The sequence below is a fragment of the Dioscorea cayenensis genome, chromosome 1, assembly GCF_009730915.1.
Source record: "Dioscorea cayenensis subsp. rotundata cultivar TDr96_F1 chromosome 1, TDr96_F1_v2_PseudoChromosome.rev07_lg8_w22 25.fasta, whole genome shotgun sequence".
Lineage (NCBI taxonomy): Eukaryota > Viridiplantae > Streptophyta > Magnoliopsida > Dioscoreales > Dioscoreaceae > Dioscorea > Dioscorea cayenensis.
In genome coordinates this window covers 24995389-25139567 of record NC_052471.1, presented here as the reverse complement: position 1 = coordinate 25139567, position 144179 = coordinate 24995389, and the positions used below count along the sequence as shown (strand labels likewise).

The 144179-nt window shown below is 41.0% G+C and overlaps 1 non-coding gene across 1 annotated transcript; it reads right to left on the bottom strand.

The window, feature by feature from the left end:
- Nucleotides 1–131598: 131598 nt before the first annotated feature.
- On the bottom strand, nt 131599–131705 carry LOC120266447. Its single transcript, XR_005538177.1, has one exon. It is a non-coding gene; the product is annotated as a small nucleolar RNA R71 (small nucleolar RNA).
- Between the last annotated feature and the right edge of the window lie 12474 nt (nt 131706–144179).

Genomic DNA, 144179 nt, shown 5'->3' with positions numbered 1-144179 from the left:
GCCTGAAAACTCTCACCGACTTAGCTGTCGTCGCAACTAGGTTGGGAGCCGCCAAGGTCTTCATAACCTTGATGTTGGCCCACCGGTCCCGTGTGGTGACCACGGGATCCCGATGTATCATCTAAACAGGGCTCTACGCTCCCACCTGATCTGGACAAATCAACACTCAGGTCCATCACGCCACCTCTATAGGCTGGTCCGTGGGGACCCACTACTGCAGTAGTCAGGCCGTAGCCCGCCGCCACCATCCAAACCAATATGTAAATGCAGCAATAATACAAACTGTATAAATCATATCATAGTGTCCTTATCCAGGACAAGCATTCACAGTACAATACATGCATAATACTAGAAAAGTCCAAATCCAAGATACTATTCCTATACTAGGAATGAAAACCAGTTCCACAATTATTGTCGGTAAAACATTTTAATGCGCGCACATGATTTCACAAATCATTCCAAATCAAAGCATATGTAATCATCCAAAAATAAATACATGAACCGAATAATTAAATCACATATACATGTATTTTTACTATTTATAAATACGTATACTTATACGAAACTGATGTATTAATACGGTTATCATGAACATCAATGGCAAACAAATATACATATATTTCAACAATATACGAAATCAAACATGATAAAATTAAATACTTAAACCATTATTTCCAAAATACTAGCTATTAAATAATTATTTCAAAATAATAATAATTAATCAATTATTTAAAATAATAGGCACTACCAACTCACCTGGTGTCCTTGGGTTCCTTGCTAGACCTGGAACTCCCTCCCAAGACTGAACAACACCTAACAGAATAATATAATAAAAATAAATAATACATTTAAACCCAAAATAAAAATACAAAAAAACAATAATAGACTCTATTGGGCCCACTCACTCTAATCGGTTAAAAACCCGACCTTGCATAGTCCAGCGGCCTTCAATTTGCACTTAAACCAACTCGGGTTTAAGGTAAACATCTACTGAATCAATCTTAACCAACCTTAATTCCACCGAACCAAGTTTTAATTCGTATCGAACCAAACTCAATTTCACCGAACCAGACTTTGAACCAACCCAATTCTTATTCAAAATCCATCAACCAACTCGATTCAGTTTTCAAAACCCTTAACCCAAATCAATTGAACCAAACCCAAACCATCTCAACTTGATTTGATCAAGCCCAACTCAACCAAATCAAACCCAACTCAATCAATTAAATTCAACTCAACTAATTAAATTCCAACTTGGTTTGATCTAACCAAACTAACTCAACCCATTTCAATCCAATAATCATCATCATTATCAATTTAATTAACCAAACCAAACCCTAACCTCGGTACTACAGTAATACTACAGTAAATCCGGCAATTTCATCTCCATTTCACGCAAATTCCATCACAAATACAAGGTTTTTCCAACCAAAATTGAAGCAACAACTCTTAATAACAATAACTCATCATTTTTCATCATAAATCCTTCTTCTTTCTCAAGAAAAAAAATTAGACTTCTGAATCCAAAATACACACACATACATTCAAGTATACCAACAAATAAATCATCAAAATACTTACCAAATAATACTTCATCCATTCTCCCATCCAAATACCAAGCTTTATCTCTTCCAATTTCTCTCCAAATCTCTCACTCTTCTCTTCTTTTTTTTTTTTTATTTTTTTTTTATTTTTTGGGTACTGTAGCAATTAGATGGAGTAGAAGATGAACAAACATCAAAAATCTAGATTTTTCTCTAACTTAAGCTTTCAGCCGAAATTCACTTTTAGTCCCTTAAAACATAATTTCTTACAAAACAGTCCCTAAAAAACTTACAAATGATCCCTGAATTATGAAATAGTATTCTTAAAAGGTTCTTTTAAATTATCCAATGATCCCTGAAGTATAACACAGTATTTCAAAAAGGTCCCTACTGCCTTAACTTTTAGTCCTTAGTTTTCAGAAACATTTCATATCAATCCTTTTTCTATTACTCTTTAACCCAAAATCTTTTATAAACTTTCACATTTAGGTCCTTATTCTTTCCACTTAGTGTTTCTCAACAAGATTACTTTGTAGAAAAGTCTTATCGCAACTGTAGTAATACCCTGAATATATTTTTCCAACAGTTATCCAAAGGTTCAGGGTATTACAAGTGGGGTATCGTATCCATAGGGAAAAGGGAATAAAAATACTTAATTTGTTTCTTAACTATATGAAAGTTGATAGTGATATGTGTGACAAGATTCAATTCTCAAAAGTAAAACAACCCGAAAGAGAACAAAAGTAAAGGAGAAGATAAGAGAATCGATAAAGATGGGGTACCTAGATATTGACTCTCTATTATGCTTTCTAACTAATGCAATGGTGAGTTAGGGATATCCTTTAATGCATGGCCCTGAATCTAGGGTTAACCAAGCCTAATCCTCTACATGTCCCGGAGGAGAGGTTGAACAACCTCTCAACCTCGAACTCGTAAGAAGGATTGCATTAAGCTCTGGGATTCCAAGTGATAAATCTCTTCCTAATTGTAGACCTAACCCATTGGTCCAGAAGAAAGATCCCTAACCATAATTAAGCCCTAGATGCTAAAATAACCTCAACGCTTCACTCCATTGCACTCGCAACTAAGCCTCAGCGGAGGGTCATCCCTTAGCTCATTCGCTCTATTATGGCGGCAAAGAACTCGAGCAACGGAGGTAGAATCTATCACACCGGAGGGGAAAGGGGACGCTCCTGTACCTCTCGACTAACCCTCTCAACCCTCGCCAATCAAGCTTTGTCTAACTCTCGTGGTGTGTCACTCACTCACAAGGGTTACCACATGAACTCTCAACCTTAGTGTCACTCTAAGGGAGTATTCAAACAATCAAACATTCAAGATTGGAACTCACAATAACATCAATTAATTGAAAACATAATAAAAAGATTCAATGAAACTAATACATCCTAGGGTTCACAAATACCCAAGTACCCACTAGGGGTTTAGCTCTCCATAGAGCACAATACAAACGATAATGAAATCAAATGTAAAAGAGAACAATCTATAGGAAAAACCCCCTCGATAGTCGTGGCGATGGTCTTGTGGAGAGTCCTCTACTCGTCGCAAGATCCCCTTGTCCGGTATAAGATACGCCTCGCCGAATCAATCCAACGGAGGCTCCCTTACCAACCTTCTTCCAAAGAGATGACGATGTCGGAGTCGTAGAACCTCTCCGAATCCCTAGCCAATACCTCTCAAAACCCTAGCCGCAGCCCTCTCTCAAGTTGGGGAAAAGATGGAGAAAATAATGTTGAAATTGAGGCTGAAATTGGCCTTAATTAGGGCTGGAATCGGGATTCCACACGCCCATGTGGATATTCCACACGGGCCTGTGGAATTAACGCACGGGCGTGTGGAATTTCCACACGCCCGTGTGGCTCCTCTGTTTTGCTCTTTTTTCGGGCGGCTAAGAACAGTACCTGCTACAGTGATTCTCTACAGTCCCTGCTACAGTAACGGCCCGAAAATACTCCCAAATCCATGCTTTCATCGAGGTAACATAAACAGGCACACGTTCACGTCGTAGATCGTCTTGGTTCATCAATAAACGGTCACGTTGGTGGAGATCTTGCTAAATATGCACAAGCCGGAATACTAGGATGTAACTGCCTTTATGCCCCTCCGAATCATTGCCTTAGCTCGAATACAAGGAGGTAGGCATACATTCTAGCATTCTAAACCTGACTCATGTCTCCGTGTTTGAGTCTTCTCAAGATCTCCTCCAAATAATACGTAAAACGATCTACAATGGCTTCTTTCACAAATACTCACCCTCATAACTCAACCTGCATAAAAGTACACAAATACACACGTATTAGCACTAAAACCTGACAAAAGTAATGCTCATCATAAGGAAAGAACGCTTCACATTCTTATCACACATGCACTTATCAATTGGTTTCCTGAATTCATTTCGTTAGTGTTGCGGAAAATATTTGATATAATATAATCCTAGCTTGCACTTGTAAATCTTTCCTAAAAACAATTAAAACAGTCAAAAGGAAACTTAAGTAAAGCTGTTATACGAAGATTACTAATTCCCTTAAGTATTGAATCAATGGATTTAGCAAAGTTGGTGGTGATATGGCCATATTTTTAACCTTCATTGTTATAGGATTGAGCTCACTTCTCCCAAGGCATATCACCTAACTATTTCATCTCTATATTGTATTCTTACAATAAGTCATATTAGTAATTAAAATTATAACTAGTTTTGAATAACCAAAATTAATCACCATGAAAAGAATAAGACAACTTTAAGAAATAATGCAATTAAAATTACCAAAATTTAAAGTAATGGCTTACCAATGTTAACAATTATCTGTAGCATTTCCTTATTTTTGAAATGATGCCTAAAATTTACAGAGATGCATTTGATGCAATAAACTTGATAGGCATGAGGAGGATCCATTTGATATTCGATTGCTCTAATCATTGTTTTGATAACCTCATGATAAGTAGATGTTAAACATTTTCCTTCTTATGTTGTCACATTTTCATTTAAATGCACTAAGAAGAAACGCCATGCACATAATGATTCTCCATCCAAATGGCAAATTCAATTGGAATGATATTTCTATTACCATCTTGTGTGATGCCATTACAAAATTCCCTTTATATTTTCCATAAGGGTGTGATGTCTATCTGTAATATTGATTTGCAATATTTGAAAGCTTCTAAGCACAAGGGGAAGCTCCAAAAAAATGATCTATGGAAAACTCTAGTATCACCTAACAACCAATGATGCTTAATTGCTACTATGGCATCATCTTTGTTTTGAAACTACATGCCTATATGCAATTCCCTATCATTACGCTTCTTAATGTGTTGCCATATAATAAGGAGTTCTTGGGGAATTCTAGTGTGGATATTACTTCTAAATCAAGTACCCTCATATGTGTTGGATGATCAAAGGCCGGCATCGACATTTGTGCACTTTGTTTGGTGTCATCTCCCAAATTACAATCTTCTAAATCAAGACTTTCAGCGCTTGCCTCATTATTCTCCATGTAGTTATAACCAGCATGGTCATCTCACTCGACATCCCATACCCACCGAGTTCATTTTCATAATTATTATGGGAGGAAGTCATTCCAACATCTAGATGTTAGTAACTTGTCTACGTTTGCTGTTGCAATTTAGTTTCATTTTTTTCAGTATGTTTAATGGTTGTTGTGAAGTAGTGATACCGATATTGCATTTTAGGTTCATTTCAAATTCATTAACTAGCCATGTGAATGAAGTCCTCTACTATCCCATATTATATTAAATATGGCCCTCTCTATTTATTTGTCATTGACAAGAACCACTAGTGGAAATAGCAACACCAAGCTCCATGTACAATTCAATAACTTGACATCGGGATTGATAGTTGTCGATCATTTGAACATCTTTTTCATTATGAAATTTGAATGCCCAATAGCAAATCTTACTATAATCTAAAGAAATAGGTAGCTAATATTTGATATGTGGAAATCTTCCATTATCTGGTGCTCCTATATTTTCTTCAATTATTCTCTTCAAATTTTCTAAAGAGATGTTATTTTCAATGTAAAAACAAGATTGATCATTGAAGAAAAAATTAACATTGCCCTCATTTGTAATGATAAAATCATTGTAGTAAATCAAAACAAATGATCTGCCATTACTAATGATAAAGAATCTAAAATTAGAGAGTAAATTTAAAGAGAATAATGAAAAAAGATATAGGGTAAGAATTGAAATTAGATGAGAAGGTTTATATGAGGGTTTTTTTTTCGCCCATTAAGATTTTGGAAGCTGTGATTTTTGACCTTTGAAGGTTTCTTGATATGATATTTACCCATTGTAGATAAAAATAGTAAGATCAATACTGAGTTTAAATGTCTTCAAATGAAAATGGTTTGATGCTTGCAATGAAAATTGCAATATGGTTTCCCATTTTGAAAAGTCATTGAAAAAGGTGAATAAAAATGAACAATCTAATATCACTATATAAATCATTTATAAATATGAAAATACCTATGACAAAATAGAGAACATGTGATTATTCTAATTGCATAATAATGCCTTGTGAAAGAAAAAATGGAGTACGGTTGGGAAAAAAAAGAAATAAAAGAAAGGAATTAAGATGTTGGGAGGGGGGAGGGTTTGATAAGTGTCTAAATGTATGCATTTTAGTACATGTATTTTATACACTTAGCATGTATTTTATAGGAATTGATACCAGTTATATGCTTAATCGAGTATTATTTTCTTTGTAGGGCATGGAGGAGCCATGGAGAACACGAGGATACAATTAGGGTTAAAAAGGAAGAATACAATGTGTCATAGTACTATAGCATATTTACTGTAGCTGGAATATTGCAGTGTATTTACTATAGCTGGATTACTGTAACCGAGGTATTGTAGCAAAAGTTCTATAGCAGCCACTGTAGCACCTGGAGAATTTCTGAGAATTGTTAATCCATAAAGTTTGGACTAAGTCATACGGCCTCAATGTAGCCTGGTATTGACCCTGGTATACATCAATTTGTGGTATTGTAAAAAGCTTCTTCTAGGGCAACCCGAGCGCACTTCTTCTTGGCCTTTTGGGCCGCCGCCACCACACTTCCTTGAGGCCTTCAGGCCATCTTTTGGCAATGATCCTTGTGGGAAATGAGCACACATCATCACCAAGAGCTAGAGGAGCAAAGGAGAAGGAGTTGGAGTGAAGTTCTAAACGACCATTGCATCACTATTCGAGGCTTCATCCACTCAAGGAGATCAAGATCGTAGAGGGAGTTTTCTTGCTTCTTTATTGTCTTTCTTCTCCTTGTATGTTGTATAAAAATCCCTTATCATGAGGGATTAACTTATTTTGGTGTTTGGATGTAGATGGACCCTAGGGTTTACTCTTGTGTAAGAACTTAGGATGTTGTTAGTCATTTAATTTGATGGTTGTTTGAGATTCAATCTATCAAACTTTCATGTCTAGAATTACATTTGTGGAGAAATCCGTAATTTTTTTATGAATTGTACACATAGATGTGACCTACTCATGTGTACTAGATGTAGGTGAGATTGAAAGGTGATTCTTGTGCCGACACACCGAGAGATCGGGTGTTGGTAGCCCTCCAATGCTAGGTTTAAGCCGAAGGATAGTAAGTTTACTCTTATTAGAGATTTCCTTGAACTCTTTGCAATCGTAGGTGGGTTGATCCGAAAGAAATTCCGATTAACACTCGTATGGGATTAGGGATTAGCTGCAGAGAAATTGGAGTTAACCTATCTAAGAGATCTCTAGGTCTTAAATGCCGTCAATACAATTTAAACCATCATAGCTTTGACCTTAAGGACAACCCTAGGTGGATTCCTTATCCAAACACTCCCTTCTCATACTTGATACCCCCTTGTTTGTTTACATCCGTGTGCTAATTACCAGACCATAGATTAGTTAGTTTATTTTATTTTATTTGTTCTTCTTACTAAGAATTGTAGGCTTGATAATAGATGAAAAGTGAGTAATAATACTTCCTTGGCCCACTGGAATACGACCTTTGTGTCACACAGAAGGTATTACTTGGTGATCCCATATACTTGCGGGGAACACTAGAAAATGGACACTAGAAAATGGAGGTAGGATAAATCACACTGGAAGGGAAAAGTGATGCTCTGCTACCTCTCGACTCACCCTCTCGACCCTCTCCAATCTTGCTTTGTCTAACTCTCATGGTGTGTCACTCATTCAAAAGGATTACCAATGTAGACTCTCAACTCTAGTGTTACTCTAAGGGAGAAATTAATCAGTAAGCATTCAAGATTGGAACTCAATCAAAGACATCAATTAAGCAAAACACAATAAAAGGTCAATGAAACAATGGCATCCTAGGGTTTACAAGTCCAAGTACCCACTAGGGGGTTAGTGCTCCATGCAGCAAGATACAATCAATAATGGAATCGAAAGTAAAAACATGTAATCCATAAGAAAACCCCCTTGGTATTCGTGTTGATGGTCTTGTGTAGTAGTCTCGTCCTCTCCAAAGGTCCCCTCCTAGGGCACACCTCGCTGGATCGGTGCTGATGAAAGCTCCCCCAATAACTGTCTTCTAAGAGAAACATGGTGTTGAAGCCGTAGAACCACTCCAAAAGCCTTGCCAAAGCCCCTCTAAACCCTTGCCGCCAGCCTCTCAAAAGATGGAGAAAAGATGGAAAGAAGGATCCTGAAATTGGGCTGAATAGCGACTTTATATAGGGTTGGAATCGGGAATCCACAAGTGTGTGAATTGGCAGAACTTGGTTTTTCAGTGGCCTGTGAACATTAATTGCTACAGTAAATTGCAACAATGATTTTCTATAGTACTTGCTATAGTACTTCACCAAAATACTCCCGAATCCACACTTTTCATCGAGGCAACACAAACGGGCACACGTCTATGCTCTAGATCGTGTTGCATCTTCTAGTAAAAGAACATTTGATGGGAATCTTGCTATCCTTGGACAAGTTAGAACACATGAGTGTGACTGCTTTTGTGCCCCTCCAATTTATATATTCCATTAAGCATAATGGATGTTGGCACGCACTCATATGTCTTCGAGCACAACTTGTATCTTCTCGTGTGTCCACTTCATGATTCCATCAACATAATGCATTTGCAATCTATTTTGGCTCCTTTCTTCTCTATTTGGCTCCATAACCCTATATGCGTAAAAGAACACAAAAACACACATATTAGTGATAAAACCTGATAAAAGTAATGATCATTGTAAGAAAAGAATACTTCATATTCTTAGTACACAAGCACTTATCAAAGTAATCCTTGGTGCTGGGGCTTAATTGTGACTAGGGGTATTTCGCCTGTACCATAGGGTTAGATCTATATTAGGGAATAGGGTTTATTACTTGGAATCCCTAAAGCTTCAAGCAATCTTACACAGTGTGAGGTGTCAAGAGCATCCCTTTCCACCGGGGCATAGTGTATGGTTAGTTACAGTTGAACTTAAGTTTGGGACCGTGTCTATTTGGATTTTCATGACTTATTAAACATTAGTTAGGAGGAATAATAATTAGTCTTGCACTTGAAACAAAAGTCCTCGAGTGAGCAATGTCCGGGTACCCTATATTTCCATCGATTACCTCTCCTTACTCCTATTGCTCTCTTTTCTCTTTTCTTTATTTTTATTTGCATTAATATTATCCACTCAAATCACGAATTGGCTCAGTTGATAGCTAAATAGCATCACTACTTGCTTCCTAACAACTATTCCCCTTGGATACGACTACCCACTCACGAGGGTACTTTATTACTTCAACAGCCCGCGCACTTATGGTACACGCACGCAAGGGGTGTGTTAGTCACCCAACCAAATCTTCACAGAGTTTGTACAAGAATGGGTCCTTCGAGAAGCAATGTTTCACATCATATAAGAATTTCTTTCGTTGCTGATAGGAAAATTGCGAAGGGATAATTTTTCCCACCAAATAATACGCAAAGTCAGCGAACCAGGGACATTCGTTATCTTTGGTCAATCTTTTCTGGACCCAATAAAGGTATTCTTCTGGAAAAGCATCATTTTTTGATTGGGGTTTGCTGCTGTCTTCTTCAATGTGCGCCAGGCATGATAAATGGTTAGCCACCATGTTTTTTGATCCCTTTTTGTCTCTAATTTGAAGATTAAACTCTTGTAGGAGAAGAATCCATCTAATTAGTCTTGGTTTGGCATCTGTCTTTGAAAGGAAATATCTGATAGCAGCGTGATCGGTGTACACGATTACCTTAAAAAGAACAAGGTAGGGTCTGAATTTGTCAAAGGCATAGACAATTGCCAAAAGCTCTTTCTCTGTTGTGGTGTAATTCCTCTGGGCGGGATTCAAAGTTTTGTTGGTATAGTAAATAGGGTGAAATTTTTATCATATCTTTGCCCTAATACCACCCCAACTGCTCAATCACTGGCATCACACATAAGCTCAAAAGGTCGCTCCCAATCTGAGGCTTTCACAATTGGTGTGTGGACTAGCTTCTCTTTCAAAGTCAAGAAGGCACTGAGATAATTCTGATCAAATTCAAAAGGTGAATCTTTTTCCAACAACTTTGTCATGGGTTTAGAGATCTTGAAGAAATCTTGAATAAATCTTCTATAAAACCAGACATGCCCTAGAAACTCCGAACATCTTTCACCAAAGTAGGTGGAGGAAGCTTCTCAATTGTGTCTAGTTTGGCCAAATCGATTTCAATTCATGCACTGGAAATTTTGTGACTCAAAACAATTCCCTTTGTAACCATGAAGTTACACTTCTCTAAATTTAAGGCTAGGTTTGTTTCTTCACACCTGGAGAGAACTCGCCCTAGATTCACCAAACACCCATCAAATGAATCCCCAAAAATTGAGAAATCATCCATAAAAACTTCCATGAAGTCTACAATAAACTCATCAAAAATGGACATCATGCATCATTGAAAAGTTGCTAGAGCATTACATAGGCCAAAAGGCACCCTTCGATATGCGAATGTACCATATGGGTATGTGAAGGTAGTTTTTTCTTGATCTTCTGGGGCAACTAGAATTTGTAGATATCCAGACATTCCGTCAAGGAAACAATAATAACTGTGACCAGATAAACATTCTAACATTTGATCAATGAATGACAAGAAAATGGTCCTTGCTAGTCGCATCATTTAGTTTCCTGTAATCTATGTAGGCATGCTAACTAGTGACAGTACGGGTGGGAATGAGTTCATTTTGCTCATTGGTGATCACTGTCATTCCTTATTTTTTTGGGACAATCTGAACTGGACTAACCAATGGGCTGTCAGAGATTGGATAAATTATTTTAGCATCCAAGAGTTTCTTCACCTCCTTCTTTACCACCTCAATCATGTTCGTATTCAGTCTATGTTGTGGTTGAACTCTAGGTCGAATATTATCTTTCATTAGAATTTTGTGCGTGCAGAAAGATGGACTAATCCCCTTAATGTCCAAGATGCTTCAAGCGATGGATCCTCTATGACTGAGTAGCAGTTCTGATAAGTGTTTAAATGCAGGTGTTTTCATATATATATTGTATTCACTTTGCATGTATTTTATGAGGTTTGATGCCCGTTTTATGCTTAATCGTCTACTATTTGCTCTGTAGGGCATAAGGAAGCCATGGAGAACAAGAAGATATCATTTGGATGAAAAGAGAAGAAAACAGGAATTTCATACTACGCCCATACTACCCAGTATTAGGGCCATATGCACTGTAGCAGCGGAATGATTCAGAGTGTCTGCCCAGATTTCCATACTACCCAGTATACGAGGTCATATGGAGGTCGTATGCACCCCGTATGGAACGCGAATCTAGGGTTTTTGAGTGCTATACGACCTCCATACGACCCCCATATGACCCGTATGACTCGGGGGTATATATACTGACTTTTAGGGCAGAAAAGGAACTTTTGGCTAGACTTTTTGCTGGCCATATTTTGGGAGACACTTGAGAGGCTTGTGGCAACCTTGGGGAGGAGAAGAAGTGCAAGGAAGCTAGAAGATCATCCAAGCCCAAAGTCCAAGACTCTCATGGCAAGAAGGCAACTTCATTCAAGGGGAGATCTAGCACGATTTGAAGGAAGGAGACCCGCGGCAAGAGGAAGCATCATTGGGCACTCCTTTGGCGGGGAAAGCGTCATTCGGCATATTCTTTACCTCCTCCTCCACCATTTCATCTAGGGAGTGTCATTTATGCCTTTGTTTCATGTTTTGCTTGTTTGTATTGCTTGTTGTGGGATGATGACACACTAGACCCCCAAGGCCACCGGGTGTTGGTGAACCTTGGGGGGTTTTATCATATATGTTGGATGATAACTTGTTAACTCCATGTTTGGGTAATTTTGAGATTTAATCCTTTGTTTTCATGCTAAGTGCTACACTAAGGAGAAATCCGTAGCTCTTTTATGAGTGATGCATGTAGATGTGACTTGCTTGCATGTATTAGATCATGAATGGATTAGAAGGGGATACTTGTATCATCACGCCGAGAAACGAGGAATGTCAGGCTCGTGACATTAAATAAGTGCTTCTTGGGAGGCAACCCAAGTGTTCGGTGGTGTTTTCTTACATTTTTCGTATTCTAGGTCTTAGTTCATTCCAATTTTCCTATTTCTTAGGTTTGCTTGTTTTTTTGAATAAGTTCATGCTCACACACTTGGCACATTGTTTTCATCATTTTAATTGTTGTGTATCTATGCAACTTCTTGAGAAACTCATGTTTAGGTGGAATTTCATGTGCTAGATCGTCGTTTTATTCATTTCATTCATTTTTGGAGAAGTCTTCGAGCTTGCTATATCATTTTTACATCATTTGTAGCAGGTTTTCGAAGTGTGGAATGCTTTTAAAAGGTATACGACCACACTGGGCCGTATGGCGGTCATCTGAGATGAATACAGAGCAATTCAGAGGCTCTGTGCCATCTTAGACGGGTCCCCATACGGGGCCGTCTGTTATGGATTCGGAGGCTCGGCCGAGAGAGTATCTCTCGGCCCATACGGCCCCCATACGGGGCCGGATGGGGCGGGCCTGCCCCTTATATGCCCCTCTTTTCTCTCTTTCTTCCATTCTCTTCTTTTCTCTCTTTTTCCACCGAATTTCTCTCTTTTTTCTCACTGATTTCTTGGCCAAATCTCCTCATTTTTTCTCCTAAATCTTCTTCTCATCCATTTGAGACGTCGATCTAGTGGTTTTCCCCAAGTTTAAAGCTTGTTTTCTCAAGATTTTGTCGTTATGCTTTTTCTATGCCCTAGTTTTATCTTTCTCATTTCTTAGGCATTCTTGGAGATTTTGTGTGGGATTTCTTTAGCATTTTGCTTGGGTTGAATGATGTGAATGTCATGGACGAATTTTCCTTCAAATTTATGTAAAAAATTTTCGATGCTTTGAATATAGGGGAGACTCATGCCGTATGAATAGTGACCATAAGGCCCCCATACGGCTGTATGACCCCAAAAATTCAATTTTTCATTTGCTTCCTCTATCTCTAGCATTTTATTTTGATTTATCTTCTATCCCTATGAGCTTGAACAAAGTTTATCTTCATTGTAGGGATGCCTAACACAAAACGGCTCGCCTCCAAGCACCCAAGAACCACCGGGCCCTCCTCTACACCCGATGAGCCTGTCTTCAAGTTATCCCATCATCGAGAGAGATATGATCGATTGAAAATAAAACCATTTGGAACATTGTGCTACCTTGATTGGGGACTTGTGGAGAACCTTGGGATTGCAAGTCAAGTAAGGGAATGGCTATCAAAAAATTGTTGGGACAAGCTTTTTGCCATAAACGAGCCAACCTTTCGTCAATTAACCTTGGAGGTTTTGAGTACATTTGAGGCACAACAAGATGGAGAATCCGTGCGGAATAGGAAGATCATCACCATCCGTTTTTCAAGCTTTTGGACGGAAGCTTACTATGCACCACTTGGACTTTGCCAAGTACTTGGGGATCTATGATGATGAGTTTATCAACTCCATGCCCGGTAAACATCTTAAGCTTGATTTCCCGAGTGAAGTAGGTAGGAGCAACTATTGGGCAACTTTGGCGGGTGATGATCAAACTCGAAAGGCCTCGCGCATGATTGACCCGGCACACAGATTCATTCATGCTTTGATTGTTCGATCTATTTGGGGCCGGACCGATAGCAAGGGGGTTGTCACTCAAGCCGATATTTACACGATGTATGGCATTTTCGAGCGGCGCCCTACTCACCTTGGCCACCTTGTCGCCGATGCATTTCTTCACCAGGGCTCATATACATGATTGGGAGCTATATTTATTGGGCCCTATGTGACTAGATTGATCCGTGGCATGGGTTTATTTGAGCAGACGCGAGGCATGACCGTTGTAGGAGGTACAGCACCCCTCGGACCGATCCACATACGGGTGATAGGCTTGGTGGTCGCACGTGGCAGACCCACACGTCACCAGGCCACTGGTGAGTCTAGTCAGCGACAGACAAAGCACACAGAGTTAGACCCTGAGGGCGCACCTGCTCCTACCCCCGGCGCTACATCTTTACCTGACTTCGACATGAGACTGAGGGGGATTGAGGGAGAGGTTCAGGCTGTGCGTCAGGAGCAGCGTGAGATTCGTGGCCAGCTTCACCAGATCATTGAGGGACAGCACCGGCTCGAGGCAAATCTTCACCGTTTCCTCACCTCCTACTATGGTTCATTCTCGCACACTGTGGCCACTTCTTCTACCACCATGCCACCACCACCAGCACCAGATTGTGATGAGTAACGGCTTGTTTGAGCATGGACACCTATCGTTTACTTTAGTTCGCTTTAGTTTGTGTTTTTGTTGTATTTTGATAAGTTGGCATGGGTCTTGCCCTACCGACTTGTGTTGTCGAACTTTATTTTATTTTCATCTATGTGTTTTGTTGACTACTCCCTAGTTTCTCCGTTGTGCTCGTATTTGTAAATTTTTTTTGAATGATGATATCCCCTTTTTTCCTCGCAGGGCATTGAGGGAATTTGGTGAGCTTCCCTAGTTCTCAATGGAGGTCGGACGAGACATGTATTGCTCACCACACCTTTTGTGAAGTCATACCTCACGGCAAGCACAAGTTGAACCGGGGAGTTCGTTTTCACCCTCCTTTATTATTTGCATTGCTTCATCTTGCATGTTTTTCATGATTAGTGTACATTGAGGGCAATGTACAACACTAAGTGTGGGGATGGGTGTATTTCATGTATTAGGATCATTTGCTACATGCTAGTGTTACCTATGATGGCTTTGTTCATTCTTGTAAGATTCTTTTAGCTTGGACTAATGATTGATGTGAGTTACTTGTTTCTATGCTTTATTGAATCCTGTTTTACCCCTAGTATTGTCATGTGCACTGAATTTTTTGTCGATGCCCTGGGAATAGCCAATGTGACTACTCCCTAACTCTCTTGTATGCGTAACACACTATTTTGAGTACTTGGCCTTAGAACACTAAGTTCTTTCCTTTAATGGACTCTTAAGAACTTCTAAGTCTTGTTAAGCTAATCCTAGTTTTGTGGCATGTAGTGTACTCTAAAGATGTGATCTAGGGTGAATGTAAAAAAAAAATGAGTTTATGTCAGTATTCCTCTACTATTGAAGCATGAATGCGTCTATGTGGACTGTAATCAAGTAGTTGGGTGGCTCTTGTGCCTAACCAGCATGTGCACCCTCCAGAAAGATTTCAAAATGATTTTCTTGCAGTCTACGTTAGTCGGACTCGAAAAAAAGAAAAAGAAATGAATGATGAAATGAAAATAAAACCTAGTGATCTTTTTGAGTACCTACCAAAGGTTTTGAGTAGAAAGTGGACTTAGTTTCAAGGTATTGAATTAGAAGGCCATTGAAGTAGCACTTAGTAGTTTAAGACATATTATTCTTTGTATGTGGAGTGATTAGCATCTAGAGCTGTACTGATTGAAATCCTTAGGCTAGACCAGATCAGGGCAAATGAGATATAAGATTCACTTACACGATACAGACATATAAGGGGTGAGACAGGATATTTTTATTATGCTTATTGACTATGACTCAACATCTATGTATCATTGTCCATTGCTTTTGGAATCTTATATTTGTTGGATGCCAGAGGTAATGCATTTAGCCACTTTTCAGTCTCTTTGTTTTTCATGAGTTGTTTGCTTGGGGACAAGCAACGCTTAAGTGTGGGAATATTTGATAAGTGTCTAAATGCAGGTGTTTTCATATATATATATATATATATATCGTATTCACTTTGCTTGTATTTTGTGAGGTTTGATGCCCGTTTTATGCTTAATCGTCTAATATTTACTCTGTAGGGCATAAGGAAGCCATGGAGAACAAGAAGATATCATTTAGGTGAAAAGAGAAGAAAACAGGAATTTCATACTACCGCCATACTACCCAGTATGAGGGCCGTATGCACTATAGCAGCGGAATGATTCAGAGTGTTTGCCTAGATTTCCATACTACCCAGTATACGGGGTCATATGAAGGCCGTATGCACCCCGTATGGAACACGAATCTAGGGTTTTTGAGTGCTATACGACCCCCATACGACCCGTATGACCTGGAGGGTATATATACTGACTTTTAGGGCAGAAAAGGAACTTTTGGCTAGACTTTTTCCTGGCCATATTTTGGGAGACACTTTAGAGGCTTGTGGCGACCTTTGGGAGGAGAAGAAGGGCAAGGAAGCTAGAAGATCATCCAAGCCCAAGGTCCAAGACTCTCAAGGAAAGAAGGCAACTTTAGTCAAGTGGAGATCTACCACGATTTGAAGGAAGGAGACCCGCGGCTAGAGGAAGCGTCATTGGGCACTCCTTTGGCGGGGAAAGCGTCATTCGGCATATTCTTCACCTCCTCCTCCACCATTTCATCTAGGGAGTGTCATTTATGCCTTTGTTTCATGTTTTGCTTGTTTGTATTGCTTGTTGTGGGATGATGACACACTAGACCCCCAAGGCCAACGGGTGTTGGTGAACCTTGGGGAGGTTTTATCATGTATGTTGGATGATAACTTGTTAACTCCATGTTTGGGTAATTTTGAGATTTAATCCATTGTTTTTATTATAAGTGCTACACTAAGGATAAATCCGTAGCTCTTTTATGAGTGATGCATGTAGATGTGACTTGCTCGCATGTATTAGATCATGAATGGATTAGAAGGGGATACTTGTATCATCACACCGAGAAATCAGGTGTTTGGTAGCCCTCCATGTAGGTTTAATCCGAAGATGAGTAGGTTTACTCCTAAATGAGATTTCCTCATACTTAATGCAATCATAGGGATATGGATTTGGGAGAAATTCCTATCTATGTTCGTATGGGATTAGGGTACAATCGCCGAGAAATTGGGGTTGTTTTAATCTTGGAATCTCATGGTCCATTTTACCCTTGCATCTTTAGATCATCATCCATGTTGCTTGACAACCCCTCAAGGGGATCCACATCCATAGGCCTTTGCATTTCATTGATTCTCTTGCTTGTTCATTGCTTGTTCTCTCTAATTTGTTGGCAAATATTGTTTTAGCTTTAATTACATTTAGTAGAGTAAAATACATCGCTTGAGATCTTAGGCTAGATAATAGCTCAAGAAGAAGTAATAGGAGATCCTTAGCCCCGTGGAATACGTTCCTCGTGTCTTCACACGAGGTATTACTTGGCGATCCCGTACACTTGCGGGGACGCAATCAAGTTCTAACAATTTTGCTTTGCTCTACATCAAGCTTAGATGAAATAATGACTAGCATCTGTGGGTTTTCCCCCAAGAATATGTATTGTAGATGTGTCGATAACTCCTTGAGATCTAGTGTTGGAAGGCCAAGAAACACTTGATCAGTGTTATTATTAATCATATTTCTGACTTCCAGTTCTGATGAGTGTCGTGTAATCCCACAAGTATATGGGTCGTCAAGTAATACCTCTTGTGCGAATGCGAGAAGGTCATATTCCCAAGGGCCCGAGAATCTACTCTTACTTTCTCTTTGCAATGTTGTTTAACCTACAAGTCCGAGTGTGATAGAGAGAATACAAAGGAACAAAGTAAATTCAAATAGAATGCTAACAAAAAAGGTAAAATACGTGGGATAATCAAGGAAAGAAAACAGTCACGGATGAGGATCCCCTCAACAACTACTAAAGTATGTAGGATGATAGAACTAACATGCAAGTGGCTAGTTGGACCGAGAAAACCTTAGTTTAGGCCAACCAGATAGTCACGACAATTGGCCCCTAATCCGGTATGAGTATTGGATATGGAATTTCTTCTGCCCAAATCCTCCTATGATTGCAATGGGAATGGTGGTTTTCTCAAGCTAAGGTTGAAACACAAGCTAGTACTTAACCTTAGAATTGGAGGGTTACAAATAACTGATGTTTACGGCATATTTATATGTCTATCACTTCCAAGCTTGGTGAGTCTAACACTAGGGCAATGTTCATACAACCTAGTGTTACCTAACAATTGATACACAGAGATCTCATGCATACCAAGGTATTAAAATACACTAAACATGGATCAAAAACTAGCCTAAAGTGCAATATATTAAACAAATCATCCAAACAATACAAGTTCACCCCCAAGATTCACCTACATCCGGCGACCTTAGGGGGTTTAGTTGTTCATGGTCACATAACAAACAATCAACAGCATAAAAACCAACTAAACAAGACATGAGCAAACTCTCTCAAGAGTTAGAGGCCGAATGATGCTTGAATCCGTTGGAGACTAGCTTTCAAAGACACCACTCAAAGGTGTGGCTTCCCTTATATTCAACCTCTTATAACAAGCCCTAGGGATGGATATTGCTCAAAATCATGATCTCCTTGTCAAATCCTCCGTGGAAATACCTCAAAGTATATTTTTCTCACAATAAGCATTACTTTTATCTGATTTTATAGCTCATTCATGTGTATTTGTGTTCTTTTGTGCATTTAGAGTTGTGGAGACAAGTTTTTATAAAAGGAAGCAAAAGTAGATCGTGAACGTAATTGTTGATGAAGTTCTTGGATTGAACAAATGTGAAGACACAAGTTATGCTCAAAGACATGTGGCCGTGTGCCAACCTCCATTGTGCTCAAGAGAATACACAAATTGGAGGGGCACAAAGGTAGTCACACTCATATGTTCTGACATGTGCAACATTATTAACAACTCTGTCAATGTGGTTTCATGGAAGACAAGACGTGATCTACCACATGGATGTGTGCCCGTTCATGCGGCCTCGATAAAAAAAGTAGATTTGGGCGTATTTATGCAAAGTATTGTAGCAAACCCCTATAGCAAAATTATAATAGCAGTTACTGTTCACAGCACGCAGGAAACCAAAATCTGTAAATCCACACGGCCGTGTGGAAACTCCACATGCCCTTGTGGTTGCCTGATTCTAGCCCTATAAATACTGCTTTGAGAGTTTTATATAGGGACCTTCTTCCCATCTTTTGGCCATCTTTGGAGGCGCTCACGGCTAGGGTTTGGAGAGGCTTTTGCTAGATATTTGGGGTGGTCCTATTGCATTTGACATCGAGTTCCTTTAGAGGAGAACTATTTGGGGAACTTTTGTCGCCATTGATTCACGAGGTGTGCCCTAGGTTTGACAAGGGAACCTTTGGAGAAGACGAGGTGGCTCCGCAAGACTGGTTGTTTGCTCACCCGCAAGTGTACGGGATCACCAATTGATACCTTGAGCGAGGGCCCAAGGATCGTATTCCACGGTGCTAAGGAGCTCCTATTACTCCTCCATCACTTACTTTCTAACCTTACAACTTAAACATGGTATACTACTCTAATACATGCGAGAATGCAAATAAATCACAAGTATAATAATTCCAAGGCAAGAAAGGAGATCACAAGAGTAATGATGACATAAATAGGCCTAGGGATGAGGATCCTCATGAGGGGTCATCATGATATATGGATGCATAAGAATAACATAGCAAGGGTGATTTAGACCGACGGATCTCAACATTAATTCAACCCCAATTTCTTGGCGGTCAAACCCTAATCCCATACGAATGATGACAAGGATCTCTCCCTAATCACATTCCTACGATCGCATTATGTGTAGGAAGATCATGCGATAAGGATACACTTAACCTATGTTTATCCTCATGGTTCGGAGAGGCTACCGACACCCAATTTCTATGTATGTTGGTCAAAGAATACCCTTTTTAGCTCAATAAAGATCTAGAACACGCGAGTAGGTCATGTCTTAGTGTACAACTCAACAAAGAAGTAAGGATTTCTCCAACTACTAGTTCTAGGCATGAAGAATAATGAGCCAAACCATAAATCACACCAATGCATTCCAAATAAAAGTATAGAATCCAAAATACATGATGAACCCCGTAAGGTTCACCTACACGGGTGGCCTTGGGGGTCTATTGTGCCATCATACAAACAAGTATAATAAACTCAAGAAAAACAAGAAATACATGCATAAATGGCACTCCCTAGTCCGAATGATGATGAAGAAGAACAATGCCGGCCGAATGACGCTTCCTCTAGCCCAAAGAATGCTGAACGCTACTCCTCCTTTGATGATGAAGCTCTGCCCGTGAAATCCAAGCTCTTGATCACCTCCAAGCCTCAAGCCAAGCTCTACCAAGATGATGTCTTCATTTCTTCTCTTCTTCCCTAAGTGTTGGCTGTTAAAAAGTCTTTTTTCTAGAAAGCCTCCCAAATCCTCTCTTATACCCCCCAAGTATACCTCCACCAACTAAGCCCGTATGCCGTTCAAAAATGATCCTCAAAATTCCCCCAAATGCCTTCCATACCGGGTGATAAGTGCTTAAGTAGACATATTTTTATATATGTTTTACATGCATTGAGCATCATTTTTACCATGGTTTATGTCTCATATTGTGTATTTGGTGTTCTTTTATGCATATAGGTTGTGAATGTCTTGAAGAGTAAAAAGGAAGCAAAGATAGGCTATAAAGACACAATGTTGGGAGTTCTTATTCAATTCAAGGACCAAGACACGAGAGAAGTTCATAAACGTGGAGATGTGTGCCAACTTCCAAGAAGATTCAAGTCAATTCACTAGTTGGAAGGGCACAAAGGTAGCCACATCTTCATATTCCTTCTCTTTGTGAAGATTGCAAGATCTCTCAAAGATACGTCGATGAGGAAAAGTTTTATAGCCTACCACATGAACGTGTGCCCGGGCATGTGGCCTCAAGAGAAGAGTGTTTGAACCGCGTTTTGTGAAAAGCAAAGCAACAATTTTACTGTAGCAATATTGTAGCAAAATTACTGTTCACGCGCCCGCATGGAAATTCCACGCGCCTGTGTGGAAATTCCTGCAGCCCATGCGGGCACGTGGAAAATCCACATGGGCACGTGGGGGTACGTGATAGACGCGGTCTAAGGCCTATAAATAGCCGTTTTGCCCTATTATTTCTCATCTTTTGTGCGGCTCTTGAGGGGTGAGAAGGCTAGGGTTTGGAGAGGAGGTCTTTGCGGCTTTGGAGGCGCTCGTCACCAACTTTGATCGATTCCTCCTCCGTCATAGCATCAAGGAAGCCACCGGTGAACTTAGCTTCGGAGTGGGTCCTTCAAGACGTCGAAGCTCTCCATCAAGGCAATCTGTTCATATATAAGGGGGTTTATTTCTATGGTTTTAATGTACTTTCATTCATTGATGGTGTGTTTTGTATGTTTCTCCATGGAGAGCTAAAATCCTACAGGGTATTTGGGCTTGTGAACCCTAGGATTCTCATCTTTTGTGGATTTGCTTAGTGTTTCTATTTAATCAGAGTTTGATTAAGTTTTAATCTTGATTGTCTAATGCTTTCTTGCCTTATTGATCTTTTGGTTATTTGGTTTGCATGATTTGTTACCTTGGTGAGAGAGAGGTCTCCATTAGGGTTAGAATCTCAAGATTGAAGAGGGTTGAGAGGGTGAGTCATGAGATAGTGAGCATCCCCTTTCCCCTCCGATTGGTGTATTCTATCTCCGTTCCCTAAGCTCTATGCAACCATATTTGGTGTGAGGGGTGAGATTGAGAGATCTCTCTGCCGGGATCTTGTAGAGGGTTAGGATCCTTCGCCGGGAATTAGGGTTGGATAAATCTTTTAGGGAATCGAGATACACCTCTTGGAATCCCTAGAGTGCTTTTTGCGATCATATGTGGTGTGAGGTGTTGAGATTGATCGATTTCTCCACCGGGACTTTGTAGGGGACTAGTATTGGTGATCGGGAGGCCGGATCCGATTATATTTGGATATCCACGACTTAACTTACTCTTCATAGAAACACTTTGCTTATCCGGTACCTAACACCTGAATCCTATGGGGAGCATTGCCCGAATACCCCACTCTTAATGATTAAGATCTCCCTCCATTTCACCCTTGCATATTCGTCTCCGGTATTCATTTCTTCGCACATTAGATCACCACCACACCTTTCCATTTATCATTAGGCTAGAAAGCAGAGAAGAAGTTAACTAGTAGCCCTGTTCCCTGTGGATTCGACTACCCGACTCACCGGCTATTTTATTACTTCGACACCCGTGCACTTGCGGTTCACACACATATTCGGACATGTCACCGGGTCCATACTGCCTCAATGAGGAGGTCCATACAGGGTCAATGAGGGGGTCCATACTGCCTCAATGACGGGGTTATTGAGGCAGTATGAACTAGGCAAACTCCATTCTAGCTCTCGTAATAGTACCCATACTGCGTCAATGAGCTCCTCATGGACCCAGTATGCCTACAAACAAGTTCTTTTTCTTCTCTACCTATAGTATCTATCCCGGGGTCAATTCAAGGCAGCATAGAGGCCGTATGGCTTGGATCAGTTCCTGACTCAAAATTCTCCAGGTGCTATAGTGGCAACTACAGTGATCTTGTTACAGCGTTGATGCTACAGTACCACTACTACAGTGATCCGCTACAGTATCTGCTACAGTGAAAACACTATAGTATTGTGACCTAGTTTTCTTCTCTTTTTCCCCAAATCATATCTCCGTGTCCTCCATGGCTTTTTCATGCCCTGCGAAGCAAATAATACCCGATTAAGCATGAAACAGGCATCAATTCTTATAAAAATACATGCTAGAGGTAACAAATACATATACAAAAATACGTACATTTAGAAACTTATCAAATATCCCCACACCTAAGTGTTTGCTTGTCCCCAAGCAAACAAATCATGAAAAACAAAGAGAATGATAAGTGGCTAAATGTATTACCTCTAGCTCGAATAAATATAGGAATATACAAGCATTGGAAAATGATATATAGATAATGAGTTACAAACATTAAGCACAACAAAAAGATCCTGTCTCACCACCTATATGTCTGTGCCATGTGTGTGAACCTTGTATTTCATCTGCCCTGCCCTGGTCTAGCCTCCTAGATAATGGTTTTTATTTTCATTTCATTTCATTTTTCTTTTTCGAGTCCGACTAACATAGACTGCACAAAAAAAAAATCTTTCTAGAGGGTGCATATGCCGGTTAGGCATAAGAGCCACCCAACTACTCGATTACAGTCTACGTAGACACATTCATGCTTCATTAGCAGAGGAATACTGACATAGACTCATTTTTCTTTTTTTCTTTTCAAGTTTTTTTCATTTTTACCCTAGATCACGTCTTCAGATTACTCTACATGCCACAAGACTAGGGCTAGCACAAAAACACTTAGCAGTTCTTAAGTGTTCATTGAAAGAAAGAACTTAGAATTCTAAGGCCAAGTACTCAAAGTTGTGTGTTAAGCATTTAAGAGAGATAGAGTAGTCAAGTTGGCTATTCCTAGGGCATCAACACAAGATTCAGTGCACAAGACAATACTATAGGTAACACATGATTCAATAGAGTACAACAACAAATATGTAACTCATATCAATCATTAATCCATGCTAGAAGAATCTCATAAGAATGAACTAGCCATCATGTGTAACACTAGCATGCAAATAATGACCGTGATACGTGAAATACACCCATTCCCACACCTAGTGTTATGCATTGTCCCCAATGTACACTAGTCATGAAAAAAACATAGTAATATATGCAATGAAAACAATGGAGGAGGGTGAAAACAAACTTCCCCGGTTAATCTTGTGCATGCGGCGAGATGTGACCTGAACAAAAGTTGTTGCAAGTTTTTCATGTCGGGTATGGCTTCCATTAAATATGGAGAGGCTCACCAAGCTCCCTTAATGCTCTGCAAGGCATAAAAGAGCATCATCATTCCAAATAAAAATATAAATTACAAAAATTAAATACTAGGGAGTAGTCAAACACACATATACTAGATAAAAGAAAGTAGAGTTCTACACAAGGTTGGTAAGGCATCCCCTTCCCAACTTATTAAAACCAGACAAACACACTTGCAATGAAAGTAAAGCAATGAAACAAGCTGCAAGAATAAAAACAAGTGTCTATGCTTAGAAGTGAAAAAGGTCATCAAAAGGTGCTGCAGATGGTGGGGCGATGGAGCAGGAAGTAGTAGAGGCCTGTGAGGATGATCCACGGGAGGAGATGACAAACTGATGGAAATGATCTGTGAGCTGGTGCTGACCCTTTAAAATCTGGTAGATCTGTCCGCGCATCTCGCGCTGCTCGTGATGGATAGCCTGAATGTCATCCTCTATAACCTTGAATCTAGAGTCGAAGTCTGATGTGAAAAAAGTGCTAGGAGGATCCTAAGTGGGTGCCTCATCAGGTTCAGACTGTGACTCATCTTGGTTACGCTGACTGGATTCTCCTGTGGTTAAGTGTGAAACAAGTATGTACATGCCACTCTTCTTTTCTAACAAACTAATTGCTCACAAGATAGGCGCTCCAAGAGGCGCCACATCCCTGACAACAGTCATGCCTCGAGTGAGGTCCAACAAATTCATACTGCGGATCAATCTGGTGATGTAGGGCCCTCCAAAGATGGATCCCAGATGAACAAACTGAACCTGATGAATGAAAGCTTCAGCAATGAGGTGCCCAAGGTGGATAGGATACTACTCAATGATGCCATACATGGTGAACAAGTCGGATTGTGTAACTACACCCGTACTATCTTTCTGACCTCCAATAGAGCATGTGATGAGAGCATGAATGTACCTGTGGAGGGGGGTTCACCAAATGAGTAGCCTTCCGCGTATTTGTGGTGTCACTAGGTGCTAAGGAATTCCAATACTTGCTTGCGCTCATGCAAAATGGATAATCAATGCGGGGCTAACTAAGCAATGACGTGCTAATGAATTCATCATCATAAATTCCCAAGTATTTTGCAAATTCCATGTGGTTCATTTCATGAACTCTTCCAAAGGTTTGGAATCTAATGGAACCTTATCATTGAGTGATAACACTCCTTTCATCTTGCTTCACCTCAAATGTGCTCAACACCTCCAATGTGAGTTGGCAAAAAGTGGGTTCATCGATTGAAAATAATTCCGTCCAACCATTATGAGCAAATAAGTCTTTCACTTTCTCATCCCACCCGAGTTATCCTAGAATACCCCATTCAATGTGATGAAAAGTGCCAAAGGGTTTGATCTTTAAACTTGCATAACGAGTCTTGTGAATAGAACTAGAGAAACAGGGTTCTTCTGGGGTGTGAGAATCGTGCCTTGATCGTTTAGAAGCGAGTTTCTTGACGTGTGGCATTCCTACATCAATAATAATTCAAATAAGAATTAAAGGAATCCAAGAGAATGTATAATGTGGCATGAAAATGGATAACAACATGAAGAAACACAAGAGAATAGGATCCATACGGCCATATGGAGGCCGTATGGATACTATTCAATTTGCAAGAGGTTCCCATCAACATGAATTCGAAAATATTTGTACATAAATTCAAGAAAATTCAAAGACATGATGTTCATACCACACAATACAAGCTAAGAGGTTGAAATAATCCATACAAAAGCTCAAGAAAGCAAGAATAAAAGAAGAAAATAATTTTATTACATCAAGTTTCTTACCAACAAGAGTTCGAGAACACTTGAGTGATGCTTGAAGAAAAACACTAGATCTACTTCCCAAAGAGATGAGGAGATGATTTACAACAAGTCATGGTGAGATTCGGCTATGGTTTGATGGATAATGGAGGTTAGGGTTCGGTTGGAGAAGAAGAAGAATGAAGAGAGAGAAAAGGTGGCAAGGTTTTCATGAGAATCTTGATTCCATACGGCCTCAATGAGGTCCTTATAGAGTCTGTTTGGAGTAGTACAATATTTTTGGAAAATCCAGACGGCCTCAATGAGCACCTCATTGAAGCCATTTGGAGAAAGCAAAACTCTAACGAAAATCCAGGCGGCCTCAATGAGCACCTCATTGAGGCCGTTTGGACTTAAAATCATGTTCTAAAGCTTTGAATGCTACTCCAAACACATGGCCATGGCTACAAATTATTCTAAAATCATCTCCAACATGAAATAATGGTTCAACATTTTGATCTAATACATGAAATAATGGCCAAAACAAGTGCTACTCAACAATAAAAAAAGGTAACAACCACATGGACAATGATCATGATAAACAAAACAATGAGAGCATGGACTTATTCAAATTAACAACTCCAAGAGAATACAAAAAATGACAAGAACATGAACACAAAGAACACACAAACATGAAAATAAACCCCCGAATGCTTGGGTTGCCTCCCAAGAAGCACTTGTTTAATGTCACGAGCCTGACGTACCTTGTTACTTACCTTAAGAGGGCTCGAATAATTTGAAATTACCCCCAGTCATCTTCGAATTGTTGGTCTTTCTTCCCGGTAAATTTAAGGACATCAATGAATGAATTTAACATTTTCCATGAATAAAGGGAGGTGAAGATTGTACTTTCTTTTGTTGAGGTGTTGGATGAGAGTGAGTGATACCTTTCTTCTTCTTTCCCCGGACCTCCCTCCAAACTTTTTTCAACATTGAATCTTTTTTTTCTTTTTCTTTGGCATTGGTATACATAACTTTCTCCTTTGGATTCTTTAAATTAGAATTGGAAGAGGAGAGTGAAGTTCTTCTTGATCTTTATTTCCTAGCTCTCCCAAGTATTCATCCAATGGGTTTAATGATAGCACCTCCTACACACAATCAGAAATTAAAATTTCAGTTTCATCAACGAAGTAAAGCGTATCATCATGGTCTAATGAGTGTTTCATGGCTGCCGGTAGAGTATATACTGCTTCTACCTCTCCAATCATTAGTGTTAATTTTCCTCCTTTAAAGTCAATTAGGGCACCGGAGGTAATGAGGAATGGCTGACCAAGAATCAACGGTGTCTCCACATCTTCATCAATATCCATGATGACAAAATCCACAGGAAATACAAATTTGTCCACCCGGACAATCACATCTTCCACAATCCCACAAGACTTCCTTGTTGATCGATCCACCAATTGTAAAATCATTCTCATGGGTCTAAGTTCATCAAGACCAAGCTTCAAATATATGGTATAGGGCATAACATTAATGCTTGCCCCCCGAGTCCACTAGTGCATTTTCTTGAACTCCACCCTCAAGTACACATGGAATTATGAAGCTTCCCAGATCTTTCAATTTTTGTGGGAGCTTCTTCTCCAAAATGGCCGAGAAATTTTGCGTGAGTGCAACTGTACCCTCTTCTTCCAATTTTCCCTTGTTTGTAAGTAATTCTTTTAAAAACTTGGCATACTTGGGCATTTGAGTTAACGCTTCCACTATCAGGATGTTTATGTAGAGTTGCTTGAAGATATTGATAAATTTTATGAATTGAGCATCCTTCTTATCTTACTTCAATCTATCCGGGTAAGGAATTGGAGGTTTGTATTCAGACGGCTTTGATGAACCCTTTGGTGGAATTTCCTTATCTTTACCTTGCTTGCTTTTCTCAATAACTTTCTCCGCTATGTTGGGGTCTTCTACTTAAGCTACCCTAGTTTCCTTGACAATTGGGTCAACTCCGACCCTTGTCTCAACCTATCTCCCACTTCTAAGGGTGATGGCCTTCAAGTGCACTCTTGGGTTTCCCTCAGTATTGCTAGGAAGACTGCCTGAAGGTTGCTCAGAGTTTGCTTTAGCAAGCTGCCCCACTTGGTGCTCAAGGGATTGTACAAAAACTTGAAGGTTCTGCAAAATGGAGCCTATCTCATTGAACTGTCTGGCGTGTTGATCAAGCTCAGTATTCACCTTACTGAACTGAGTATCCATACTACTGTTTATGCTATTGAACCTTGATTCAGTGTTAATCATGAACTTGGCGAGCACATCTTCAGTAGTGAATCTCTTTTCCAATATTGGTTGTTGCATTTGGGAACCTTGTGGAGGTGGTGTAGCTTTTTGTTGTTACCCCTGATTCCATGAAAAGTTCAGGTAGTATTTCCACCCCGGATTATAAGTTGAGCTGTAAGGATTCTCTTGTGGCCTTTACGCCCCAATATAATCAACATTCTCAATTGGGGCGATGGAGGAGCTAGCAATAGGATACTGGGCAATTCCTTGCCCTCCACCACAAGTGCTACAACTCATCACCGACTCTGACTTTGAATTACTGCCCATCAGAATGTCTAGCTTCTGAGATAACACATCAACCTTCGCGGCAAGGACACCATTAGCATTGACTTCATAAATTCCGATCGCTTTTTGTGGTGCACCTCTTGAGGCCCAATGAGACTCATTACTTGTCATTGATTTAAGTAGTTGCTTGGCTTCATCAGGGTACTTGTTTCTAAGAGATCTACTCGCTGTGGCATTAATTAATTGACAAGTTGCATAGTTCAACCCGTTGTAGATGATCTAAACCCACATCCAAGAAGCAAAGCCATGATGGGGCATCTTTGAAAGAGGTCTTTGAATCTCTCATAAGCTTCAAATAGTGTCTCCGACTCTCCTTGTTTGAATGCCGAAATGTCTTGCCTTAGGTTCGACGCTTTGCTAGGAGGAAAATACCTTCCCAAAATTTTTCAACCATATCTTTCCATGTTTTGATCGATCCCGGCGGTAAAGATGTGAGCCACCGGTATGCTCCATCTCTCAAACTGAATGGGAATAATCATAGCCGGATCGCATCATCTGTCACCCTGTTTATCTTGAAAGTGCAACAAATTTGAAGAAAACGGGAAAGATGATCATGGGCATCTTCATTTGCAAGACCGTTAAATTGGACTAAAATTTGGACCATGCCGATGGTGCTTGTCATGATCTCAAAATTGTTTGTGGCGATGGATGGTGCTTGGACATTGAATTCTTCGCCCGTGAATTATGGCTTTTCATATTCGGATAAAGTACGTCTTTCTCCATTGTGCTCAAGAGAATACACAAAGTGGAGGGGCACAAAGGCAGTCATACTCATATGTTCTGACATGTGCAACATTATCAATAGCTTTGTCAATGTGGTTTCATTGAAGACGTGACGTGTTCTACCATATGGATGTGTGCCCGTTCATGCGGGCTCGACAAAAAAAGTGGATTCGGGAGCATTTTTGCAAAGTATTGTAGCAAACCCCTATAGCAAAATAACAATAGCAGTTACTATTTATAGCTCGCAGGAAAACAAAATCTGCAAATCCACACGGCCGTGTAGAAATCCACATGCCCTTGTGGATGCCTGATTTCAGCCCTATAAATACCGCTCTGAGAGTTTTATTTAGGGACCTTCTTCCCATCTTTTGCCCATCTTTGGAGGTGCTCACGACTAGGATTTGGAGAGGCTTTTGCTAGATTTTTGGGGTGGTCCTATGGCATTTGACATCGAGTTCCTTTAGAGGAGAACTATTGGGGGAACTTTCGTTAGCATTGATTCGGCGAGGTGTGCCCTAGATTTGACAAGGGAACTTTTGGAGAAGACGAGGTGGCTCCGCAAGACTGATTGTTTGCTCACCTACAAGTGTATAGGGTCGCCAAGTAATACCTTGAGCGAGGGCCCAAGGATCGTATTCCACGGGGCTAAGGAGCTCCTATTACTCCTCCATCTTTTACTTTCTAACCTTATAACTTAAACATGGTATACTACTCTAATACATGTGAGATTGCAAATAAATCCCAAGTATAATAATTCCAAGGCAAGAAATGAGATCACAAGAGTAATGATGATATAAATAGGCCTAGGGATTAGGATCCCTATGAGGGGTTGACATGACCGAATATGTTTATATCCACAGGGAATAGTGAATAGAAACACAACGATTGCTATCTAATTATGATGAGAATAAATCGATGGTATGATGAATGAGAGTGATATTAAAAGAGATAAAAGAATTAAGAGAGGGAGGCACAATAATTGAGAGGAAAAAGGCAATCGATGCAAATGGGGTACTAGGATATTGTTCCTCCTAGGATAATTGCTTCAAGTGCAAAACCAACTATTATGCTTCCTAACTAATGCATTAATGAGTCATGGAGATCCTAAGATACATGGTCATAAATCTAAGGTCAACCATGCTTAACTCTATACATGTCCCGAAGGAGAAATTGAACAATCTCTCAACCTCACAATCGTATAGAATCGCAAGAGTTTTAGGGATTCCAAGTGATAAACCCTATTCCTATTTGTAGACCTAACCCTTTGGTCCAGGTGGAAGGTCCCTAGTCATAATTAAGCCCTAGGTGCTAAAGTCACTTCAACACTTCACTCGGTTGCCTCTCCAACTAAGCCATGGTGGAAGGTCATCCCTTAGCCCACTCACTCTATTATGACCGTAAAGAACTTGAAGAAGTGGAGATAGTATGAATCAAATTGAAGGGGTAAGGGGACACTCCGCTACCTCTCGACTCACCCTCTCAACCCTCTCTAATCTAGCTTTGTCTAACCCACATGGCGTGTCACCCATCCACAAAGGATACCAATATGGACTCTCAACCCTAGTGTCACTCTAAGGGAGAAATCATTCAACAAGCATTCAAGATTGGAACTCAATTAAAACATCAATTAAGGAAAGCATAATAAAAGGTTTAAAGAAATAATAGCATCCTAGGGTTCACAAATCCAAGTACCCACTAGGGGGCTTAGCTCTCCATGGAGCTAGTTACAATAAACAATGAAATCGAATGTAAAAACAAGTAATCCATAGAAAAACCCCTCGGTGTTCACGTCGATGGTCTTGTGGAGTGGCCTCGTCCTCTCCAAAGGTCCTCTTGTCAAGCCTAGGGCACACCTTACTCAATCGGTGCCAACGAAAACTCCCCCAATAACTTTATTCCAAGTGGAGCACGGTGTCGAAGTCGGAGAACCACTCCAAAAGCCTTGCCAAAACATCTCAAAACCCTAGCCATCGCTCTATCTCAAGTTGGGGAAAAGATGGAGAAAAAAATGCTGAAATCGGGCTGAAAAACGGCTTTAAGCAGGCTGGAATCGGGCATTCACATGGGCCTGTGGATGTTCCACATGCCCTTGTGGAATTTTCACACGCCCGCATGAATTCTCTGGAATTCTGATTTTCGGGTGGCTGTAAACAGTAACTGCTACAGTGATTTGCTATAATGATTTGCTACAGTACCTCCCCTCGGGCTAAAAAACACTCCCAAATCCACTTTTCATCGAGGCAACATAAACGGGCACACGTTTATGCCGTAGATCGCGTCGCTTCTTCAATAAACGAGTTCATTGGTGAAGATCTTGCTATCATTGAACAAGTTAGGATACACAAATGTGACTGCCTTCATGCCCCTCCAACTCATTGTAAAAGCTTGAATACATGGAGGTTGGCACACATTCACGTATCATAGAGCCCCACTTGTGCCTTCTCATTTGTTGCTTCCAAGATTTCACCAAATAGTGTGTTCACGATCTACTTTTGGCTTATTTTCTTAATACTTAGCTTCACAACCCTACATGCGCAAAAGAACACAAATACACATGTATTAGTGCTTAAACCTGATAAAAGTCATGCTCATCGTAAGGAAAGAATACTTTGTATTCTTAACAAACAAGCACTTATCAAATTCCCCCACAATTATGCTTTTGCTTGTCCTAAAGCAAAACTAAGACATTGAAGTATAGAAGAAGGAAATATTGAAAGTGCTTGTCCTTAGGTTCACCAAAGCTTGCAAGAAGAGCATTCTACAGGTAGGGGAAATTTCAACACTAAATACAAAAAATCAATGCTCTAGCTAAAAATTCGAATAAAAAATGACAACAAACCTGAGATGGTCAAAGTGTGTGTAAATTCACTCAAGTAAACCTAAAGTATAGTCCTCAATGTTCCAAGTATAAGGGACTTATTTAACTACAAAACGTAAAAAAAAACAAAAAGATGGTAGTAGCTTCACACATCCTCTAAGGTAGCCCTTTCCGAAGCGACCGCTAAGGTGGCTTTCAAACTTTCAAGTGGGTAGCTCTTTCTACCGGGGTGGTAGCTTTCACTCATCCCATGAGATAGCTCTTTCTCTCATTAGGGCATAACTAGTATCCGACTTATGAGAGTAGCTTCATACTTCATAGGTGGTAGCTCTTTCCACCACCAATGGACAACTAAACAATCTATTTTTTATCTTTTTTTCTTTCTTTGTTTTCGTTTTCCCTTTTTTTTTTTTAGCAAAATGGCACAAGAAACAAAACTAATTAGTCCCTTAAACATCGAATTTGAGTTTCCAAAAGAGTTTCATGAGAGAGTGGTGCACAAATATTAAAGGAACATTCAATGTTAAAATTTCAACAAAACTCAAGAATACAAGCTTTGCAACTAAGGTGAACCACCATTGGCTACGTGAGCATGTATGTCAATCAAAATTTATATAAAGGATATGTGCAATGTGAACTCCCCCCCACACTTAAGATGTACGTTGCCCACAATGTATGCATGCAAGCACAATAAAGTAATACAATTTAAAACACTTGTGAGAGTCGGCAATTGAAACAATACTCCCCTGACACCTAGTGGTACGTTTGATGGAGCTAAATCCTTTTGAGTGAAGTTCCAACAGGTTGTGAAGCGCACACGGGCAAGTGTAAAACACCTTTACCGTGTCCATGACTAGTTCTCAATTCTCATACTGATAAGACCATCTTCACGCATATACAAGGGGGTTCAGTGAAGCACAATAAACAAAAACAACTCGAGTACATAAAAGATAGAACATTTGAAATACAACTTGAGAAAAAAATAAAAGATAAATTCAGAAGAAAAATATTTTCTAAGTATACAAGCCCAAAATAAAGTGCAAAAATAAAATATGAAAAATGAGAACAAAGAAGGTAAAGACGCCTCTACTGTCAGTGTCAATTACTGGTGCATTTGTTGCCGTTGCTGGTGAAGATGATGCTGGTGCTGCAAAATAAATAAAGATTGGGCGAAGAAAAGAGAAAGAGAAGCTTACCGACAAAATGAGAATGAAAGAATAGAAAAAACGGTTGGGAAACTCAAGAAACAACCCTCTAAAACGACGGTGAGAGGTAGGGAGAGTGCAAGTATGCGTTCTCAGAATGTTTGGGAGTGAAAAGATGAAAAGGCAAAATAAATTTATAAAGAGAAAACACACCCTTTTGAGTTTTGTACATCCACACGGGCGTGTGGAAATTACCCACACCCGTATGACTCCATAGGAAAGACCCACAGGGGCAGATCCACGCCCCTGTGGTTTCTCAGGATGACACCTTATGCTTCTGAATGCATCCACATGGGCGTACGGAAAATTCCCACTCCCGTGCGCCCGACCCACAGGAGCAGACGCACGCCTCTGTGGCTTCTCTTTCCAACCGAGAAAATTCTCTAAGTGTTTCACGCGCCTGTGCGAAAATTCCACACGGGCGTGGATCCTTATTGGCCAATTCACAGGGGCAGATGCACGCCCCTGTGTGTTCTCGGGATGGAGGAGAAATTCTTTGCAGAGAACCTCACGGGCGTGCGAAAATTACCCACGCCCGTGCGTTTGTTGACAGAATCATGCATAAGGGAGAGTTCACGCCCCTGTGTCTTCTCGGGAAAAAAATCTCTAAGTCTCTGTAGGGAAACACACGACCTTGTGAAAATTCCACACGGGCGTGGACCATCACAAGATCGCTCACAGGGGCGAGTCCATGCCCTTGTGCTGTCTCTGGATGAGCTATGAACGAAAATGCACGCCTGTGCGGAAATTCATCACGGGCGTGTGTTTTCTCTGGACACTTAGAATACTTTGTAGGCTCTGCAAAAAATTCTTGATCACAGATATACACTCAGAGCCTGCCTAAGAATGCAATTTTAACTTGAGAAAATATGAAAAACACACTCAAATGACCAAGATTCTTCGCCACACATGATTAGGCACATGATAACACCATAATGTCAACAAGAAAATCACAGCAAAAGCATCTAAGAATCAAGGCACCAACACTAAAAGCCTTATTCATGCAAATAATCTCTAAAAACTAGAAAAACATTAAAAACTTGGGTTGCCTCCCAAGAAGCACTTGTTTTACGTCACTTAGCTTGACGTACCTCTTCCTTACCTTAGGAGGCTTGAAAAGAGTATGTTCCTCCCGACTAGACATTGCAAAGCTACTTCCTTTAAACCAAAAATCTACTTGCTGGGGTGGAATATTGGTTGGAAAGTCTAACCATCTTATCTTTGGCATCCAAGGAAATAATTTGGGTTGGGAATTGTCCAAGCTTAGCACAGGTGGGTCATTCGATGGCTTCAATCTCCTACCCACATCTTCTTCCAAACCCAAAATCTCTTTCTTACAATTTATGAGTTGATCAATCCCAAAGAGGGGTGCTAATTCCATTACCTTAGGATTTACTTCTTCTTCAATTATAATTTGAAAGCAATCTGTCTTTGCTGACCCTCCTTGTATCATTTCTTGCTCACAAACATATTGTCCATTCAAACAATCCTCACATTGAATGAAAGGTTCTTCTTGCATTCCCTTAATCTCGACAACATCATACTCATTCTTCCCAACATCAAGTATTCCTCCTAGTTGATACTCAAGGTTTTTATAGTAGTGATAAGTGTCTAAATGTAGGTGTTTTCGTATATATATCGTATTCACTTTGCATTTATTTTGTGAGGTTTGATGCCTGTTTTGCGCTTAATCGTCTATTATTCGCTTTGTAAGGCATAAGGAAGCCATGAAGAACAAGAAGATATCATTTAGGCAAAAAGAGAAGAAAACAGGAATTTCATACCACCCCCATACTACCCAGTATGGGGGCCATATGCACTGTAGTAGCAGAATGATTTGGAGTTGTTTGCCCAGATTTCCATACTACCCAGTATACAGGGCCGTATGGAGGCGGTATGCACCTCGTATGAAACACGAATCTAGGGTTTTTGAGTGCTATATAACCCCCATATGACCCCTATACGGCCCGTATGTCATGGTGGTATAAATAGTGACTTTTAGGGTAGAACAAGGGACTTTTGCTGGGCATATTTTGAGAGACCACTTGAGAGGCTTTGGGTGACCTTGGGAAGGAGAAGAAGGGCAAGGAAGCTAAGAGATCATCCAAGGCCAAGGTCCAAGACTCTCAAGGCAAGAAGGCAACATCATTCAAGGGGAGATCTACAACGATTTGAAGGAAGGAGACCCGCTGCTAGAGGAAGCGTCATTCAGCATTCTTTTGGCAGGGAAAGCGTCATTCGGCACATTTTCTACCTCCTCCACTATTTCATCTAGGGAGTGTCATTTATGCTTTTCTTTTGTGTTTCACTTGATTATATTGCTTGTTGTGGGATGATGAGACACTAGACCCCCAAGGCCACCGGGTGTTGGTGAACCTTGGGGGGTTTTATCATGTATTTTGGATGATTATTTGTTAATTCCATGCTTGGGGGGTATGTTTTCATGCTAAGTGCTACACTAAGGAGAAATCCATAGCTCTTTTATGAGTGATGCATGTAGATGTGACTTGCCCGCATGTATTAGATCATGAATGGATTAGAAGTGGATACTTGTATCATCACGCAGAGAAATTGGGTGTTGGTAGCCCTCCATGTTAGGTTAGGCCGAAGAAGAGTAGGTTTACTGCTATTTGAGATTTCCTTGTGCTTAATGCAATCGTAGGAATGTGGATTTGGAAGAAATACCTATCTATGTTCGTATGGGATTACGGTTCAATCGCCGAGAAATTGGGGTTGTTCTAATATAGAAATCTCTTGGTCCATTTTACCCTTGCATCTTTTAATCATCATCCATGTTTCATGATAACTCTTCAAGGGGATCCACATCCATAGGCCTTTGCATCACATTGAATTTCTTGCTTGCTCATTGCTTGTTCTCTCTAATTTGTTGGAAATCTTGTTTTAGTTTTAATTGCTTCTAGTAGAGTAAATTCCATCACTTGAGATCTTTGACTAGATAATAGTTCGAGAAGGAGTAATAGGAGATCCTTAGCCCCGAGGAATACGATCCTCGTATCGTCACACGAGGTATTACTTGGCGATCCCGTACACTTGCGGGGAAGCAATCAAGGAGGCTTCATGACATCTTAGTGTGGTCTCCATATTTTGGACTCAAACATTGGATGCTTCAATAAAGTTAGCTAATACTCTTTGTAACTGAAGTGCATCCTCTCCGAGTATCTCACCCTTTTGACATTCCTCTTGAGGTGCTTCCCAATATTGTCCAGCACTATTCCACAAGAAGTTTGGGTAGGCCTTTTCAATTGGATGATTTGTGTTGCAACAAGGAATGCTTTATTATTGTGAACCAATAATTCTATCAACTTGTCCACTTAGAGCTTCAACTCGAGAATACAGAGAAATGAGCAGATCAATCATCGTTTAAACTCCTTGCAAGAAAAGGTAAGACATGACAAAAGAAAACAAATAAGAATGATGGAAGAATAAGAAAGTATGAAATAGAATGAATGATAAATAGCTAAAATAGAAAAGTGCAAAGTGTTTCTAAAATGCCCATTCCCCGGCAACGGTGTGAAAATCTTAACACGACCGAATATGTGTGTAAACCGCAAGTGCACGGGTATCGAAGTAATCAATCCCAGGTGAGTGGGTATCGTATCCACAGGGAATAGTGAATAGAAACACAATGATTGCTATCTAACTATGATGAGAATAAATCGATAGTATGATGAATCAGAGTGATATAAAAAGAGATAAAATAAATAAGAGAGAGAGACACAACAATTGAGAGGATAAAGGCAATCGATGTAAATGGGGTACTCAGATAATGTTCCTCCTAGGATCATTGCTTCAAGTGCAAAACCAACTATTATGCTTCCTAACTAATGCATTAATGAATCATGGAGATCCTAAGATACATGGTCATAAATCTAAGGTCAACCATGCTTAACTCTATACATGTCCCGAAGGAGAAATTGAACAATCTCTCAACCTCACACTCGTATAGAATCGCAATGAGTTTTAGGGATTCCAAGTGATAAACCCTATTCCTATGTGTAGACCCAACCCTTTGGTCCAGGTAGAAGGTCCCTAGTTACAATTAAGCCCTAGGTGCTAAAATCACTTCAACACTTCACTACGTTGCCTTTGCAACTAAGCCCCAGTGGAAGGTTATCCCTTAGATCATTCACTCTACTATGACCGCAAAGAACTTGAGGAAATGGAGGTAGTATGAATAAAATCGAAGGGGAAAGGGGTCACTCCACTACCTCTTGACTCACCCTCTCAACCCTCTCCAATCTAGCTTTGTCTAACCCTTATGGCATGTCACTTATCCACAAAGGTTACCATTATGGACTCTCAACCCTAGTGCCACTCTAAGGGAGAAATAATTCAACAAGTATTCAAAATTGGAACTCAATTAAAACATTAATTAAGGAAAGCATAATAAAAGGTTTAAAGAAACAATAGCATCCTAGGGTTCACAAATCCAAGTACCCACTAGGGGGCTTAGCTCTCCATGGAGCTAGTTACAATCAACAATAAAATCGAATGTAAAAATAAGTAATCCATAGAAAAACCCCTTCGGTGTTCGTGTCGATGGTCCTGTGGAATGGCCTCATCTTCTCCAAAGGTCCCCTTTTCAAGCCTAGGGCACACCTCGCCGAATCGGTGCTGACGAAAGCTACCCCAATAACTTTCTTCCAAGTGGAGCACGGTGTCGAAGCTGGAGAACCAATCCAAAAGCCTTGCCAAACCTCTCTAAATCCTAGATGCCGCCGTCTCTCAAGTTGGGGAAAAGATGGAGAAAAAAATGCTGAAATCGGGCTAAAAACGGCTTTAAATAGGTTTGAATCGGGCATCCACACGGGCCAGTTGATGTTCCACACGCCCCTGTGGAATTTCCACACGGGTGTGTGGAATTTCTACAAGCCCTTATGAATTTTCTGGAATTCTGATTTTCCACACCCCGCCAAAAACACTCCCGAATCCACTTTTCATCGAGGCAATATAAACGGGCACACATTTATGCCGTAGATCGCTTCGCTTCTTTAATAAACCGGTTCATTGGTGAAGATCTTGCTATCATTGCACAAGTTAGGATACGCAAATGTGACTGCCTTCGTGCCCCTTCAACTCATTGTAATGGCTTGAATACATGGAGGTTGGCACACATTCACGTATCTTAGAGACCCACTTTTGTCTTCGCGTTTGTTGCTTCCAAGATTCCATCAAATAGTGCGTTCACAATCTACTTTTGGCTTCTTTTCTTAATACTTAGTTTCATAACCCTACATGCGCAAAAAAACACAAATACACATGTATTAGCGCTTAAATCTGATAAAAGTCATGCTCCTCGTAAGGAAAGAGTACTTCGCATTCTTAACACACAAGCACTTATCAGGGGTCATCATGGTATATGGATGCATAAAAATAACATAACAAGGTTGATTTAGACCGATGGATCTCAACATTAATTCAATCCCAATTTCTCGGTGGTCAAACCCTAATCCCATACGAATGATGACAAGGATCTCTCCCTAATAACATTCCTACGATCGCAATAAGTGTAGGGAGATCACGTGATAAGGATACACTTAACCTAATTTTATCCTCATGGTTCAGATGGGCTACCGACATCTAATTTCTTGGTATGTTGGTCAAAGTATACCCCTTTTAGCTCAGTAAAGACCTAGAACAAGCGGATTGGTCATGTCTACGTGTACAACTCAACAAAAAACTAAGGATTTCTCTAACTAATAGTTCTTGGCATGAAGAATAATGAGCCAAACCATAAATCACACAAATGCATTCCAAATAAAAGTATAGCATTCAAAATACATGATGAACCCCCCAAGGTTCACCTACATCCAGTGGCCTTGGGGGTCTAGTGTGCCATCATACAAATAAGTATAACAAAATCAAGAAAAACAAGAAATAAATGCGTCAATGGCACTCCCTAGTCCAAATGATGATGAAGAAGAACAATGCCGCCCAAATGACGCTTCCTCTAGCCCAAAGAATGCCGAATGCTCCTTCTACTTTGATGATGAAACTCTCCCCTTGAAATCCAAGCTCTTGATCACCTCCAAACCTCAAGCCAAGATCCACCAAGATGATGTCTTCATTTCTTCTCTTCTTCCCTAAGTGTTGGCTGCCAAAAAGTCTTTTTTTAGAAAGCCTCCAAAATCCTCTCTTATACCCCCAAGTATGCTCCCTCTAAATCAGCCCGTATACCGTTCAAAAATGATCCTCAAAATTCCCCCAAATGCCTTCCATACCGCGTCCATACTGCCTCAATGAGGAGGTCCATACTGGGTCTATGAGGGGGTCCATACTACCTCAATGAGGGGTTATTGAGGCAGTATGAACAAGGCAAACTCCATTCTAGCTCTCATAATAGTATCCATACTGGGTCAATGAGCTCCTCATTGACCCAGTATGCCTTCAAACAAGTCTTTTTCTTCTCTGGCTACAGTATCTATCCCGGGGTCAATTCAGGGCACCATTGAGGCCGTATAGTTTGGATCAGTTCCTGACTCAAAAACTCTCCTGGTGCTACAGTGGCAGCAACAGTGATCTTACTACAGTGTTGATGCTACAGTACTACTGCTACAGTGACATGGTTTTCTTCTCTTTTTCGGCCAAATCATATGTTCATGTCCTCCATTGCTTTTTCATGCCCTGTGAAGCAAATAATACCCGATTAAGCATGAAACGAGCATCAATTATTATAAAAATACATGCTAGAGGTAACAAATACATATACTAAAACATGTACATTTAGACACTTATCAAAGACCATCGATATAAACTAAGAGGGTGTTTTTCTCTATGGATTTCTTGTACTTATCCTTGATTTTATATTTGCTTTTGTATTGCTCCATAGAGAGCTAAACCCCTTGTGGGTGCTTGAACTTGTAAACCCTAGGATGAGTTTAATTCATTGACTATTATTACAATTCTTTAATTGATGTTTTAGTTGAGTTTCAACCTTGAATGCCTATAGAATCGAGTTTTACGTAGAGTGACACTAGGGTTGAGAATCTATCTTGGCAATCCTTGTGAATGATTGACACATCATTAGGGTTAGACTAGCTAGGTTGAAGAGGGTTGAGACGATAAGTCGAGGGGTAGCGGTACATCCCCTTTCCTTTCTGACGTGATTTATCCTACCTCCATGTTCTAAAAGTTCTTTATGGCCATGATAGAGTGAAGTGCCTAGAGACAAACTCCACTGGGGCTCAGTTGTACAAGCAAATGGGTGAAGTGTTGAAGTAATCCTTGGTGTTGGGGCTTAATTGTGACTAGGGGTATTTTGCCTGGACCAAAGGGTTAGATCTATATTAGGGAATAGGGTTATCACTTTGAATCCCTATAGCTTCAAGAACCTTGCACAATATGAGGTATCGAGAGCATCCTTTTCCGTCGAGGTATACTATAGCAGATTACTGTAACTGGAATACTGCAACAGTGGTGCTGTAGAAAGATCACTGTAGTAATCACTGTAGCACTTGGAGAGTTTTCAAGTCAGGAATTGATCTAGGCCATACGACCTCAATGCTACCCGGGATTGGGCGCGGGATTAATACTGTAGTAAGAGAAGCCATTATCTAGCTTGATCCATACGGCCTCAATGAGGCCATCATTGACTTCGGGATTGACCCCGGAAGACTTTCAAGGTCACCAGATGTAGGTAAACATTGGGGGAGGGGGGGTTCCTTATGTATTTTGGATGCTTTGTCTTTAATTGAAATGCATTGGGTAGATTTATGGTTTAGTTCATTGTTCTTCATGCCTAGAACTATTAAATGGAGAGATCCGTAGTTCTTTATTGAGTTGTACACGCAGATGTGACCTACTCGCATGTATTAGATCCTTAATGAACAAAAAGAGGTTTCCTTGTATTGACATGCTGAGAAATTGGATGTCGGCAGCCTTCTGAATCATAAGGATAGACTAAGGGTTAGTGTATCCTTATTTCGGGATCTCCTTGTACTTAATGCAATCGTAGGAATGTTGGTTAGAGAGAGATTCCTATCAACATTCGTATGGGATTAGTGTCCAATTGCCAAAAAATTGGGGTTGGTCTAATCTTGAGATCCCTCGGTCTAAATCACCCTTTCTATGCTTTCATCATGCATCCATATATCATGAAGACCCCTCAAGGGGATCCTCATCCATAGGCCTCTGCATATTACTATTGCTCTTGTATTCATTTGTCTTCCTTTATTATTTTTATACTTGTATTTATTTACCTTCTCGCATATTTTAGAGTATAGTTCATCATGCTTAAATCGTGAGTTTAGATAATAGGTGATGGACTCTAGCATCCCCTGCATCTCTATCACCACAAATAGTAGCACAACAGCAGTAGCAGAGACAGTTCCTGACACCGATGCTTGAGGCATCTTTCTCTTTATTTGTCTTTATTTTTTTCGTATTTTATTTCTTGATCTTAGTTTGGACTTGTATTACTTAGAAAGGATCTTCCTTCTTAGTTTATCTTTTATTTTCAGTTGTTTCGAGTAGTATTTTAGTTTCATATCTTTATAGACTCAATTTTATTTTGTTTTCATTGAGCTTTACTGAACCCTCCTTGTGTATATGTACAGATGGTCTTGTGAGTCCTGGAATTGAGGAATAGTCATTGGCACGGTCAATGTGGTCTTCCACATGGCCGTGTGTGCTTCACAACCTATTAAAACTAAACTCTCAATGAAATTAGCTCCATCAAACATACCATTAGGAGTTCAGGGGAGTATTGTTTCAATTGCCCATCTCCACACGCATGTTTTGATTGTTATACTTCTTTATTGTGTTTACATACGTATATTGAGGGCAATGTACATCATAAGTGTGGGGGGAGTTCACGTTACACATGTTCTATAGTTATGCATTCATTGTTCATGCTCATGTAGCCAATGTCGGTTCACCTTAGTTGCAATGGTTGTATTCTTAAGTTTATGAGAATTTTTAACATTGAATGTTATCATTCTCTAGTTTCACTTTAATTTTTTGGAATTTTTGCCCGATTATTACTTGTTGCACTACTCACTCATTAAACCTTGTGGAAACTCAAGTTCATCTTTTAAGGAACTGTTTTAGTTTGTTTTCTTGTTTTAATTTCTTTGTAAAAAGGGGAAAAAATGTGTTTGTTTTGTTGTGTATTGGGGGATGGAAAGAGCTACCACCTATGAAGTATGAAGCTACTCTCATAAGTTGGATACAAGTTATGCCCTAGTGAGAGAAGAGTTACCTCATAGGATGAGTGAAAGCTACTACCACGGTAGAAAGAGCTACCACCTTGGCAGCCGGCTAGGAAAGGGTTACTTTAGAGGATGTGTGAAGCTACTACCTTTTTTTTTCTTTGTGTATATAGATAAGTCTGTGACAACGCCCCTTGCTTGTGACCCGCAAGTGCACGGGTTTGTCAAAGTAATAAATCCCAAGTGAGTGGGTTATCATATCCACAGGGAATACTGAATAGAAACACAATGACTGCAACTTAACTAAGTGAAGATGGCACAATAATAGTGTGGATAAAATCAAAGTGAACAAGACTAAAGAAAATAAGAAAGAGAGGCACCATAAAATGAGAGGAAAGGCAATCGATAGAAAGTGGGGCACTCGGACATTGCTCACCTAGGACTATTGCTTCAAGTGCAAGACCAACTATTATGTCTGCTAACTGATGCTTAATGAGTCGTGGAGATCTTAAAATACATGGTCCCAAACCTAAGGTCAACTGTGACTGACTCTACACTATGCCCTGGTGGAGAAATCACTCAGTCTAAATATCTCATACTATGTATAGTTACAAGAAGCTTTAGGGATTCCATGTGACAAAACCTATTCCTATATATAGATCTAACGCTTTGATCCAGGTGAAAGACCCCTAGTCACGATTAAGCCCTAGATACTAAGGATTACTTCAATGCTTTACTCTGTTGCTCACGAAACTAAGGCCCAATGGAGTTCCTCTCTTAGCACTTCACTCTATTGTGACCGTAAAGAACTTTAGGAACATGGAGGAAGGATAAATCATATTGGAGGAGAAAGGGGACACTCCGCTACCTCTCGACTCACCCTCTCAACCCTCTCCAATCTAGCATTGTCTAACCCTCATGGTGTGTTACTCACCCACAAAGGCTACAAAAAAGGACTCTCAATACTAGTGTCACTCTAAGGGAGAAATCATTCAATAAGCATTCAAGATTGGAACTCAATTAAAGACATCAATTAAAGAAAGCATAATAAAAGGTCAATGAAACAATAACATCCTAGGGTTTACAAGTCCAAGTAACCAATAGGGGGTTTAGCTCTCCATGGAGCAAGATACAATTAATAATGAAATCAAAGTAAAAACATGTAATCAATAAGGAAACCCCCTCGATATTCGTGTCGATGGTCATGTGGAGTAGCCTCGTCGTCTCCAAGGATCGTCTTGTCAAGCCTAGGGCACACCTTGCCAGATCGGTGCCGATGAAAGCTTCCCCAATAACTATCTTCCAAGAGAAACGCGGTGTCAAACGTGTAGAACCACTCCAAAAGCCCTAACAAAAACCGCTCTAAACCCTAAGCGCCGGCCTCCAAAAAGTTGGAATCATGCCAAATGGATCCCCATATCGGTACAAGTCACGGCTTTATAAAGGGCTAGAATCATGCATCCACATGGGCATGTAGAATTTTCATGCGCTCATGTGGATTTCTAGAAATCTGATTTTCTACGGGCTATGAACATGACTACTACAGTAAATTGCTACAATGATTTGCTGCAGTACCTACTATAGTACTCTGTCAAAATACTCCCGAATCGACACTTTTCATCGAGGCAACATAAATGGGCACACATCTATACCATAGATCGCATCGCTTCTTCAATAAAATGCCATATTGGTGAAGATCTTGCTAACATTGTACAAGTCAGAATACGCATATGTGACTGCCTTTGTGCCCCTCCAAACTATGTAATTGCTTGAGAGCATGGAGTTAGCACACATTCACGAAAGTACAATCACAATCTACTTTGGCTTCTTTCTTTTATATTTGGCTTCACAACCCTTCATGCATGAAAGTTCACAAATACACATGTATTAGCGCTAAAATTTGATAAAAGTAATGCTCATCATAAGAATATAATACTTTGTATTAGTAATACGCAAGTACTTATCAGTCTCTCTTAATAAGAACTTTGAGGAGTACATGTTGGGTTGATTTGAGTGAGCTTACAAACACCTACACAATAATGGGTTGTTGTCCTTTTTGATTCGAGCTTTTAGCTAGAGCACTGATTTCTCTTATTCAATGCTTGAAATTCCTCCTTACTTGTAGAATGCTTGTTTTGCATGCCTTTAGTGAACCTAAGGCCAAGCACTTTCAATTTTTCTTCTTATATACTTGAATGTTTATTTTTGCTTGGGGATAAGCAAAAGCTTAAGTGTGGGGGAGTTTGATAAGTGCTTACATTGAGCATTACTTTCATCATATTTTATAGCTCATTTATGTGTATTTGTGTTCTTTTGTGCATTTAGGGTGGTGGAGACAAGTTTTGATAAAAGGAAGCAAAAGTAGATCATGAATGCAATTGTTAATGAAGTTCTTGGATTGAACAAATGTGAAGACACAAGTTGTGCTCAAAGACATGTAGGTGTGTGCCAACCTCCATTGTGCTCAAGTGAATACACAAAGTTGAGGGGCACAAAGGAAGTCACACTCATATGTTCCAACTTGTGCAACATTATCAATAACTTCATCAACATGGTTTCATTGAGGATGCAACGTGATCTACTACATGGATGTATGCCTGTTTATGATGTCTTGATGAAAAACATGGATTCAGGAAAAATGTGGCAAACCCCTATAGCAAAATTACTGTAGTAGTTACCGTTTACATCTCGCAGGAAACCAAAATCTGGAAATCCACACGCTCGTTTGTATGCCCGATTTGAACCCTATAAATATCACTTTGAGAGTTATATTTGGGGACCTTCTTCCCATCTTTTGCCAATCTTTGGAGGTGCTCGTCATTAGGGTTTAGAGAGGCTTTTGCTAGATTTTTGGGGCTATCCTACGGCGTTCAATATCGAGTTCCTTTGGAGGAGAACTATTGGGGAAGATTTCATCAGCATCGATTCGGCAAGTTGTGCCGTAGGTTTGACAAGGGAACCTTTGGAGAAGATGAGGCGGCTCTGCAAGACTATAGATACAGACTACAATAGGGGTTCTCTTTGGATTTCTTGCACTTATCCTTGATTTCATATTTGCTTTTGTATTGCTCCATGGAGAGCTAAACTCGTAGTGGGTGCTTGGACTTGTAAACCATAGTATAAATTTGTTTCATTGACTATTATTATGCTTCTTTAAATGATGTTCTAATTGAATTTCAACCTTGGATACTTATTGAATTGATTTTCCCTTAGAGTGACAATAGGGTTGAGAATCTATCTTGGCAATCCTTGTGAATGAGTGACACTTCATTAAGGTTAGACAAAGCTAGGTTGAAGAGGATCGAGAGGGTGAGTCGAGAGGTAGCAGAATGTCCTCTTTTCCTTCCGACGTGATTTATCCTACCTCCACAATCCAAGAGTTCTTTGCGGCCATGATAGAGTAAAATGCCATGAGATAAAATCCACTGGGGCATAGTTACGTAAACAACAGAGTGAAGTGTTGAAGTAATCCTTGGTGCTAGGGCTTAATTGTGACTAGGGGTTTTTCGCTTGCAGCATAGGGTTAGATCTATATTACTAAATAGGGTTTATCACCTGGAATCCCTAGAGCTTCAAGCAACCTTACATAGTGTGAGGCGTTGAAAATATCCCTTTCCACCGGGGTATAGTGTAGTGTTAGTTACGATTGATGATAAGTGCTTGTGTATTTGTAATACGAAGTATTCTTTTCTTACGATGAGTATTACTTTTCTCATATGTTATCGATAATACAAGTGTTTTTGTGTTATTTTGCGCATATAGGGTTGTGGAGCCAAATAGAGAAGAAAGAAGCCAAAGTAGATTGCGAATGTATTATGTTGATAGAATCTTAAAGTGAACACACGAGAAGACACAAGTTGTGCCCAAATGCATATGAGTGTGTGCCAACATCCATTATGCTCGATGGAATATGAAAATTGAAGCGGCACAAAGGCAGTCACACTCATGTGTTCCGACTTGTGCAAGGCTAGCAAGATTCCCGTCAAATGTGCTTTATTTGAAGATGCAATGCGATCTACAGCATAGACATGTGCTCATTTATGTTGCCTTGATGAAGAGTGTGGATTAGGTAGTATTTTTGGCAGGTACTATAGGAGGTAATTGACAAGGTCCCCTTGCTTATATCCCGCAAGTGCACGGGTTTATCGAAGTAATAATCCCAGATGAGTGGGTATCGTATCCACAGGGAGTAGGGAATAAAAATACTTAATTCGCTTCTTAACTATGTGAAAAGTAAATAGTGATATATGTGACAATGATTCAATCCTCAAAAGTAAAAACAACAAGTAAGAGAGCACAAGTAAAGGAGAAGGTAAGGCAATCGATAAAGATGGGGTACCCGGATATTGCTCCGCCTAGGACAATCATTTCAAGTGCAAGAACCCTCTGTTATGCTTCCTAATTAATGCAATAGTGAGTCATGGAAATCTTTAATTACATAGTCCCAAATCTAAGGTCAACCATGCCTAACTCTATACATGTCCCGGAGGAGAGATTGGATAACCTCTCAACCTTGCACTCGCATAGAATTGCAATGAGCTCTAGGGATTCCAAGTGATAAATCTCTTCTGAATTATAGACCTAACCCTTTGGTCCAGGTGGAAGGTCCCTAACCACAATTAATCCCTAGATACTAAGATCACTTCTACGCTTTACTTCATTACACTCGCAACTAAGCCCCAGCGGAAGGTCATCCCTTAGACCATTCACTTTATTATGGCTGCAAAGAACTCAAGGAACAGAGGTAGAATCTAACACATCGGAGGGGAAAGGGTACGCTCCTGTACCTCTCGACTCACCCTCTCAACCCTCTCCAACCTAGCTTTGTCTAACACTCGTAGTGTGTCACTCACTCACAAGATTACCAACAAGAACTCTCAACCCTATTGTCACTCTAGGGGAGTATTCAAACAATCAAGCATTCAAGGTTGGAACTCACAATAAACATCAATTAATTGAAAGCATAATAAAGAGATTCAATAAAATGAATACATCCTAGGGTTCACAAATAACCAAGTACCCACTAGGGGTTTAGCTCTCCATGGAGCTAATTACAATCAAAGAAATAGAATGTAAAAGCAATGAATCCATAGAAAGCCCCCTCGATAGTCGTGTCAATGGTCTTATGGAGAGTCCTCTACTCGTTGCAAAGGGTCCTTTGTCCGGCCTAGGATACACCTCGCCGGATCGGTGCCGACGAAAGCTCTCCCAATAATTTTCTTCCAAATGATGCGCGATGTCGGAGCCGTAGAACCTCTCCAAAACCCTAGCTAATACCTCTTAAAACCCTAGCCGAAGCCCTCTCTCAAGTTGGGAAAAGATCGAGAAAAGAATGCTGAAATCGGGGTTGAATCGGCTTTAAATAGGGCTTGAATCGGGGATCCACACGGCCCTGTGGACGCCCTTGTGGATTTTTTACATGGGCGTGTGGAAATTCCACACGCCCTTGTGGATTCTCTGTTCTGCACTTTTCTCGGCCGGCTGTGAACAGTGCTTCTACAGTACTTTGCTACAATGTTATGCTACAGTATCCGCCTGAAATACTTCCCGAATCCATACTTTCATCGAGGTAACGCAAACGGGCACACGTTCACGTCGTGGATCGCTTTGCTTCTTCAATGATGGATAATTTGATGGAATGCTTGAGTATGACTGTCCTTGTGCCTCTCCAAATGGTTGTACTAACTCAAATACGAGGAGGTTGGCATACACTCTAGCATCTCACACCCGACCTATGTCTTCGCATTTGAACCTTAGCAAGATTTCCTCCAAAATCGGTGCATTATGATCCACATTGGCTTCTTTCCTTCATAATCGGCCTCACAACCCTACCTACATAAAAGTAACATAAAAACACACATATTAGTGTAAAAACCCGAGAAAGGTAATGCTTAACATAAGGAAAGAATGTTTTGTAATCATATCGCACAAGCACTTATCAGTAGTGTAGCAAACCACTGTAGTAATTTATTATAGCAGTTACTATTCACAGGCCGCTGAAAACTGAATTTTTGCAAATTCAAATATTCATGTGGAAATTCCACACACTCGTGTGGATGCCCGATTCTAGCCCTATTTAAGATGTGATTTCAGCCAGATTTGAGGATCATCTTTTCCATCTTTTGGTTATCTATTCTCCACCTTTGGAGGCACTCTCGGCTAGCGTTTTGAGAGGCTTTGGCTCAGTTTTGGAGGATTTTATGACCTTTGACATCACGTTTCCTCTGGAAGAGAGTTATTGGGGGAGCTTTCGTCGGCACTTATCCGGTGAGGTGTGCCCTAGGCTTGATGAGGGATCCTTTGGAGAAGACGCGGCCACTCTACAAGACCATCGACATGAATACCAAGGAGGTTTTATTCATGGATTGCATATTTTTACTTTTGATTTCGTTATTGATTGGATTTTACTCCGTGGAGAGCTAAACCCGTAGTGGATACTTGGGCTTTTAAACCCCTAGGATGATATTGTTTCTTTGATATTTTATTATGCTTCTTTTAATTGATGTTTTAATTGAGTTCCAATCTTGAATGCTTGTTGACTTGATTTTCCCTTAGAGTGACACTAGGGTTGAGAATCCATTTTGGTAATCTTTGTGGATGAGTGACACGATGAGGGTTAGATAATACTAGATTGGAGAGGGTTGAGAGGGTGAGTCTAGAGGCAGTGGATCATCCCATTTCCCTTCCGGCATGATTTATGCTACATTCATGTTCCAAGAGTTCTTTACGGTCACAATAGAGTGAAGTGCTAAGAGACGAACTCCGCTGGTGCTTAGTTGCCCAAGTAACAGAGTGAAGCGTTGAAGTAATCCTTAGTATCTAGGGCTTAATTATGACTAGGGGTCTTTCGCATGGACCAAAGGTTTAGATCTATTTTAGGGAATAGGGTTTATCACTTGGAATCCCTAGAGCCTAAAGCAACCTAGCACAGTGTGAGGTGTCAAGACTGAGAGATTTCTCCACCGGGATATAATGTAGGGTTAGTCATGGTTGACCTTAAGTTTTGGGACCATGTGTTTAAGGATCTCCACAACTCGTTAAATATTAGTTAGGAGAAATAATGATTGGTCTTGCACTTGAAACAATAGTCCTAGGGTGAGCATTGTCTGGGTGCCCCATTTAACGTCAATTACCTCTCCTATCTTTTATTTGGCCTCCTTCTTCTTTTCTTATTACTAATTGCATTGATTCTTATTCACATCATTATCAATTCATATTCATTCTAGGTAAATAGCAATCTTTGTGTTTCTAATCACTATTCCTTGTGGATTCGACTACCCACTCACCGAGGTATTATTACATTGACAAACCCGTGCCCTTGTGGTACATATGCAAAAGGGCATTTGTTAGTTGAACTTAGGTTTGGGACTGTGTGTTATTAAACATCAGTTAAGAGGCATAATAATTAGTCTTGCACTTGAAATAATAGTCCTATGGTGAGCAATGTCTGGGTACCCCATATTTCCATCGATTACCTTTCCTTACTCTTATTGCTCTCTTTTCTCTTTTCTTTATTTTTATTTGCATTGATATTGTCCAATCAAATCATGAATTGGTTTACTCGATAGCTAAATAGCATCACTACTTGCTTCTTATCAACTATTCCCTGTGGATACGATTGCCCACTCACAAGGATACTTTACTACTTCGATAACCTGTGCACTTGCGGTACACACATGCAAGGGGTGTGTCAAAAAGAATGCCCTAAATATGTCTTTAAAGGATGGCTTCGGGGTTGCTTATGGATGGCCTCATGGTCATATTACTGGCCGTGAGATTGCTCAGAAAACGGGCCAAAAAATCATTAAGTTACTATAGTACTGCTACAGTAAAATTACTACAGTACTACAAGTATCTGAATTGCTTGCGATTAACTTTATGGCCACAAGGTTGCCGGCAAGGATTTACAGACTTAGAATTTCTTTAAGTTCTTCATGCTTCAAGCTGCTATAGTGCTGCCACAGTGCCTGGGACCCTATAATATCGAATTTAGAGTCGATTTCTACCCAAATCGCATCATTGAGCTCACCTAGGCTTCCTTTGTGCCTGAAACACGAAATTAAAAAATTAAAGGATAAAAAAGCATTGGTTCATCAATAAAATACACTAATCATGCGCACACATACATATAAAATGCGTATATTTAGATGTTTATCAAACATCCCCACACCTTAGCTTTTTCTTGTCCGCGAGCAAACAAACATGAAGAATAGGGGCAAAAAGATAAACAGCTAATTGCATGACCTCAAACTCAATAGTAAAGGACTCTACAAGCACTAATGGACAGAAGTCAAGAAGTGAGCTGTTCAATAAATAGTCAAGTAATACTAGCTCTGTTTTATCTAGAGTGCTCCCGTGAGTGTGTCCTAACTTCCACCTTGAGCTCCATCCCCTGGATTACCCCAGGATGATCATTCACACCATGTATAATGAAAATTTCATTAAAGTGTTAAAGACACCCTCAATACTCAGTTAAGAGTATTTTGGTTTCTAGATAAAACTCTAACTTTCAAGTGTCTACGCAACACGCTTCAAGGGATCAAGAGAGATACTTTATTTCTTTCACACATATATATAGATGTACACATACACATTTTTTTTCGGAGTCCGACTAATGTAGATTGCACCAAAAATTTTTATAATCTTTCTAAAGGATGTACATGTTGATTAGGCATAAGAGCCACCCAATGTACTTGAATACAGTCTACATAGATGCATTCGTGCTATACTAGCAGAAGAATACTGTCATAGACTCATTTTTTTCATTTTCTTCATTTTTCATTTTTTCACATGTACATACTGTATCTCATATCCCATGGTATAAAACTTACACCAATAGTTCACTTTAGGATAAAGAAAATGAAGAAGGAACTCAAAAGCTCTTAAAAGAGTATTAACGATAGAATTTAACAATCTAATACCAAAATCATAATGATGGGTTGGTTGGAGTGCACAAGGTGAAAGTGGTCTTGAACAAATATAAAGTTGCACTAGAGATGAAACAGAACTACATTCAAGCACAGATAAAGTACAACTCACAACTATTATTCTACCATGCTAGGAAGTCCTTAACAATAAAATCATAGCTGATAAGTGCTTGTGTATAAGTAATATAAAGTATTCTTTTCTTACATTGACCATCACTTTTATCAGATTTTATCGCTTATTTGTGTGTATTTGTGTTCTTTTGTGCATGTAGGGTTGTGGAGACAAAGTTGTGTGAAAGAGACCAAAAGTAGATCGCGGACGTGATTGTGGTGAAGTTGTTGTATCGAACAAAGGTGAAGACACAAGTTGTGCTCAAAGATATTTGGCTGTGTGCCAACCTTCGTTGTGCTCACGAGAACACACAATGTGGAGGGGCACAAAGGCAGTTATACTCACTTGTTCTGACTTGTGCAACATTATCTAGAGCTCCGTCAATGTAGTTTTATTGAAGACATGATGCGATCTACCGCATGGATGTGTGCCCATTCATGTGGCCTCCATGAAAAGGATGGATTCGGGAGCATTTTCGTGAAGCACTGTAGCAGTTTACAGAAGTAAATCAATGTAACAAAATTACAGTAGCAGTTACATTTCACAGCTTGCTAGAAATAAGTTATGGAAATCCACATGGCCATGTGGAAATTCCACATGCTGGTGTAGATGCCCGATTCCAGCCCCTACAAATACGATGGTTTGAGAGTTATTGAAGGATCTTTTCCCCATCTTTTGTCAATCAATAGAGGCGCTCGTAGCTAGGGTTTAGAGAGGCTTTACCTAGGGTTTTGGAGCGGTTCTACGGCCTTCGTCATCATGTTCCTTTGGAGGATAGTTATTGGGGGACCTTTTTTGGGCACTGATTCAGCGAAGTGTGCCCTAGGCTTGACAAGGGAACCTTTGAGAAGACAAGGCAGCTCCACAAGACCATCGATACAAACTACAACGTGGTTTTATCTATGGATTGCACATTTTAACTATTGATTATATTGTTGATTGTGTATTTCTCCTACAGAGCTATACCCCTAGTGGGTGCTGGGACTTGTAAACCTTAAGATGATTCTGTTTCATTGACTTTTATTATGCATCTTTAATTGATGTTTTAATTGAGTTCCATACTTGAATGCTTATTGTATTGATGTTCCCTTAGAGTGACATTAGGGTTGAGAATCCATCTTGGTAGTCCTTGTAGATGAGTGACACTCCATTAAGATTAGACAAAGCAAGGTTGGAGAGGATCGAGAGGGTGAGTCGAGAGGTAGCGAAAGGTCCCCTTTCCTTTCCGATGTGGTTTATCCTACCTCCATCTTGTGGTCATGATAGAGTGAAGTGCTAAGAGACAAACTCCACTGGGGCTTAGTTGTGCAAGTAACAGAGTGAAGTGTTGAAGTAATCCTTAGTGCTGAGGCTTAATCGTGACTAGGGGTCTTTCGCCTGGACCAAAGGGTTAGATCTATTTTAGGGAATAGTGTTTACCACTTGGACTCCCTAGAGCTTCTTGCAACCGCACATACTGTGAGGTTTCGGGAGTATCCCTTTCCACCAGGACATAATGGAGGATTAGTCACGGTTGACTTCAGGTTTGGGACCGTGTGTCTTTGGATGTCCATGATTCATTAAGCATCAGTTAGGAGGCATAATGATTAGTCTATTACTTGAAATAATTGTCCTAGGGTGAGCAATTTCTGGGTGCCCCATCTTTCTATTGATTACCTCTCTTTATCCCTATTGCACTTCTTTTCTTTTCTTTACTTTTATTTGCATTGATTTTGTTCACACAACTCCTTAATCATTTTTACTATAGTTAAATAGCAATGCTTGTATTTCCAGGCACCATTCCCTATGGATACGACTGCCCACTCACTGGGGTACTTTATTGCTTCAACAACCCGTGTACTTATGGTACACACACACAAGGGGTGTGTCAATAGCTATCATAGGTAGTTCAAACATTTAACAGAGTAAAATACTCCATCCCCACACCTAAAGTAGTACATTGTCCCCAATGTAGAAATGAAGTTAAGAAGCTTCCCCAGTTAGTCGATAGAGAAAATATGACAATTAGATTTGGACTTAGCGAAAACAATGAGGGCCTGGAGTGTGAAGTGACCTTAACAACATCCCTAAAAGCAACAAAAAGCACTGATCACAACTCTAGAAGCAAAAAATAATAGAGAAGAGTGCAACAACAAGAATCCATAGTAAATGAACAAAGTTTAGTAGGGTTGAAACCCTAACTAACAAAAATAGAGAAATGTCCATGTGCTATGAGCCTAGGTATTAGGTGGAAGTGAAGATGCCGCGCAGGTGGTAACTGCAGAAGTGGTAGCAACTGATGATGATGGGTTGCGCACGAATGCTAGAATCTCAGTAGTACTGCTCTCAATGCGACGTAATAACGCAGCTAGGTGTCTATGTCCTCTCTTAAGCACCTGCAGCTGCTGGTAGACCTCAGTGCAGAATTCTTCAAACCTTGCTTCAATTGAAGGTCTATGCGCCCTAGACTCCTGCGCAGGTTCAGATTTAGTATCAGCCTTGGAAGTAGACTCTACCTCGTATAAAGGGCCAGGGTCTTGTGCATTTGTTCCCTGACGCTATACAAGTCTCTAAATACCACCCTGTTTCTCAACTATACCAATAAACACAAGAGACTACATCCTAAGCGGGGCAATAGAACCAATGACTATCATGCCCTAGGTATGCTCAATAAGACCCATGCCTCTAGTCATGTGTGTGATGTATGGTCCGGCGAAGATGGCTCCAAGGTGAACAAACTTCCCCTGATGTGCTAAGACCTCCACAACAAGGTGTCCCATGTGGAGGAAGTGACACTCAATAAGCTGTAGACCAACAGTAAGTCCGTGCGTGACACTACACCTGTAGAGTCTAGTCGACCCCCGATACTTCAGGTCAGCAGTGTATGTATAAAATGATGTGCGGTGTTCGACATCTGAGACATCTTCCTTGTCCTTGAGTTAGTTGCAATGGAGGCCCAGTACTTCTCACTTGTCACCTGGTATGGGAAATCTTGTGCTAGGTCTTTGAATCTGTCTGTGAGTGTGTATCCTTCCATGTAGAGTCCCAAAAGCACACCCAATTGATCTTGAGTAACCCAGTGTTTCTTCCCAAATACACAAAATGAGATAGAGCTCGGTTGGCGAGTGAATGGGCAATACTTCGCAACTTCAACGGTGCTTAACACGTCCAATGTGAGTTCTTTGTAGGTGGGCCATTCAATGGAGAGCAATCTATCCCACCCATCATGAGAGATAAGCTCTAAGACAACACCATCTAGATCCAAACTCTTCAACACATCCCAATCTATTTTCCGGATGGTACCAAACCGCTTTTGCGACAAGAGTGCATAACGTGTCTTATGGTCCTCATTCTTGAACCTTTGTCATCAGGAGGAGGAAAACAATCTATCCTAGCTCTTTTGTAGGGCACTTTCTTCACCCTCATGCCTACTATACCAAGGGAATACCAATTAACAAGGGTTCAAACAAATTAAAGCTCAATGGAATGAAAACTAGTGAAAAATGCCTAGTGTTACAGTATTCCCGAAAAAGTTTTGCAAGAGTGTTACTTGTAAATGTAGGCAACCAAATTTACAACCACTTTGTTTCATTCCACACATGTTCTAGAGTCCAAGGAGAGCAAAAATCCCAAAGAATCAGCCCCAAAAAACCATTAAAAACCAAAGGTATGAGTGATGAGAAGGATACCTTAACCGTAGAGTATATGGGGTGATTTAAGAACTTAAAATGGCCAAAAGAATGTCTAATCCTTGAAATTTCTTTGTGAAACAAGTTTAAAGGAGAATAAGAGTGATCTAGAGCCAAAAGAATAAGTAGTTTTGGTGGAGAATTGAAGGTGAAATGAGAGAAAGAAGTGGAGAATGAAAGTGTGGGGAAGAAGGTGACTGAGGGCCCCTTTAAGGACCTTACTCGGGTGCCCTTGCGGGCACAAGGATACCCATGAGAGATCTCGGGATGGCGCACAGGTACCCTTGTAGGCGCAAGGGTACCCGTGAGAGGCCTGATAAGTGTCTAAATGTACATATTCTGGTACATGTATTTTATACACTTAGCATGTACATTTATAGGAATAGATGTCCGTTTTATGCTTAATCATGTATTATTTGCTTTGTAGGGAATGAACAAGCCATGGTGAACACGAGGATATGATTTGGATGAAAAGCAAAAGAAAACCAGGTCTTATAATACTGTAGCATATTTACTGTAGGAACGCACTTGGAATAATGCAACAAACCACTGTAGCAGTCACTGTAGCACATGGAGAATTTTCAGGATAGAAAGTTGGTCTAAGTCATACGGCCTCAGTGCAGCCCGGTATTTACCCTGGTATTGACCCTAGTATGCATCGATTTGTGAGATTATAAAATGCTCGTTTTAGGGCAAAAAAAGTGGACTTCTTCTTGGCCTTTTGGTTAACCGCCACCGCACTTTGGTGAGGCCTTCTAGCCATCTTCTAGTGATGATCCTTGTGGGAAACAAGCGCACATCATCACCAAGAGGGAGAGAAGCAAAGGAGAAGAAGTTGGAGTAAAGTTCTAAGAAACCATTGCATCATCATTTGAGGCTTCATCAATTCAAGGAGATTAAACTGAAGGATAGTAGGTTTACTCCTATTTGAGATTTCCTTGAACTCTTTGCAATCGTAGGTGGGCTAATCCAGAAGAGATTCCGATTAACACTCATATGGGATTAGGGGTTAGCCAGCGAGAAATTGGGGTTAAACTATCTAGGAGATCTCTAGGTCTTAAATGCCATCAATACACTTTAAACCATCCTAGTTTGGATCTTAATGACAACCCTAGGGGAATTCCTTATCCGAACACCGCCTTCTCTTGTTTGACACTCCGTTGTTTATTTATTTATTTGTGTTAGTAACCCAACCATAGAGTAGTTATTTTATTTTATTTTATTTGTTCTTCTTACTAAGAATTGTAGGCTACATAATAGATGAAGAGTGAGTAATAATACTTCCTTGGCCCCATGGAATACAACCCCTATGTCATACACATGGTATTACTTGACGATCCCATACACTTGCGGGGAAGCAATCAAGTTTTTGGCACCATTGCCGGGGACATTCAAGGAATATTAAGAAAGCTTGTAATCTATTGCTCTAGCCATTTTAATTTTCATTGTACATATTACTCTTTCTACATACTTTTCTGCTTTATTTGACTTTGTTCTTTGTATTCTATTTTGTGTGAGGTACAATCTTCTTGGAAAATGCAAGGAGCTTGCAATTGGAATTATTCTAACTCAGTTTAACCACTAAAGTTGATGCCCATGTTGAAAAGATCAACCACCTCATTGCCCAATGTCCTATTGCTAGCTTCTTCATTGAACCAATCATGAATGTTAATTGTATTTGGGGGCAAAGAACTCAGGAAAATGCATACAGCACAACTTATAATCCATAGTGGAAATACCACCCTAAGTTTTCATCGAATTAAGGGCCACAGCAAAAAATTGCACCCCCTCAAGGTTCCCAAATGCAACAACCACCGCAAGTAAAGAGATTTACTATAAAGGACGTGTTGGCAAAATTCATGATACATACTGAACAGAGATTTCAAGATATGAACACCAAATTTGATGCCCTCACCACCGAACATCAAGCCCTTGACGCTAAATGTAATGCCCGATTTAAGGTCATCGATGCCACACTTTTAATGTTGCAAGTACAAGCAATAGAACTCCCAACCACAAACAACAATGAAAAAGAAGAAAGATATGATGGAAGGGAGATGGATGAGAACTTTGGTGTATTAGAGGTGAAAAGCATAATAGAAGTGGCACCAATACCACTTAAGCTAGCCCTTAGCATGGAAGTGACTAAAAACACTAAGCACAAAAGAGAATTATCCAAAATCACTGAGGACATGGGAAGGAGGTTAAAGACATCTAATGACCCACCAATGCCGATGTTAGACACTTCCCAACCAAAACATTTTCCTTGGAGGCCAAAACGATTTTTGTGGGTGATTAAGGTAAGATTGACAATAGTTGATGAAGGAGATGTGGGTAGGAGGTTTACGCCACCAAAGGACCCACTGATGCTGAGTTTGAAAAATTTTCAACCTTACCTATTCCATTGGAGGACAAAACAATTTTTGAGGAAGCTACAAGGAAATTCAGCTGGGACCAAAGTAGAAGAGGTGAGGATGCTGAAACCAAAGAAGGATCCGCCCAAGATCAAGTTGCACAATCCCGGCGCAAGCTTTTTCCATTGAGGCCAAAACGTATTTCATATACGACCTCCACACTTGTTTTGTCCTGGTACGTATGGTTCTCATTCTTTGGTAGTTCTTATGCCACTTCTAGCCAGGATGAACACACCCTTTTCAAGCCTCCTTAAGGTAAGAAAGAGGTACATCGAGCTAATGATATTAAACAAGCGTTTCTTGGGAGGCAACCCAAGCTTCAAATTCTTTAGTTTACTTTTTTTTGTATTTTTAGTTAAGCGTAGATTGTATTTTTGTTGATTGTATTTGTGTTCCTTTTATATTTTTGATATGTGAATAAGTCCATGCTCTCATGCCTTGTGCATTTTTCTCGTCTTCTTTCTTGTGGTTTAATCATTTATCTTCTTGAGAAACTCATGTCTTTTATGTTATTTCATGCATTAGACAAGGTTTTTAAACTTTCTGTCAAGTGTGGAAGTGTTCTACATCCTTTCATGGCCTTCCTTATTCACTTGGAGAAACTATTTTGGCTCAAAAATGTTTTCAGAGCTCATTCAGCCTCATTGAGGGCCTCATTGCTCTGCCTCAATGAGGTCCTCATTGAGGCTGTTTGTAACACACCACTTACATGTGACCCGCAAGTGCATGGGTTTGTCGAAGTAATAATACCTCGGTGAGTGGGTGGTCGAATCCACAAGGAATATTGATCAAAAACTAAAAGATTGCTATTTAACTAAAGTGAAGATGAATCAATAGTGGTGTGAACAAAATCAATATGAAAAGAATTAAAGAAAATAAGAAAGAGAGGCGTAATAATAAGAGAGGAAAGGAAATCGATAGAAAGTGGAGCACTCGGACATTGCTCCCCCTAGGATTATTGCTTCAAGTGCAAGACCAACTATTATGTCTCCTAACTGATGTTTAACGAGTCATGGAAATCCTAAAATACACGGTCCCAAACCTAAGGTCAATTGTGACTAACTCTACACTATGCCTAAGTCGAGAAATGAATCAGTCTCAACACCTCACACTGTGAACAGTTGCAAGAAGCTCTAGGGATTCGAAGTGATAAACCCTATTCCCTAATATAGAATTAACCCTTTGGTGCAGGCAAAAAACACCTAGTCACAATAAGCCCCAGCACTAACGATTACATCAACGCTTCACTCTGTTACTCGTGCAACTAAGCCCTAGTGGAGTTCCTCTCTTAGTACTTCACTCTATTGTGACCACAAAGAACACTTGGAACATGGAGGTATGATTAATCACATCGAAGGGGAAAGGGGACGCTCCGCTACCTCTCGACTCATCCTCTCGACCCTCTCCAATCTTGCTTTGTCTAACACTCATGGTGTGTAACTCACTCACAAGGACTACCAATGTAGACTCTCAACCCTAGTGTCACTCTAAGGGAGAAATCATTCAACAGGCAATAAGGATTGGAACTCAATTATAACATCAATTAATGAAAGCATAATAGAAGTTTAATGAAATAATAACATCCTAGGGTTTACAAGTCCAAGTACCCACTAGGGGTTTAGTTCTCTATGGAGCAAGATACAATCAATAATGAAATCAAAAGTAAAATATGCAATCTATAAGTAAAACCTCTCGATATTCGTTTCGATGGTCTTGTAGAGTAGCCTAGTCCTCTTCGAAGGTTCCCTTGTCAAACCTAGGGCACACCTCGCCGGATCGGTGAGGATGAAAACTCCCCCAATAACTCTCTTCCAAAGGAATGTGGTGTCGATGGCCGTAGAATCACTCCAAAAATCATGCCAAAGCTCCTCTAAACCCTAATTTCAGGGCTCTCCAAAGTTTGGGAAAAGATGGAGAAAAGATGGAAAAGAGAGTTCCCAAATCGGTATAAGTCATGACTTTATAAAGGACTGGAATTGGGAACCCACACGGGCATATGGAATTTACACACACCCGTCTGAATCTGTAGGAATATGATTTTCTGTGGCCTATGAACAGTAACTGCTACAATAAAATGCTACATTGATTTGCTACAGTACCTGCTACAGCTCTGCCAAAAACACTCCCGAATCCACACTTTTAATCGAGGCAACATAAACAGGCACATGTCTATGTCGTAGATAACGGCGCTTCTTCAATAAGGAATAACATTGATGAAGATCTTGCTAGCACTACACAAGTCAGAATACGCAAATGTGACTGCCTTTGTGCCCCTCCAAACCATGTAATTGCTTGAGTGCATGGATGTTGGCACACATTTATGTATTTCCAAGCATAACTTGTGTCTTCATGTTTGTTCACTCCAAGATTCCATCAACAAAGTGCAATCGCAATCTTCTTTAGCTTCATTCCTCTATATTTGGCTCCACAATCCTACATGCACAAAAGAACACAAAAACACATGTATTAGCGATAAAATCTGAGAAAAGATATGCTCATTGTAAGAAAAGAATATTTCATATTAGTAATAAATAAGCACTTATCAAATCCCCTCACACTTAAGCTTTTGCTTGTCCTCAAGCAAAAAATAAAACATTGAAGCATAGAAGAAGGAAATATTGAAAGTTCTTGGCCTTAGGTTCACCAAAGTATGCAAGGGAAGCATTCTACAAGTAAGGGAAATTTCAACACCAAATACAAAAAATCAATGCTCTAGCTAAAAATTGGAATAGAAAAGGACAACAAACCTGAAATCATGTAAGTGTGTGTAAACTCACTCATGTCGACCCAACTTATACTCCTCAAAGTTCTAGGTATAAGGGACTTATTTATCTACAAACAACACAAAATAAAGACATGGTAGTAGCTTCACACATCCTCTAAGTTAGTCATTTCCAAAGCAGCTGCTAAGGTGGCTTTCACAATTTTGAGGTGGTAGCTCTTTCAACCGGGGTTGTAGCTTTCACTCATCACATGAGATAGCTCTTTCTCTCATTATAGCATAACTAGTATCTGACTTATGAGAGTAGCTTGATACTTCATAGGTGGTAGCTCTTTCCACCACAAATGCACAACTAAAACAAGTATTTTTCCCTTTTCATTTTTTTATACCAAAATTAACACAAGAAATCAAAACTAACTAGTCCCTCAAATATCGAACTTGAATTTTTAAAATTGTCAATCGGGCAAAAATTGCTAGAAATTCAAGTAAAAACTAGAGCATAAGAACATTCAATGTTAAAAGTTCCCCTAAACATAAGAATATAATCATTACAACTAAGGTGAACCACCATTGACTACGTGAGCATGTCTTTCAATTAAAACTTATGTAATGAACATGTGTAATGTGAAATCTCCCCCACACTTAAGAACTACATTGCCCTCAATGTACACAGCCAAGCACAACAAGATGTAAATCAATCAAAAGCGTATGTGGAAGTGGGCAATTGAAACAATACTCCCCTGAACTCTGAATGATACATTTGATGGAGCTATATTCATTGAGAGTTGAGTCCCAGTGGGTTATGGAGCACACACCGCCATAAGACGTCCATGACTAGTTCTCAAATTCCATACTCACAAGACCATCTGCTCATATACACAAGCGGGTTGAGTGAAGCTCAACAAAGACAAAAACAACTTGAGTATAAAATAAAATACGGAAATGAAAAGTAAGAAACTAAATGAAAAGAAAGACGCATCAAGCATCAGTGCTTAGATGTGGCTCCTCTACTGCTGCTACTACTGGTGAAGATGTTGGCACTGGTGGATCGACTGGTGCTTGTGAAGCTTGAGGTGTATGGGGTCTCATAATGAATGGTGAGGTGTTGTCTCTCTCGAGTAATTGCTGTAGCATATCGAGACGCGCCATCACCTCTGGGTCGTTTACGGCCTGTGTCTCATGGACCTCAGTAATCTTGGTCTATAGCACCCCCACAGCACTCTCGAGCCTCTCAAAATGATCATAAGCTCGAGAAGGAGAAAACATGTGCACTAGGGGCGGCCCTTGTGCTGCAAGTGGTGCCTCGGTCTCCGTATGTTCTAGTTGTGGCTCCTGCGCTGGCTGAGACCCCTCTGCTATAACTTCCTCAGCCTCAAATTGCTCTGGTGAGGGCATGTTCAGTGATAAGTGCTTGTGTGTTAAGAATGCGAAGTGTTCTTTCTTTACAATGAGCATTACTTTTATCAGGTTTAAGCACTAATACATGTGTATTTGTGTTCTTTTGCGCAGGTAGGGTTGTGAAGCTATGTTTTAAGAAAAAAAAGCCAAAAGTAGATCGGGAATGCACTATTTGATGAAATCTTGGAAGGAACAAACACGAAGACACAAGTTGGGCTCAAAGATACGTGAATGTGTGCCAACCTCCATGTATTCAAGCAATTACAATGATTTGGAGGGGCACAACGGTAGTCACATTTGCGTATCCTGACTTGTGCATTGATAGCAAGATCTTCACCAATGAACCCATTTATTGAAAAAGCGACACGATCTACGGTATAAACGTGTGCCCGTTTATGTGGCCTCGATGAAAAGTGGATTCGGGAGTAATTTTGGCAGAGTATTGTAGCAAGTTACTGTAGTGAAATCACTGTAACAGTTCACTGTAGCATTTTACTGTTCACAGTAGACTGAAAATCAGAATTCCAGAGAATTCACACGGGCGTGTGGAAAATTCATCACGCCCGTGTGGATACCCGATTCCAGCCCTCTAAAAGCCGCGATTCATCCCTGATTTCTCTATCTTTTCCCCTATCTTTTCATCCACCTTTCTCCATCTTTCGAGGCGGCGGTGGCTAGAGTTTGGAGAGGCTTTGGCAAGGCTTTGGAGAGGTTTGACGGCCTTCGACACCACGTTTCCTTCGGAAGAGAGCTATTGGCGGAGCTTTCGTCGGCACCGATCAAGCGAGATGTGCTCTAGGTTTGACGTGGGGACCTTTGAAGAAGACGCGGCCAATCCACAAGACCTTCGACACGAACAAAAGGGGGTTTTCATTCATGGATTGCATCTCTATACTTTTGACTTCATTATCTATTGTATTTTGCTCCATGGAGAGCTAAACCTCTAGTTGGTACTTGGGTATTTGTGAACCCTAGGATGTATTCGTTTCATTGAATCTCTTTGTTATCCATTCAAATAATTGATGTTTATTGTGAGTTCCAATCTTGTATGCTTGATTGTGTGAATACTCCCCTAGAGTGACACTAGGGTTGAGAGTTCTTGTTGGTAACTCTTGTGAGTGAGTGATACACCATTAGTGTTAGACAAAGCTAAGTTGGAGAGGGTTGGGAGGATGAGTCGAGAGGTACAAGAACGTCCCCTTTCCCCTCCGATGTGTTAAATTCTACCTCCGTTCCTCGAGTTCTTTGCGGCCACAATAGAGTGAATGGTCTAAGGGATGACCTTCCACTGGGGCATAGTTGCGGGTGCAACAGAGTGAAGCGCAGAAGTGATCTTAGTATCTAGGGCTTAATTGTGGTTAGGGACCTTCCGCCTGGACCAAAGGGTTAGGTCTATAATTATGAAGAGATTTATCACTTGGAATTCCTAGAACTTATTGCAATTCTATGCGAGTGCGAGGTGTTGAGATTGTTCGATTTCTTCTCTAGGACATGTATAGAGTTAGGCATGGATGACCTTAGATTTGGGATCTTGTAATTTAGGATTTCCAAGACTCATTGTTGAATCAATTAGGAAGTATAATAGAGGGTTCTTGCACTTGAAACGATTGTCCTAGGTAGAACAATATCCTTGTACCCCATTTATCGTCGATTGCCTTTCCTATCTTTTACTTGAGCCTCCTTTATCTTTTCTTATTTTTATTTGCATTAAGTTTGTTTTCACATCACTTTCAATATATTTTCATTCTAGTTAAATAGAAATCTTGGTGGTTCTAAGCACTATTTCCTGAGGATTCGACTACCCTCTCACCGGGGTATTATTACTTCGACACCCATGCACTTTGCGTTTTACACGCATAATTGGACGTGTCAAGTTTTTGGTGCAGTTGCCGAGGAATAGGGGTTTAGAAACACTTTGCACTTTGGTATTTTAACTATTTATTATTCATTATATTTAACACTTCTTATTCTTCCATCATGCTCATTTATTTCCTTTTGTCATGTCTTACTTTTTCTTGCAAGTAGTTTAAATGATGATTGATCCGCTTATTGCTCTGTATTCTCGAGTTGAAGCTCTGAGTGAAAAATTTGATAGAATTTTTGCTTCACAACAACAAAACATTCCTTCTTGCAACACATATCATCCAATTGAAAAAGGCTACCCAAACTTCTTGTGGAATAGTGATGGACAATATTGGGAAGCCCCTCAAGAGGAATGTCAAAAGGGTGAGATACTCGGAGAGGATGCACTTCAGTTGCAAAGAGTATTAGCTAACTTCACTGAAGCATCCAATGTCTGCGTCCAAAATATGGAGATCACACTAAGATGTCATGAAGCCTCCTATAAAAACCTTGAGCATCAATTATGAGGGATACTTGACACACTCTCCAAGGAACAACAAGCATTTGAGCAAGCAATTCAAGTTCCTTGTAGAGATGATGTGGTAGTGAACAATAATGAAGAAGTTGGGCAAATTGAGTACATTGGTGTAGAAAATGAAAAGGGAGAAGCTGAATACCATTTTGAGATTTTGGACAGTGTGAATGAAGATTGTGCTTGTGAGCGAGAAAATTTTCAAGGGGATTTGCTAGTGTCATGTTCCTTTCAAGCTAAAAATAAACAAGAAGAAGTAAATCCTAAGGTAATGGAACAAGCACCCCCCTTTGGGATTGATCAATTCATAAATTGCAAGAAAGAGATTTTGGGTTTGGGACAAGATGTGGGTAGGAGATTGAAACCATCCAATGACCCACCTGTGCTAAGCTTGGACAATTCCCGACCTAAATTGTTTCTTTGGAGGCCAAAGGTGAGATGGTTGGACTCTCCCACAAATATTCCACCCCGGCAAGTAGATTTTTGGTTTAAAGGAAGTAGCTATGCAATGTCTAGTTAGGAGGAATACACTCTTTCCAAGCCTCCATAAGGTAAGGAAGAGGTATGTCAAGCTAAGTGACGTAAAACAAGCGCTTCTTGGGAGGCAACCCAAGTTTTTAATGTTTTTCTAGTTTTTAGTTAGTATTTGCATGAATAAGGCCTTGAGTGTTGGGGTCTTGATTCTTATATGTTTTCGCTGTGATTTTCTTGTGGACATTGTGATGTTATCATGTGCCTAATCGTGTGTGGCGAAGATTCTTGGTCGTTTGAGCGTATTTTTCGTCTTTTCTCTGGTTAAAATTGCATTATTAGGCAGGCTCTGAGTGTATATTTGTGTTGAGGAATTGTTTGCAGAGCCTGTAAAATTTTATAAGTGTCTGATAAGTGCTTGTGCGATATGAATGCGAAGCGTTCATTCCTTATGTTGAGCATTACTTTTCTCAGGTATTTACATTAATATGTGTTTTTTTATGTTACTTTTTATGCGGGTAGGGTTATGAGGGCCGACTATGAAGGAAATAGGCCACCTGTGGATCATAATGCACCTATTTTTGGAGGAGATCTTGCTAAGGTTCAAACGCGAAGACATAGGGTCGGTGTGAGATGCTAGAGTGTGTTCAACCTCCTCGTGATTCGAGTGAGCACATTCATTTGGAGGGGCACAAAAGGCGGTCACACTCGAGCATTCTGACTTATGCATATAAGAACAAGAGATCCACCAACATGTACATCATTAAAAGAGCAAGTGATTCACGATGTGAACGTGTGCCCGTTTGCGTTACCCCGGTGAAAGTATGAAATTGGGAAGTTAATCAGGTCGAAGACTGCAGCAATCACTGTAGCAACACTGTTCACAGCCGGCCGAGAAATCAGAGAAACAGAGAATCCACACGGGCGTGTGGAAATTATCCACGGCCGTGTGGGAATTCTTCACGGGCGCGTGTTCCGTACACACCCGTGGAGTCGCCCGATTCCAGCCCTATTTAAAGCCGATTTCTGCCCTGATTTCAGCATTCTTTTCTCCATCTTTTCCCCAACTTGTGAGAGGACTTCGGCTAGGGTTTTGAGGGGTATTGGCCAAGTTTTTGGAGAAGTTCTACGGCTCCGACATCGTGATTCCATTAGGAAGAAGGTTGGTAGGGGAGCTTCGATCGAGGCGTATCCTATACTTGACGAAGGAATCTTTGGACGACGAGTAGAGGCCTCTCCACAAGACCATCAACACGACCATCGAGGGGGTTTCTTTATGGATTCATTGCTTTTACATTCGATTTTTTTGATTGTACTAAGTTCCATGGAGAGCTAAACCCCTAGTGGGTACTTGGATGATTGTGAACCCTAGGATGTATTCGTTTCATTGAACTTCTTTATTATGCTTTCAACAAATTTATGTTTATTGTGAGTTCCAACCTTGAATGCTTGATTGTATGAACATTTCCACTAGAGTGACACTAGGGTTGAGAGTTCTTATTGGTAACCTTGTGAGTGAGTGACACACCACGAGCGTTAGACAAAGCTAGGTTGGAGAGGGTTGAGAGGGTGAGTCGAGAGGTACAGGGAGCGTCCCCTTTCCCTCCGGGCGTGATAGATTCTACCTCCGTTCCTTGAGTTCTTTGCGGCCATAATAGAGTGAGTGGTCTAAGGGATGAACCTCCGTCGGGAGCCTAGTTGCGCGTGCAATGGAGTGAATCGTTGAGAGGATCTTAGTATCTAGGGCTTAATTGTGGCTAGGGACCTTCCACCTGGACCAAAGGGTTAGGTCTATATTTAGGAAGAGATTTATCACTTGGAATCCCTAGAGTTCATTGCAACTCTATGCGAGTGCGAGGTGTTCAGATTGTTCGATTTCTCCTCCGGGACATGTATAGAGTTAGGCATAGTTGACCTTAGATTTGGGACTATGTATGTAAGGATTTCCACGACTCACCATTGCATTGATTAGGAAGCATAATAGAGAGTTCTAGCACTTGAAGCGATTATCCTAGGTGAAGCATCATCCGAGTACCCCATCTTTATCGATTGCCTTACCCTCTTCTTACTTTTGCTCTTTCACTTGTTGTTTTTATTGTTGAGAATTGAATCAATTTCATACTTATCACTATTGATATTCCACATAGCTAAGAATCAAATTAAGTATTTTCACTCCCTACTCCCTGTGGATTCGACCCCGCTCACCCGGGATTATTACTTCGACAAGCCCGTGCACGGGAGTGTGTTTCTCTGCAGAGAATTTCTCCTCCATCCCGAGAAGACAGAGGGGTGTGCGTCTGCCCCTGTGAATTGCCCAGTAAGGATCCGCACCCCTATAGAATTGTCGTACGGGTGTGTGAAACACTTAGGGGCTGTTTGTTTGCAAGGAATGGAGTTGAGGAGGAATGAGATAGGAATGAGGTAGGAATGAGAATAAGGGGGAATGGATTAGGAATGGAAAGAAAACTGTGTTTGGTTGGAGGGTATGGGAGAGTAATTCATTGGGAATGAGAAAAGTAAATAGAAAAAATATGTGCAAAATGTCTTTTATGCCCTTATAGAGTAAATATTAAATAAATAAATACATTGCCCAATAATATTATTTTATTTGTAATATGTTGTCATTATTGTCATAATTATTTTTATAATTAATTTTTATAATTAATTTTTACAATCAATCTTCATTATTAATATTGTTGTTTAGTTACAATGTTATCATTTTATTTTTATTATTTTAGAATTAATTTAATTTATTGTTATTGTTGTTGTTGTATTTTTATAGTATTAATTTATTTGTAATATGTTATCATTATTATTTGTTTACAATGTTCTAAACATTTTTCCTATATATATAGATAAAGTTTTAAAGTCAAGGGTAAAATGGACATTTCACCATCCGGATTGGGCATTCCTCAACCAATTGGGGTGAATGCCAATCAACCCTCTCCCCTCATCTCATTCCTCATAGATTCCTCCCACATTATCAAGCCTGCCAACCAAACAAAGCATTGGGCCCATTCCCAATCCATTACCAATCCATTCCCAATCCAAGCCTTGCAAACAAACAGCCCCTTATAGAATTTTCTCGGTTAGACAGAGAAGCCACAGGGGCGTGCGTTTGCCCCTATCGGTCTCTCCTGGGGAGTCACACGGTCGTGGGTAATTTCCACACGGCCGTGTAGATGCATAAAAACTCAAGAGCCGCGGGGTTTTCTTTAAAATCTTTTCGGTTTTCTTCATCTTTACACTCCTAATCACTCAGAGAACACCCTTGCACTCTCCTGATCTCTCACCATCATTTTAAAGGGTTGTTACTTGAGTTTTCTGACCATTTTCTAGTCTCTCATTCTCATTTCGTCGATAAGCTTCTCTTTCTCTTTTCTTCGCCCAATCTTTATTTATTTTGCAGCACTAGCGTCATCTTCACCAGCAGCGACAACAGATGCACCAGCAATTGACACCTACACTTGAGGCGTCTTTACCTTCTCTGTTCTTATTTTTCGCATTTTATTTTTTGCATTTTATTTTGGACTTGTGTGCTCAGAAAGGATCTTTCTTCTGAGTTAATCTTTTACTTTTGTCTCGAGTTGTATTTCATTGCTCTATTTTTTGTTATATATACTCGAGTTATTTTTGTTTATTGAGCTTCCCTGAACCCCCTTGTGTATGCGTGCAGATGGTCCTTTAGGGCTAGAAGAAGTGTAATTCGGCCGGCATTCTCCCTCCTCTTCATCATTCAGACTAGGGAGTGCCATTTATGCATTTACTTCGTGCTTTTATTGTGTTTGAGACATTTATTTGTTTGATGGCACACTAGACCCCCAAGGCCACCAAATGTAGGCGAACCTTAGGGGAGCTCATCATGTATTTTGGATGCTTCACTTTTATTTGGAATGCATTGATGTGATTTGTGGTTTAGCTCATGTTGTTTCATGCCTAGAACTATAATATGGAGAAATCGTTAGTTCTTATTTGAGTTGTATACGTAGACGTGACCTACTCACGTGTACTAGATCATCATTGAGCTAAAAAGGGAGATCCTTGACCAACATGCTGAGAAATTGGATGTAGGTTGCCCCTCCGAACCATGAGAATAAACTTAGGTTAAGTGCGTCTTTATTTCGCAATCTCAATGTACTTAATGCGATCATAGGAATATGACTAAGGAGAAATCCTTGTCATCATTTGTATGGGATTAGGGTTTGACTACCGAGAAATCGGGGTTGAACTATTGTTGAGGTCCGTCGGCCTAAATCACCCATGTCATCTATTCTTATGCATCCGTACATCATGATGAATCCCTCTTGGGAATCCTCATCCCTAGGCCTGTTCTTATCATTATTGCTCTTGTGATTTTCTTGCTTGTTGTGGGGCTGCTATACTTGTATTCTTAATTATGTTATTGCACGTACTAGAGTAAGAACATGTTTGAGTTGTAAGGTTAGAAAATAAGTGATGGAGGAGTAATAGGAGCTCCTTAGCCCCGTGGAATACTACGACCCCTGTGTCACTCACAGGGTATTACTTGGCGATCCCGTACACTTGCGGGCACACAATCAAGTTTTTGGCGCCGTTGCCGGGGACATTAAGGAATTCTAGGAAACTTCTAGCTTATTGCTCTAACCATTTGTCTTTTCTTTTTATTTCTTCTTTTCTTTTATCTTATTTCTTTTTGAGCTTAACTTTCTCTATCTTTATTGACTTTGCAAGGTACTGTGCATGACATGTGTAAATCCATCAAACCTAGTTGCACCAACCAGTGAAATTGAGGGAGGGTTAGTATGGCAGATTTGGAATTTATACAAGGAAATGAGCAGGCTATGGTTGAGATCTAGAGTGATTGGTTACCACCTATAGCTCATTTAGCCTACATACAAGACAATTTGATGTGCACATTCAAACCTTGGGAAGGTACTATTATAGCAGCTGAAGATAATATTTGGAAAACTATGCTTACAGACTTCATGAATTTCGGAAGAATTCCAACAAAAAGAAGAAATCAGTATTCCTAGTAAATTAACTACCTTTGGACATGGCAAAAGCGCAAGCTCCTTGTCATCATTAGCGCAAACCTTACGAGTTGATCGGGAAAGAGTGATTTGGTGAATGTCTTGAAAAAAAGCATAAGAACTCAATTGCACGGAAGATAGGCTGATATCAAGGGAATAAATCCTTCATTTTGCACTCATAAAAATCCGATGGAGGATGGTCATAAGCCCTCAGCCTTACCACAAAGAAGATTAAATCCAAACATAAAGGAAGTAGTAAGGGCTGAAGTCATCAAACTCCTTGATGCAGGCATTATCTATCCAATCTCTGATAGTGAGTGGGTGAGCCCAGTGCAGGTTGTACCTAAAAAGGAAGGGATGACCGTCATTACCAATGAGAAAAATGAGTTAATTCCTACTCGAACAATCACCGGATGGCATGTCTGCATTAACTACAGAAAATTGAATGATGCCACCCGAAAGGACCATTTCCTAATACCATTTATTGATCAAATACTTGAGAGGCTTGCTGGGCATTCATACTATTGTTTTCTGGATGGCTTCTCAGGATATTTTCAAATTTCCATTGCACCAGAAGACCAAGAAAAAACTACATCCACATGCCCTTATGGAACATTTGCATATCACTGAATGCCGTTTGGCCTTTGTAACGCCCCCGCCACTTTTCAGAGGTGCATGTTGGCAATTTTCGAGGATATGGTGGAAGATTTCATGGAGGTTTTCATGGATGATTTTTCTGTATTTGGTGACTCCTTTGATTTATGTCTCAGAAATCTGGAGCGTGTTCTTACTCGATGCGAGGAGACTAATCTTGTGCTAAGTTGGGAGAAATGCCATTTCATGGTTCAGGAAGGGATAGTTCTGGGTCACAAAATCTCCAAGGAAGGAATTGAGGTAGATAAAGCAAAAATTTCCATTATAGAAAAACTACCTCCCCCAACTTCAGTAAAAGCTATTAGGAGTTTTTCTTGGGCATGCGAGGGTTTTTATAGAAGATTCATCGAGGGACTTTGCCAAAATTGCCGGACCTCTAACAAAAATTGCTTTGGGAGAAAGATGTACCATTCAAGTTTGACGATGATTGCATGAAAGCTTTTATCATGCTCAAAGAAAAAAACTCACTCAAGCACCCATAATGGTAGCTCAGTTAGGGATTCTCCATTTGAATTAATGTGTGATGCTAGTGATTTTTACGATTGGGTGCGAGTCCTTGGGACAGCGAAGAGACAAACATTTCCATCCTATATATTATGCTACCAAAACATTGCCAGACACCTAGGAGAATTATACCATGACAGAAAAAGAGTTGCTTGCCGTCGTCTTCGCATTTGATAAATTTTGATCATATCTGGTTCTATCCAAGGTGGTGGTTTACACTGATCATTCTGCCTTGCGATATCTACTTAGCAAGTCTGATGCTAAGCCACACTTGATTAGATGGGTCCTTTTTGCTCCGAGAATTTGATTTGGAAATTAAAGATAATAGAGGGGCGAAAAATCTTGCTGCGGATCATTTATCCCGGCTTGAGAATCCAAATCTCGATACTTTGAGGGAGAAAGATATTAATGATTCATTTCCTGAGGAACATTTGTACAGATATTCAAGCGGTGGAAGAGTGTGAACCACCGTGGTTTTGCTTGATTTTTGCCAACTATTTAGTCGGGAGGGTCATCCAAAAATGGTTCACATATCAACAATGAAAAAAGTTTTTTTCAGACTTGAAGCACTATGTGTGGAAGACCCTTATCTTTTCAGAATTTGTTCAGATCAGGTTGTTCACAGATTTGTATCACAGACAGAAGGCTTGAGTATTTTGAAGCACTGTCATTCAGGACCAACTGGTGGTCACTACAATGCAAACCGCACCGCAAAGAAAATTCTTGATGCAGGATTTTATTGGCCATCATTATTTCAGGACACCCATATATTCATACAAGCATGTGATAGGTGTCAGAGGGTCGGCAACATTTCTCGCTGGGATGAGATGCCTCAAAATTGGAATCAAGCTTATGAAATTTTTGATGTGTGGGGGATTGACTTCATGGGACCATTCCCAAGCTCACATGGTTTTAAGTTCATTCTCATGGCAGTCGATTACATGTCTAAATGGGTGGAAGCTCAGGCCCTACCAACAAGCTATGCAAGGGTAGTTGTCAAATTCTTAAAAAAAACTCTTCTCCAGGTTTGGAGCACCACTGGCAATCATTAGTGATCGAGGCACACACTTTTGCAGTGCTCAGTTTGCAAAAATTCTAAAGCGCTACAATGTTTGTCACAAACTAGCAACACCATATCACCCACAAACTAGTGGGCAAGTGGAAGTTTCCAACAAGGATTTAAAAAGAATCCTTGAGAAAAATGTTGCTCAGAATAGAAGAGACTGGGTAGAACACTTGGATGACGCTCTATTGGCATACATAACAGCATATAAGACTCCTATTGGAACCTCTCCATACAGATTAGTCTATGGAAAAGCCTGTCACTTACCTGTAGAACTTGAACATAAAGCTTATTGGGCTATTAAATTTCTAAATTTTGATTCCACTCTTGCAGGTGAGAAGAGGAAGCTTCAATTAAATGAATTAGATGAATGGCACACCATGGCATACAAAAATTCCAAACTTTACAAAGAAAGAGTGAAGGAGTACCACGATAGGCATATTAAGCATCCTAAACAATTTCAAGAAGGGGATCAAGTATTACTGTTCAACTCGAGGTTGAAGCTATTCCCCGGGAAGCTTAAGTCACGTTGGTCAGGTCCATATACGGTCACTCAAGTTTCCTCTCATGATGCAGTCGAGGTAACTCATCCTGAAAGAGGTACTTTTAAGGTTAATGGACAAAGATTGAAGCTCTATTTTAACAACAACAATTCAAAGATGTCCGGGGGAAATTTCAAATTATTCAAGCCCCCATGAGGTAAGTAAAAAGGTACGTCAGGCTCGTGACGTTAAACAAGCGCTTCATGGGAGGCAACCCAAGCATTCGGGGGTTTATTTTCATATTTGTTTGTTCTTTGTGTTCATGTTCATGTTCTTATCATTTTTTGTATTTTCTTAGAGTTATGAATTTGAATAAGTCCATGCCCTAACTATTTTGTTCATCATGATCATTGTTCATGTAGTTGTTTACTTAATTTTTATTGTGGAGTAACACTTGATTTGGTCATCATTTCATGCATTAGATCGAGCATTTGAACCATTATTTTATGTCGGAGATGATTTTAGAACATATTGTAGCCATGGCCATGTGTTTGGAGAAGCTAGGATGACTTTAACACTTTATTTTAGAAGCCATACGGCCTCAATGAGCTGCTCATTGAGGTCCTCAAGAAATTCCAGAAAGTTTACACTACCTCTCACAGCCTCAATGAGCTCCTCATTGAGGTCCTCAAGACCATCCAGCAACTTTTCTCTACCTCTCACGGCCTCAATGAGCTCCTCAAGAAATTCCAGCAACATTACACTAGGGCATACGGCCTCAATGAGCTCCTCATTGAGGCTGTATGACACCTTGTTTTGCATGTGAACTTGGCCCATTTTCTCTCTCTTCATCGTTCTTCTTCCCCAATCTTTCTCCAAAAATCCCTCTATATACCACTCATCATACCCCCTTGATGGCCTCCATCCCGAGTGCTATACCACTCCCTATGGCCCCCATCCTGAGTGCCATACCACTCACTATGGAGCTCAACATTGACACTATTTGGGGTAGGCAATCTCCATCAAGTAAATATCTTCTATTATAGCTACAGTGATCATCCCGGGCTCTATACCGGGCAGCATTGAAGCCGTATGCCATGATCCAAATCCTGACTTGAAACTCTCCAGGTGCTACAGTAGTAGCTACAGCATCCTGCTACAGTGTCGATGCTATAGTACTCCCCAGCTGCAGCACTTTGCTACAGTGAATACCGCTACAGTACCACGCCCTGGTTTTCTTCTCTTTTTCACCCAAATCATATCCTCGTGTCATCCATGGTGTTTCCGTGCCCTGCAAAGCAAATAATACACGATTAAGCACAAAACGGGCATCAATTCTAATGGAAATACATGCTAGAGGTAACAAATACATACACTCAAATACATACATTTAGACACTTATCAAATACCCCCACACCTAAGCATTTGCTTGTCCCCAAGCAAACACATCATGAAAAACAAAGATAATGATAAGTGGCTAAGTGTATCACCTCCGGCTTAAATAAATACAAGATTCCACAAGCATGGAAAATGATAACTAGATGATGAGTTACACGCAGTAAGGACAACAGAAAGATCCTGTCTCACCTCGTATATGTCTGTGCCGTGTGTGTGAACCTTGTATTTCATCTATCCTGACTTGGTCTAGCCGACTGACTCCAATGAGTACAGCTCTAGATGCTAATCACTCCACTTGCAAAGAGTACTAAGTCCTAAAATGCTAAGCGCTACTTCAATGAACAAGTAAGATCCTTCCAAGTCTTGAACTCGAACTAATTCCCTATTCTTCTCAAAACCTCTAGTAGGTAAGCAAAAAGATCACTAGGGTTTTTTTATTTTTCATTCCATTTTATTTTTCTTTCTTTTTGAGTCCGACTAACATAGACTGCACGAAAAATCTTTCCGGAGGGTGCACATGCTTTCGGTTAGGCACAAGAGCCACCCTAACTACTCGATTACGAGTCTACATAGACGCATTCATGCTTCATTAGCAGAGGAATACTGACATAGGCTCATTTTTCTTTTTACTCTTTTCACTTTTTTATTTCTCTTTCTTTTTAATTTTTTTTTTTTCACAATCACCCTAGATCATGTCTTCATACTACACTACAAGCCACAAAACTAGGGCTAGCTCAACAAGACTTGGAAGTTCTTAAGAGTTCATTGAAAGAAAGAACTTAGAATTCTAAGGCCAGGTACTCAAAGTTGTGTGTTAAGCAATCAAGAGAGATGGAGTAGTCATGTTGGCTATTCCCAGGGCATCAACACAAGATTCAGTGCACAAGACAATACTAGAGGTGAAACAAGATTCAATAGAGTACACCAACAAGTATGAAACTCAAATCGATCATTAAACCATGCTAGAAGAGTCTTACAATAATGAACAAGCCATCATGGGTACACTAGCATGTAAACAATCACCCTAATACATATAATACACCCATCCCACACCTAGTGTTGTACATTGTCCCCAATGTACACTAATCATGAAAAACATAATGATATATGCAATGAAAAACAAAGAGGGTGGAACGAACTTCCCCGGTTATTCTTGTGCATACGGCGAGATGTGATCCGAACACAAAAGTATGGCGAGCTATACATGTTGGGTCGAGGGCTTCCACCAAATGGAAGGAGGGCTCACCAAGCTCCCTTAATGCCACGCAAAGGCATGAAAGGGACACCATCATTCCATAAAAAATTTACAAAAATTGAGATGGGGAGTAATCATGCAAACTCTAAGACAAAAAAACTAGAAAAAAATAAAAAGCTAAACAATAAAAACAAAAGTGTCCATGCTAGCCCTTGTCTTTAGAATTAGGTTTCTCATCACAAAAATGACATCTTGTTCTATGGTATTCTTGTCCAAAAAATGTGGTCACTCATGTGGTGTAAACATATTTCCATGGTTGTTGCCAATTTCTTCATCCTCATCATTCCTACAAATCATGAAAAACCCAATCAAGCATAGAGGAATCCAATAGAGTGCATAATGTGGCATGAAAATGGATAAAACATGAAGAAAATGGGTTGAATAGGATCCATACGGGCATAAGGAGCCCGTATGGGTACTATTCCATTTGCAAGAGTTTCCCCTCATCATGAATTCGAAAAACTTTGTACATAAATTTGAGATAAATCAAAGACATGATGATCATACCACAAAATACAAGCAAAAAGCTTGAAACAATCCACACAAAAACTCAAGAAAGCAAGAAGAAAAGAAAAGAAAATTTTTCATTCACAACAAGCTTCATACCAACAAAGATGTAGAGCACTTGAGTGGAGCTTGAAGGAGAACACTAGATCTACTTCCCAAGGAGTTGTGGAGATGATTTAGAGCAACATTTAGTGAGATCCGGCTATGGAGAGGTAAATCATGGAAGCTAAGTCACGGTTGGAGAAGAAGAAGAATGAGGAGAGAGACAAGTTGACAAGGTTCTCATGAAGAAAAAGGGTCTTCACGGTCTCTATGAGGTGCTCATAGAGCCCGTGAGGAGTAGTGAAAAGTTTCTGAATTTTCTTGATGGTCTCTATGCACTCCTCATAGAGCCCGTAAGGCTCTCAAAACATGTTATAAAGTCTTATTTGCTTCTCCAAACACATGGGCATGGCTACAAAGTGTTCTAAAATCATCTCCACTATGAACTAATGGTTCAAAATTTCGATCTAACACATAAAATGATAGCCCAAACAAGTGCGACTCCACAATAAAATCAAGTAAACAACCACATGGACAATGATCATGATAAACAAAAACAATGAGAGCATGGACTTATTCAAATTAGCAACTCTAAGAAAAATACGAAAAAAATAACAAGAACATGAATACAAAGAACACAAAAAAACATGAAAAATAAACCCCCGAATGCTTGGGTTTGCCTCCCAAGAAGCGCTTTGTTTAACGTCATTAGCTCGACGTACCTCTTTCTTACCTTAAGGAGGCTTGAAGAGGGTGTGTTCCTCCCGGCAACATGTAGCATAGCTACTTCCATTAAAGAAAAGAATTACCTTCCGGGATGGTGAGCTTGTGGAGACCAAGAACTTGGTACCTTTAGGCTTCCATGGAAAAAGTTTAGGCCGAGAGTTGTGCAACTTAAACTTGGGCGGATCCTTAGATGGTTTGAACATCCTCCCCGCTCCCATTCTATTCCCGGCTGAATTTCCTTGGAGCTTCCTCAAAAATCGTTTCGGTCTCCATGGAAATAGGTATGGTTGAAAACTTTTCAAACTTGGCATCGGTTGGTCCTTGGACGGTGTAAACCTCCTACCCACATCTCCTTCTTCAACCAATGTCAATCTTCCATTAATTACCCACAAAAATCATTTGGGCCTCCAAGGAAAAAGTTTTGGTTGGGACGTGTCCAACATTAGCATCGGTGGGTCATTGGATGGCTTCAACCTCCTGCCCATATCTTCAATTGTCCCAAATAATTCTCTTTGTGCTTGGTGATTTGAGTCACTTCCATGCTAAGGGCTAGCTCAAGTGATATTTGTGCCAATTCTTCTACCTTTTTCACCTCCAATGCACCAAAGTTCTCAACCACCTCCCTTCCATCATATTTTTCTTCAATTTTATTGTTGCTTGTGGTTGGAAGTTCAATTGCTCACTCTTGGAATAATTGTTCAACCCTATTCTCTAATTTGTGAAGAGAAGCTTGCACCAACAAAAGTGTGGCATCGATGGCCTCAAATCGGGCATTACATTTGGCATCAAGTGCATGAAGTTCGGTGGTGAGGGCATCAAATTTGGTGTTGACGTCTCGAAATCTCGATTCAGTATTTATCATGAACTTTGCCAACACATCCTCTGTAGTAAATCTTTTTATTAGCGGTGGTTGTGGCATTTGGGAACCTCGAGGAGGTGCAACCTCTTGATTTTTCCCTTGATTCAATGAAAAATTTGGGTGGTATTTCCACCCCGGATTGTAAGTTGAGCTGTAAGGGTTTTCCTTGTGGTCTTTGGTTTTCAATATAATCAGCATGGGCATCAACATTAGTGGCTAAAATTGAGTTAGAATCATTCAAATTGCGAGCCCCTTGCATTTGCCAAGAAAATTGTACCTTGCACAAAAGAGTATAAAAAGAACAAAGTTAAACAAAATAGGAAAAGTATATACAAAGAGTAATATGTACAAATAAAAGAAAAATGGCTAGAGCAATAGATTACAAGCTTTCCTAATATTCCTTGAATGTCCCCGGTAACGGCGCCAAAAACTTGATTGATCGCCCGCAAGTGTACGGGATCGCCAAGTAATACCCTGTGAGTGACACAGGGGTCGTAGTATTCCACGGGGCCAAGGAAGTATTATTACTCACTCTTCACCTATTATCTAGCCTAGAATTCTTAATATGAAGAACAAATGAAATAAAATAAAATAAACTAACTAATCTATGGCCGGGTAACTAGCACACAAATGTGAATAAACAAGGGAGTATCAAGCATGAGAAGGTAGTGTTTGGACAAGGAATCCACCTAGGGTTGTCATTAAGTCCCGAACTAGGATGAGTTAAAGATGCATTGATGATAATTGAGACCAAGATACCTCGTGAGTAGATTAGCCCCAATCTTTCGGTGACTAACCCCTGATCCCATACGAATGTCAATCGGAATCTCTTCCGGATTAACACACCTATGATCGCATTAAGTTCTTGGAGTTCTCTAATAGGAGTAAACATACTATCCTTCGGCTTAAACCTAGCAATTGAGGGCTACCAACACCCGATCTCTCGGCGTGTAGGAACAAGTATCCCCTTTCAATCTCTTCTAGATCTAGTACACGTGAGTAGGTCACATCTACGCATACAACTCATAGTAGAATTACGGATCTCTCCATACATGTAATTCTAGACATAAAAGCATGAAAGATTGAATCTCAAACAACCATCAAAATCAATGAAGAACAACATTCCAAGTTCATACACAAGATTAGCCCTAGGGTTCATCCAAATCCAAACACAACAATAAGTTAATCCCTCATGACAAGGGATACTTATACAACATACAAGGAAAAGAAAGACAATAAAGAAGCAAGAACACTCCCTCTACGATCTTGATCTCCTTGAATCGATGAAGCTTCGAATGATGATGCAATGGTGGTCTAGATCTTCAATCCAACTCTTTCTCCTATGCTCCTCTCCCTCTTGGTGATGATGGGTGCTCGTTTCCCACAAGGATCGTTGCCGGAAGATGGCCGGAAGGCCTCAAGATTGTGTGTTGGCGGCGACCCAAGAGGCCAAGAAGAAGTCCCCAAACTTTCTCCAAGAATCCCTCTATTACCACTCATCATGCCCCCTTGATGGCCTCCATCCCGAGTGCTATACCACTCCCTATGGCCCCCATCCTGAGTGCCATACCACTCGCTATGGAGCTCAACATTGACACTATTTGGGGTAGGCAAACTCCATCAAGTAAATATCTTCTATTATAGCTACAGTGATCATCCCGGGCTCTATACCGGGCAGCATTGAGGCTGTATGCCATGATCCAAATCCTGACTTGAAACTCTCCAGGTGCTACAGTGGTAACAAATAACACATATCCTCGTGTCAGCCCTGGTTTTCTTCTCTTTTTCACCCGAATCATATCCTCGTGTCATCCATGCTGTTCCCGTGCCCTGCAAAGCAAATAACACATGATTAAGCACAAAACGGGCATCAATTCTAATCCAAATACATGCTAGAGGTAACAAATACATACACTCAAATACGTACATTTAGACACTTATCACTTCATGTTTTAGCCCTTCTCATTCCATATGATACATGCTTTTTGATTCCTTTCATTCTTATTTGAATTTTATTGCTGTAGGAATGCCACAAGTCAAGAAATTTGGCTCCAAACATCCAAGAAACACAATGCCAACCCCAAAGAACCATACTTTAAGCATGCTTATCATAAGGCGAAGTGTGAAGTTTCGAAGACCAAACCATGTGGCACACTTCATCACATAGAATGGGGTATTTTGGAAATATTTGGGACGCGTGAACAATTCAAGGAATTACTTTCACATAGTTTTTGGTGAATCTATTCTCAATTGATGATCCTACCTTTCACCAACTTACTTTGGAGGTTTTGAGCAATTTCGAAGCACACCAAGACAACCACATCTTGAACATCGTGTGATGACTAGTTGGACATTTGAGCATGGACATTTGCTTTACTTGTTTAGTTTATTTCTTTGCTTTACTTTTGATGCAAGTGTGTTTGTTTGATTGTAATAAGCTGGGGAGGGGATACCCTACCAACATTGTGTACAACTTTGCTAATCTTTATCTAGTACTTGTGTGTTTGGACTATTCTTTAGTATTTATTTTTGCAATCTTAAATTTTTGTTTGGAATGATGATGCCCCTTTATGTCGTGCAGGGCATTAAGGCAGCTTGGTGAGCCTTCCCATATTTCATAGAAGTCAGACCCGACACGCAATGCTTGCAACACCTTTTGTTCGGGTCACATCTCGCCGGATGCACAAGAATAACTGGGGAAGTTCGTTCCACCCTCCTCTATTGTTTCATTGCATATATTATTATGTTTTTCATGATTAGTGTACGTTGGGGTCAATGTACAACACTAGGTGTGGGGATTGGTGTATTGTATGTATTAGGGTGATTATTTACATGCTAGTGTACCCATAATGGCTTGTTCATTATTGTAAGACTCTTCTAGCATGGTTTAATGATCGATTTGAGTTACATACTTGTTGTTGTACTCTGTTAAATCTTGTTTCACCTCTAGTATTGTCTTGTGCACTGAATCTTGTGTTGATGCCCTGGGAATAGCCAACATGACTAATCTAACTCTCTTGTATGCTTAACACACAACTTTGAGTATTTGGTCTTAGAGTACTAAGTTCCTTCATTCAATGAACTCTTAAGAACTTCTAAGTCTTGTTGAGCTAGCCCTAATTTTGTGGCATGTAGAGTAGTCTGAAGACATGATCTAGGATGAATGTGAAAAAGAAAATGAAAAAAAAAATGAGTCTATGTCAGTATTCCTCTGCTAATGAAGCATGAATGCATCTATGTAGACTGTAATTGAGTAGTTGGGTGGCTCTTGTGCCTAACCAGCATGTGCACCCTCCAGAAAGATTTTTTTTGTGCAATCTATGTTAGTCGGACTCGAAAAAAAAATGATGAAATGAAAATAAAAACCCCAGTGATCTTTTTGGCTACCTACTAGAGGCTTTGAGAAGAATAGGGAGTTAGTTCGAGTTCAAGACTTGGAAGGATCTTACTTTCTCATTGAAGTAGCACTTAGCATTTTAGGACTTAGTACTCTTTGTATGTAGAGTGATTAGCATCTAGAGCTGTACTGATTGAAGTCAGTAGGCTAGACCAGGTCAGGGCAGATGAAATACAAGGTTCACACATATGGCACAGACATATAAGAGGTGAGACAGGATCTTTCTTTTATGCTTAATGTTTGTAAATCATTATCTATTTATCATTTTCCAATGCTTGTAGAGTCTTGTATTTATTTGAGCCGAAGGGAATACATTTAGCCACTTATCATTATCTTTGTTATTCAAGATGTGTTTGGTTGGGGACAAGCAAATGCTTAGGTGTGGGGATATTTGATAAGTGTCAAAATGTACGTATTTTAGTATACATATTTGTTGCTTCTAGCATGTCTTTGTATAAGAATTGATGCCCGTTTTGTACTTAATCGTGTATTATTTACTTTGTAGGGCACGGGAATGCCATGGAGGACACGAAGATACAATTTGGCGAAAAGGAGAAGAAAACCACGTCGCGGTACTATAGCGTATTCACTATAGCCAAAGTACTGTATCTAGAGTACTGTAGCAGTGGTACTGCAGAATGACATTGCAGCAAGATCACTGTAGCTACCACTATAGCACCTGGAGAGTTTCCAAGACAGAAATCGAATCATGGCATATGGCCTCAATGCTGCCTGGTATAGAGCTCGGGATGATCACTGTAGCACAAAAGAAGTCGATTGATTGAAGGTATACTGGGTTAATGAGGTTGACAAGGTCCCCTTGCGTATATCCCGCAAGTGCACGGGTTTTTCGAAGTAATAATCCCGAGTAAGCGGGGTCGAATCCACAGGGAGTAGGGAGTAAGGACACTTAATTCGATTCTTAGATATGCGGAGTATCAACAATGATAAGTGTGATAATGATTCAATTCTCAACAATTAAAAAACAACAAGTAAGAGAGCAAAAGTAAGGAGGAGCTAAGGCAATCGATAAAGATGGGGTACTCGGATGATGCTTCACCTAGGAAAATCGTTTCAAGTGCAAGAACTCTCTATTATGCTTCCTAATCAATGCAATGGTGAGTCGTGGAAATCCTTATATACATAGTCCCAAATCTAAGGTCAACTATGCCTAACTCTATTCATGTCCTGGAGGAGAGATTAAATAACCTCTCAACCTCGCACTCGAATAAAGTTGCAATTAGCTCTAGGGATTCCAAGTGATAAATCGCTTCCTAATTATAGACCTAACCCTTTGGTCCAGGCGGAAGGTCCCTAGCCACAATTAAGCCCTAGATACTAAGATCCCCTCAACGCTTCAGTCCATTGCACGGGCAACTAGGCCCCAGCGGAGGTTCATCCCTTAGAACATTCACTCTATTATGGCCGCAAAGAACTCAAGGAACGGAGGTAGAATCTATCACGTCAGAGGGGAAAGGGGACGCTCCTGTACCTCTCGACTCACCCTCTCAACCCTCTTCAACCTAGCGTTGTTTAACGCTAGTGGTGTGTCACTCACTCACAAGGTTACCAACAAGAACTCACAACCCTAGTGTCACTCTAGGGGAAATGTTCATACAATCAAGCATTCAACGTTGGAACTCACAATAAACATCAATTTATTGAAAGCATAATAAAGAAGTTCAAAGAAATGAATACATCCCAGGGTTCACAATCACCCAAGTACCCACTAGGGGTTTAGCTTTCCATGGATCTAAGTACAATCAAAGAAATTGAATTTAAAAGCAATGAATCCATAAAGAAACCCCCTCGATGGTCGTGTCGATGGTCTTGTGGAGAGTCCTCTACTCGTCGTCCAAGGATTCCCTCGTCCGGTATAGGATACGCCTCGACGGAAGCTCCGCTACCAACTTTCTTCCTCAGGAATGACGATGTCAGAGCCATAGAACCTCTCCAAAACCTTGACCAATACCCCTCAAAACCCTAGCTGAAGCTTTCTCTCAAGTTGGGGAAAAGATGGAGAAAAGAATACCAAAATCGGGGCTCAATCGGCTTTAAATAGGGCTGGAATCGGGCAACTCCACGGGCGTGGACGCTACACACGCCCGTGCGGAATTTCCACACGGGCGTGGATAATGTCCACACGACTAGAATAACTTCCCAATTCCATACTTTCATCGGGGTAACGCAAACGGGCACAAGTTCCCGTCGTGAATCACTTGCTTCTTCAATGATATATATGTTGGTGGAGCTCCTGTTCTTATATGCATAAGACAGAATGCTCGAGTGTGACTGCCTTTGTGCCCCTCCAAATGGATGTACTCACTCGAATGCGAGGAGGTTGGCACACACTCTAGCATCTCACACCTGTCCTATGTCTTCGCGTTTGAAGCTTAGCAAGATCTCCTCCAAAATACTAAACCTCACAACCATGCCTGCATAAAAGTAACATAAAAACACACATATTAATGTAAAAACCTGAGAAAAATAATGCTCAACATAAGGAAAGAATGCTTCGCATTCATATCACACAAGCACTTATCAGAGATGCTCATTGAGCTAGTATGGATATTATTTGGAGTATATTTGAGGAGTTTTCTTGCCCCAAACAGTGTCAATGAGGAGCTCAATGAGGTCCTCATTGAGCCAGTATATGACCTCAATGAGGTCCTTATTGAGCTTTGGATTCCACCAGGGATTGATGGATCTTGGCGTTGATGATGAGGGGTATAAAAGACATTTTTGGGGAAAAAAAAGGAGACTTTTTGGGGGAGACTTTGGGGGTTCTTGCCAGCCACCACTTTGGAGGAAGGAGAGAAATGAAGACATCATATTCTTGGGAGATTTGGCTTGAAGCTTGGAAGATCAAGGGCTTGAACTTCAAGGGGAAGGTTTATCATCAAGGGAGGAGAAGCATTCGGCACCTTTAGGGCTAGAAGAAGCGTCATTCGGCCGGCAATCTCCCTCCTCTTCATCATTCGGACTAGGGAGTGCCATTTATGCATTTACTTCTTGCTTTTGTTGTGTTTGAGACATTTATTTGTTTGATGGCACACTACTCCCCCGAGGCCACCGGATGTAGGTAAATCTTGGGGGGTTCATAGTGTATTTTGGATGCTTCACTTTTATTTGGATTGCATTGGTGTGATTTCTGGTTTCTTGCCTAGAACTATAATATGGAGAAATCCATAGTTCTTATTTGAGTTGTATACGTAGACGTGACCTACTCATGTGTATTAGATCATCATTGAGTTAAAAGGGGAAATCCTTGACCAACATGCCGAGAAATTGGATGTAGGTTGCCCCTCCGAACCATGAGGATGAACTTAGGTTAAGTGCGTCTTTATTTCGCGATCTCCATGTACTTAATGCAATCATAGGAATATGACTAAGGAGAAATCCTTGTCATCATTTGTATGGGATTAGGATTTGACTACTGAGAAATCGGGGTTGAACTATTGTTGAGGTTTGTCGGCCTATATCACCCATGTCATCTATTCTTATGCATCCGTACATCATGATGAATCCCTCTTGGGAATCCTCATCCCTAGGCCTATTCTTATCATTATTGCTCTTGTGATTTTCTTGCTTGTTGTGGGGCTGCTATACTTGTATTCTTAATTACATTATTGCACGTACTAGAGTAAGAACATGTTTGAGTTGTAAGGTTAGAAAATAAGTGATTGAGGAGTAATAGGAGCTCCTTAGCCCCGTGGAGTACTACGATCCCTGTGTCACACACAGGGTATTACTTGGCGATCCCGTAAACTTGCGGGCACACAATCAAGTTTTTGGCGCCGTTGCCGGGGAGCATTAAGGAATTCTAGGAAACATTTAGCTTATTGTTCTAACTATTTGTCTTTTCTTTTTATTTCTACTTTTCTTTTATCTTATTTCTTTTTGAGCTTAACTTTCTCTATCTTTATTGACTTTGCAAGGTACTGTGCATGACACATGCAAATCCATCAAACCTAGTTGCACCAACCAGTGAAACTGAGGGAGGGTTAGTATGGCAGATTTGGAATTTATACAAGGAAATGAGCAGGCTATGGTTGAGATCTGGAGATTGGTTACCATTTATACATCATTTAGCCTACATATAAGACAATTCGATGTGCACATTCAAACCTTGGGAAGGTACTATTACAACAGCTGAAGATAATATTTGGAAAACTATGCTTATAGACTTCATGAATTTCGGAAGAATTCTAACAAAAGAAGAAATCTATATTCCTACTAAATTAACTACACTGGACATTGCAAAACTGCAAGCATACCAGTCGTCTCCGATAGCTGAACCCAGCAAAGACCAGGAGGAAGATACTGAGGATAGTGTGCAACATGTATATGGCATCAATGAGAAATCAGATGAAAGCTCAGCGTCTGTAGAAGATGATGAACCAGAACAAAGTGATATACCGCTGAATAAATATCTGCGACCTTCAACTGAGGAAGCACCGAATTTAGAATTTAAAAAGTTACCTGAACACCTTGAATACGCATTTCTTAGGGAAGGAACTCAGCTCCCTCACAAGGTCTCCTTGCCTTTATTCCGCAAGTGCACAGGTTTGTTGAAGTAATAATCCCGGATGAGCGGGTATCGAATCCACAGGGAGAAGGGAATAAAAACACATAATCCGGTTCTTAGCTATGCGAAAGATCAATAGTGATAAGTGTGATAATGATTCAATTCTCAAAAGTAAAAGCAACAAGTAAGAGAGCACGAGTAAAGGAAGAGGTAAGGCAATCGATAAAGATGGGGTACTCGGATAATGCTCTGCTTAGGATAATTGTTTCAAGTGTAAGAACCCTCTAATATGCTTCCTAATCAATACAATGGTGAGTCGTGGAAATCCTTAATTACATAGTCCCAAATCTAAGGTCAACTATACCTAACTCTATACATGTCCCGGAGGAAAGATTCGATAACATTTCAACCTCGCACACGAATAGAGTTGCAAAGAGCTCTACGGATTCTAAGTGATAAATCTCTTCCTAATTATAGACCTAACCCTTTGGTCCAGGTGGAAGGTCCCTAACCACGATTAAGCCCTAGATACTAAGATCACCTCAACGCTTCACTCTGTTGCACACACAACTAAGCCCCAGCGGAGGGTCATCCCTTAGACCATTCACTCTATTATGGCCGCAAAGAACTTGAGGAACGGAGGTAGAATCTATCATGTCAGAGGAGAAAGGGGACGCTCATGTACCTCTCGACTCACCCTCTCAACCCTATCCAATCTAGCTTTGTCTAACGCTCGTGGTGTGTCACTCACACACAAGGTTACCAACAAGAACTCTCAACCCTAGTGTCACTCTAAGAGAAATGTTCATACAATCAAGCATTCAAGGTTGGAACTCACAACAAACATCAATTAATTGAAAGCATAATAAAGAGATTCAATGAAACAAATACATCCTAGGGTTCACAAATACCCAAGTACCCACTACGGGTTTAGCTCTCCATTGAGCCAAGTACAATCAAAGAAATAGAATGTAAAAGCAATGAATCCATAAAGAAACCCTCTCGATAGTCGTGCCGATGGTCTTGTGGAAAATCCTCTACTCGTTGTACAAGGATTCCCTCATCCGGTATAGGATACGCCTCAACGGAAGCTCCCCTACCAACCTTCTTCCTAAGGAATGACGATGTCGTAGCGGTAGAACCTCTCCAAAACCTTAGCCAATACCTCTCAAAAGCCTAGCCGAAACCCTCTCTCAAGTTGGGGAAAAGATGGAGAAAAGAATGCTGAAATCGGGGCTGAATCGGCTTTAAATAGGGCTGGAATCGGGCGACCACAAGGGCCTGTGGATTTTACACACGCCCATATGGAATTTCCACACGGGCGTGTATAATTTCCACACGCCCATGTGGATTCTCTGAATTCTTGTTTTCTTGGCCGGCTGTGAACAGTGCTGCTACAGTACTTTCGCTGCAGTGTTCCACTACATTACCTGGCCTAAAAATACTTCCCGAGTCCATACTTTCATCGAGGTGACGCAAACGGGCACACGTTCACGTCGTGGATCGCTTTGCTTCTTTAATGACGGACAAGTTGGTGGAAATCTTGTTCTATGTGCATAAGTCGGAATGCTTGAGTGTGACTGCCCTTGTGCCCCTCCAAATAGTTGTGCTAACTCAAATACGAGGAGGTTGGCACACACTTTAGCATCTCACACCCGACCTATGTCTTCACGTTTGAACCTTAGCAAGATTTGCTCCAAAATCAGTGCATTATGATCCACATTGGCTTCTTTTGTTCATACTCGGGCTCACAACCCTACCTGCATAAAAGTAACATAAAAACACACATATTAGTGTAAAAACCCGAGAAAAGTAATGCTCAACATAAGGAAAGAATGCTTCGCATTCATATCACACAAGCACTTATCAAACTTCCTCACACTTAAGCTTTTGCTTGTCCTCAAGCAAAAATTAAACATTCTATGCATAGATGAAGGAAATATTGGAAGTGCTTGGCCTTAGGTTCACCAAAGTGTACAGAGAGAGCATTCTACAAGTAAGGGAAATTTCAACATTAAATACAAAAAAATCAAAGCTCTATCTAAAAACTTGAATCAAAAAGGACAACAAACCGGAAATCTTGTATGTGTGTGAACTCACTCAAAACAACCCAAGGTATACTCCTCAAAGTTCTACGTACAACGGACTTATTTAACTACAAAAGTGACAACAATTGCAAAGATGGTATTAGCTTCACACATCCTCTAAGGTAGCCCTTTCCAAAGCGGCCGCTAAGGTGGCTTTCACACTTTCGAGGTGGTAGCTCTTTCTACAGGAGTGGTAGCTTTCACTCATCCTATGAGATAGCTCTTTCTCTCATTAGGGCATAGCTAGTATCCGACGTATGAGAGTAGCTTCATACTACATAGGTGGTAGCTCTTTCCACCCAAAACAAACAAGAAAACTATTTTGTTCCTTCTTTTCATCATTAATTTTTTTTTACACAAAACACAACTATAACTAGTCCCTTTAACATCGAACATGAGTTTCCAAAAGAGTTTAAAGAGTGAGTAGTGCAACAAATGTCAATTGGGTAAAAATTCCTAGAAATTCAAGCAAGAACTAGAGCATGAAAACGTTCACTGTTAAAAGTTCTCCTAAACTCAAGAATACAATCATTGCAACTAAGGTGAACCGCCATTGACTATGTGAGCATGCATAACAATCAAAACTAATATAAAAGATATGTGCACTAAGAAACTCCCCCCGCACTTAAGTTGTACATTGTCCCCAATGTACACATGCAAGCTCACTCATAATGTATATCAATGAAGAATATATGTGGGAGAAGCAATCAAAACAATACTCCCCTAACTGCTAGTGTCGCGTTTGATAGAGCTAAGTCCTTGAAAGTAATGTTCCGACGGGTTGTGAAGCTCACACGGGCAAGTGCCGAAGCACCTTGGCCGTGCCCATGACAGAGTCTCAATTCCCATGATGACAAGACCATCTGCACGCATACACGAGGTTATTCAGTGAAGCTCAATAAAACAAAAACAACTCGAGTATACAAAAGATAGAGCAATGAATACAACTCGAGACAACAAAATGAAAATAAACTCAGAAGGAAAATCCTTTCTGAGTATACAAATCCAAAATAAAATGCAGAAAATAAAATGTGAAAAATAAGAACAAAGAAAGTAAAGACTCCTTAAGTGTCGGTTTCAATAGCTAGTACATTTGTTTCCGCTGCTGGTGAAGATAACGCTGGTGCTTCGAAATAAATGAAGATTGGCAAAGAAAAGAGAAAGAGAATCTTACCGACAAAATGAGAATGAAAGACTAGAAAACGGCCGGAAAACTCAATTAACAACCCTCTAAAACGACGGTGAGAGGTTAGGAGAGAGCAAGGATGTGTTCTCAAAATGTTTGAGGGTGAAAAGATGAAGAAACCCGAAAAGATTTTAAAGAAAACCTGTGGTTCTAGCATTTCGGTACATCCACACGGGCGTGTGGAAATTACCCACGTCCATGTGCCCGACCCACAAGGGCAGACGCACGCCCCTGTGACTGCTCTGGACATCCGAGAAAATCTCCTAAGTGTTTCGCACGCCCGTGCGGAAATTACGCACGGGCGTGGACATTCACAATCTCAACTCATAGGGGCAAGCGCACGCCCCTGTGTCTTCTCGGGATAGAGAGGACTCCTCTGGAGAGATTCGCACCGGCATGCGGAAATTACCCACGGTCGTGCGGTTTTCACAAGGTCACCCACAAGTGCGATTTCACGCCCCTGTGCGCTCTCGGGATAATTTGACAAACTCTGTAGGAAATCAGACGCCCGTGCGGAAATTACCCACGGGCGTGCGATATTCACATGGTCATTCACGAGGGCGGCCCTGCGCACGCTGCCTTCTCTGGATGAGCTCGCAATACAAATCCACGGGCGTGCGGAAATTCCACACGCCCGTGCGACTTCACTGGATAGCTTAGAAAATTCTACAGGCTCTGCAGAAAATTTCTAAACATGTTTACACACTTAGAGCCTGCCCTAATATGCAAGTTTTACCAGTGAAAAACATGAGAAATAGCTCAAACGACCAAAATTTCACCAAAACACATGAAAGCAAAAGATAACACCAATGGTGCACAAGAAAAGCATAGCAATGGCATATAAGAATCAAAACACCAACACTCAAGCTCTTATTCATGCAAGCACTAAACTAGACACTAGAAAACAGTAAATACTTGGGTTGCCTCCCAAGAAGCGCTTGTTTTACGTCACTAAGCTTGACGTATCTCTTCTTTACCTTATGGAGGCTTGAAAAGAGTATGTTCCTCCCGACTAGACATTGCATAGCTACTTCCTTTAAACCAAAAATTTGCTTGCTGGGGTGGAATATTTGTTGGAGAGTCCAACCATCTTACCTTTAGCCTCCAAGGAAACAATTTGGGTTGGGAATTGTCCAAGCTTTGCACAGGTGGGTCATTGGATGGCTTCAATCTCCTAAACACATCTTCTTCCAAACCCAAAATCTCTTTCTTGCAATTTATGAATTGATCAATCCCAAAGAGAGATGCGTGTTCCATTACCTTAGGAGTTGCTTCTTCTTCAATTTCAACTTGGAAAGCAATCATGCTTCGCCAACTCTCCTTGCATCATTTCTTGCTCACAAACATACTGTCCACTCAAATAATCATCACATTGAATGAGCGGTTCTTCATGTATCCTCTCAATCTTGACAACATCATACTCGTTCCGCCCCACTTCTTCATTATCATTCACTACCACATCTTCTCTATAAGGAACTTGACTTGCTTGCTCAAATACTTGTTGTTCCTTGGAGAGTGTGTCAAGTATCCCTCCTAATTGATGCTCAAGGTTTTATAGGAGGCTTCATGACATCTTCGTGTGATCTCCATATTTTGGATGCAGACATCGGATGCTTCAATAAAGTTAGCTAATACTCTTTGTAACTGAAGTGCATCCTCTCCGAGTATCTCACCCTTGTGACATTCCTCTTGAGGTGCCTCCCAATGTTGTCCACCATTATTCCATTATAAGTTTGGGTAGCCCACTTCAATTGGATGATATGCATTGTAATATGGAATGCTTTGTTGTCGTGAAGTCACAATTCTATCAATTTTTTTACTGAGAGCTTCGACCTGAAAATATAGAGCAACGAGTAGATCAATCATCATTTAAGCTTCTTGCAAGAAAAAGTAAGATACGACAAAAAAAACAAATGAGAATGATGGAAGAATAAGAAAGTGTGAAATAGAATGAATGGTAAATAGCTAAGAAAACAAAGTGCAAAGTATCTCTAAACGCCTACACCCCGGCAACGGCGCCAAAAACTTGACAAGGTCCATTGCGTATATCCCGCAAGTGCACGTGTTTGTCGAACTAATAATCCCGGATGAGCGGGTATCGAATCCACAGGGAGTAGGGAATAAAAACACTTAATCCGCTTCTTAGCTATATGAAAGATCAATAGTGATAAGTGTGACAATGATTCAATTCTCAAAAGTAAAAGAAACAAGTAATAGAGCACGAGTAAAGGAGGAGGTAAGGCAATCGATAAAGATGGGGTACTCGGATAATGCTCTGCCTAGGATAATTGTTTCAAGTGCAAGAACCCTCTATTATGCTTCGTAATCAATGCAATGGTGAGTCGTGGAAATCCTTAACTACATAGTCCTAAACCTAAGGTCAACTATGGCTAACTCTATACATGTCCCGGAGGAGAGATTAGATAACCTCTCAACCTCGCACTCAAATAGAGTTGCAAAGAGCTCTAGGGATTCCAAGTGATAAATCTTTTCCTAATTATAGATCTAACCCTTTGGTCCAGGTGGAAGGTCCCTAACCATGATTAAACCCTAGATACTAAGATCACCTCAACGCTTCACTCCGTTGCACGCGCAACTAAGCCCTAGTGGAGGGTCATCCCTTAGAACATTCGCTCTATTATGGCCATAAAGAACTCGAGGAATGGAGGTAGAATCTATCACGTCAGAGCGTAAAGGGGACCCTCATGTACCTCTCGACTCACCCTATCAAGCCTCTCCAACCTAGCTTTGTCTAACACTCGTGGTGTGTCACTCACTCACAAGGTTACCAACAAGAACTCTCAACCCTAGTGTCACTCTAAGGGAAATGTTCATACAATCAAGCATTCAAGGTTGGAACTCACAACAAACATCAATTAATTGAAAGCATAATAAAGAGATTCAATGTAACAAATACATCCTAGGGTTCACAAATACCCAAGTACCCACTAGGGGTTTAGCTCTCCATGAAGCTAAGTACAATCAAAGAAATAGAATGTAAAAGCAATGAATCCATAGAGAAACCCCCTCGATAGTCGTGTCGATGGTCTTGTGCAAAGTCCTCTACTCGTCGTCAAAGGATTCCCTCGTCCGGTATAGGATACACCTCGATGGAATCTCCCTACCAACCTTCTTCCTAAGGAATGATGATGTCAGAGCGGTAGAACCTCTCCAAAACCTTAGCCAATACCTCTCAAAACCCTAGTCGAAACCCTCTCTCAAGTTGTGGAAAAGATGGACAAAAGAATGCTGAAATCGGGTCTGAATCGACTTTAAATAGGGTTGGAATCGGGCGATCACACAGGCCTGTGGATTTTACACACGCTCATGTGGAATTTCCACACGGGCATGTATAATTTCCACACGCCCGTGTGGATTCTCTGAATTCCTGCTTTCTCGGCGGGCTGTGAACTGTGTTGATACAGTAGTTCTGCTACAGTGTTTCGCTACATACTATGGTTTTCTGGATGGCTTCTCAGGATATTTTCAAATTCCCATTGCACCAGTAGACGAAGAAAAAACTACATTCACATGCCCTTATGGAACATTTGCATATCGCCGAATGTTGTTTGGCCTGTGTAACGCCCCCGCCAATTTTCAGAGGTGCATGTTGGCAAATTTCGAGTATATGCTGGAAGATTTCATGCAGGTTTTCATGGGTGATTTTTCTGTATTTGGTGACTCCTTTGATACTTGAGAATCCAAATCTTGATACTTTGAGGGCGAACGATATTAATGATTCATTTCCTGAGGAACGCTTGTATAGTATTCAAGCAGTGGAAGAGTGTGAACCACCGTGGTTTGCTGATTTTGCCAACTATTTAGTCAGGAAGGTCATATCAAAATGGTTCACATATCAACAACGAAAAAAGTTTTTTTTCAGACTTGAAACACTATGTGTGGGAAGACCCTTATCTTTTCAGAATTTGTTCAGATAAGGTTGTTCGAAGATGTGTATCACAGACAGAAGGCTTGAGTATTTTGAAGCACTGCCATTCAGGACCAACTGGTGGTCACTACAATGCAAACCGCAACGCAAAGAAAATTCTTGATGCAAAATTTTATCGGCCATCATTATTTCAGGACACCCATAAATTCATACAAGCATGTGATAGGTGTCAGAGGGTTGGCAACATTTCTCGCCGGGATGAGATGCCTCAAAATTGGAATCAGGCTTGTGAAATTTTTGATGTGTGGGGGATTGACTTCATGGGACCATTCCCAAGCTCACATGGTTTTAAGTTTATTCTCGTGGCAATCGATTACATGTCTAAATTTGTGGAAGCTCAGGCCCTACCAACAAGCAATGCAAGGGCAGTTATCAAATTCTTAAAGAAACTCTTCTCTAGGTTTGGAACACCACGGGCAATCATTAGTGATGGAGGCACACACTTTTGCAATGCTCAGTTTGCAAAAATTCTAAAGCGCTACAATGTTTATCACAAACTAGCAACACCATATCACCCACAAACTAGTGGGCAAGTGGAAGTTTCCAACACTGATTTAAAAAGAATCCTGGAGAAAAATGTTGCTCAGAATAGAAGAGACTGGGTAGAACACTTGGATGACGCTCTATGGGCATACAGAACAGCATATAAGACTACTATTTGAACCACTCCATACAGATTAGTCTATGGAAAAGCCTGTCACTTAACTGTAGAACTTGAACATAAAGCTTATCGGGCTATTAAATTTCTAAATTTCGATTCCACTCTTGCAGGTGAGAAGAGGAAGCTTCAATTAAATGAATTAGAATGGCGCACCATGGCATACGAAAATTCCAAACTTTACAAAGAAAGAGTGAAGGAGTATCGCGATAGGCATATCAAGCATCCTAAACAATTTCAAGAAGGGGATCAAGTATTACTGTTCAACTCGAGGTTGAAGCTATTCCCCGGGAAGCTTAAGTCACGTTGGTCAGGTCCATATACGGTCACTCAAGTTTCCCCTCATGGTGCAGTGGAGGTAACTCATCCTGAAAGAGGTACTTTTAAGATGAATGGACAAAGGTTGAAGCTCTATTTTAACAACAACAATTCAAAGATGACCGGGGGAAATTTCAAATTATTCGAACCCCCATGAGGTAAGTGAAAAGGTACGTCAGGCTCGTGACATTAAACAAGCGCTTCTTGGGAGCAACCCAAGCATTCGGATGTTTATTTTCATATTTGTTTGTTCTTTGTGTTCATGTTCATGTTCTTATCATTTTTTGTATTTTCCTAGAGTTGTGAATTTGAATAAGTCCATGTCTTAACTATTTTGTTCATCATGATCATTGTTCATGTGGTTGTTTACTTAATTATTATTGTGGAGTAACACTTTATTTGGTCATCATTTCATGCATTAGATGGAGCATTTGAACCATTATTTTTTGTCGGAGATGATTTTAGAACATATTGTAGCCATGGCCATGTGTTTGGAGAAGCTAGGATGACTTTAACACTTGATTTTAGAAGCCATACTGCCTTAATGAGCTGCTTATTGAGGTCCTCAAGAAATTCAAGAAAGTTTACACTACCTCTCACGGCCTCAATGAGCTGCTCAAGAAATTCCAGCAACATTACACTAGGGCATACAGCCTCAATGAGCTCCTCATTGAGGCCTTATGACCACTTGTTTTGCATGTGAACTTGGCCCCTTTTCTCTCTCTTCATCGTTCTTCTTCTCCAACCGAGCCCTAGCCTCCATGAGCTCTCTCTCCATGGCTGGATCTCACTAGATAGTGCTCTAAATCATCTCCAAATCTCTTTGGGAAGTAGATCTAGTGCTTCTCTTTAAGATCCACTCAAGTGTTTTCAAGATCTTAGTTGGTATGAAGCTTGGTTGATGAAATCTTTTCTTTTCTTTTCTTCTTGCTTTCTTGAACTTGTTGATGCGAGATCCGCAAGTGCACGGAGTCGTCAAGTAATACCTCTCGTGCGAGCATGAGAGGGTCGTATTCCCTGGGCCCAAGGATCTACCCTTACTTTCTCTTTGCGTATTGTCTAGCCGAAAGATTCGAAGGGTTTCTCTAATCTATTAATTAAAATAAAAGAACTACAAGTGGAGTCTAAAATAAGGCAAAGGTATAAAATCAGGGGAAAGAAATGGTTACGGATGCGAATTCCCTAGGGGCTACTAAAGTCCAAAGGATGCTAAGAGTGTCATGCAATTGAGGGTTTGGACCTAGAGATTTACTAAATTAGATCAATGATAAGTGTCTAAATGTATGTATTTTAGTATATGTATTTGTTACCTCTAGCATGTATTTTCATTAGAATTGATGCCCGTTTTGTGCTTAATCGTGTGTTATTTGCTTTTTAGGGCATGGGAACGCCATGGAAGACACGAAGATATGATTCGGGCGAAAAAGAGAAGAAAAACCAGGTCGTAGTACTGTATCTGCCACTGTAGCACCTGGGGAGTTTTTGAGTCAGGAATCTAATCATGGCATACGACCTCAATGGTGCCCGGTATAGAGCCCGGGATGGTCACTGTAGCTATAATAGAAGATATTTACTTGGTGGAGTTTGCCTACCCCAAATAGTGTCAATGTTGAGCTCCATAGCGAGTGGCATGGCACTCAGGATGGAGGCCATTTGGAGGGTATATTAGGGATCTTGGAAGAAGTTTTTGGCTGGACTTCTTGTTTGCCTCTTGGACCGCTGCCACCACACACTCTTGAGGCCTTCCGGCCATCCTCCGGCGATGATCCTTGGGGGAAACGACCACGCATCATCACCAAGAGGGAGAGGAGCATAGGAGAAGGAGTTGGAGTGAAGATCTAAGCCATCATTGCATCACCATTCAAGGCTTCATCGATTCAAGGGGATCAAGACCGTAGAGGGGGTTTTCTTGCTTCTTTATTGTCTTTCTTTTCCTTGTATGTTGTATAAGTATCCCTTGTCATGAGGGATTAACTTATTGTTGTGTTTGGATTTGGATGAACCCTAGGGCTAATCTTGTGTATGAACTTGGAATGTTATTCTTAATTGACTTTGATGGTTGTTTGAGATTTAATCTTTCATGCTTTCATGTCTAGAATTACATGTATGGAGAGATCCGTAATTCTACTATGAGTTGTATGCGTAGATGTGACCTACTCACGTATACTAGATCTAGGAGAGATTGAAAGGGGATACTTGTACCTACACGCCGAGAAATCGGGTGTTGGTAGCCCTCCATTGCTAGGTTTAAGCCGAAGGATAGTAGGTTTACTCCTATTAGAGATTTCCTAGAACTTAATGCGATCATAGGTTTGTTAATCCGGAAGAAATTCTGATTGACATTCGTATGGGATCAGGGGTTAGTCACCGAGAGATTGGGGCTAATCTACTCATGAGATCTCTAGGTCTCAATTATCATCAATGCATCTTTAGCTCATCCTAGTTTGGGACTTAATGTCAACCCCAGGTGGATTCCTTGTCCAAATACTATATTCTCATGCTTGATACTCCCTTGTTTATTTACATCTGTGTGCTAGTTACCCGGCCATCGATTAGTTAGTTTATTTTATTTTATTTCATTTGTTCTTCATACCAAGAATTGTAGGCTAGATAATAGATGAAAGGTGAGTAATAATACTTCTTTAGCCCCGTGGAATACTACGACCCCTGTGTCACTCACAGGGTATTACTTGGCGATCCCGTACACTTGCGGGCGATCAATCAAGTTTTTTGCGCCATTGCCGGGGAACTTCAAGGAATATTAGGAAAGCTTGTAATCTATTGCTCTAGCCATTTTTCTTTTATTTGTACATATTACTCTTTGTATATACTTTTCCTATTTGTTTAACTTTGTTCTTTTTATACTCTTTTGTGCAAGGTACAATTTTCTTGGCAAATGCAAGGGGCTCGCAATTTGAATGGTTCTAACTCAATTTCGGCCACTAAAGTTGATGCCCATGCTGATTTTATCAAAGACCAAACACCACATAGAAACCCTTCCTGCTCAATTTACAATCCGGGGTGGAAATACCACACAAATTCATTGAGTCAAGAGCAAAATCAAAAGGTTGCACCTCCTCAAGGTTCCCAAATGCCACAACCACCGCTAATAAAAAGATTTACTGCAGAGGATGTGTTGGCAAAGTTCATAATAAATACTGAATCGAGATTTCGAGACGTCAACACCAAATTTGATGCCCTCACCACCGAACTTCATGCACTTGATGCCAAATGTAATGCCCGATTTGAGGCCATCGATGCCACACTTTTATTGGTGCAAGCTTCTCTTCACAAATTAGAGAATCGGGTTGAACAATTATTGCAAGAGCGAGCAATTGAACTTCCAACCACAAGCAACAATGAAATTGAAGAGAAATATGATGGAAGGGAGGTGGTTGAGAACTTTGGTGCATTGGAGGTGAAAAAAGTAGAAGAATTGGCACAAATATCACTTGAGCTAGCCCTTAGCATGGAAGTGACTCAAATCACCAAGCACAAAAGAGAATTATTTGGCACAATTGAAGATATGGGTAGGAGGTTGAAGCCATCTAATGACCCACCGATGCTAATGTTGGACACGTCCCAACCAAAACTTTTTCCTTGGAGGCCCAAACGATTTTTGTGGGTAATTAATGGAAGATTGACATTAGTTGAAGAAGGAGATATGGGTAGGAGGTTTAAACCGTCCAAGGACCTACCGATGCCAAGTTTGAAAAGTTTTCAACCATACCTATTTCCATGGAGACTGAAACCATTTTTGAGGAAACTCCAAGGAAATTCAGCCAGAAATAGAATGGGAGCGGGGAGGATGCTCAAACCATCTAAGGATCCACCCAAGTTTATGTTGCACAACTCTCGGCCTAAACTTTTTCCATGGAGGCCTAAAGGTACTGATAAGTGCTTGTGCGATATGAATGCGAAGCGTTCATTCCTTATGTTGAGCATTACTTTTCTCAGGTTTTTACATTAATATGTGTGTTTTTATGTTACTTTTATGCAGGTAGGGTTGTGAGGCCGAGTATGAAGGAAATAGGCCAATGTGGATCATAATGCACCTATTTTGGAGGAGATCTTGCTAAGGTTCAAACGCGAAGACATAGGTCAGGTTTGAGATGCTAGAGTGTGTGCCAACCTCCTCGTATTCGAGTGAGCACATTCATTTGGAGGGGCACAAAGGCAGTCAAACTCGAGCATTCTGACTTATGCATATAAGAACAAGAGATCCACCAACATGTACATCATTGAAAGAGCAAGTGATTCACGACGTGAACGTGTGCCCGTTTGCGTTACCCCGATGAAAGTATGGAATTGGGAAGTTAATCAGGTCGAAGGCTGTAGTAGAGCACTGTAGCAATTACTGTGGCAACACTGTTCACAACTAGCCCAGAAATAAGAGAAACAGAGAATCCACACAGGCGTGTGGAAATTATCCACGCCCTTGTGGAAATTCTGCACGGGCGCGTGTATCGTCCACGCCCGTGGAGTTGCATGATTCCAGCCCTATTTAAAGCCGATTCAGCCCCGATTTTGGTAGTCTTTTCTCCATCTTTTCCCCAACTTGTGAGAGGACTTCGACTAGGGTTTCGAGGGGTATTGGCCAAGGTTTTGGAGAAGTTCTACGGCTCCGACATCGTGATTCCATTAGGAAGAAGGTTGGTAGGGGAGCTTCGATCGAGGCGTATCCTATACCGGACGAAGGAATCTTTAGACGCCCATGCGACTGATGCACGCCCATGGGTAATTTCCGCACGGGCGTGTGAATTCCTGCAGAGTTGGGTAGATTTTCCCGAGAATACACAGGGGCGTGGACTCGCCCCTGTGGGCGACCTTGTGAACCACGCACGGGCGTGGGTAATTTCTGCACGCCCGTGCGAAACTCTGCAGGTTGTTCTCTCCATCCCGAGAAAACACAGGGGCGTGTGGCTGGCCCCTGTGAGTTCGGCTTGTGAAGTTACACGCCCGTGTGGGAATTCCGCATGGGCGTGTATAATTTTTCTCAGATATTCAGTAAGGCCACAGGGGCGTGCGTCCACCCCTGTGAACCCGTTATTTGCAAGCGCACGGGCGTGTACGACTCCCGTACGCCTGTGTGGTTCTTCAGGTTTTAAAAGACCATCCGCTTTCCTAATACAAGAGTCACACCCTTCTCCTCAAATAACCCTAAACCAATCAAAGAGCATTTTTCTGACATTCTTGTTCCCTTGCTACTGTCGTCTTCACGTCGATTGATAGAGCATTGTGTGGATTGTAGAAGTGTTTACGTTCAGTTCATTGGTAAACCTTGATTTCCTCTTTTCTTCGATTTTGTTGGATTCTAACTGATTATCTGCGATTGAAATGGTTAATACGCATTGTTTTCTTGGTAAATTGATTATAATTTGTTTCTAAGACGATGTGGAAGTGAAACAAAGAGGTGGCGTGGAGATTGGCTACAAAGAGCGTGCGGTTTCCACGACCCGTGGAAGCGCACGGGCGTGCGGAATTTCCGCACGACCGTGTGTTCTCATTTTTTCTGCAGAGTGAATGGAACTAATGGATTTTCCTTTTCTAATACATGCAGGCATGGCTACCAAATCAAAGAAAACAGTTACTAAGCGGCCTCGAAAGCCTGCCCCTGAACCGGAAGTTGTGGGATTCACACTACCGGCGCATCAAGCTCGATTTGAGCGGTTAGAGGAGAATAAGTTTGGTCAAACGCGAATTCCAGATATTGAGTTACTTAGGAAGGTACAGCTAGCAGATGATATGGCTGATGAGGTCGAGAAATTACTATTGGTTTGAAATTGGCACAGGTTACTGAACATTCATGACCCTGCTATCCGCACACTTACTTTGGAGATGCTTGCTTCGTTTGAGTTTGACCGCTCTTATGCTCACTTTGATAGTGTTGACACGATTCAGTTTAGAGCTTTTGGACAGCATCATAGTATGAGTGTCACACAGTTTTCCACTAGAATTGGTCTATATGATGACGAATATACTGAAACTGAGGAGTATGAGAACCTTCCAATTGACATGACGGGTTTATCTCCCATTAAGGCGTATTCTTTATTATGTGGAAAGGGGCATTATGAACCAGGAGTGTCTAAGGCTTCATGTTTATCTCGACCTAGTTACAGATATCTTCACGCCATCATAAGCAGGTCAGTAAATGGGCATGGTGATAGCACGGGAGTCATCAACAAGCAAGAGCTTCTGTACTTGTACTCCATGGATCGGAACGAACCGGTCCATCTGGGACACATTTTAGCAGAGTATTTGAAGCATCAAGGACAATATCCTCGATTGGGTGTCATTTTCTCAGGTCCATATATTACCAGACTCATTGTGGGAATGGGTTTGCGAGACAAAATCAGCGGAACCGAGAAAGCGATAATCCCAGCACCACTTGGGTTAGAGACCATGAGGCTTATGGGATTGACCCGAAAATATTCAAATGGTGTCTATGTTTTGAACATACCATTCGAAGATGAAGCTGGGGCATCTCAGTCCACCCCCAAGCTACAACCCACACCGATGGAGACCGAGACACCTCCCGCAGCAGTGGAACCACCCCACGTGCATACAGTTCCACCATCTCAGGCCCATGATCATTTTGAAAGGCTCGAGAGAGCTGTGGGAGTGGTACGGACAGAGGTGGCTAAAGCTCGAGCAGAGATTGCTGAGATTAGGGCTATGCAGGCCACTCAGTACACAGAGTTCATGGCGCGTTTTGACATATTACAGCAGATCCTAGAGCGATAAGTTGCCTCATAATTCGTCATGCAGCCGAGGACTCTTCAGGCACTGCTAGTACCTCCAGCACCTCCATCCTCGACCCCAGCACCAGAGGACCCACTATATTCCACCTCAGCAGTGGCAGCACAGGAGCCCGAGAGAGACATTGACACTTGACTTCTTCTTCTTCCTTTTACTTTCATGCATTTTACTTTATCTTATTTTCTTGTTTTTAGACTTGTTCACTCAGAAAGGATTTTTTTTTTCCTTCTGAGTTTATGTTATTTTGCATTATCGAGTTGTATTCATTGCTTCATCTTTTATACACTTCAGTTATTTTTGTTTTTCTTGAGCTTCACTGAATCCCCTCGTGTGTGCGTGCTCATGGTCTTGTCTTCTTGGAAATTGAGAGTTAGTCATGGGTACGGCCAAGGTGCTTTGGCACTTGGCCGTGCGAGCTTCATAACCCATTGGAACACTACTTCCAATGAATTAGCTTCATCAAACGCAACACTAGGAGTCAGGGGAGTATTGTTTTGATTGCTTCTCCCACATCTATTTTTGAATGATATATTTTGAGTGAGCTTGCATGTGTACATTGAGGACAATGTACAACTTAAGTGTGGGGGGGAGTTTCATAATGCGCACATCTTTTCTATTGTTCTTGATTGATATATGCTCACATAGCCAATGGTGGTTCACCGTAGTTGCAATGATTGTATTCTTATGTCTAGGAGAATTGTTAACATTCAATGTTTTCATACTCTAGTTCTTGCTTGAATTTTTAGGAATTTTTGCCCGATTTACACTTAGTGCACTACTCACTCTTTGAACTCTATTGGAAACTCATGTTCGATGTTAAAGGGACTAGTTAGGTTTATTTTCTTGTGCTAAACTCAAAAAAAAAAAAAAAAATTAATAATATTTTGAAAATGAAAAGAAGGAAAAAAATAGTTTTATTGTTTATTTATGTTTGTTGGGTGGAAAGAGCTACCACCTATGAAGTATGAAGCTACTCTCACAAGTCGGATACTAGTTATGCCCTAATGAGAGAAAGAGCTATCTCATAGGATGAGTGAAAGCTACCACTCGGGTAGAAAGAGCTACCACCTCGAAAGTATGAAAGCCACCTTAGCGGCCGCTTTGGAAAGGGCTACCTTAGAGGATGTGTGAAGCTACTACCATCCTTTAAATTCTTGTCACTTTTGTAGATAAATAAGTCCCTTGTACTTAGAACTTTGAGGAGTATACCTTGGGTTGTTTTGAGTGAGTTCACACACAGACACGAAATTCGGGTTTGTTGTCCTTTTTTATTCAAGATTTTAGCTAGAGCATTGATTTTTCGTATTTAGTGTTGAAATTTTCCTTACTTGTAGAATACTTTCTTTGTATACCTTGGTGAACCTAAGGCCAAGCACTTTCAATATTTTCTTCATCAATGCACATAATGTTTTAATGTTTGCTTGAGGACAAGTAGAAGCTTAAGTGTGGGGGAGTTTGATAAGTGCTTGTGTGATATGAATGCGAAGCGTTCATTCCTTATGTTGAACATTACTTTTCTCAGGTTTTTACATTAATATGTGCGTTTTTATGTTACTTTTATGCAGGTAGGGTTGTGAGGCCGAGTATGAAGGAAATAGGCCAATGTGGATCATAATGCACCTATTTTGGAGGAGATCTTGCTAAGGTTCAAACGCGAAGACATAGGTCAGGTGTGAGATGCTAGAGTGTGTGCCAACCTACTCGTATTCGAGTGAGCACATTCATTTGGAGAGGCACAAAGGCAGTCACACTCAAATATTCTGATTTATGCATATAAGAACAAGAGATCCACCAACGTGCACATCATTGAAGAGGCAAGTGACTCACGACGTAAACGTGTGCCCGTTTGTATTACCCCAATGAAAGTATGGAATTCGGGAGTATTTCCTGCATAGTACTGTAGCAGGTTACTGTAGCAGCCCGGCCGAGAAATCAGAGAAACAGAGAATCCACACGGGAGTGTGGAAGTTATACACACCCGTGTGGAAATTCCACAGGGGCGTGGGACATCATATACGCTCGTGCAGTCGCCCGATTCCAGCCCTATTTAAAGCCGATTTCAGCCCCGATTTTGGTATTCTTTTCTCCATCTTTTCCCCAACTTGTAAGAGGACTTCGGCTAGGGTTTCGAAGGGTATTGGCCAAGGTTTTGGAGAAGTTTTACGGCTCCGACATCGTGATTCCATTAGGAAGAAGGTTGGTAGGGGAGCTTCGATCGAGGCGTATCCTATACCGGACGAAGGAATCTTTGGACGACGAGTAGAGGACTCTCCACAAGACCATCGACACGACCATCGAGGGTGTTTCTTTATGGATTCATTACTTTTACATTGGATTTCTTTGATTGTATTAAGCTCCATGGAGAGCTAAACCCCTAGTAGGTACTTGGGTGATTGTGAACCCTAGGATGTATTCGTTTCATTGAACTTCTTTATTATGCTTTCTATAAATTGATGTTTATTGCGAGTTCCAACCTTGAATGCTTGATTGTATGAACATTTCCCCTAGAGTGACACTAGGGTTGATAGTTCTTGTTGGTAACCTTGTGAGTGAGTGACACACCACGAGCGTTAGACAAAGCTAGGTTGGAGAGGGTTGAGAGGGTGAGTCGAGAGGTACAGGAGCGTCCCCTTTCCCCTCCGGCGTGATAGATTCTACATCCATTCCTTGAGTTCTTTGTGGCCATAATAGAGTGAGTGGTCTAAGGAATGAACCTCCGCTGGGGCCTAGTTGGGCATGCAATGCAGTAAAGCGTTGAGAGGATCTTAGTAACTAGGGCTTAATTGTGGCTAGGGACCATCCGCCTAGATCAAAGGGTTAGGTCTATATTTAGGAAGAGATTTATCACTTGGAATCTCTAGAGTTCATTGCATCTCCATGCGAGTGCGAGGTGTTGAGATTGTTCGATTTCTCCTCCGGGACATGTATAGAGTTAGGCATAGTTGACCTTAGATTTGGGACTATGTATGTAAGGATTTCCATGACTCACCATTGCATTGATTAGGAAGCATAATAGAGAGTTCTTGCACTTGAAGCGATTATCCTAGGTGAAGCATTATCCGAGTACCCCATCTTTATCGATTGCCTTACCCTCTTCTTAATTTTGCTCTTTCACTTGTTGATTTTATTGTTAAGAATTGAATCAATTCCACATAGCTAAGAATCAAATTAACTATTTTCACTCCCTACTCCCCGTGGATTTGACCCCGCTCACCCGGGATTATTACTTCGACAAGCCCGTGCACTTGCAGGAAATAAGCAAGGGGATCTTGTCAGCACTGTAGCAACACGTTAGACAAATACTGTATCAGGTACTGTTCATTGCCGGCGGAAGAAGGAGTTATCCAGAGAAGCCACATGGGCGTGTGAAAATTACATATGGGTCATGTGAAATATTCACATGGGCGTGTGGATTCCTGATTCCAGCCCTATTTAAGGCCAATTTCAGCCACGATTTGAAGAGTTTTTCTCCATCTTTTCCACAACTTGAGAGAGGGTTGTGGCTAGGGTTTTGATAGATATTGGCTAGAGATTGGAAGAGGTTCCACGGCTCCAGCATCGCGGTCCGTTTGGAAGAAGGTTAGTGGGAGAGCTTTTGTTGGCACCAATCCGGCGAGGTGTATCCTAGGCCGGACAAAGGGACCTTTGGACGAGTAGAGGACTCTCCACAAGACCATCGTCATGACTATTGAGTAGGTTTTCTATAGATTCATTGCTTTTACATTCGATTTCATTGATTGTAATTAGCTCCATGGAGAGCTAGACCTGCTAGTGGGTACTTGGATTGTAAACCCTAGGATGTATTTGTTTTATTGAACCTTGTTATTATGCTTTCATTAATTTATGTTTTTATTGAGTTCCAATCTTGAATGCATTGATTGTATGAATACTTCCATAGAGTGACACTAGGGTTGAGAGTTCTTGTTGGTAACCCTAGTGAGTGAGTGACACACCACGAGAGTTAGACAAGCCTAGATTGAAGAGGGTTGAGAGGGTGAGTCGAGAGGTTGCGGAGCGTCCTCTTTCCCCTCTGGTGCGATTTATTCTACCTCCAATTCCTCGAGTTCTTTGCGGTCATAATAAAGTGAATGGGCTAAGGGATGACCTTCCGCTGTGGCTTAGTTGCGAGTGCAATGGAGTGAAGTGTTGAAGTGATTTTAGCATCTAGGGCTTAATTGTGGCTAGGGACCTTCCGCCTGGACCAAAGGGTTAGGTCTACATATAGGAAGAAGATTTATCACTTGGAATCCCTAGAACTCATTGCAATTCTATATGAGTACGAAGTTGAGAGATTGTTCAATTTCTCCTCCGGGACATGTATTGGGTTACGCATGGTTGACCTTAGATTTGGGACCATGTATTAAAGGATCTCCACGACTCATTAATGCATTAGTTAGGAAGCATAATAGAGGGTTTTTGCATTTGAAACGATTGTCCTAGGCGGATCAATATCCAAGTACATTATTTATATCGATTGTCTTATCTCTCCTCTACTTGTGCTCTTTCTCTTGTCTCTTTTACTTTTGTTTGCATTACATCTTACCACACACTATTTATATTTCGCTTAGTTAAGAAACAACTTAAGTATTTTTACTTCCTATTCCCTGTGGATACGATATCCACTCACCTTGTATTTTATTACTTTGACAAACCCGTGCACTTGCGAGACATACGCAATGGGCGTTGTCACTTCCCTCGACATGACACTGTCTGGACACGTTCATGCGCAGACTGTGTCAAGTTTGAATATTCTCGTTTTAACTCTAGTTTGTAGGGTTTCCTCTTTATCTTTTGTTCGGGGTTCTACTTCTCCACCAGAAAGACATTGATGTGGGTGAAGATTGATAAGTGCTTGTGTGATATGAATGCGAAGTGTTCATTCCTTATGTTGAGCATTACTTTTCTCAGGTTTTTACACTAATATGTGTGTTTTTATGTTACTTTTATGCAGGTAGGGTTGTGAGGCCGAGTATGAAGGAAATAGGCCAATGTGGATCATAATGCACCTATTTTGGAGGAAATCTTGCTAAGGTTCAAACGCGAAGACATAGGTCAGGTATGAGATGCTAGAGTGTGTGCCAACCTCCTCGCATTCGAGTGAGCACATCCATTTGGAGGGGCACAAAGGCAGTCACACTCGCGCATTCCAATTTATGCACATAAGAACGAGAGCTCCACCAACATGTATATCATTGAAGAAGCAAGTGATTCACGACGTAAACGTGTGCCCTTTTGCGTTACCCCGATGAAAATATGGAGTTGGGAAGTTATTCGGGGTCCAAGGCGTAGCACGACCTGCGAGCATGTCTCGTGGCAGACCTTTGCATTTACCGTGCCGAGAAATTAGAGAAAGCAGAGAATCCACACGGGCGTGTGGAAATTATCCACGGCCGTGTGGAAATTCCGCGCAGCGCATGTGCCCGTCACGCCCGGTGGAGTCTCCCGATTCCAGCCATATTTAAAAACCGATTCAGCCCTGATTTTGGTATTCTTTTCTCCATCTTTTCCACAACTTGAGAGAGGGCTTCAGCTAGTGTTTTGAGGGTATTGGCTAGGGCTTTGGAGAGGTTCTACGGCTCTGACATCGCGCGTCGTTTGGAAGAAGATTATTGGGAGAGCTTTCATCGGCATCGATCCGGCGAGGTGTATCCCAGGCAGGACAAAGGATCCCTTGCGACGAGTAGAGGACTCTCCACAAGACCATCGACCAACCATCGAGGGGGTTTCTTTATGGATTCATTGCTTTTACATTCGATTTCTTTGATTGTACTTAGCTCCATGGAGAGCTAAACCCCTAGTGGGTACTTGGGTGATTGTGAACCCTAGGATGTATTCGTTTCATTGAACTTCTTTATTATGCTTTCAATAAATTGATGTTTATTGTGAGTTCCAACCTTGAATGCTTGATTGTATGAACATTTCCCCTAGAGTGACACTAGGGTTGAGAGTTCTTGTTGGTAACCTTGTGAGTGAGTTACACACCACGAGCGTTAGACAAAGCTAGGTTGGAGAGAGTTGAGAGGGTGAGTCGAGAGGTACAGGAGTGTCCCCTTTCTCTTCCGACGTGATAGATTCTACCTCCGTTCCTCGAGTTCTTTGCCGCCATAATAGAGTGATTGGTCTAAGGGATGGAACTCCGCTGGGGCTTAGTTGCGCGTGCAACGGAGTGAAGCATTGAGGGGATCTTAGTATCTAGGGCTTAATTGTGGTTAGGGACCTTCCGCCTGGACCAAAGCGTTAGGTCTATAATTAGGAAGAGATTTATCACCTTGAATCCCTAGAGTTCATTGCAACTTTATTCGAGTGCGAGGTTGAGAGGTTATTTAATCTCTCCACCGGGACATGAATAGAGTTAGGCATAGTTGACCTTAGATTTGGAACTATGTATGGAAGGATTTCCACGACTCACCATTGCATTGATTAGGAAGCATAATAGAGAGTTCTTGCAATTGAAGCGATTATCCTATGTGAAGCATCATCCGAGTACCCCATCTTTATCGATTGCCTTACCTCCTCCTTACTTTTGCTCTCTTACTTGTTGCTTTTAATTGTTGAGAATTGAATCATTGTCACACTTACCATTGTTGATATTCCACATAGCTAAGAATCGAATTAAGTGTCTTTACTCCCTACTCCCTGTGGATTCGATACCCGCTCACCCTGGATTATTACTTCGACAAACCCGTGCACTTGCGGGATGTATCTTCCAAAAAGGAAAAAGATTTCTGAGAGTTGTTTCATGGATCCGCAAGAGCGTACTTGGGTTCTCCCAATAAATAAAAAGTGTATCATGCCTAAATCTAACCGGGGTTCGCGGTGGTGGAGGAACCGGATCGGAAAAAGGAATACGTAAGGGGATCTTGTCAAAGATCAAGCTTTTTCACACTTCTTAAGGCATTAAGTAGCGAGTTGGAGGTACAAGGAAAGTAGTGCCAGAACACGGAGCTCGACATTGGAGGGAAAACTCAAAGAAAAGGGAGTCATGTCTTCTTTCTTTAGATCTAGTGTTATCTCCTCTATGTTGTACCCACCCATGAGGGGCTAACCGGCACGGTGCCCAGGGGTGGGAACTTTGTCACTTTGTATACTTTAAACACTTGTACTCTTCATGCTTAACGGAGTTCTTTTAGTTCTTGTGTTAAATCTTGTATTGCAAAACTTGAAGTACTTGATTTGCGTAGTTGGTTGGATAAAACTTGATGGTGGATTGTCACAACTGTCATTTCTCTAGGGAATAACATAACTTGGTGAGATTAAATCCATAGTTATCTTGGTAAAACTTGACGTATTTGAGAGTCTTAGTTGCAATATTGCTTTTGAGCACACACTAGAGCCTGAGAATGTACCTGGTAAACCTTAAGAGTGAGTGAGCATCAATAAGTGCTTAGGAAACCTCCCGGGCATTGTTCTCTTACTGTTGACACTCAATTCATTTGCATTTATCTTCATCTTTCTTCTTTTCTTTTCTTTTATCTCTTTATTCACCCTTTTAGTTTAAAGTAATCTTATCACCATTCTATTCTTCACTAGAGATCAGTGTTGAGTGAGTATTTTTAGTCCAATCCCTGTGGTTCGACAACCCTACCCCTGACGGGGTACCACTATATTACTTGTGTGTGACCCGTGCACTTGCAAAGAACGCATCAATATTCCATTCCTTATAAGCATCATCGGTAATACCAGCTAAGATGACCATGGCTTGGTTCACATTCACCTCTTGCAATTGTTCAACATTGTTAAAACTCATTTCTATGCGCATTTCCTCTTCCAACTGGAATGTTTGCTCACAAAAATTAGAAACAAGTTCTGCCAAACCTTATATATCACAAGGGCCACTAGCATCCATTTCATGATAACCTTGCTCACACAAGTAACTCCGCGGTGTGGCTAGAAGTTCCTCCATGAAAATAATGTGAAAAATAAATCAGTGAAAAGTCACGAGGTTGCAAGAATAAAAACAAAAAATAGGTTGGGAAAAATTGCAAAAATTCACAATTATTCAAAAATATAAACAGTATTAAAAAACTCAATCACCAGAATCCAAATTTTCCTAAAAGTTGCTAGTCCATGGCAATGGCACCAAAAACTTGATGTGTTCTCCACAAGGGTACGGGTCGTACACAAACAGTAAAGTGGTACCCCGTAAAGGGTAGGGTTGTCGAACCTCAGGGACTGGACTTGAACTACTAATCTATCTTTTGATATTTAGTTGAACAAAGATTGTAAGAGATTGGATTAAGAACTAATAAAGAAAGAGATAATGATGGTAGTGATCGGGGGAGTAGGATTATGTTTTCAACAAAAAAAGAGCAATGCCCCATGATAATTTCTATGGGTTATACTTTGCTGACTTGATTGTAATGTTTACCTAGTACATTTTATGGTTCAAGTGTGTGCCCTAAAGCAATGCTACAACTGCGGTTCTCAAATACACCAAGTTTTGCCAAGATAACTAGATTACCAAAGCAGCTGTGCAATTCAAACCATCAAGATATGCAAGCAGAATATTAAACACAAGAAAATAAAAGAACTCCATAATCATTAACAATCAAGTTGTCAAAGCATACAAAACATCATAGTTCAACATCTCCAGGTATTGTGGACGGTTTGCCCCTCATGGATGGGTACAATTAGGAAAACAAAGATGAAGCGCTAAAGAAAGAAAACATGAATCCATTCTCCTTAAGATGATCTTCCTCACTGAGCTTTGTACGCTTAACCCCACTTCTCTTATGCCTACAATTCTTCCTTGACCACCTTAGGATGTGTAGTGAAGCCTAATCTTTGCCCTCTTCAAAGTCCTCTCGGTGGAGAGTTGAATCCCGAGACAAAGATGAGGGCCAACCCGAAAAACTAGAGTTAAAAGGTTGTCTTCGAGCTCGACACTGTCTAAGCACGATCATGCATAAACTGTGTTTCGATGGACTGCTTTTGAGTGAATCGGCTAAGTGTTCACCTGAGATTTTTAGTGGAAGGAAGCGTGGTCATTGTTGACACATGCTTCAATGAACATGCTCGTGCTAGGAGCCCCCAACACGTGCTTCCCCTGTTGAGTAGAACAACAACTCCATCTTGAGATATTCACGGGGAGGGATACAAGAGTGCTTCAACCATGTTCACCCTGGTGTCATTCCCCTACAAGACTCTTTACTTGATCTGCAAAAGACTGGGAGATTCAAGAGGACACAACACGACTGAGCTTTGCCCTTGCTGAGCTTGAACACTTAGCAATTCTTCCATTTTCTCGCGTTTGGTAACCAAATTCACTCGTAATTGAATCGAGCTCCTCAATTCCTACATCACTAACAAACATATCTAGAATAGCACTAAATGTATACAAAGATGTGCTAAAAGGCAAGCAAAAGCATGAATTGAGGGTAAGAAAACATGATATGAATTACACTCATCACTCATAGTATTTGATTGGCCTTAATTCAATCCTTGATGTTCAACATTTAGTGTAAGCAAGGAAACACAAAAGCAGTAATCACAAAAGGTCACTAAAAACTTTGACCAATGAAGAATGCATAGAAATATATAGTGTGTTGTTGTAAAATATTGCTTATGAAAAAGTAAAGAATGGTATAAAAAAAATGTTGGCTTCAAAATATTTATTTTTACATAAAACAATTCAAGATATTTGAAAGCAAGCAATGCCCAATAGTAATGGGTATCATATGAAGATAGAATTATAGGTGTAAAAGGGTTCAAATTAACAATAGTTAATTTGCTAAAAAATTTTATCTGAGAAGACAAGTTTTACATCTTTTTCTTGTGCTTTGAACACAATAATGTCTTAATTTTGAAGACTCTACTCAGAAGCTTGATGAAAAGGTTTGGTAGCAGTATTGACAAGTCATTCTCAATCGATGAAGGCTAAGCTTAGCTACTGTGTACATGGTATTTAAAGCTTGCATGTTGATTGGACTAAAAATAAATATCAAGTATTTGAAGCCAATTGGACAATGTCTTTTTTCTCATGTGCTTTTTGCTGCTATATTATTTTCAGAGAAAAAGCCCATAATAAATTTATTCTTAAAAATACCCTATGTCTTTTTATTATTATTTTATTTTGTTATCCTTTTTTCCCTCAAAATTCCAACACATGATCCTACTTTTATTGGTATCTATAACATTATTCACATTAACAAATAGTGGTTCTACATGTCTAAGAGATCAAAGAATTATTATCTGCTACTTGATGAGGATGAGCCATTACTCACACGTAAGAATAAAAATTTCATTTCAAAAAAATGAAAGTCATGTTTTTATTGTTGTTGCTCGTCCAAAATTGTTGCACAAAAGGAAGAATTGTTCCTTGGGAAAATTGGTTTCTTTCCATTCATTAAGAAACAAGTGTTAATAAAACCGCAATGAATTAGAAACAAAAGCAATAATTATAAATAAAGAAGTTATAAAATTGTTTCTAAATAAGAACATTTTACCTTCCATCAAAGGAAAATGGCCAAGTGATGACATAATGTAGAGTTCAACTTCCTTCACTTTTATATATTAGTGCAAAATTTTTATTTTTTTGCCATTAAATTCTTATCAAGATAATGAGATAGTTATGTTTTTAAATTGTAATTATATATCCAAAGATGGACTGCTTATATAAGTGCTTCTATTTTGGATTAACCAACTTGTTAAATATTTATCTATATATTTAATTCTTACATGGTTCAATCATCAGGTATCATGTATATATTCAGCAAGATAATGATTTGATAAGTGCTTGTATGTTAAAAATGCGAAGTGTTCTTTCTTTACGATAAGCATTACTTTTACCAGGTCTAAGCACTAATACTGTAGCAAATCAATGTAGCAATTACTGTTCATAGCCGGCCGAAAATCAGGTTTCCAGAGAATCCACACGGGCGTGTGCAAATTCCCCACGCCCGTGTAAAATCCACAGGCCCTTGTGAAAAATCCACAGGGGCGTGTGGATACCCGATTACAGCCCTATTTAAGCCGCAGTTTAGCCTGATTTTGGGAGGAATCTTTTACCCTTCTCTCTAACTTTTCTCTATCTTTTGAGAGTCTGTCGGCTAGGATTTTGAGAGGCTTTGGCAAGTCTTTGGACTAGTTCTATGGATTCGACACCGTGATTTGCTTGGAAGAAGGTTATTGGGGGAGCTTTCATCGGCATTGATCCGGCGGGGTGTGTCGTAGGCCAGGCAAGGGGACTTTTGGAGAAGACGAGGCTACTCCACAGGACCATCGACATGAATACTGACGGGGTTTTCCTATGGATTACCTGCTTTTACTTTCAATTTCATTATTGATTGTATCTTGCTCCATGGAGAGCTAAACTACCTAGTGGGTACTTGGATTTGTAAACCCTAGGCTGTTAATGTTTCTTTGACCTTTTATTATGCCTTCCTTAATTGATGTTTTTAATTGAGTTTCAATCTTGAATGCTTGTTGAATGATTTCTCCCTTAGAGTGATACTAGGGTTGAGAGTTCATCTTGGTAACCTTTGTGAATGGGTGACACGCCATGAGGGTTAGACAAAGCTAGATTGGAGAGGGTTGAGAGGGTGAGTCGAGAGGTTGCGGAGTGTCCCCTTTCCCCTCCGGTGTGATTTATCCTACCTCCAATTCCTAGAGTCCTTTTCGGTTACAATAGAGTGAAGAACTAAAGGATGAACTCCACTAGGGCTTACTTGCACGAGCAACAGAGTAAAGCGTTGAAGTGACTTTAGTATCTAGGGCTTAATTGTCACTAGGGGTCTTTCGCGTGGACCAAAGGGTTAGATCTACACATAGGAATAGGGTTCATCACTTGGAATCCCTAGAACTCCTTGCAACTTTACACAGTGTGAGATATTGAGACTGAGCGATTTCTCCGTCGGGACATAGTGTAGAGTTAGTCACAGTTGACCTTAGGTTTGGGACTATGTGCTTTAGGATTTCCATGACCCATTAAGAATTAGTTAGAAAGCATAATAGTAGGTCTTGCACTTGAAACATTAGTCCTAGGGGAGCATTGTCCGAGTACCCCACTTCTATCGATTGCCTTTTCTCTCATTTACGTTGGTCTCTCGTTCTTGTTTCTTTTGTTTCTCCTTACATTATACTTTATCAACACAATCATTATTCATCTTCGCTTGGTTAAGTACAATTTTAGTATTTTTTATTCCCTACTCCCTGTGGATATGATACCCCACTCACTTGGGATTTATTAATTTGACAAACCCGTGCACTTGCGGGTCACACGCAAGGGGCGTTGTAAAGATTTTGTCACCGTTGCCAGGGAGTAGGTTCTTAGTCGTCCAAGGATTTCCTTGTCCGGTATAAGATACGCCTCGACGGAAGCTCCCCTACCAAACTTCTTCCTAAGGAATGACGATGTCGGAGCTGTAGAACCTCCCTAAACCTTGCCAATACCTATCAAAACCCTAGCCGAAACCCTCTCTCAAGTTGGGGAAAAGATGGAGAAAAGAATGCTGAAATCGGGGCTGAATCGGCTTTAAATATGGCTGGAATCGGGCGACCACATGGGCCTGTGGATTTTTCACACGCCCATGTGGAATTTCCATACGGCGTGTATAATTTCCACACACCCGTGTGGATTTTTTGAATTCCTGTTTTCTCGGCCGGCTATGAATAGTGATGATACAGTACTTTCGCTACAGTATCGCACTACAGTACCTGGCCAAAAAATACTTCCCGAGTCCATACTTTCATCGAGGTGACATAAACGGGCACACGTTCACGTCGTGGATCGCTTTGCTTCTTTAATGACGGACAATTTGGTGGAGATATTGTTCTATGTGCATAAGTCGGAATGCTTGAGTGTGACTACCCTTGTGCCCCTCCAAATGGTTGTGCTAAGTCAAATACGAGGAGGTTGGCACACACTCTAGCATCTCGCACCCGATCTATGTCTTTGCGTTTGAACCTTAGCAAGATTTTCTGCAAAATCGGTGCATTATGATCCACATTGGCTTCTTTCCTTCATACTCGGCCTCACAACCGTACTTGCACGAAAGTAACATAAAAACACACATATTAGTGTAAAACCCGAGAAAAGTAATGCTCAACATAAGGAAAGAATGCTTCGCATTCATATCACACAAGCACTTATCAAGAACACTTTCTAATTACGCTAGACCCTTAGTACTGGGGACACAATCTGGCATTTTGCGGCCCCTAATTATAGCTCCGAACTTTTAGCTAAAGCCAGCATTCATCCAAATGATACAGAGTCGGCGCAATTCAATGGTTTGGTCGATGAGGAGCCAAACAACCATATTGAAAAACTTCTTGGAAGTTTGTGACATGCTGAAGATTAACAGTGTTACGGATGATGTTATAAGATTGAGGGCTTTCCCATTCTCTCTAAAAGGAAGAACAAAGCAAAAGGCCATAGCACCACTGGGTTTTCAACAACAATAAGTCCCGAACATGGAGAATAGAGTTTTAGGCTTGGAAACCCGGATGACCAACTTAGAGAAATCCTTGACTAGATTTGTGCAATCATCGGATACACGGTTCCAATCGGTCGAGGCTACACTTCGCAAACATACTGCTGCATTGCATAATCTAGAAAAATCAAGTGGGGTAAATCATGAAGTCTCTATCGGAGAGACCACAAGGAAGCTTGCTGAGTAATACCGAGACTAATCCGAGAAAATATGTGAAGGCGATCACTTTGAGAAGTGGTCGTGAGGTTGAGGGTAGGCTTCCAAGTGAGAAGACCAATGTTGAAGCACCCGAAGTCATGGAGGTTGAGGAGAGAGCTAACAAAGAAAAGGAGGTGGCACCCCCACCTTACAAGCCAAGAATCCCGTGTCCTTCAAGATTGAAGAAGGACTAAAATGACAAGCAATACAAGAAGTTCTTGGGTCTATTCAACCAATTGCACATCAACATTCCTTTTATGGAGGCATTGTCTCAAATGCCTCAATATACCAAGTTCTTGAAAGATCTTTTGACCAACAAGAGAAAGTTAGAGCAGAGTGCATCGGTGATCTTAGATGCCTCTTGTTCGGCAGTGTTGCAAAAGAATATGCCGAACAAGAAGAAAGACCCAGGAAGCTTTGTGATTCAGTGCAATATTGGCAATTTGGGTGAAGAGATGGCATTGGCGGATTCGGGGGCTAGTATCAATGTCATGCCATACTCGTTATTTCAAAATTATAGCTTGGGAGAGCCTAGGCAAACTCGGATGACATTACTATTGGCGGACCAAATGGTGAGACATCCGAGAGGCATCATTGAAGACGTACTTGTCAAGATAGATAAGTACATATTTCCTTTAGACTTCATAGTGTTGGATGTCGATGAGGATGTATATGTTCTTTTGTTCTTACGCACTTCCAAGTCACTTATTGACATGGACAGCGGGGAGTTGACACCGAGGGTTGGAGATGACAAGCTCACATACCGCCTCGCCGAAGCCATGCGACATTCTCTCGACTTTGATGATACTCTTTATTTTCTTGACAGTACCGATGAACTAATCAATGAATATGTGCAGGAAATATTGAATCCAGACCCGTACGAGGTGTTACTAGACCAAGAAATGGAGAACGAAGAGGTGATATCACTTGGTCTGGAGGAGAAGGTACCATCTACTTCGGGGATCGTGAAGAAGATGCTCCGGAAGATGAAGCGAGCGAGGAGATACCACAAGAAGCGCCTCAAGACTGTTGGGGATACGCAAGAATGGAACAAGGATGATGAACCCTTAAGTGGTAACAAGCTCGACAACTCTCCCTCTACCTTCAAAAGGCTATGTTCATTATGCTTGTAAGTCATGGGTAAGAGGGAACCTTCATCTATGAGCCTCTATGAGGTAAGACAAGGTATGTCAAGCTAAGTGATGTTAAACAAGCGCTTCTTTGGAGGCAACACAAGTTTTTACTATTTTCCTAGTTTTTAGTTTAGTGTTTGCATGAATAAGGCTTTAAGTGTTGGTGTCTTGATGTTTAGATGCTATTATTGTGATTTTCTCATGGATATTTTGGCGTTATCATGTGCTTAAATGTTTATGGTGAAGTTGTTAGTCATTTGAGCGAGTTTTTTTTCGTGGTTTTCCTTGGTATATTTTGCATGATAAGGCAGGCTCTGAGTGTATTGATATGTTCAAGAATTTTCTGCAGAGCCTGCAGAGTTTTCTAAGGCATCTAGAGAAAACGCACGACCGTGTGGAATTTCCACACGGTCGTGGGTCTCTACTGTAAGCTCATCCTGAGAGGACACAGTGGCGTGGACTCGCGCCTTGTAACGACCTTGTGACGGTCCATACCAGTGGGTAATTTCCACACGGGCATGTGTTGTCATGTAGAGACTTAGAGATTTTTTCCCGAGAAGACACAGCGGCGTGGACTCAACCCTATGGATGACCCTGTGAGAAACAGACAGGCGTGGATAATTTCTGCATGCCCATGTGGATCTCTACATAAGAGCTCTCTTCCATCCTGAGAATACTCAGGGGCGTGCGAGTGCTCATGTTAGCTGGTCCTGTGAAGGTCCATGCCCGTGTGCAGATGAACAAAGAAGCCACAGGGGCGTGCGTCTGCCCCTATGGGTCTCTCCTGTGGAATCACACGGGCGTGGGTAATTTCCACACGCCTGTGTGAATATACAAAAACACAAGAGCCGTGGGTTTTCTTTAAAATCCTTTCGTTCTTCTTCATTCTCACACTCCCAGTTACTATGATAACATTCCTAACCTTTCTTCCAACATTCCATCGTTGGTTTAGAGAAATTCAACTCCAGTTTTCTGGCCGATTTACAGATTTTCAACTTCATCTTGTTGGTAAACCTATTTTTCTCTCTTCTCTTCTCCATTTCTTGATTTTCTTTGATTTCTTTGTTAAAATGGGTAAATTTGACTTGTTTTTGTGCTAAAAATGGTTGACATTTGTTTACAACGGGTTTTAAAACAATTTGGAGATGTATTTATGGATTTTGAGCACAAGGAGCGTGTAGAATTTCCACAGGCCCATGTGGATTCCTACAACATTGTTTTGTGAATGCTTGTGATTGATTTTTTTTCAATGCTGTAGGTATGGCACCATTTGATTTAGCTGCAGCAACAGAGCCGAACGAACACACATTTACGTCGTGGATCGCCTTGCTTCTTTAATAACGGACATGTTGGTGGAGATCTTGTTCTATATGCACAAGTCGGAATGCTTGAATGTGAGTGCCCTTGTGCCCCTCCAAATAGTTGTGCTAACTCGAGTACGAGGAAATTGGCACACATTTCTGCATCTGGAACATGACCTATGTCTTTGTGTTTGAACCTTAGCAATATTTCCTCCAAATTAGTGCATTACGGCCCACATTGGTTTCTTTCTCTCATAATCAGCCTCACAAGCCTACCTGCATAAAAGTAACATAAATACACCCATATTAGCGTTAAAACCCAAGAAAAGTAATGCTCAACATAAGGAAAGAACGCTTCGCATTCCTATCGCAAAAGCACTTATCAAAAAACTAAAACTATTTACTTAATAAAATCATTTCAATTAGACTGGAGCTTATGTAAGCATTAGGTGCCTTTAAATTTTGCATAAATACTTGTATAAAGCTCAATGACAACTATCTTTATGCATTTTGTTAATGAACTTTATTTGATGATATAAACTTCATAGTTTATTGGGTATGCTATTCTAACTGACATTTTAATTAATACTAAAAAAACTATGTTAAACTTCAAAAAGGAACCGATGGTCATAATATCGAAAACAAATGCAGAGCATAAGGATTCACATGCTCACCAGCATGAGGTATGAAATATCTGAAACAAAACTTGAAATTGTAGTTGTATTTACTGGTAGTATATCTTAACAACTATATGGCAAAACTACAAGTTACCAACATCATATAGATAGTATAAAGAAGTACAAGTCCCTTGGTTAGGCTAATTCATAAGGATGTAAGCAAGAAATACATAATTAATCTCACGATGTTTCAATAAGCCGCGCAATGCAAGACCAATTTCTTTGGTATAAAACTTAAACGAATTTAATAACTAGATTAGCATTTTGCTTTTCTAACTTCAGTACATAATGAAAAGGACCATGTTTAAGGGGTTTTATAATGAAAAGTTATACTCTTGCCATGTTATATTCAATAAGAAGTATTGAATTAGTTTTTTTTTAATAGGCAATCTATACCTATGTGGTAATTATAGATTACTTCCATCAATATAAAATGATGAATACCTTCCAATAATAGTACAAATTTAAAAGATAAACTCAAATATTCGACCAAAAACATAACAAAGCTGTTATAAAACTTAAGGTGGATTTGCTCTTCTAACTATTAAATTGAAAAATATATATATAAATATATGAAGTCCCAAATCCAAGCATTATAGTAAGAATCTTTAACCTCCATGAAGCATCGCCATCACTCCATAGAGTTTGGAGAGTTAAAAATTTTAACATGAGTGTAAACACTTCCTGATATTCTTTTTTAGCAAAAGCTTCATCTCCTTCCTCTACATCCTTACGTTCACCAAGTCATATTTAAGCCACAATCTATAGGCTGGTTCAAATCAAAAGTTAGAGGAGCTTTCTCCCACCTCTACATTTACAAGTTCATCAAGTCATATTTTTGAGAAACTCTTGTCCTTTATATTAACTGATAAATTCTTGTGCGATATGAATACGAAGCATTCATTCCTTATGTTGAGCATTACTTTTCTCAGGTTTTTACATTAATATGTGTGTTTTTATGTTACTTTTATGCAGATAGGGTTATGAGGCCGAGTAAGAAGGAAATAGGCCAATGTGGATCATATTGCACCTATTTTGGAGGAGATCTTGCTAAGGTTCAAACGCGAAGACATAGGTCAGGTGTGAGATGCTAGAGTGTGTGCCAACCTCCTCGTATTCGAGTGAGCGCATTCATTTGGAGGGGTACAAAGGCAGTCACACTCGAGCATTCTTATTTATGCATATAAGAACAAGAGATCCACCAACGTGTACATCATTGAAGAAGCAAGTGATTCACGACGTAAACGTGTGCTCGTTTGAGTTACCACAATGAAAGTATGGAATTCGTGAGTATTTCCGACAGACTACTGTAGCAGGTATTGTAGCAACCCGGCTGAGAAATCAGTGAAATAGAGAATCCACACGGGCGTGGGGAAATTATCCACGCCCGTGTGGAAATTCCACAGGGGCGTGTGACATCATACACGAACGTGCAGTCGCCGGATTCCAGCCCCATTGAAAGCCGATTCCAGCCCCGATTTCAGTATTCTTTTCTCCATCTGTTCCCTAACTTGTGAGAGGGTTTCGGCTAGGGTTTCGAGGGGTATTGGCCAAGGTTTTGGAGAGGTTCTACGGCTACGACATCGTGATTCCATTAGGAAAAAGGTTGGTAGGGGAGCTTCGATCGAGGCGTATCCTATACCGGACAAAGCAATCCTTGGACGACGAGTAGAGGACTTTCCACAAGACCATCAACACGACCATCGAGGGGGTTTCTTTATGGATTCATTGCTTTTACATTCAATTTATTTGATTGTACTTAGCTCCATGGAGAGCTAAACCCCTAGTGGATACTTGGGTGATTGTGAACCCTAGGATGTACTCGTTTCATTGAACTTCTTTATTATGCTTTCAATAAATTGATGTTTATTGTGAGTTCCAAACTTGAATGCTTGATGATATGAACATTTTCCCTAGAGTGACACTAGGGTTGAGAGTTCTTGTTGGTAACCTTGTGAGTGAGTAACACACCACGTGCGTTAGACAAAGCTAAGTTGGAGAGGGTTGAGAGGGTGAGTCGAGAGGTACAGGAGCGTCCCTTTTCCCCTCCGACGTGATAGATTCTACCTCCATTCCTTGAGTTCTTTGCGTCCATAATAGAGTGAATGGTCTAAGGATGAACCTCCGCTGGGGCCTAGTTGCGCGTGCAATCGAGTGAAGCGTTGAGGGGATCTTAGTATCTAGGGCTTAATTGTGGCTAGGGACTTTCCGCTTGGGGCAAAGGGTAAGTCTATAATTATGAAGCGATTTATCACTTGGAATCCTTAGAGCCCATTGCAACTTTATTCGAGTGCGAGGTTGATAGGTTACTTAATCTCTCCTCCGGGACATGAATAGAGTTAGGCATAGTTGACCTTAGATTTGGGACTATGTATGTAAGGATTTCCATGACTCACCATTGCATCGATTAGGAAGCATAATAGAGAGTTCTTGCACTTGAAACGATTTTCCTGTGTGAAGCATCATCCGAGTACCCCATCTTTATCGATTGCCTTACCCTTTTCTTTATTCTTGCTATCTCACTTGTTTCTTTTACTATTGAGAATTGAATTAATTTCACACCAATCATTATTGATCTTCCATATAGCTAAGAACCAAATTAAGTATTTTCATTCCCTACTCCCTGTGGATTCGACCCCGCTCACCCGGGATTATTACTTCGACAAACCCGTGCACTTGCGGGATATAAGCAAGGGGTACTTGTCAAGTTTTTGGCGCCGTTGCCGGGGAGTTAGGCATTTAGAGATACTTTGCACTTTGTTTTCTTAGCTATTTCACTACACATTCTATTTCATATCTTCTTATTGCATCATTGCTCTAATCTTTCCGTATTTCTTTTTGCTGCAGAAAATGATTAACATGTTTGAATCATTTGACACTATCATGAGAATGGTCGAACACATAGAGTAGAAAGTTCAAACAGTAGCATGGAATGATACATCATGTTATTCCTATCATGGACATTGTACAACTCAACAGCCCTTGGAATAGTCGGTTGAAGAGTACGTCGCCAGGATTCAAGGTCAAGGCTGCGAGTTAGATAGTGTGATAAAGCAGTTTGAGGAATCCACGTCAGTGTCAATGAATGACCAATTTGATGACACTATAGAAAGAATCCTTGCTAGGTTTGAGTCTTCTTATCAAGATCAGAGGCATGAACTCTTTTCAGTTGGTGTTACTATCTCAAATTTGGAATTCTGTGGAATGGACAAGTTGACATCCGTTGCAGACTGTAAAGAAATAGATGTCCAGGTGGATAAGGAAGGAAGTAAATGTGAACATGAGGCGAATGATTTCGAGGAGATTGATAAATTAAAGGAGGGTAGCTTGCGGGCATCAATTGTCGAACTACCAGAACTTGAGCTTAAAACTCTTCCAGCACATTTGGAATATGCATTTCTAAAGGAAGACTCTAAACTCCCCGTAATCGTGGCATCGAACTTATCTGCGGAGCAAAAGGATAAGCTTGTTAGCATGTTGAAAAAGAACAAATCGGCTATCGCATGGAAGATTTCCGACATTAAGGGTATAAACCCATCATTCTGCACTCATAAGATCCTAATGGAGGATGATTATAAATCTGTAATCCATCCTCAGTGAAGATTGAACCCGAATATGAAGGAGGTTGTTAAGGCGGAGGAAATAAAACTTTTGGATGCAGGGATCATCTACCCCATATCCGACGACTAGTGGGTGAGTCCCGACCCGAGGTTGTCCCGAAGAAAGGAGGAATAACGATGAGTGAGGAATGAGAAGAATGAGTTAATCCCCATGAGGACGTTGGATCGGTTGCCGAGTCTCGCATTGATTATAGAAGACTAAATGATGTCACTCGGAAAGATCACTTTCCTTTGCCCTTCATTGACCAAATGTTGGAGAGATTAGCAGGACATCATCTCTATAGTTTCCTTGATGGCATGTCGAGATACTTTCAAATTCGGATAGCCCCAGAAGATCAGGAGAAAACCACATTTACTTGCCCTTATGGTACCTTTGCTTATAGAAGAATGCCTTTCGGGTTGTGTAACGCCCCTGCAACATTTCAGCGTTGCATGACAGCCATTTTTGACGATTTTCTCGAAGATATTATGGAAGTTTTCATGGATGACTTTTCAGTGTTTGGGGACTCTTTTGATGCTTGCTTAAACAATTTAGAAAAGAGTAATAGTGAGAAGTGAAGAAACGAATCTCGTCCTTAACTGGGAGAAGTGTCACTTTATGGTACAAGAAGGCATCGTTCTTGGACATAAGATATCTCAGGCAGGTATGGAGGTGGATAAGGCAGAGATTGAGATAATTGACAAACTTCCACCACCTACGAATGTAAAAGGGATCCGCAGTTTCTTGGGTCATGAGGGTTTTTACAGAAGGTTTATTAAGGACTTTTCAAAAATCTCTCAACCGTTGACTAAACTTCTGGAAAAGGATACCGTTTTTGACTTCGGGAATGACTGTTTGAATGCATTCAATGTATTAAAAGAGAAGTTAGTGCAAGCACCAATGCTGACAACACCGAAGTGGGATGAGCCATTCGAAGTCATGTGTGATGCGAGTGATTATGCAGTGGGAGCGGTTTTGGGGCAGAGAAGAAATAAGCAATTTCAACCGATTTATTATGCTAGCAAGACCCTCACAAGTGCACAAGAGAATTACACAACTACTGGAAAAGAATTATTAGCAGTAGTATTTGCTTGTGATAAATTCAGGTCATATCTCATCCTATCTAATGTCACAGTATTCACAGATCATTTTGCACTCCGTTATCTCATGAACAAGGCAGATGCGAAGCCGAGATTGATTCGGTGGCTAATATTATTGCAAGAATTCGATATGGAAATCAAAGATAAAAAGGGGACGGAGAATGTGGTTGCCGATCATTTATCGAGATTAGAAGGTTGTGAGGGGCAAGAACCGACAAGCAAGGAAATTAATGATTTCTTCCCCGAAGAACACTTGTATGCGGTACAGGAATTAGAATCGGAAGATACCCCCTGGTTTGTGGATTTTGCAAATTATCTGTCAGGAAAGGTGTTGAAGCGGGGCTTAAGCTTTCAATAGAAGAAGAAATTTTTCAGTGATCTAAAGAATTTCTTCTGGGAAGATCCGTACTGTCCGTATTTGCTGCAGATCGGTGGTGCGAAGGTGTGTTTCTAGGGGAAGGGTGGAAACATCATTGCACATTGTCACTCGAGGCCCAGTGGGGGCACTATGCGTCAAGTCGAACTCAGCAGAGAAGGTTCTAGCTGCTGGGTTCTCTCGGCCGACTTTTATTCCAAGATGTTCATCAATTCGTTTTTACAATGTGATAGTTGTCAAAGGGCTGGAAACTTATCACGAAGGGATGAGATGCCTCAAAATCCTATGCAATTTTGCGAGGTATTTGATGTATGGGGAATTGATTTCATGGGACCATTTCCAAAGTCCAATGGCAATCAATACATTTTGGTAGCAGTTGATTATGTTTCCAAGTGGGTGGAAGCCCAGGCTCTTCCAACTAATTATTCAAGAACTGTGGTAAAATTTCTTAAGAAGTTAATCGCTCGATTCGGAACTCCAAGAATTATCATTAGCAATCGGGGAACACACTTTTGTAACACACAATTAGAGAAAGTGTTAAAGCGTTATGGAGTTCATCATCGCCTTGCGACACCTTACCATCCACAAACGAATGGGCAAGTGGAGGTTACAAACAGAGAGTTCAAGAGAATCTTGACCAAAACAGTGGATCAAGGTAAACGAGATTATGCTGAAAGGTTGGACGACATACTTTAGGCTCATAGAACAACATATAAAACACCAATAGGGACTACTCCTTATAATTTGGTGTATGGAAAATCTTGCCATTTACCGGTGGAGTTAGAGCACAAAGCATACTAGGCAATTAAATTGATGAATTTTGACTTGTGCAAATCTGGAGAGCAATGAATGCTACATATCAATGAGCTAGATGAATGGAGGATGAAGGCATACGAGAATGCAAGGATATATAAGGAAAGAATTCGGAAGTGGCATGACAAGCATATTAAAATCCCAAAAGACTTCAAAGTCGGCGATCAGGTGCTACTATTCAATTCCCGTCTACGTTTATTCCCGGGGAAACTTAAATCAAGATGGTCTGGTCCGTATACCCTAACCAAAGTTTCACCTCATGGAGCCATTGAGATTAATCATTCAGAGAAGGGCACATTCAAGGTGAATGGACATAGGCTGAAACCATACCATGGTGGAGAGATTTGTAGTGATAATAGAGAAGTATTTTTCCTCCATGAACACCCGTGAGGTAAGAAAGGTACGTCAAGCTTAGTGACGTTAAACAAGCACTTCTTGGGAGGCACCCCAAGTGTTTACTGTTTTCGTACCTTTTAGTTTAGTTTGTTTGCATGAATAAATTGTTAAGTGTTGGTGTTTCAATTTTTGAGTGCTTGTGCTGTGACTCTATTGTGGGTTTTTAAAAGAATTCATTGTATGTTTTGTTGAGAATTGGCGAAGTTTGGTCGTTTGAGTTCTATTTTGTGTTTTTATCTGGTATATCTTGCACAATTGGGCAGGCTCTGAGTGTGTAAACATGTTCAAACTAGTTCTGCAGAGCCTGCAGGTTTTTCTAAGTCATCCAGAAAAAACACACGGGCTTGTGGAAATTCCACACGCCAGTCGGTGTTTACTGTGAACTCTTCCAGAGAGGGCACAGGGGCGTGCGGCTGCCCCTGTGGATGACCATGCGACTGGCGCACGCCTGTGGGTAATTTCCGCACGGCCGTGTGCCTTGCTGCAGAGTTGGGCAGATTTTCCCGAGAATACACAGGGGCGTGGACTTGGCCCTTTGGGTGACCTTGTGAACCACACACGGGCGTGGGTCATTTCCGCACGCCCGTGCAAATCTCTGCAGGTCGCTTTCTCCATCCCGAGAAAACACAGGGGCGTGCGGCTGCCCCCTGTGAGTTCGGCATGTGAATGTCCACGCCCGTGTGCAAATTCCGCACGGGCGTGTATAATTTTTCTCGGATATTCAGTAAGGCCACAGGGGTGTGTGTCCGCCCCTGTGAATCCGTATTTGCGAATGCACGGGCGTGGACGACTCCCCCACGCCCGTGTGGTTCCTCAGGATTTAAAGGACCATCCGCTCTCCTAATACAAGAGTCACACCCTTCTCCTCAAATAACCCTAAACCAATCAAGGAGCATTTTTCTAACATTCTTGTCCCTTGCTACTGTCGTCTTCGTGTCGATTGATAGAGCATTGTGTGGATTGTAGGAGTGTTTACATGTAGTTTATTGGTAAGCCTTGATTTCCTCTCTTCTTCGGTTTCGTTGGATTCTAACTGATTATCTGCAATTGAAATGGTTAATACGCATTGTTTTCTTGCTAAACTGATTGTAATTTGTTTCTAAGACAATATGGAAGTGAAACAGAGAGGTGGCATGGAGATTGGCCACAAGGGGCGTGCGGTTTCCACGCCCCGTGGAAGCGCACGGGCGTGTAGAATTTCCGCACGACCGTGTGTTCTCATCTTTTTTCTGCAGTCTGAATGGAACTGATGGATTTTCTTTTTCTAATACATGCAGGCATGGCTACCAAATCAAAGAAAACAGTTACTAAGCGGCCTCGAAAGCCTGCCCCTGAACCGGAAGTTATGGGATTCACACTACCGGCGCATCAAGCTCGATTTGAGCGGTTAAAGAAGCTTAAGTTTGGTCAAACGCGAAACCCAGATATTAAGTTACTCAGGGAGGTACAACTAGCAGATGATATGGCTGACGAGGTCAAGAAATTATTATTGGTCAGTAATTGGCACAAGTTACTGAACATTCGTGACCCTGCTATCCGCACAATTACTCTGGAGGTGCTTGCTTCATTTGAGTTCGACCGCTCTTATGCTCACTTTGATAGTATTGACGCGATTTAGTTTAGAGCTTTTGGGCAGCATCATAGTATGAGTGTCACACAGTTTTCCACTAGACTTGGTCTATATGATGACGACTATACTGAAACTGAGGAGTATGAGAACCTTGAAATTGACATGATGGGTTTATCTCCCATTAAGGCGTATTCATTATTATGTGGAAAGGGCGCTATGAACCGAGGGAGTGTCTAAGGCTTCATGTTTATCTCAACCTAGTTACAGATATCTTCACGCCATCATAAGCAGGTCAGTAAATGGGCGTGGTGATAGTACGGGAGTCATCAACAAGCAAGATCTTCTGTACTTTGTACTCCATGGTTCGTAAACGAACCGTCCATCCGGGACACATTTTTAGCGTAGTATTTGAAGCATCAAGGACAATATCCTCGATTGGGTGTCATTTTCTTAGGTCCATATATTACCAGACTCATTGTGGGAATGGGTTTGCGAGACAAAATCAGCAGAACCGAGAAAGCGATAATACCAGCACCACTTGGGTTAGAGACCATGAGGCTCATAGGGTTGACCCGAAAATATTCAAATGGTGTCTATGTGCTCAACATACCATTCAAAGATGAAGCTGGGGCATCTCAGTCCACCCCCGAGCTATAACCAACACCGATGGAGACCGAGACACCTCCCGCAGCAGTGGAACCACCCCCCGTGCGTACAGTTCCACCATCTCAAGCCCATGATCATTTTGAAAGGCTCGAGAGCGCCGTGGGAGTGGTACGGACAGAGGTGGCTGAAGCTCGAGCAGAGATTGCTGAGATTAGGGCTACGCAGGTCACTCAGTACATAGAGTTCATAGCGCGTTTTGACATATTACAGCAGATCCTAGAGCGAGACGTTGCCTGATCATTCGTCCTGCAACCTAGGACTCTTCAGGCACCGCTAGTACCTCCAGCACCTCCATCCTCGACCCCAGCACCAGAGGACCCACTATATGCTTCCACTTCACAGAGCTAGCAGCAAATGAGCCCCGAGGCGACTTTTGACACTTGACCTTTCTTTTTACTTTCATGCATTTTACTTTATCTTATTTTTCTTGTTTTTAGACTTGTTCATCGAGAAAGGATTTTTCCTTCCCGATTTTATGTTATTTTTGCATTATCGAGTTGTATTCATTGCTTCATCTTTTATACACTCGAGTTATTTTTGTTTTTCTTGAACTTCACTGAACCCCCTCGTGTATGCGTACAAATGGTCTTGTCTTCTTGGAAATTGAGACTTAGTCATGGGCACGGCCAAGGTGCTTTGGCACTTCGCCGTGCGAGCTTCACAACCCGTTGGAATACTACTCCCAATGAATTAGCTTCATCAAACGCAACACTAGGAGTTAGGGGAGTATTGTTTTGATTGCTTCCCCCACATCTATTTTTTTTTTTTAATGATATATTTTGAGTGAGCTTGCATGTGTACATTGAGGACAATGTACAACTTAAGTGTGGGGGGGGAGTTTCATAATGCACACATCTTTTCTATGGCTCTTGATTGTTATATGCTCACATAGCCAATGGAGGTTCACCTTGGTTGCAATGGTTGTATTCTTGAGTTTAGGAGAATTTCTAACATTGAATGTTTTCATGCTCTAGTTCTTGCTTGAATTTCTAGGAATTTTTGCACGATTTACACTTAGTGCACTACTCACTCTTTGAACTCTATTGGAAACTGTTGTTCGATGTTAAAGGGACTAGTTAGGTTTATTTTCTTGTGCTAATTCAAAAAATAAAAAATAAAATAAAATAAAATAAAAAAATTAAAAGAAGGAACAAAATAGTTTTATTGTTTATTTGTATTTGTTGGGTGGAAAGAGCTACCACCGATGAAGTATGAAGCTACTCTCACAAGTTGGATACTAGTTATGCCCTAATTAGAGAAAGAGCTATCTCATAGGATGAGTGAAAGCTACCACTCGGGTAGAAAGAGCTACCACCTCGAAAGTATGAAAGCCACCTTAACGGCCGCTTGAGAAAGGGCTACCTTAGAGGATGTGTGAAGCTACTATCGTTTTTGAAATGTTTGTTGTTTTCTTGTTGTAGATAAATAAGTCCCTTGCACTTAGAACTTTGAGGAGTATAACTTGGGGTGTTTTGAGTTAGTTCACAAACTTACACGAAATTCGGGTTTGTTATCTTTTTTTATTCAAGTTTTTAGCTAGAGCATTGATTTTTTCGAATTTAGTGTTGAAATTTTCCTTACTTGTAGAATGCTATCTTTGTATACTTTGGTGAACCTAATGCCAAGCACTTTCAACATTTTCTTCATTGATGCACAGAATGTTTTAATGTTTGCTTGAGGACAAGCAAAAGCTTAAGTGTGGGCGAGTTTGATAAGTGCTTGTGCGATATGAATGCGAAGCATTCATTCCTTATGTTGAGCATTACTTTTCTCAGGTTTTTACATTAATATGTGTGTTTTTATGTTACTTTTATGCAGGTAGGGTTGTGAGGCCGAGTATGAAGGAAATAGGCCAATGTGGATCATATTGCACCTATTTTGGAGGAGATCTTGATAAAGTTCAAACGCGAAGACATAGGTCAGGTGTGAGATGCTAGAGTGTGTGCCAACCTCCGCGTATTCGAGTGAGCACATTCATTTGGAGGGGTACAAAGGCAGTCACACTCGAGGATTCTGATTTATGCATATAAGAACAAGAGATCCACCAACGTGTACATCATTGAAGAAGCAAGTGATTCACGACGTAAACGTGTCCCCGTTTGTGTTACCCCAATGAAAGTATGGAATTCAGGAGTATTTTTGGCCGAGACATCAGTGAAACAGAGAATCCACACGGGCGTGTGGAAATTATCCACGCCCGTGTGGAAATTCCACAGGGGCGTGTGACATCATACACGCCCGTGCAGTCGCCCGATTCCAGCCCTATTTAAAGCTGATTTCAGCCCCGATTTCAGTATTCTTTTCTCCATCTGTTCCCCAACTTGTGAGAGGGTTTCGGCTAGGGTTTCGAGGGGTATTGGCCAAGGTTTTGGAGAGGTTCTACTGCTCCGACATTGTGATTCCATTAGGAAGAAGGTTGGTAGGGGAGCTTCGATCGAGGAGTATCCTATACCGGATGAAGGAGTCCTTGGACGACGAGTAGAGGACCTTCCACAAGACCATCGACACGACCATCGAGGGGGTTTCTTTATGGATTCATTGCTTTTACATTCAATTTCCTTGATTGTACTTAGCTACATGGAGAGCTAAACCCCTAGTGGGTAACTGGGTGATTGTGAACCCTAGGATGTACTCGTTTCATTGAACTTCTTTATTATGCTTTCAATAAATTGATGTTTATTGTGAGTTCTAACCTTGAATGCTTGATTGTATGAACATTACCCCTAGAGTGACACTAGGGTTGAGAGTTCTTGTTGGTAACCTTGTGAGTGAGTGACACACCACGAGTGTTAGACAAAGCTAGGTTGGAGAGGATTGAGAGGGTGAGTCGAGAGGTACAGGAGTGCCCCCTTTCCCCTCCGACGTGATAGATTCTACCTCCGTTCCTTGAGTTCTTTGCGGCCATAATAGAGTGAATGGTCTAAGCGATGAACCTCCGCTGGGGCTTAGTTGCGCGTGCAATCGAGTGAAGCGTTGAGAGGATCTTAGTATCTAGGGCTTAATTGTGGCTAGGGACCTTCCGCCTGGACCAAAGGGTTAGGTCTATAATTAGGAAGCGATTTATCACTTGGAATCCTTAGAGCCCATTGCAACTTTATTCGAGTGCGAGGTTGATAGGTTACTTAATCTCTCCTCTGGGACATGAATAGAGTTAGGCATAGTTGACCTTAGATTTTGGACTATGTATGGAAGGATTTCCACGACTCACCATTGCATCGATTAGGAAGCATAATAGAGAGTTCTTGCACTTGAAACGATTTTCCTAGGTGAAGCATCATCCGAGTACCCCATCTTTATCGATTGCCTTACCCTTTTCTTTATTCTTGCTCTCTCACTTGTTTCTTTTACTATTGAGAATTGAATCAATTTCACACCAATCATTATTGATCTTACACATAGTTAAGAACCAAATTAAGTATTTTCATTCCCTACTCCCTGAGGATTCGACCCCGCTCACCCGGGATTATTACTTCAACAAACCTGTGCACTTGCGGGATATAAGCAAGGGGTACTTGTCATTAACCACTACACATGATTGGACAAAATTAAAGAATCTGAAGTTGTGCAGTTTTTATTTTTCTCTATTTTCTTCTAATGAGTAATATACTATAAGTTTCTTGAACTATAGGTAGGTCATCAATAGTTGATTTTTCCTTGAGAACAAAAGAATGCATGAGTGTGTAATACTTCCTTAATTTCAATTTTGGAAAAAGGTGTAATTTGTTTTGCTAATTGGTTTATTTGAAATTTGAATTTAATATGACAGTGATAAGGATAATGTATTTAAACAAATTTATAATGTTAAATTTGAAAAATTAACTCTTAAAGTAGTTATGTGGACAGATAATTTGAAACAAAGAAAGCTTCTAGAAATTGACAAATACAATGGGATGGTGAAAAAAAAAAGCTTGCAAGTTGTTTTTTGGATAAGTGGATATGCCACTAACCTAAACTAATATTGTGAGAAAGAGTTGATTCCTCATTATCTCACTTGTCAAGGGAAAGAGTTACCATTATTCTAATGTGAAAGTAGTTTACATGTATCTTCCTAAATATTTTCTTGTTTCTTTCCTTTTCTTCCTTCTTTATTTTGTGAGAGAGGTAGATAATTCTTTTACCATAAATACCCAACATGCCTTTGTAATATTTTACCAGCATAAATTTATATCCATCTAAGTCCCATATCTTCCAACTTAAAAAAAAAAAATCCTCAATTGAATTATTGTTATGAAACGTATAAGAGTTCATATCTATTAACGCACAACTCTTATCTTCATAAACTCCTATCATTTTTTCTTCTCCCCACAAATCTCCTAGAACCATTGATATGTGATCTTTCATATGTTGTGCTTATATATAGAGGCTTTGTAAGTTTGTACATTGATAAGTGCTTGTGCGATATGAATGTGAAGCATTCTTTCCTTATGTTAAGCATTACCTTCCTCGGGTTTTTACACTAATATGTGTGTTTTTATGTTACTTTTATGCAGGTAGGGTTGTGAGGCCGATTATGAAGGAAAGAAGCCAATGTGGATCATAATGCACCGATTTTGGAGGGAATCTTGCTAAGGTTCAAACGCGAAGACATACGTCGGGTGTGAGATGCTAGAGTGTGTGCCAACCTCCTCGTATTTGAGTGAGCACAACCATTTGGAGGGGCACAAGGGCAGTCATACTCAAGCATTCTGACTTATGCATATAGAACAAGATCTCCACCAACTTTTCCATCATTGAAGAAGCAAAGCGATCCATGACGTGAACGTGTGCTTGTTTGCGTTACCTCGATGAGAGTATGGATTAGGGAAGTATTTCAGGCCGGATACTATAACAGAGCACTGTAGAAACAATGTAATAAAGTACCATAGCAAAGACTGCTCACAGCGGGCCGGAAAAGTCAGAGAATGTAGAATCCATACAAAGTGCAGTGGAATTTCCACACGCCCGTGTGAAAAATCCATAGAGGCGTCCATAGGAGCATGTGGATCCCCGATTCCAGCCCTATTTAAAGCCGATTCAGTCCTGATTTTAGCATTCTTTTCTCCATCTTTTCCCCAACTTAAGAGAGGACTTCGGCTAGAGTTTTGAGAGGTATTGGCTAGGGTTTTCGAGAGGTTCTATGGCTCCGACATCGCGCATCATTTGGAAGAAGGTTATTGGGAGAGCTTTCGTCGGCACCGATCCGGCGAGGTGTATCTTATGCCGGACAAAGGACCCTTTGCGACGAGTAGAGGACTCTCCACAAGACCATCGACACGACTACTGAGGGGGTTTTCTATGGATTCATTGCTTTTACATTCTATTTCTTTGATTGTACTTAGCTCCATGGAGAGCTAAACCCCTACTCGGTACTTGGGTATTTGTGAACCCTAGGATGTATTTGTTTTATTGAATCTCTTTATTATGCTTTCAATTAATTGATGTTTGTTGTGAGTTCTAACCTTGAATGCTTGATTGGATGAACATTTCCCCTAGAGTGACACTAGGGTTGAGAGTTCTTGTTGGTAACCTTGTGATTGAGTGACACACCATGAGCGTTAGACAAAGCTAGGTTGGAGACGGTTGAGAGGGTGAGTCAAGAGGTACAGGAGCATCCCCTTTCCCCTCCGATGTGTTAGATTCTACCTCCATTCCTCGAGTTCTTTGCGGCCATAATAGAGTGAATGGTCTAAGGGATGACCTTCCACTGGGGCTTAGTTGCGGGTGCAATGGAGTGAAGCGTAGAAGTGATCTTAGTATCTAGGGGTTAATTGTGATTAGGGACCTTCCACCTGGACCAAAGGGTTAGGTCTATAATTAGGAAGATATTTATCACTTGGAATCCCTAGAGCTCATTGCAATTCTATGCGAGTGCGAGGTTGAGAGGTTATCCAATGTCTCCTCCGGGATATGTATAGAGTTAGGCATGGTTGACCTTAGATTTGGGACTATGTAATTAAGGATTTCCACGACTCACTATTGCATTAATTAGGAAGCATAATAGAGGGTTCTTGCACTTGAAACGATTGTCCTAGGCGGAGCAATATCCGTGTACCCCATCTTTATCGATTGGCTTACCTTCTCCTTTACTTGCACTCTCTTACTTGTTGTTTTTATTTTTGAGAATTGAATCATTGTCACTTATATCACTATTCACTTTTCACATAGTTGAGAAGCGAATTAATTATTTTTATTCCATACTCCCTGTGGATACGATACCCACACATCCGGGATTATTACTTCGACAAACCCATACACTTGTGGGATATAAGCAAGTGGACCTTGTCAAGTTTTTGGCGCCGTTGTCGGGGAGTAGGCGTTTAGAGATACTTTACACTTTATTTTCTTAGCTATTTCACCATACATTCTATTTCATATCTTCTTATTCTATCATCGTTCTAATTTCATTTTCCTTCTTTTTGGGTGTAGCTTCAGGTTATGTCCCAAGGGAACCCCTCAATATTGATTGAAGGAGATCCAAAGCTTGAACGTACACTTAGAAGAAAAGGGAAAGAGACTATGCAAGAACAGTCTAATCTAGCTGATTTGGAAGTGGAAAAATCTGAAAACATGGCAGAACAGAATGAGCAACAGCGGACATTATCTGATTATGCCAGACTTTCAATGTTGGGGACACAATCGAGTATTGTGCGTCCCCCGATTACAGCTCAGAACTTCGAGCTGAAGCCGGTATTCATCCACATGTTACAGCAATCCGCACAGTTCAATGGTTTGGCCGATGACGATCCAAACAGTCATATAGAGAGTTTTCTTGAGGTGTGTGATATGCTAAAGATAAATGGGATGAAGGATGATGCCATCAAGTTGCGAGCCTTCCCATTTTTCCCTAAAGGGGAGAGCGAAGCAGTGGCTACACTCATTACCTAGAGCATCAATTACCATATGGGAGGAGATGGTAGAAGCTTTTCTTGCCCATTATTTTGCTCCCGGAAAATCCGCGAAGCTTAAGAATGAGATCTCATCCTTTGTTCAGTTGGAATTGGAGTCTCTATTTGAGACATTGGAAAGGTTCAAGGAGTTCCTCAGAAAGTGCCCGCAATATAGACTTCTAGAGTGGATGATTGTTCAGACCTTTTACAACGGTTTGAACCCAAGTACAAGGCAAGTCTTGGATGCGGCAGCAGGAGGTACCTTAGGTAGCAAGACCCCCGATGAGGCCCGTCAGTTAATTGAAGAAATGGGGTTAAACAACTACCAATGGAATGCTAGGGAGAAGAAAAACGTGGCCGGTCTCCATGAGATAGATGCAGTAACTTCATTGGCGGCTGATTGATTACCCGCAAGTGTACGGGGTCGCCAAGTAATACCTTGAGCAAAAGCCCAAGGATCGTACTCCACGGGGTTAAGGAGCTCCTATTACTCCTCCATCCCTCACTTTCTAACCTTACAACTCAAGCATGGTATACTAATCTAATACAAGCAAGATTGTAAATAAAACACAAGTGTAACAACTCCAAGTCAAGCAAGAAAATCACAAGAGCAATGATGATAAGAATAGGCCTAGGGATGAGGATTCCCAAGAGGTGTCATCACGATATAAGGATGCATGAAAATACATGGCATGGGTCATTTAGACCGATGGACATCAATAATAGTTCAACCCCAATTTCTCGGCGGCTAAACGCTAATACCGTACAAATGATGACAAGGATCTCTCCTTAGTCATATTCCTACGATTGCATTAAGTGAATGGAGATCACGCAACAAGGACACACTTAACCTAGTTTATCCTCATGGTTCGGAGGGGCTACCTAGACCCAATTTCTCGGCATGTTGGTCAACAAATACCCCTATTAGCTCATTAACGATCTAGTACACGCGAGTAGGTCACGTCTACATGTACAACTCAAACAAGAACTAAGGATTTCTCCACATAATAGTTCTAGGCATGAAACACAATGAGCCAAATCATAAATCACACCAATGCATATCAAATATAAATGTAGCATCCAAAATACAAGATGAACCCCCCAAGGTTCACCTATATCCGGCGGCCTTAGGGGTCTAGTGTGCCATCATACAAATAAATATCTCAAACACAACAAAAGCAAGAAGTAAATGCATAAATGACACTCCCTAGTCCGAATGATGAAGAAGAGAGAGAATGCCGACCGAATGATGCTTCTTCTAGCCCTAGAGATGCCGCATGCTTCTCCTCCTTTGATGATGAGGCTTCCCCTTTAAGTTCAAACTCTTGATCTTCCCAAGCTTCAAGCCAAACTCTCCCAAAGAATGTTGTCTTCGTTTCTCTCCTTCCTCCAAGTGATGGCTGCCAAAAGACCTTCAAAAGTCTACCCTAGAGTCTGCAAGAAGTCCAGCCAAAAAGTCCCCAATCTTTCTCCAAAAATCCCTCTATATACCACTCATCATACCCCCTTGATGGCCTCCATCCCGAGTGCTATACCACTCCCTATAGCCCCCATCCTGAGTGCTATACCAAGTGTTATACCTCTGCCTATGGCCTCCATCCTGAGTGCTATACCACTCGCTATGGCCTCCATCCTGAGTGCCATACCACTCGCTATGGAGCTCACATTGACACTATTTGGGCTAGGCAAACTCCATCAAGTAAATATCTTCTATTATAGCTACAGTGATCATCCCGGGCTCTATACCGCGCAGCATTGAGGCCGTATGCCATGATCCAAATCCTGACTTGAAACTCTCCAGGTGCTATTGTGACAGCTACAGTAATCTTACTACAGTGTCTATGCTATAGTACTCCCAGCTACAGTACCGCGCCCTGGTTTTCTTCTCTTTTCCACACGAATCATATCCTCATGTCATCCATGGTGTTCCCTTGTTCTGCAAAGCAAATAATACACGATTAAGCACAAAACGGGCATCAATTCTAATGAAAACACATGCTAGAGGTAACAAATACATACACTCAAATATGTATATTTAGACACTTATCAGCGGCTCAAGTGGAAAATTTGAGTAAGAAGTTAGATCTTCTAACTTCAAATAGAGTAACAGCCGTGATGAATTGCAATGGGTGTGGTTGATGACATGCTCCCTCTGATTGCCCGATCTCTATTAGTGATGTATATTCGGTGGAGAACGTCGATTTTGAAGGTAATGGCATGAGACCTCAAGGAAACCCATATAGTAATACCTACAATCCGGATTGGAAGAATCATCCCAATTTCTCATGGAGCAATCAGGGTCCACCAAAGGCCATGGGTCCACCGGGTTTCCAACAACAACAAGCCCCGCATGTGGAAAACAGAGTTTCAGGTGTGGAAACTCAGATGAATGATTTAGAGAAAGCCTTGACTAGATTTGTGCAATCTGCAAATACAAGGTTTGAATTAGTTGAGGCTATACTTCGCAACCGCACTGCCTCTTTGCATAATCTTGAAAATCAGGTGGGGTAAATTGCGAAGTCTCTCTATGAAAGGCCACATGGAAGCTTGCCGAGCAATACAGAGACCAACCCTAGAGAGCAAGTGAAGGCGACCACTTTGAGAAGTGGTCGTGAGGTTGAAGATAGGCTTCCGAGTGAGATGCCAAAAGAACATGTACCCGAGGTCATAGAGGTAGAAGAGGGAACAAGTAAAGAGAAGGAGGTGGCACCCCACCATTCAAGCCAAGAATCCCTTATCCCTTTAGATTGAAAAATGACCAAGGGGATGAACAGTACAAGAAGTTCCTAAGTTTGTTCAAGAAACTCCACATCAATATTCCTTTTGTTGAGGCATTGGCCCAAATGCCTAATATGTGAAGTTCTTGAAAGACTTATTGACCAACAAGAGGAAGTTGGAGGAGAGTGCTTCGGTGATTCTAGATGCTTCATGCTAGGTTGTGTTGCAAAGAAACATGCCGAACAAGAAGAAAGACCCGGGAAGCTTCATCATTCCGTGTAGCATTGGCAATATGGGTGAAGAAATGGCATTTGCAGACTCAAGGACAAGAATCAACGTCTTGCCATACACCTTCTTTCGAAAGTTAAGCTTGGGTGAGGCTAGGCCCACTAGGATGACTTCGCAATTGGCAAACCGAACGGTGAGACATCCGAGGGGTATCATCGAAGATGTACTTGTCAAGGTGGACAAGTATATATTTCCTGCAGACTTTGTGGTGCTAGACGTTGATGAGGATGCGGATGTACCCTTGATACTTGGGAGGCGGTTCTTGCGGACTTCCAAGGCATTGATTGACATGGACAGTGTAGAGCTAACTTTGAGAGTTGGAGATGACAAGCTCACATACCGCCTTGCTGTAGCCATACGGCATTCTCTTGATTTCGATGATACTTTATACTTTCTAGACATTACTGATGAGATTGTTGATGAATACATACAAGAAATGTTCAATCTGGACCCGTACGAGGGTTTGTTCGACCAAGAGGAGGATTATGAAGAAGTAATGATGCTTGGTTCGACGGAAGAAGTACCATCTACCCCGGGGATCTTGAAGAAGGTGCTCCGAAAAATGAAGAGGGCTAGGAGACACCACCAAAAATGCTCCAAGGCTATTGGAGACGTATGTGAACCGAAGAAGTTGGATGAACCATTTCTAGGTGGTCCCAAGCCCGATAATACACCCTCTACCTTCAAGAGATTGTGCTCACCATGCTTCCAAGTCATGGGTAATGGGGAAACATTCATCTATGAGCCACCGTGAGGTAAGACAAGGTACGTCAAGCTTAGTGACGTTAAACAAGCGCTTCTTGGGAGGCAACCCAAGTGTTTACTGTTTTTCTTAATCGAATAATGTAGTGTTTGCATGAATAAATTGTTGAGTGTTGGTGTTTTGATTTTTAGATGCTTGTGCTGTGATTTTATTTTAGGTTTTGAGGATTCATCGTGTGTTTTCATGTGGATTTGGCGAAGTTGGGTCGTTTGAGCTTTATTTCATGTTTTCACTGGTAAAACTTGCATAATAGGGCAGGCTCTGAGTGTGTAAACATGTTCAGAATTTTTTTTCCCAGAGCCTGCAGGTTTTTTCTAAGGCATCTAGGAAAATGCACGGGCATGTGGAATTTCCGAACGCGGTGGTTCTGCATTGTTAGCTCATCCAGAAGTGGCGCTGGGGCGTGCGGCGGCCCCTGTGAATGACCATGCGAATATCGCATGCACGTGGGTAATTTCCACACGGGCGTGTGAACTCCTCCAGAGTTTGGCGATTTATCCCGAGAGCACACAAGGGCGTGAACTCGCCCTTGTGGGCGACCTTGTGAAACCCGCACGGGCGTGGGTAATTTCCGCACACCCATGCGAATCTCTGCAGAGGAGCTCTCTCCATCCCGAGAAGGCACAGGGGCGTTCATTTGCCCCTGTGAATTGGACCTGTGAATGTCCACGCCCGTGCGGCATTTCCGTACTGTTGTGCGGAACACTTAGGAATTTTCTCGAATGTCTAGAGAAGCCACAAGGGGCGATGCGGCTACCCACTGGGTCGGGCGCACGGGCGTGGGTATTTTCCACACGCCCGTACGAGAGCGTTCAGAGTCAAAAGGGCGTTTTCCCGAGAGTGCACAGGGGCATGCACCTACCCCTGTGCAGTTTTCCTATGTAGACGCACGGGCGTGGATAATTTCCACACGCCCGTGGGAATGCCCAGAATTCCAAGAGACGCGAATTTTTCTTTAAAAATCCTTGCGATTTCTCTTCCTCTTCATCTTCAACCACCTAAAAACCGCTCCTGATTAATTTCCCCACCGTTGATCATTGTGTTACAGGGATTTTAAGCAAATTTTCGGACCGAATTCAAGGTTTTCATACATAACTTTTTCTTTTCTTTTGGTGAATCTTTAATCCCTCTTCTATTTGCCATTTCTTGTTTTAGCAAATTAAACGACTTGAGTTGCGTTAAATTTTGATTTAAAAGGGTCTATGCATGTTCAGAGAGCATTTTAACAGGGTTTTACATTGTATTTTTTTTTTTGAAAATAGAAATGCTATCGTGCGGTTTTTTCGGCCCTACAGATCCACACCGGCGTGGATAATTTCCACAAGCCCATGTTGAATTCTGCAGTATTCTATGACTGAGCGTCTTTGATCATCTCTTCAATATTGCTTGCAGGCATAGCACTACACGCGAAGAAGCAAGAAGGCAAGCGCTTTAGGGAACCTTCACCCGAGTTGGCACACATTGCATTTTCGGATCTCGAGCATCAAGCTCACTTCGAGTGACAATCAGGGCTTAGGTTTGGCCAATCCCGTTTTGTGGACCTTAGTGTGTTAAACGGGGTCCAGCGGGGTGATGAGTTTGTTAGAGAGCTGGAGTCACTTATGGCTGTAGGAGGGTGGCAGAGGCTGTTGTCTATACGAGAGCCAGTTTTCCGACCGCGAGTTTGGAGGTGCTGGCGTCTTTTGAGTTTGTGGATGACATACAGTTTAGAGTGTTCGGTCGTCAATTCGCCTTGAGCATTTCTGAGTTTTCCATTCGCATGGGTTTGTACGACGAGTCATATATAGTAACAGAGAAGTATGGACATCTACCGACAGATTACCTAGGCACCTTGACCCCACAACAAGCCTATCAGGTATTGTGTGGACCGGGGTGGCATGAACCAGGTGTGTCCAAAGCCACATGCTTGTCTAGGCTGAGCTACAGGTATTTGTTTGATGTCCTTAGCAGGTCTGTGGATGGCCATGGCGACAACACTAGTGTTTTGTCACGGCAGGGACTACTTTATTTATATTCCATGGTGAGGTCTGTGCCCATTCATCTGGGGCACATTGTGGTGGAGTATATGCGATACCAGGGCCAGAGTATTATTTGCTGGTTCTTACATTACTAGACTCATTCTGGGGATGGGGTTCGGAGCTGCTGTACAGCATGCCGATCAGATAGTTCTTCCTTCTCTACGTGGACTCGATACGCTCAGGATGATGGGAGTGGTACGCAGATATGGACCTGGAGTTTACATTTTGGCCACACCCACCACTGAGGGTAGGGGGGATGCAGCGGGAGATTCCGCCCCGGCGGTGGCCGAGACCCCAGGACAGCCGGGTACCCTTTCAGGAGCCTATGATTATATTGAGAGGCTCGAGAGCACCATGGGCATATTGCGGTCTGAGATCATCAAGATGTGGGCGATACAGTCAGCCCAGTATACCGATCTTATGTCCCGTTTCGATTTCCTACGACAGCTATTGAGATGTAGACTCTCAGTTCCTCCAGCATCTTCCCCATCACCTATACCAGCATCGGTGGATCTTCCATGTACTTCCTCACCACCAGCAGCAACAGAGGACCCAGAGCGCGACACCGACATTTGATTTTATTTCCATTTTTTTACTTTTATGCACTTTATTTTGGACTTGTTCTCTCAAAAAGGACTCTCCTTCTGAGTTTATTTTCATTTTGCATCTCGAGTTGTATTCCTTGTTCTATCTTTTATATACTTGAGTTATTTTGTTTTTATTGAGCTTCACTAAACCCCCTCGTGTATGCGTCCAGATGGTCTTGTCATCTTGAGAATTGAGACTTTGGCATGGGCACGGCCAAAGTGCTTCGGCACTTGGCCGTGTGAGCTTCACAACCCGTTGGAACACTACTCCCAAGGATTTAGCTTCATCAAATGCAACACTAGGAGTCAGGGGAGTATTGTTTTGATTGCTTCTCCCATATATATTCTTGATTTATATACATCATGAGTATGCTTGCTTGTGTACATTGGGGACAATGTACAACTTAAGTGTGTGTGTGGGGGGGGAGTTTCATAGTGCACACATCTTTTCTATTGTTCTTGATTAATATACATGCTCACATAGCCAATGGCGGTTCACCTTAGGTGCATTGATTGCGTTCTTGAGTTTAGAAGAATTTTCAACATTGAATGTCTTCATGCTCTAGTTTTCTTTGAATTTCTAGGATTTTTTGCCCGATTTACATTCGTTGCACTATTCACTCTTTAAACTCTTTTGGAAACTCATGTTCGATGTTAAAGGGACTAGTTATAGTTGTTTCTTGTGTTAAATTCTAAAAAAAAAATTGAAAAGAAGGAACAAAATAGTTTTCTTGTTTATTTGGCATTTTGGGTGGAAAGAGCTACCACCTATGAAGTATGAAGCTACTCTCATAAGTCGGATACTAGTTATGCCCTAATGAGCGAAAGAGCTATCTCATAGGATGAGTGAAAGCTACCACCTCGAAAGTGTGAAAGCCACCTTAGCGGCCGCTTGGGAAAGGGCTACCTTAGAGAATGTGTGAAGCTACTACCGTCTTTGAAATTGGTGTTGCTTTCTTGTTGTAGATAAATAAGTCCCTTATACTTAGAGCTTTGAGAAGTATACTTTGGGTTGACTTGAGTGAGTCCACACACTTTCACGATTTCGGGTTTGTTGTCCTTTCTGATTCAAGTTTTTAGCTAGAGCTTCGATTTTTCATATTTAGTGTTGAAATTTCAATTACTTGTAGAATGCTCTCTTTGTATACTTTAGTGAACCTAAGGCCAAGCACTTCCAATATTTTCTTCATCTATGCACAGAATATTTAATTTTTGCTTGAGGACAAGCAAAAGCTTAAGTGTGGGGGAGTTTGATAAGTGGTTGTGCGATATGAATGCGAAGCATTCTTTTCTTATGTTAAGCATGACCTTTCTTGGGTTTTTACACTAATATGTGTGTTTTTATGTTACTTTTATGCAGGTAGGGTTGTGGGGCCAATTATGAAGGAAAGAAGCCAATGTGGATCATAATGCACCGATTTTGGAGGGAATCTTGGTAAGGTTCAAACACGAAGACATAGGTCGGGTGTGAGATGCTAGAGTGTGTGCCAACCTCCTCGTATTTGAGTGAGCACAACCATTTGGAGGGGCACAAGGGCAGTCACACGGGCAGTCACAACCATTTGGAGCTGCACAACCATTTGGAGCTGCACAACCATTCTCTGTTCACAGCCGGCCGAGAAAGCTACAGAACAGAGAATCCACACGGGCGTGTTGAATTTCCACATCCCCGTGTGAAAAATCCACACGGGCGTCCACAGGGACGTGTGGATCCCCAATTCCATACCTATTTAAAGCCGATTCAGCCCCGATTTCAGCATTCTTTTCTCCATCTTTTCCCCAACTTTAGAGAGGGCTTCGGCCAGGGTTTTGAGAGTTATTAGCTAGAGTTTTAGAGAGGCTCTATGGCTCCGACATCGCGCGTCGTTTGGAAGAAGGTTATTAGGAGAGCTTTCGTCTGCACCGATCCGGCAAGCTGTATCCTAGGCCGGACAAAGGACCCTTTGCGACGAGTAGAGGACTCTCCAAAAGACCATCGACACGACTACCAAGGGGGTTTTCTATGGATTCATTGCTTTTACATTCTATTTCTTTGATTGTACTTAGCTCCATGGAGAGCTAAATCCCTAGTGGGTACTTGGGTATTTGTGAACCCTAGGATGTATTCGTTTCATTGAATCTCTTTGTTATGCTTTCAATTAATTGATGTTTATTGTGAGTTCCAACCTTGAATGCTTGATTGTTTGAATACTCCACTAGAGTGACACTAGGGTTGAGAGTTCTTGTTGGTAACTTGTGAGTGGGTTGCACACCATGAGTGTTAGACAAAGCTAGGTTGGAGAGGGTTGAGAGGGTGAGTCGAGAGGTACAGGAGCGTCCCCTTTCCCCTCCGACGTGATAGATTCTACCTCCGTTCCTTGAGTTCTCTGCGGCCATAATAGAGTGAATGGTCTAAGGGATGAACCTCCGCTGGGGCCTAGTTGTGCGTGCAATGGAGTGAAGCGTTGAGGGGATCTTAGTATCTAGGTCTTAATTATGGTTAGGGACCTTCCACCTTGACCAAAGGGTTAGGTCTATAATTAGGAAGATATTTATCACTTGGAATCCCTAGAGCTCATTGCAATTCTATGCGAGTGCGAGGTTGAGAGGTTATCCAATCTCTACTCCGGGACATGTATAAAGTTAGGCATGGTTGACCTTAGATTTGGGACTATGTAATTAAGGATTTCCACGACTCACTATTGCATTAATTAGGAATCATAATAGAGGGTTCTTGCACTTGAAACGATTGTCCTAGGCGGAGCAATATCCGGGTACCCCATCTTTATCGATTAGCTTACCTTCTCCTTTACTTGTGCTCTCTTACTTGTTCTTTTTACTTTTGAGAATTGAATCATTGTCACATATATCACTATTCACATTTCACATAGTTAAGAAGCGAATTAAGTATGTTTATTCCCTACTCCCTGTGGATACGATACCCACTCATCTGGGATTATTACTTCGACAAACCCGTGCACTTGCTGGATATAAGCAAGGGGACCTTGTCATACATTATATAAAAGAATGTGAATAAAAGAAGTTTGCAATCTTTATACTCTCTCTAGCTTATTTATTGTATTTGTTTTTTTTTCTAAATTTTATAACGCATTATCAGCATGAAAGCTCCATCTATTCAAGCTTCAAGGTAAATTTTTTTATCTTGTTTGTTATAGAATCTTCTAATAACATGTAATAACTTATGCATGCCTTTCATATATATATATACTTGCTTTAACAATAATTCAGTCTTCATGATATTTTATATTATTTGACTATTTTTATATTTATGTGATACTATCAATATGTTGAATCTTGTAAAACTTGAATTTGTTGCTCTTGACACTACGAGGAAGAATTATTTATCATGGGTGATGTGTTCTCCACAAGTACACGGGTCGCACAAATATAATATAGTGGTACCGCGTGAGGGGTAGGGTTGTCGAACCACAGGAACTAGACTCAAAGTACTGACTTATCACTGATCTCTAATTAACTTTAAGTTGAAGATTAGATTAACAACAAGAAATGAAATTATAAAAGGAGAAGGAAAAGAATAGATGAAGGTAATAGGCAATTTGGTTCAAGTATCAACAACAAGGGAACAATACCCAGGGATGATTCCTATGCACTTAGAAATGCTCACTCACTCTCTTGGTTGACCAGGTACATTCTATGGTTCTAGTCTGTGCTCTAAAGCATTGGTTCAACTATGGTTCTCAACTACACCGAGTTTTGCCAAGATAACTATGGTTCATGCAAACTGAGTTTTACCATTGCCTAGGGTAATAACAACTATGGAAATCCACCATCAAGTTTTACTGATAAACGCCTAAATGTATGCATTTTATATGTATTAATCGTGTATTATTTGTGAACATGTTAACGAATTGATGCCCGTTTTATGTCTAAATTGGTTATTTCGGTGTTGCAGGTCTTAAATGAGTCAAACAATGCTCAAAAATGCAAATCGGATGAATTCGACATCAAAAACGGCATTTTTGGGGTCCCTGCATCAGTAGCGACCGTGAGCGACACTGTAGCAGGTCATTGTTCTTGCTGCGGCCATTTGGCTGGGAGTTTCACGGGCTCCATGCGCCCGCATGGATGCCCGTGAGGTTTGCTGGGAATTCTCAAGTCTCGGTTACTGTAGCAAAAACACTGTAGCTGAGCACTGTAGCACCGGCAGGTTTTTGGGCATTTGGCTGTGAGCTTCACGGGCTCCATGCGCCCGCATGGAGCCCGCATGGACTGACGGGGTATATAAGAAACTGATTTCTTCTAGGGCAAGAGGAGGAGTTTTTGGAGGGTTCTTCAAGCCGATTTTCACCAATCTTTGAGAGGCAAGATTACATGTTTTGGAGAAGGGAAATCTAAGGGAGAAGCTCGGATTTGGCTAGATCTTCATCGATCTCTTCTTTGGGAGTTTGTAGAGCGAGCGAGGGAAGCCGCCCCTCATTGCGGCGTCCGTGGAAGCCTTTCCACCTAGCTTGGCTTGTCTTCCTTCTTCCATTGTTTGAGGGAGTTTTTATTATGCCTTTTTGTAGTTGTTTGCATGGATTTGTTGCTTGGATTTGTTTGTATGGACGAGTAGACCCCAAGGTCACCGGATGCTCGGGTGAACCTTGAGGGGTGAACTGTGTATTTGGATGATTTAAGTTTGTTTATTGCAATTGTTTTGTTTTTGAGATTCATTCTTGGTGCATTTGATGTGTTGCTTACATGAGAACTCTAGTAAACCAAGCTGTTAGGGTTGTACTTGGTAGCGTGACCATCGCCCTTGTACTAGACACACCAAGTTTGGAAGGGATTCATGTACTGAATACGCGTGACCATCGGGTATTCTCATGCCCCTCCACCATTAGGGGCTAGACCGAGTTGTGTTCCGGCTCTAATTAGGGATTTCCCCACTTGTTAATGCAATCGTATGAGGATTTGATCGGAAGAAATTCGTGTCAATACTTATACCGGATTAGGGGGTCAATGGTCGTGACCATCGGGTTGACCTAATCTAGGAAATCTCTAGGTCCAAACCTTCAATTGCATGACATTCTTAGCATCCTGTGCACTTTAGTAGCCCCTAGGGAATCCGCATCCGTGACCGTTCTTTTTCCCCGATTTTATACCCCTCTCCGTATTTTTAGTCTCCACTTGTAGTTATCTTATTCAAATTAATAGATTAGAGAAACCTTTTCGAACTCGTCGGCTAGACAATAAGCGAAGAGGAAGTAAGGGTAGATCCTTGGGCCCAGGGAATACGACCCTCTCGTGCTCGCACGAGAGGTATTACTTGACGACTCCGTGCACTTGCGGAACACTCATCATTTACCTAAGCAACTATGCAGATCAAACACATTAAGTTTTGCAAACACAAGATTCAACACAAGAACTAAAAGAACTCTGTAAAGCAAAAGAATGCAAGTGCTCATAGCATACAATGTGCCATATTTCACATCCCGGGGCACCATGGCTGGTTACCCCCTTATGGATGGGTACAACATGGAGAAACAACAATAGATCTAAAGAAAAAAGACAAGACTCCCTTCTCCTCGAGATTCTCTTCCAATGTTAAGCTCTACATGCTAGCCCCACTTCCTAGTGCCTCCAACTCACCCGTAATTGCCTTAGAAAGTGTGGCGAAGCTTGATCTTTACTCTCATCAATGTCCTCCTGGTGGAGAAGAAGATCTCCGAACAAAGATGGTAGTGAAAAGGTAGATCACGGCCTCAATATGGTCAAAGCACGATAGTGCTTGAGATCACCTTCCTACCTGGATTTTTGCTGAAACATGCTCCAGGCTGGGATAATCAGTGGAAGGGCCCAATCATGCTCCACCCGTGTCCAGCTTGAACACTTAGCACTTACAAAGTATTTTACTTGTTTTCTTCTTGATTTCAATCCAAGTTGCGTCGAGCCCCTAATCCTGCACAAACAACATAAATACCCAGAATACCACCGCAATTACATAAAAGTATGCTTGAAAACTGATTAAATGATGCGTTTAGTTTAGGAAAACATGTATATATAATGTACTCATCAAATACCCCCACACTTGAATTGTTGCTTGTCCTCAAGCAATAATGAAATACTCAACAAAAGAAAAGATGAGTGCTTTGCTTCTGATCTCAGGAAAGTGGTGTAATTTTTAAATGAGAGGGAACAATGAGAGTTAGTAAGAATGTGAATGTTCAACAATAACTACACTCTTACTTCTGAGACCTCGTACATGTGTGTTTAAAGCCCTTAATTATGTTTCCCACAGTCACAAGGAGTTGAATCAACACACTACTTAATGGGTA